The sequence below is a fragment of the Haliotis rufescens genome, unplaced genomic scaffold (genome assembly GCF_023055435.1).
Source record: "Haliotis rufescens isolate VD_foot unplaced genomic scaffold, xgHalRufe1.0.p SCAF_11, whole genome shotgun sequence".
NCBI lineage: Eukaryota > Metazoa > Mollusca > Gastropoda > Lepetellida > Haliotidae > Haliotis > Haliotis rufescens.
In genome coordinates this window covers 7,676,810-7,820,988 of record NW_025963791.1, presented here as the reverse complement: position 1 = coordinate 7,820,988, position 144,179 = coordinate 7,676,810, and the positions used below count along the sequence as shown (strand labels likewise).

The 144,179-nt window shown below is 39.8% G+C and overlaps 3 protein-coding genes across 8 annotated transcripts; 1 reads left to right on the top strand and 2 right to left on the bottom strand.

Moving 5' to 3' along the window:
- Positions 1–1,799: 1,799 nt before the first annotated feature.
- LOC124151753 (eukaryotic elongation factor 2 kinase-like) lies at positions 1,800–48,671 on the bottom strand. Of its 2 annotated transcripts, XM_046524378.2 has the most exons (13): positions 48,421–48,671; positions 44,745–44,847; positions 41,592–42,209; positions 33,396–33,433; positions 17,779–17,950; positions 15,501–15,647; positions 14,051–14,311; positions 13,098–13,334; positions 12,742–12,864; positions 11,609–11,797; positions 11,006–11,130; positions 10,626–10,804; positions 1,800–9,397 (listed from the first exon to the last, which is right to left on the bottom strand). In XM_046524378.2, exons 3-13 carry the CDS (start codon positions 41,988–41,990, stop codon positions 9,288–9,290), a joined length of 1,980 nt encoding a protein of 659 aa, XP_046380334.1. In that variant the 5' UTR covers positions 41,991–42,209; positions 44,745–44,847; positions 48,421–48,671; the 3' UTR covers positions 1,800–9,287. The 2 variants fall into 2 exon arrangements, with proteins under 2 accessions (XP_046380334.1, XP_046380335.1); XM_046524379.2 differs by lacking the exon at positions 44,745–44,847.
- A 6,892-nt stretch (positions 48,672–55,563) lies between these two features.
- On the bottom strand, positions 55,564–81,871 carry LOC124151754 (putative uncharacterized protein DDB_G0286901). Of its 3 annotated transcripts, none has more exons than XM_046524380.2 (17): positions 81,762–81,871; positions 79,224–80,192; positions 78,611–78,676; positions 78,133–78,265; positions 77,661–77,800; positions 75,891–75,965; positions 72,013–72,142; positions 68,743–68,870; positions 67,348–67,787; positions 65,001–66,097; positions 64,039–64,133; positions 63,307–63,374; positions 62,566–62,618; positions 60,598–60,654; positions 59,139–59,270; positions 57,056–57,472; positions 55,564–56,633 (listed from the first exon to the last, which is right to left on the bottom strand). In XM_046524380.2, exons 2-17 carry the CDS (start codon positions 80,185–80,187, stop codon positions 56,627–56,629), a joined length of 4,002 nt encoding a protein of 1,333 aa, XP_046380336.2. In that variant the 5' UTR covers positions 80,188–80,192; positions 81,762–81,871; the 3' UTR covers positions 55,564–56,626. The 3 variants fall into 3 exon arrangements, with proteins under 3 accessions (XP_046380336.2, XP_046380338.2, XP_048248136.1); XM_046524382.2 differs by having other exon boundaries at positions 79,224–80,188; positions 81,762–81,848; XM_048392179.1 differs by having other exon boundaries at positions 57,056–57,469; positions 79,224–80,188; positions 81,762–81,848.
- A 2,861-nt stretch (positions 81,872–84,732) lies between these two features.
- On the top strand, positions 84,733–143,867 carry LOC124151755 (long-chain-fatty-acid--CoA ligase 5-like). 3 transcript variants are annotated; one of them, XM_048392177.1, is made up of 22 exons: positions 84,733–84,831; positions 105,186–105,337; positions 109,640–109,754; positions 113,144–113,211; positions 113,766–113,867; positions 114,954–115,053; positions 115,264–115,436; positions 116,041–116,073; positions 120,010–120,061; positions 121,107–121,177; positions 121,313–121,396; positions 121,971–122,105; positions 124,541–124,623; positions 124,887–125,037; positions 126,119–126,191; positions 127,151–127,239; positions 127,882–127,998; positions 135,154–135,207; positions 135,567–135,656; positions 136,047–136,151; positions 138,089–138,160; positions 138,517–143,867. In XM_048392177.1, the coding sequence occupies exons 2-22, from the start codon at positions 105,191–105,193 to the stop codon at positions 138,652–138,654; spliced, it is 2,052 nt and encodes a 683-aa protein (XP_048248134.1). In that variant the 5' UTR covers positions 84,733–84,831; positions 105,186–105,190; the 3' UTR covers positions 138,655–143,867. The 3 variants fall into 3 exon arrangements, with proteins under 3 accessions (XP_048248134.1, XP_048248133.1, XP_048248135.1); XM_048392176.1 differs by lacking the exon at positions 84,733–84,831 and adding an exon at positions 101,085–101,352; XM_048392178.1 differs by lacking the exons at positions 84,733–84,831; positions 105,186–105,337 and adding an exon at positions 105,577–105,728.
- The last annotated feature ends 312 nt before the right edge of the window (positions 143,868–144,179 follow it).

Here is a 144,179-nt window from a genome sequence, read left to right as displayed (position 1 = left end):
TAAACACATCGCTGGCTCAAGCTCCTCACAGCGATAGTCAGTATGCGGAGCTCTCTATACTAGCATGACGGCAATAAGATATTCGGAACTGAAACAGACAAACCTGTGCAAGCTTATTAAGACGCCTTTACATAATATACCATGTATTATTATTTTCGTAACATTCTCTTAATTTTTAAGAAGTGAAGTGAAGTGATTAATTGTTGTTTTAATTGTTGCCACAGTTAGCAGTATTCCAGCAGTATTCCAGCAATGGTCCAGCAACATTCCAGCAGTATTTCAGTAGTATTCCAGCAATGGTCCAGCAACATTCCAGCAGTATTTCAGTAGTATTCCAGCAATAGTCCAGCAACATTCCAGTAATATTCCAGCAGTATTTCAGCATCCTGTCATTGATCGGGTCTGGACCACCAAACATTTGAAGGAGTGGAAAAAATTGTGTTTGACTGAAGATTTTATTCAACACTTGTAAAGAGGGATCTTATGAACATCCACTGAAATTTGAAAGCAACATGTCCAATGGTTTTGGAGAAGAGATTGGTATAAAGGCAACCTCAAGGTGAGGTTGAAGTGGTCTTTGTTTTGTTTTCCTCTTACAATTGTTTTCTCTTGGCAGGTGTATGCATCCAATATTAAATGTTTTTGTTATATTAAACAAAGTGTTACCCATGAATCATTTGCCTTCTCATGTATTTGGTTGGAGGTATATTTTTCCAGTCCGGCAATATCACAGATCCACAAGGCCACATGTGCCTTATGTCCCAAGTCCTTGAAATATTTTGAGTAAGTGAGTTGAGATCAGGCCATTTTTACCACTATTCCAGCCACATAACTGCAATGGGACACCAATAATGATATTTCTCCATGTGGGCAATCGAACCTGGGCCTGTGAGTGATGGGCCTTTAACCACACGGTACCTCACCAGCCTGCAAATGTTTTGAAGGAGGTGGGGATTCGAATGAATAAGCTAATTCTATGTTGTTTATTTTAACGAACTGCGTGTTGTCTTTCAGAATATCATTCTTGTTTGTGAACTTACTACCCTGCCTTAGTTTACGAGACCACTTGCTTAAACAAGATGTTTTACGTTACCATTTCTTCGTGAAGATCTGACAAAGTTTTGATAGATCGCTCAGTCAATGAGCATCAAGACTTCTAAATTCTCTGTATGATCCAGGAAAGCATTCAGAGCAGTATGTCTGATTTCTCTATCTCGAAAATGAGCCTAAATGGGCATTTACGCATGTAAATAATAAAGGCTGTAATATTATAATATATAGTATATTCAATACACCCAGATGGTTCTGTTATAACATCTACTCCTCAAGTAGAGGGAGTACCATCAAGGGTATAGTTGTGTTATGTGTGGTAAATTGGGTTTAACACCACTGTGAACAGTAGTCCAGTTATATCACAGTGTGTCAGCTTGATGTGCAAGGAAAGCCGGAAGTGATGCAGGTCTTAGGGAATGAACGTTTGATATTTTGGGGGGTGCCTTGTAATTCTTATTGAGACTAGATATTTTTTTTTATTTAAAACTATGGACGCACATAATTTTTTCAAGAAAACATCTTGAGACAGCGTATTTTTGTGGTTGACAATTGCTTTCTTTTCCTACAGTCTAAAGCATAACTATTCGTTTTCTAGCATTTACTGGGACAATTATTTTGAAAAAATCCCCGCACCCCCCATACAAGAATATCGAAAGGTCAATACCTTAGATGTTTATTAGCTTCTTTGGTAAACCCACAAGCATGGGTATGGTGCTGGGCTTGCTGAAAAACAACTAACACAGGTGATCACTTGGAAGTTTATTTCCATATGGGAATACAGAGCATACATGTTAAGAGATACAGATGCCTTGACAATGAATCTTCAACATCCCATTGGAACAAGCTCAATAACATAGCAAAATGTAAATGTAAAAAATAGGTAAAGTTTGTATTGAGCATTATATGTCAATATACACAGATGAGAAAGTACGTGTGACAACACCAAACTGGAAAACTGGAAAATGACCGAATGCTGATCCAAAACCAAATGTACCACAAGTCCAGTAACACTGGACATTAACTGTCTCAAAGCAACAAGTAGCCTGCAAATATTTTCGCAGAAACACAAGAAACAAGATGTCTAAAAATCACACAAGATTCCTAAGTGAATCCATTACCTATTAACAATACTACATTGGGGCTAAGAAGGTTTCCCTGTTTGCCCCAATAGTGTATTGATATTAAGCTCTGGTAAGACTTCTACAACATTGGGTCATCCAACATGGGCCCTCTATTTACTACGAAAGTGCAAAATCGTCACACCAAACAAACGTTTACAAATCTGAATACAAACATATTGATCGCAACTTCACAAGCATCCTCGATTTTCCAGTGTATCCTATCTCCATTCTATTCTGATATGACTGAACCAATTCACCACCATAACTTTACTGAGTACAGTTCGAAGGACAACACTAAAAGTAGACGTCCAATCACTTCTCACAATTCTCAACCACTGAAACAATAGCGCCAGTACTCGACAGGACTTTTAAGTGCCATCTCAAGTACAGCCAGAACAAGGCCAAGGTTTTGAATGCAGAAGAGGCATTTTGATTGGCTTTTGATTTCAAGCACATGACCTAGAGATTTCTGTGTCAGTGACAGTTAGATAGAGATTGGTTCACTTCCTAAGCAAAGCTAAACTGGCAAATGGGTTAAGGATATTTATCTTAACAAAATGGACATACAATACCCTGCATAATCAAGGATGTTTCTCCAGATATTATCCAAAGTTTTTAGGACCTCAATGTGGGAGGAAAGCCAGAAGTGATGCAGGTCCCAGATGTTTACCACTTCGGTGAAACCCACGAGCACGGGTATGGTGCTGACAAACCTAGAAACCTAATCGGGGCGAACCCACAATCATAGGTTTCTGGCGTGCCCAAGGGACGTAACTCTGCATAGCGAATCACAGCCTTAGACGACTGGGCCACACGTGCCCCCTGGCATACTTTGAACTGGCTCCTAACCACTGGACTGGGGCAGCTCATTTGGAATATCCTATACAATCTGACACATCTAAACAAAAGTAGAGCCTTGGGATCTAAAATGTTAAATGCAAAGCCAAACAAACCATAAAAATTATACTACTCAACTTTAACAGATTATATCTGAATTCTGGAACACTTAGAAATGTTGTCATACTAATAGTATCTAATACTGCCAAGGAACAGACATTTCAAGTTAAATAACCCAAAGTACGCATTTTCGCAAGTTGTTGTCTATTGTTTCATAAGAATGAGATATCAATATCGGAATATCCTTTTCAAAATTGAGTAGTATAAAATATTTATTCATACAGATGTATTCAGATTTGTATAGACAATCATTCAAACAGTAACCTACAAACACCATCACACTCTACGAACTACAGAGCTATAAAACAATACGGAAATGTCTACATACTATACACAGTGACTCAAACAATATATGCAATCTTACTTTAGGATCTTTTCAAAGGAAAATTTCATGTACTGTAAGATTCACTTTGCTAAATGCCCATTACAGAATATACTATGCATATACATGAGGTTTTCAAAATACAAATTATTTGTCCAAAACTCTGTGTCTTGTCAAAAGTCCAATGAACCTGACAAAAATGTAAGAAATCATAATAATTTCTCCTTCAATTAATTAACTCTTTCTCAGTTTCATTGTCTTGACAAGACCATTAAAGTCAGATAAAGAAATTATGTCAAATCATTCCTTACATCACAAATTGTAATAATTTTGATCTGCTGATACCCTCACCATGAAATGTGACCAATTATTTCCAATTAAAAATATTTAACTGTTAACATATAAATTGACTGAAATCCTTCACCATCACAGTGGCTATCAAACCACACATCAACGTATCCCCTTGTTACTCATGCCAAATCCGACGCAGTTAACAAGGCAAAGTGTCCTAATGAATTAATAGATATACACCTGATTCTTTCATGTTAATATAGTTAATCATGGCAAGACATATTAACTATGGTAATATGAAAGGAACAGGTGTTCTTTAACTTCTTTTGAGTGGTATATTTAAACAACAAACAGTCTTTCAAACTTATCAAATATTGGACTATCATATTAAAACAATTAGGAACACGAAGCCCAAGATAGCACTTACCAAGTCAAATATGACATTTGGATACCTTTCATTTTTTTGCTTTTTTTTTATCTGCAACTGTTTTCACATCCACCATTCACTTCCTCTACAAACCATCTGACGATAATTCCACAGATTTAACTACATGGACATACATTTGTGCCACGGCAAGCAGACCAACAAAGCCAGTTCAATACTTTCCAAATTGAACAATAATTTCCACATTAATGAATTTTCAAGTGGTTCCATTAATGCTACTGAATGCTTTAATTGATACAAACTTGGCAAAATGTGCCCCATTTATTGGGATTGTTGGCGAAATAGGAGGTTATATCATGTCACACCTGTGTCTATCCTCCGTCCACGTCATGCTGGTACCCGGGTCAATACACCTGTGTCTATCCTCCGTCCATGTCATGCTGGTACCTGGGTCAATACACCTGTGTCTATCCTCCGTCCATGTCATGCTGGTACCCGGGTCAATACACCTGTGTCTATCCTCCCTCCATGTCATGCTAGTACCCAGGTCATTGTATCTAAACATTTCAGGTCTGCACACATGCCTTTTTACAAGCTTTCCAGTTGTAATATCAGAGTTGATAAGGGAATGATATTTTTCCATGTGCAAGATTTCATTTGACAGATTCACATTTTCCCCCATGTCCTATGTTTTATGAATATCTGTTACGGTTTCTATGTATGTTAGTTTTGACACTAAACATATCTGCATCAATCATGACGTTAGTTTTCTAGTGCTCACACAGTTCTCTAGGCTTCACACAGCACACATCACTCCCTATCAAGTGAAGGAACACTCATATAGGCTGGTTCCCGACTGTGGATAATGTACAGATATGTCTCTCTGTCATCTACTCTGACACTATTTATAGCTGACAACTGTCGCGGAGGTGCCCTTTCTGCAGTACTAACAGCAACACATTGTGCAAATAATTGAACATCGTGTACATGCAAACCTCATCTTACACCTTCAACCGTTGTTTCAACAAACTCCTTCAATCAAGCTGAAGGCACAGCTCGTCCTGCACCAAATTGTGACTGCAAATGTGTCATGGTGGCTTCTGCATCCTCATCTCAATGAAACAGGATCTGACATGCCTGTTGACAACAAAAACTGTCCCCTTAACACCTCCATAACACAGTAGCACCCAAGTAACACAAGCAGGGTCAGACCAAACACTAGTCCAAGAGCCTGAGACTAGTGATAAGTTGGAAGCTTTTCTCCCATTTTGTAATAATGTTACAGAACAACTTGTCTGGAACAACTCTGGCCTTGATGAACCATTTGTCTTTCATGTCATACTGTCATTACATATCCAATTTCAATTTTTCAAAGTTGTTAGCAGTATATTTTGAAGCCTCTCAAGATGCTATGACATCTGTTAACTTGTAAACTAATTAGAGATCAATTATACAAAATCATATATCTTGATATCAGTTCACAAGTAATACCATAAGAGGGTAAATATTGAAAAAAAAGAAACATGAAATATTCAAAATAGAATATCAAACACATAATGTTTATCCTTAGAATTTTCAAGTATTATTAATGTGTTAAACATTTTGTTCAAAACCAAAATATTTCAATGTAGTTTTCTATTCAGAGCATGTAAATGAAATATTTTCAGTAAACCACATGTACAAAATCACATACACGCCACAAAACATGTACCTTAAAGACAAAGAACTATGTACAAGACCAACAATGACCTGCAAAAGTCGAGTAGCAATTGCAAATATGCTCATGAAAGAAGTTTGTGCGCAAAAATGTAACAAAATAAAACATAAGCAATGGAAGCAACAAATAAAGTCGTCAAAACATCAGCATGGTGTTAGTCCGCTGCTGGTATTCACATAATGTCCTCCCTTTAAAGAGTTCCCACCCTCCTCTGTCCAGTACTGGGCAACAAGGATGATGGTGTCACTGTCGGGAAAGGTACCGGAACTGTCTGCCGTGTTCTATGTACACCAAGTTAACCAATATCTGAGTACAGAAGCCATATTTGTGCATTTGTGAACACTCCAAGTGAACACTCCAAGTGAACATATTGCCAAGTTATTGTACATTAGTGTATTCAGCTAAGTACCTAGAGTACCTTTGTGTATTCAGAAAAGAACCCGGAGTACCTTTGTGTAGTTGTGCTGACAGTGACACCAACAGAATCAATAAGCTATTTCAAAACTGGCATAACTAGCTGTACTGAGTGCCACAGTTAGAATCACAGGTGATGTTAGGATTAACGAAATCAGCACTTGCATGCTTGAGAATATGAGTAAAATAGTAAAACTTAATAAAACATCAAGATTTCAACTTGATCTTAAACATAAAGGACAAAAGCACAACCTCTGACTGTGAAATGATGGAACTGAACACGTCTACAGCCATGATAATGATCAATAAAGCGAGCGACGTTTGAACGAGACAATTTGTTCCATGTATCAACAATATCATGAGGTAAATAAGCCCTTTATCATAAGCTCATTAAACTGTTAGTAGCTTTCATTGTAAAGGATCATATATTATCTAAATATCAAAAACATGTACAGGGAGAACTTTTTATTAAATTTTAACCACAAAATAAAAAAATTGGCTAAATTTGTTACAATAATATATAATACAATACTTATCCCTCACTATATCCCTGTGTTGTGGCTTTTCGGATGCTTAAGAAAAATACATAGTTTTCTCTCAAATCACATGAACAACTGTAACAAAAACTCATTCACTTTTAAAAGACAGTTATGTCTGTGTCGCGATAAACATGGCCATCTGAAAACGTATGACGTCTAAAAACTTATGACGATATATATTGAGTTTAATGCAAACCTATTGTGAATCAAAACAAAATCATGTTTTCCACAAAATGTTAAAGCTCCAACAGATTAGAAGGTAGCATTATCAAAATTTTCTAATTGAAAATTAACACAGTAATTAACATGATATAAATACCTAAGTAATGGAATGGGAGATCTTCATATACACATATAATCTTTGGAAAACAATTCTTACAATGGCGTGTTCATAAAAGTAAGTACTCTTGGCCTAAGCTGATTTTTTTACTAAAAAACTCTGCCTCAAATCTGAAATGGGAAAAATTTAAAATATTCAAATCACTGGACTAATATCCATTATTACTAACACTGCTTGAATTTGTCATCTTCACATCGAGTGCACATGGCTTGGTGAGAATTAAGTTCAACTAAACTTAATTTTTTTAAATTTTGGAATTTGGCAATCAATGATGTATTAAATGTAAAACAAATGCGTACTGCATAAACATAAAAAAATACTTTAATTAAACACACATTTCAGTCCAAGTAAGTCCTAACTAAGAAACAAATGAATCCATTGCACAAGTAAAGCATTACAGTAAAAGCTATAACCATAGTGACATTTTGAAGCAGTGGTATCAGTGAAGACCGGGTTGGCTTATGGATTATGACTGCTATATTCTTTCAATGCAATGTTTCAGTACAAGTGTGACTCCCTCTATCAAGGAAATGTGTCCACTTGCTGATATAAGGTACTAGCACCTGTATAAACATGCTGCACAGAAAAATATAATAAGTTGAAATCCGTAAGTCACCTTCCTTCACTGTGAAATCTTGTGTTACATAACTGAATCACTTGATGACAATATGCTGAACATCATTAGATCTCAAAAGATGTTAAGACATGTTGAAAGTCTATATACACTATTTACACAACATATCACTAGGTCTAGTCCGTATTCATGAACAGTTTTGGAAGACAGTTTAGAGATTCCTTTATCAACCAAGCCATTTATCAGCCAAAATACTATATTTGACTTTATTTTTCAGTCGTTAAAATATTCAAAAATATATTTTGAAAATTATTGACATACCATCTATTAATATATTGTTACTATGCAACAGTCTGAAGTATCATATTTCTGCAATAAACAAAGTGTATGATACAGCTGAACTCCAACAGTAAAAGTGTTGAACCAAATGAACAAACAAACTATGGCACTATGAAATTATGTCAACATGGAATCAAGTCTTAAGCACCTAAACACGTTTCAAAACATTACTCAACACAGTAACGACATCACATTAAAACTGTATTAATATCCATCGGTGACATTTGGTCACAATACTTTTTCAGTGTCTTTGTTGCTGTGATGTTGCTGTCCTTCTCAATGGACACCAAACACGATGCCTCAAGAATGCTTTCAGTAAGCTTTCAGCATGCACTGTATATCCTGCTGAGATGCATCACTCCTCAGTAAGCTGTCAAACATCTGCTTACACTGAATTCATTAATGTCCGTAGTTCACCTTCCTGGCCTCAGCACCGATATAATGCACTGAACAAGGCAACATGCCACTATCAAGCTTAACACACCTGCTGGAGCAGGGAAACCAGGTCCGAGTTTTATATCTCTCAAGCCTGTCTGTTTATCACTGACAGCCTGCAATGGTTTGTGATATTTATCAACACATTCAATGTTCATGTTATCCCAAATCATGTTAATATCAGTCACAATTACTCATTCAGCTAAAGTCAGTTTCCATGTAATTACACATTAATACTACTGGCTCAACTTCTGAAATTCTTCAACATAAGTCTCTATCTTCAGCACTGTAATCTCTCAATTAGCCGTTCGGTGTACGTCTGAAACTTGCAAGATCAGTACAGCATGACTCCATGAACAAGAGTCTATCTTCAGCACTGTAATCTCTTATAAGCCCTTCAGTGTATGTCTGAAACTTGCAAGCTCAGTACAGCATGACTGCTTCAACATGTCTCTATCTTCAGGACTGTGATGTCCTGGCTTAGACTACCACTACAGTCATACCATGTCTCCAAACTGCTCCATCAACAAGTCCCTATCTTCAACCTGTAACATCTTGTTTATGATTAACACTGTAACCAAACAATATGAGATTATTCAGCTTCTGACATTCTACTGTGTAGAGTTTAGGTTCCACACTTCTATACAACAGTAACATCTATGACGAGGGATAACTACTGACACACACATACTGGATGTATGTAATAGCAAGAGTACATTGCATGGGTAAAGCAACCCACACGCACTGAGATCAAATTGTGATGTGTTGCACAGTCCTGTCTCAGCGGCCTCCGAGAGAACTCACTCCTCCATCTCTCCATAACACTCCTCGGACATCTCGTAGTACTTGGTAGCCAGGCGTCCCTTCATGGCCGCCATCGCTTCGTCTGCTGCCTCGTTGTACAACTCAGCTGGTGACAGAGAACAAGAACCACTGAAATACTTCATGGTCTATTAACTATAAGTCTGTTAGTTATCATGAGGTGGTAACAAAGGATTTGGTTGGTTTGTTGTTTAACGCCGCACTCAGCAATATTCCAGCTATATGACGGCGGTCTGTAAATAATCCAGTCTGGACCAGACAATCCAGTGATTGACATCATGAGCATCGATCCTCGCAATTGGGATGCGATGACATGCATCAACCAAGTCAGCGAGACTGACCACCCGATCCCGTTAGTCGCCTCTTACGACAAGCATAGTCGCCTTTTACGGCAAGCATGGGTTGCTGAAGACCTATTCTGCCCGGGATCTTCACGGGTCGGTAACAAAGGAACTAACTCAACATATATACTCTACCAAGTTCAAACCTTCATTTTTTACATATGCAATGAGCGATTGCCTGTTTAGTCATCTGATTGTTTTGTTTGTTGTTTACTGCTGCATTCAGTAATATACCAACAACATGACGGCGGTCTGTAAATAATCATGTCTGAACCAGACAATCCAGTGATTTTCATGATGAGTGAGTTAACACTGCTTTGAACAGCATATCAGTTACCGGGTACTGGGGTACTGCTGAACTAGTCTGATCTGAAAGATAAGTCTGGACGAGACAATCCAGTGATTGACATCATGAGCATCAATCTATGCATTGGGATACAATGACATGCATAAAGTAAGACAGCGAGCCTGACAAACTGATCACGTAAGTCGCCTCTCACGACAAGCATGGGCTGCTGAAGACACAAAAACTAACCCAGATCTTCACGGGGAGTCTGACAGTGTATTTTACAGAACCACCTTCTGCCCTTGTGGCCACACTATCCCTATTGCCTCTCTCCGCCAAGTGTGTCGGGTTGTATGCTTCTATCCATATTTGAGCCATACCAGACACCAAGAATGGGTTCACACAGTGTATGCAAACTGTACACATTTGAGGAACCAAGGCCGAATTTTCAGCACAACCAGTACAAATTTTAACCACAACATTGTCCTCTGCCCTCATCTTGTACAACAAGAGTCATCAGAAGATGACAACCTCCCCATCCCCGGCAACGAAATGACTACAGACAGACAGACAGACAGACAAGGTGACGACTATATGCCCCTGCATTATATTCCAAGGGGGATAACAAGCACTACGTAACTTTATGTGTCATTTAAACATATATTCAAGGAAGCCACAGACGAGCCTACCTGCTCTCTCGGGGTTCTTGTCCAGACCATTACCACCAGACCGAAGCAACTCAGCCTGTTTGGCCTTTAGGATGTAGACGGGGTCATCCATGGCAGCATCGTACTCTCCACCCTCGTCATGGGTGTCCTGAGCGGCAGCTTCATCGTAATAGTGAACCGAGTCCTCCCAAGAGATGCTCCTGAACACATGCCAATTAATGAGTTACCTCCCTTGGAACTTAAACAAATTTATCCTCCTTATGCCTGGGAACCATTTGACAAAGAAATAATTTCGCTATTTTAATGATTTATATACAAATATACTTTTTTTGTTTTCGGAAAGAAGTTTAGACAACAGATTTGAAATTAATGAACCTGGCACGAACATCTTGTGTACCTACCTCTTAACGCCCAGGTTGATGCCGGTCTCAAAAGCTTTGGCCATGAAGATCATGGCACTACGATCCCCTGCCTCAGCTGCCTCGGCCATGTAGTCCACTCCTTGGTCAATGTTCTCTGAGGACGGCTGGCAACACATGACATCAAGGATCCATAAGTCATTTTGTGTCAAACTCTCTGAGCATTATCATTAGTGTGTATTGGAAATCAGACAGGTTAATAGTCATCTCTGCATTGAAATGACACATGACATATTGGATCAATGCTGAGATTACTCTGTCCTGGTGATGACTCATCTAAATATTATTTCTAACACAGCAACCATTTTGTACATCCGATGCCCTCATCATTGGCTGTTGTTGATTTGTTGTTTAATGCCACTCCTGGAATTGTATTTCAGATACAGCAACTATAATGCAAATCGGATCCCCTCTATTTCAAAAGACTTCCAACAACATGGAGTACTTGAGACCCATCAAAGTAGTATTTCATGCATGACTATTTCACCCATTTGATTTCCAAAATCTCAAATGGTTAGATCGGATTAAGAAAATGCTATTAACTTGATAACAAATACTGCAGACGTGCAAAGAATGGATACTCACCTCCACAAAGCAGTTGCATAGGACATCTCTCTGGATCCCGAGGTACAGTTTGGCGAGAGTCAAGATGGCCTCCAAAACCCCGAGTTGGGCAGCATGCTCCTCATGGTAGATGGCTGACTCCCAGTCAATCTCATTCTCATTCATAGTAAAGCGTCCCAGCTCGTGATATTTGGCCATTTCATGATGGATCTAGAATACATAGTGTCACTTCTTACAGACAATGTTTGAGAAAGAAACATTCTGAATCACAGAATACCAAGAGGACACAAGTTTTGTGAAAAAATCACAAACATTTAAAAAGCACCAGTTTCCCACTAGATCTATCTATGATGGAGTGAGTTTGGTTTTACGCCGCTTTTAGCAATATTCCAGCAATATCACGGCAGGGGACACCAGAAATAGGCTTCACACATTGTACCCATGTCGGGATTCGAACCCGGGTCTTCGGCCTGACAAGCAAACGCTTTAACCACTAGGCTACCCGACCGCCCCTCTATCTATGAGCCAAGTTTGCTGCAGAAATATAGTATGGTTTTCAAGACCTGCTCCGGAAAAAAGCACTACTGCCATTTCCAGCCAAACTCAAAGTTGTTGCCATGGAAACTTGAAAAGAAATTTTTTCATGAAAAATCCCAAACTATCAAAAGTTACACTTCCCCACCAGACCTATCTATGTTCTGCACTGATGGGCGAATGGTGTTGATATAAATACCCCCTGCAAAATGTGCTGCAGGCAATGAAAATGTATTAAAGGCCTTTTAAAACTGACAGGTAGCGATGAGTGCTCTTATGTCTGACGTGTGTGAGAAATATTAGTTCATCATAACTGAATGACATTTATTGTGGCTAACAGACAAAACATAACATAATCTTTTAAAAAAAACGTAATTGATGTATGATAGGCAGGCAGACATGACTTGTTTGAATATCCTGTTCTAACTTCGACATAGCAGGAGGTCATAAAAATGTGATGAAAAACACATGACCTGCTTATCTCCCTTTACTCATACCCATTCAAAACAGCACTCAGGTTTGAAAGTACACAACATCATTAAAGTATTTACACCAAACCAATCAGAGATATCTAATATTCTCTGAACAAATTATTAAATTAGAAGTGAAAATATCCTCACATCTCCCAAAACAGAATCTCCAATGCGAAGATTGGACAGTTTTCTCAAATCCAGTTCCATGTTCACACAAGATGGCCTTGCGTGCATTGCCTGTGCTCGGGAAAATGCTTCTCGATCCTCTTCCTAACCAACAAAGAAAAGAAATCAGAAATCTATCCACAAACCTACTTCATCTTGGATACTGATCCATCTAATGCCAAAGCTCCTATTGCTGAATACATATACTTGTTCCAGTACTTTGTCTGTAGGGAGACGTTTTAATGACTTTAGTTTAAAAAGAAAAGACCTTTCATCCTTGCTTCATATTTTATGACAAGACAGGAAACTATTCTTCGTTTGAATTTCTAAGAACTTACCTCATTCATGGAAACACTGTCCGACTCACTAACAAATCGCAACCGTACACGTCCAACCGGACTGTCAACAGACATGGGATCATCATTGGAAGTGGGACTGGAAGGCTCATCGCTATGGCTACCAGAGGATGAAATTGACCTCTGTCGCAGGAGCTGGGTGATATTGATGGTTTCCTTGGGGGAGGGACTGATACAGAATTCCTCCTTGCCGCGCACCCGGGTCTGGGCAAACTTGATCTGAATAGGATATATTGACAGGGGATGAATTACAGGACTCATGACAAGGTTTAGAAACATGTGTTAGCTAAAACAAATCAATGGTAAGACATTTGTTGTGATCTTAAAATATTCTCAACATGTTTAATCTGATTAATCTATGCATGATAAGATGAGTAACAGATGCCAATACCTCAATAATATTGGGAAGGTTCTTGATCAACAGCACCAACTGAATAGAGAGTTTCTGATATTATGTTGAAATAACAACTGTCAATTCATTGGACCAAATTATGTTACCAATGCGGGGAAAGGGTATTAATTCAATATATCAACCTGTAAAATATAATAGATGTGATATACATGTTGCTTTGCTCAATGGCATGTTTCTCAAATTTGGGACAATATTTACCAAGAAAAGTATCAATTCATTCTAATCCCATCAACTGTTTCAACGAAACCCTTTTTGCGGCACAGATTCTCATTCTTTAAGAAGGGTCACTAGTGTTAGCATTGATGCACACCAACAGGGAACCACCATACTAAGATACTCCAGAAGAACCAGTCGGAAGTTGGCTTCTCTGTGTAGTCCATGTATTCACCAACTCAAAATTATTTTAATATGGGCCATTGACAAAGTCAGCAAACATGAATTATTTGGATAATTAAAATTACACAACTCCTGACAGGATGTGTCCTCCCTATAAGACTCTACATTAAGCTTGTCAATCAATCACCTGTTTGGCCAGGAAGTCCTTGTGAGTGTTAAGCTCATTGGCGGACAGATCAAACTCAGACAGACCCAAACTGTGACAGATGGTGTTGCAGACATGGGAGTGGAAGAAGAGTGCCATCCCCTTGCAGCCCAGGTTGCCGTCGCCGTAATCTTTGCCCTCCACAGTGTGGATTTGGGGGTCAGTGTACAGGTCCCCCACGCCCTGGACATCCACCACGATCATCTGGTGACCGGACCGCTCAAACGTGAAGTGGCTAAAAGCCTGGTGAAACAAAGAGTGGGCAGAGACTACAGGTGCATGTATATTGATAATGAAGTGAGACTACAGGTGCATGTATATTGATAATGAAGAGAGACTACAGGTGCATGTATATTGATAATGAGGAGAGACTACAGGTGCATGTATATTGATAATGAAGAGAGACTACAGGTGCATGCATATTGGTAATGAGGAGAGACTACAGGTGGATGAATATTGATAATGAAGAGAGACTACAGGTGCATGTATATTGATAATGAGGAGAGACTACAGGTGCTTGTATATTGATAATGAAGAGAGACTACAGATGCATGTATATTGATAATGAAGAGAGACTACAGCTGCATGTATATTGATAATGAAGTGAGACTGCAGGTGCATGCATATTGATAATGAGGAGAGACTACAGGTGCATGTATATTGATAATGAGGAGAGACTACAGGTGCATGTATATTGATAATGAAGAGAGACTACAGGTGCATGTATATTGATAATGAAGAGAGACTACAGGTGCATGTATATTGATAATGAAGAGAGACTACAGGTGCATGCATATTGATAATGAGGAGAGACTACAGGTGCATGTATATTGATGAGGAGAGACTACAGGTGCATGTATATTGATAATGAGGAGAGACTACAGGTGCATGTATATTGATAATGAAGAGAGACTACAGGTGCATGTATATTGATAATGAGGAGAGACTACAGGTGCATGTATGTTGATACTGAAGAGAGACTACAGGTGCATGTATGTTGATAATGAAGAGAGACTACAGGTGCATGCATATTGATAACGAAGAGAGACTACAGGTGCATGTATGTTGATAATGAAGAGAGACTACAGGTGCATGCATATTGATAATAAGGAGAGACTACAGGTGCATGTATGTTGATAATGAAGAATGACTACAGGTGCTTGTATATTGATAATGAAGAGAGACTACATGTGCATGTATATTGATAATGAGGAGAGACTACAGGTGCATGTATGTTGATAATGAAGAGAGACTACAGGTGCATGTATATTGATAATGAAGAGAGACTACAGGTGCATGCATATTGATGATGAAGAGAGACTATGGTTTCACACTGCTTTTAGCTACAACAATTAAAACAATTGCACCATGTATGACATCAAATGCTGGTTTGCACTAAGACAGTTTGGAGGAACAGGCCTAGACATCTTACCTGTGGTGTGAGTCTGATGGTCTCCTCCACAAATCCGGAGTTTGAGTTGTACTTGACATAGTCACCCTCGATGAAATGTTCCAGGTGAAACAGGGGCGACCCTTTCCTTGCCTTGAACTCCAGGATATACATCTGGAATATGTCCACCTGAAGCAAGGATGGTGTCTCTACAATGTTGGTCTTTATAACAGGTATACTGGTCAGGGAACACCAAAACTGCACCTGTCGCATACAACAACTAACACACATTGCAACTATCAAACATTGTACCTGTCACACATTGCAACCATCACACATTGCACCTGTCGCATACAGCACCTAACACACATTGCAACCATCAAATACTGCATCAATCAAACATTGTACCTGTCACACATTGCAACCATCAAATACTGCAACTATCACACATTGCATCCATCAAACGCTGCACCCATCAAACATTGTACCTGTCACACATTGTACCTGTCACACATTGCAACCATCACACATTGCATCCATCGAACACTGCACCCATCGAACACTGCACCCATCAAACACTGCATCCATCAAACATTGTACCTGTCACACATTGCAACCATCACACATTGCACCCATCAAACATTGCACCCATCAAACATTGTACCTGTCACACATTGTACCTGTCATACATTGCAACCATCATACACTGCACCCATCAAACACTGCATCCATCAAACATTATACAGTCAAGTCCAACATGGTTGGTTGCATATGATTATCATGATTATGTCTGATTAACGAGTATGTCGGATAAACAAAATTAAGTTGTATCAGCGTTCGTGATCGAAAATCGGACAACTTCAATTATATTGAGGTAATCTAAGCATGTGATTAATCCTGTTTTGTTTATTTAAAGCATTAATTGTTTATTGTTAAGCAATTTTTATCTCTGCAGCTGTTGTAATATGTAGCTAACAGCCGACTTGTCTCGCATCAAAACACGGGCTGTGTACTCGCGGGCAGATGACCACGGAGTATGCTGATCACTGTGTCAGATTAGCGAGACTGAGTGATTTTGGTAATTCGTTGCAAATTAGGTGTGTTGGAGTCGGAGTCGGAGTGCAAGCCTGTGGAATTAACGGGTCCACATAGCACTGATTTAATCAGTTCCAATCATAAGTGTCGGACAAAGCCGACTGTCGGATTAACGAGTGTCGGATTAAAGAGACTTGACTCTACCTGTCACACACTGCACCATGTACTACATCAAATGCTGGTTTCGACATTACATTAAACTCACTCACTCACTCACTCAAATGCTGGTGATCAGATTGACATGCAAACATTGTAACTACTACAGACTGAACAGGACTTTACAACAAAATCCCAACCCACCACAATAGCTTTTTCCCTGGAACACCCATGTGTCAATGTATAACATATTGTTCCCTGGAACACCCATGTGTCAATGTACTACAGCTTTTCCCCTAGAACACCCATGTGTCAATGTACAAGAGCTTGTTCCCTAGAACACCCATGTGTCAATGTATAACATATTGTTCCCTGGAACACCCATGTGTCAATGTACTACAGCTTTTCCCCTAGAACACCCATGTGTCAATGTACAAGAGCTTGTTCCCTAGAACACCCATGTGTCAATGTATAAAATATTGTTCCCTAGAACACCCATGTGTCAATGTATAAAATATTGTTCCCTGGAACACCCATGTGTCAATGTACTACAGCTTTTTCCCTAGAGCACTGATGTGTCAATGTATAACATATTGTTCCCTGGAACACCCATGTGTCAATGTACTACAGCTTTTTCCCTAGAGCACTGATGTGTCAATGTATAATATATTGTTCCCTGGAACACCCATGTGTCAATGTATAACATATTCTTCCCTGGAACACCCATGTGTCAATGTACTACAGCTTTTTCCCTAGAGCACTGATGTGTCAATGTATAACATATTGTTCCCTGGAACACCCATGTGTCAATGTATAACATATTCTTCCCTGGAACACCCATGTGTCAATGTACTACAGCTTTTTCCCTAGAGCACTGATGTGTCAATGTATAACATATTGTTCCCTGGAACACCCATGTGTCAATGTATAACATATTCTTCCCTGGAACACCCATGTGTCAATGTACAAGGGCTTGTTCCCCACAACACCCATGTGTCAATACACAAGAGCTTGTTCCCTAGAACACTGATGTATCAATGTATAACATATTGTTCCCTGGAACACCCACGTGTCAATGTACAGAAGCTTGTGGCAGTTGATATCTAACTACCACTCATCATGCAGCTACCTTCTTTGGGGGGTTGTGACGATTGTACTCCTCTCCCCACAGTTTGGCATCCATCTGGAGTTTCACATCCTCAAAGTACACTTCACGGTCCACCTTCTCTATGTAGGACTTGGCCACATAGTTGAATGCATGTTTCCAATCAGTCTTGTGGGAGAATGTTGACTGCTTTTTCCTAAAACAATACAGATTTCCACAATCTTCAACAGGTCCGTCAAGTCTGTACACGGGTACTCTGTCAGACATCTAAGTATAGATGCAGTCTGCAAACTCTTTACACTCATACTCCGTCAGACGTCAAACTATAGATGCAGTTTGTGCAAAAAGTGTTGAATCCACTAAGCCAATCTTGGCTCTCAGCAATAATTTCATTCAGTAGATGGTGTGTGTTATTATATGGAGACTTATTAACTGAGCTTACTGAAGCAAACAGAGTGTTACCAGTCTCTGGCTTCGGACCAGGAGCCCAAGTCACAGACTGCAGATGCCATCATATTCACTTTCACTATCACTTTGTGTTATCTATAACATTTGTTTGTTTGTATTGCAATATTCCAGCGATATAACAGCAGCCTGTAAATAAAAGAGTCTGGACCAGACAATCCAGTGATATTGATATTGTCCATTGGTAATCATCTGCCACAAAAATTACATCGTTGCAAGGCGTTCTTAAAAAAATTTCAGGCTCATAGTTTTATTTTAAAAATTATCCGGTCTTACAGCTGTAGCTGGAAAAATCTCTAATCTCCAGACAAAATCCCAGGCCCATAGGTGGCCAGGTAGCAATTCTAACCCAGCATCTCAATTAGGAGCCTAGGGTTATATAAACACACCTAAATTCATCAATGTCCCAACTTATCATAAATGACATTACTATGATTTTCTTGAAGACCATCAAAATATTTCTGTCAATGCAAATTGTCACCAATATTTAAACTCAATCAATTGTCCCAAAATAACAAAATATTGATCAATCACTGTTAACCATTTAAAGTATTCAATATTCCATAATTACCAATCAAAGTCCACAAGCTTATCCCATTACCAATAAAACGTTTATTATATTTTTGACAATGTACTGTCAACACATCTTACTAATGCCTGACACAAAACTTCTATATAACTCATAAAGTTGGCTGTGTTTACAATTAATAAATCTTAACATATTCTCTATCTGTTGGACACAGAGGACAACACTCAAGCCAAACTCTAATAAACTTCAATCCAGTCCTCATCATTCATCCTACCCTCAATGGAGAGATTTAGCTGACAAAGCACCTGTTAGCAGTGGACGTTCACTGGGATGTTTACAGTACTGGAGATTGACCAGGCTTAGGTTACCCTGGTCCTCGATACCGTACTTATAACAATAACCTGTAATACAACTCAACAAACTCTACTAAACAATGGTTGCCAATCAGAATATACTGCCCACATAAAATTATGGAAACACTGTTTTCATTAGATTAGATTTCAGAATGTTTCCAGAGAAATAAGTGTGGAGATTACCATAAAATCAAAAATTAATAAGGAAATGACAAATTAAGTAAAGATCAAAACAATAAGATTACTGTGATGTGACATCATACACAACCAAATAATTGAACCTAGTTCATACAACTAAAAACAGGCGAAAACATTCAGTGTAAAAGACAGCCCACATGACTACCGTGTATCTAATGCTAGACAGCTGTGCACACGTGTATAGTTCTTGTTCAGACTGTTGGCCTATTTACGGTAAAGCCTTGGAGCTCTACTTGTTTACTTCACCTGATTCTCCCCACTAAATCACCTGGATTTGGGTCCACTTTTACCTGATCCCACATGTAGAAACCTGCATACCAACTTTATTTATTCCTCAAATAAATGTATTTATTCATCAGATAGTGTTATTGTCAGATCTGTCAAATAATGTTATAGCTAGAAAAAGTGATGCTTTCCATCGCAGTTTTGTGATATGCATCAAACAATGTTATAGTTTGCAAAAGCTTAAATAGTTCATGGAATATAAAGATCACTTCTTCTTATGAATTCTGCCATCTTCGATTATCCAGAAAGTCTAAAATGGTGACTAACGTGGACACATTAGCTACTCTAACTCCGATTAGTACTGTTTTGAGCCCCTAAAAATTTAATAAATAATTATGCTTCAGATTATGTAAAATGTGTTTTATTATTAAATATCTAGGCTCAGTTATGATTGAGAAAATATCTCAGCTGCAGCTGAAAAATACCTAGTTTGACATACAAACTACAGTAATCAGATACCCTGTATCATTTGTACATCTAACTTGTTCTGTATAAGGACTGACAACACTGCTGGTCCTTAAGCCCGTGACAAGCATAAATAGCTGAGGGTTGTAATTGTGTAAGGTTAGTGGCCTGGTAGTCAACGGCCCTTACTAAAACCTACCAAATGCTGTACTTTATTGATTATCAGTTAATATTCATAACATTCACAAGGTAAACACCAGTAGGAATATTTGATTTTGTTTACATACTACTATTTGTGAGCAAATTCAGAATCCAGGGCCATGTTCCACAAAGTGACCTTTCAACATGTGCATTAGAGGGCAGTGGGGTAGGCTACTGGTTAAAGTGTTGGCTTGTTATGCCGAAACCCGGGTTCCATTCCCCATATGCGTACAATGTGTGAAGCCCATTCCCGGTTTCCCCGCCGTGATATCACTGGAATATTGGTTAAAGAGGTGTAAACCCATACTCACTCACTCACGTGTATTAGTGTTAAGATGATCATTTCTTTAACATAGACATTGGATTGTGTTAAATTCCAACAAATGCCACTATTGTGCTGTGAATGGAGGCCCTTGTTCTTGTCGAGAAGAACGAGCCCTGCTGGCCGACAGATTGATCATCATCAATCTTCCCCCACTGCATATGACATAATAAATCAATTGCAAGTGATTCCCAAGCATTTGATAGGTTAACCATGCAATTTTTGAGTGTTTATGTATCAAAACAAAAAGAAAAAATATTAGACCATGTCCACTAAGACTTTTGTTTTCTGACTGGCTGACAATAGATGTTTTGACTCTAAACAAAGTCACCGACTTCATATCATTTTCTACAGTTTTTGTGTTTCCATGTTAAATATGAAGAAGTCTGTGAAGTTATTAGTTATTATTGAAGACATATTTATATACAAGAATTGATTTCAATACGTTTTTGCGTACATGGAGTTATAAACCAGTGATCACAATTCAGGTAAATCAGCTATGTGAATTTACAGTGTTCACACTGGTTTTTACCAAAATGATTCCATAAACAAAACAACTTGAAGTTAATTCTTAATTATTTATCAATTATGTTAATAACAGAAACAATATGAAAGGACTTTATCAATGCAAGTCTACATTCACATAACATGAAAACAATCATCGTCCCTTTAATACGTAAGACGTGCTAGTGTTCCACTGGGCATTGATTATTCATTGATTAATCTCATATTACAAAACAGGACCCTGTCAGGTTGATAGGATTGATCAGAACATTAGACTACAATTCTCTAAACATGGAGTCAACTCTAGTCTGTTATACAGACCCTGATACATATATATATCAAATACAGCCCATGCAAGTCTATATATTTGGCAAGTCTTGATTACTGCAGTATCACTGGGCTCCCTTTTATTATATTTTTATTAAAATAACTGAACAACTGTTTTTTTCTGTACAATATGTTCATTTCAGAGACTAGATGTTAGTCTAAGTCTAAGCTAGTCTAACTCCTTCCTGATGCCTAAAGAGACACTATTTTATCAACAAAGTCGGCCATCGATACTGTCAATTAACAACAGAAGCAATGTCAAGGTAATAAGATCAGGTGACTGAACTGCACCATCTGGTGTCAGGAGACTGTCGTAATCCAATAAATCTCCTTCACATGAAATTTATGTCTTGTTTATGTTGAAGACATGAACCACTCGGGCAACAGCTGAGCAAGTAGGTCACCAGATACAAACTTCCTAATCAATCAATCTACAAACATATATACATCATTGCATCTAATTGAGACTGAAGGCAAATGACAACATGTGCTTAGTCGAAAACATAAACATGTTTTGAATTACAATAATCATATAAACAGAATTATTAATCAATTTCGCTCACAACTGAAAAGTATCACTACATATTACATGTATTAGTCATACTGAGCAGATGTTGGAAATCCAATATATAGCTTAGTAAACAGAAATGGCTTCGATATGGCTTCTAAAATTAATCCATACATAAATATCGGCAAGTTGACTTTTATATTACATTGGTTTCATAAATATTGTTTGGAAAGAGACCAATCTGTTAGAGCAGGACAAATATGCTACACAACATTTAAAAGGGATATTGTTTGTTGTTTTATTAGTTTGTTTGTTTGTTGCTTATAGCTGCACTCAGCAATATTCTAGCCATATGACAGTGATCTGTAAATAATCAAGCATCAACCAAGTCAGTGAGCCTAACGACTCCATCCGATTAGTTGCCTCTGACGACAATCACAGTCGCCCTGGTTACTGACTAATCACAGTCACCCAAGCATGGGTTGCTGAAGACCTAGTCTGCCTCAGATCTTCAGGTGTTGCTTATTGTTTTAAGATGCACTCAGCAATATTCCAGCTTTCAAATAAATAATCAAGTCTGGACCAGACAAACCAGTGATTAATATTTGAAGCAATAATGATCCACGCAGTCCATCCGAATCCGTTATGACACCTCTCACTAAGGCCAGGCTGAGGACCAATTCTAGCCTGAGAACTCACAAGGAATAGGGGTACTGAGATATGTACAGGCCCCAGTCTTTATATATATGGTAAGACCTCGTTAATTGGGAGTGTCACGCTTCTGGTGAAATTGTAAGGATAAACTAATTTCTGTGGTAATGTTCCTTCTATGTTTATAAAGGGTTTCAGAATAATGGAGTCTGGCTAACAGGGTCAGACTCGGCAATTCGTTTGATTGCATGTCATCGAATTCTGATGTTGCCGATTGTTGCTGATGCTATCAATCACTGTTTTGTTTGGTCCAGCCTTGACTATTTACAGGCTTTCATCCGTTCATAGTTTTCGTCAGATCTATTCATATCTCACTACTAGGGCTGTTACGATTCACTTGCGTATTCGCTGAATCGAACCGTAACCATTCATGAATTGAATTTGTTATTCATGGCCACTAGAATCGAATATTTATGAATATGCTATCATGTATATTTACATACACTGTACCTAAAAATATCCATAACACATTATATACATAGATATCTTTCAATGACAACACTCTTATAATATTTAATTTGATAGTATTGTTTTCACTGGTCAATGTCGCATTTCAGCATATACTAGTACCTGGATAAGTGCAGTATATAAATGTATAATTTATTAATAATTAACAAACCATGTCAAATAAATCATGATGTTATTGTTTCACTGAATATAATAAATAATACATAAACTGCTGACTTGTTATTGTAATTGTGAATTAATATTCGTATTCGTTATGAATCGTATTCGCCTCGTCTGCCTACTCTGCTGTATTCGTTGCAGCCCTACTCACTACTATAAACAATTCAGAACAAGATAGAGCTTTGCAGAATGTGTGTGAATGTGTGTGTGTGTGTGTGTCTGTGTGGTGTGTGTCTGTGTGGTGTGTGTCTGTGTGGTGTGTGTCTGTGTGGTGTGTGTGTGCATGCGTGTGTTCGTGAGTGTGAGAGTGAGAGACTGTATTTGTTGTTTAACACCATACGAGGCAGTAATCAAGCTATATGACAACAGTCTGTAAATAACCAATGTTGAACCAGACAATCCAGTATTATTAGCAACAATCCACACCAATTGGTTTTGATGACACACAGACAACCAAGTCGCCAAGCCTGACCACTTGATCCAATTAGTCGCCTATTACAACATGCATAGCATTTTATGGACCAATTCTAACCTGGAACCCCCACAGGTTTTTACAGAAGGAATACTACAGCAGGCAAGAGCATGATTAGGCAACTTTGATAAGAACAGCAATTGAGGAAAAGTCTCAGTGGTGATATCTTTATCAGAATGTTATTGTTTCCTTGTGCTGCTGTGAAATAATAGTGTAAACAAACAACCCCTGATAGTTGGTTTTATTTTCCTCAAATTGTTAATCTTTAATTCATAAGGAAGCGTTCCTACTTGTAAGTTCACTATCTGGCCCTGCATATAATTATTTCTTTTGGATTATTGGAGGACACAATATACCAACTAACATTGTCCGGTCTGTCTTAAGTATGTTGAAAAGGAATCGCAAATGAATGTACCCATCTAACTGGGGCAATAACCTGTCAGATATGACTGACAGCACCACACATACATTGTACCTGTTACTGACATATCTACAGCTCCAGTGTCTCAGCCTCTGATAATTCTGTGTTAGGTATGGTCCCCAGCAACCTATGCTGACTGGATCAGTACCCAGCAACCTACGCTGGTCGTATGAGGCAACTTACTGGATCAGTACCCAGCAACCTATGCTGGTCGTATGAGGCAACTTACTGGATCAGTACCCAGCAACCTACGCTGGTTGTATGAGGCAACTTACTGGATCAGTACCCAGCAACCTATGCTGGTCGTATGAGGCAACTTACTGGATCAGTACCCAGCAACCTACGCTGGTCGTATGAGGCAACTTACTGGATCGGGTTGTCAGTACCCAGCAACCTATGCTGGTCATATGAGGCAACATACTGGATCAGTACCCAGCAACCTATTCAGGTCGTATGAGGCAACATACTGGATCAGTACCCAGCAACCTATGCTGGTCATATGAGGCAACATACTGGATCAGGTGGTCAGTACCCAGCAACCTACGCTGGTCGTATGAGGCAACTTACTGGATCAGGTGGTCAGTACCCAGCAACCTACGCTGGTCATATGAGGCAACATACTGGATCAGGTGGTCAGTACCCAGCAACCTATGCTGGTCGTATGAGGCAACATACTGGATCAGGTGGTCAGTACCCAGCAACCTATGCTGGTCGTATGAGGCAACATACTGGATCAGTACCCAGCAACCTATGCTGGTCATATGAGGCAACATACTGGATCAGGTAGTCAGTACCCAGCAACCTACGCTGGTCGTATGAGGCAACATACTGGATCAGTACCAAGCAACCTATGCTGGTCGTATGAGGCAACATACTGGATCAGTACCCAGCAACCTACGCTGGTCGTATGAGGCAACATACTGGATCAGTATCCAGCAACCTATGCTGGTCGTATGAGGCAACATACTGGATCAGTACCCAGCAACCTATGCTGGTCGTATGAGGCAACATACTGGATCAGTACCCAGCAACCTACGCTGGTCATATGAGGCAACATACTGGATCAGGTGGTCAGTACCCAGCAACCTATGCTGGTCGTATGAGGCAACATACTGGATCAGGTGGTCAGTACCCAGCAACCTACGCTGGTCGTATGAGGCAACATACTGGATCGGGTGGTCAGTACCCAGCAACCTATGCTGGTCATATGAGGCAACATACTGGATCAGGTGGTCAGTACCCAGCAACCTACGCTGGTCGTATGAGGCAACTTACTGGATCAGATGGTCAGTACCCAGCAACCTACGCTGGTCATATGAGGCAACATACTGGATCAGGTGGTCAGTACCCAGCAACCTATGCTGGTCGTATGAGGCAACATACTGGATCAGGTGGTCAGTACCCAGCAACCTACGCTGGTCGTATGAGGCAACTTACTGGATCGGGTGGTCAGTACCCAGCAACCTATGCTGGTCGTATGAGGCAACTTACTGGATCGGGTAGTCAGTACCCAGCAACCTATGCTGGTCGTATGAGGCAACTTACTGGATCGGGTAGTCAGTACCCAGCAACCTCTGCTGGTCGTATGAAGCAACTTACTGGATCGGGTAGTCAGTACCCAGCAACCTATGCTGATCGTATGAGGCAACTTACTGGATCAGGTGGTCAGTTCCCAAAAACCTACGCTGGTCGTATGAGGCAACATACTGGTTCGGGTAGTCACTACCCAGCAACCTACGCTGGTCATATGAGGCAACTTACTGGATCAGTACCCAGCAACCTACGCTGGTCGTCTGAAGTAACTTACTGGATCGGTTGGTCAGTACCCAGCAACCTATTCAGGTCGTATGAGGCAACTTACTGGATCGGGTAGTCAGTACCCAGCAACCTATGCTGGTCGTATGAGGCAACTTACTGGATCGGGTAGTCAGTACCCAGCAACCTCTGCAGGTCGTATGAAGCAACTTACTGGATCGGGTAGTCAGTACCCAGCAACCTATGCTGATCGTATGAGGCAACTTACTGGATCAGGTGGTCAGTTCCCAAAAACCTACGCTGGTCGTATGAGGCAACTTACTGGATCGGGTAGTCAGTACCAAGCAACCTACGCTGGTCATATGAGGCAACTTACTGGATCAGTACCCAGCAACCTATTCAGGTCGTATGAGGCAACTTACTGGATCGGGTAGTCAGTACCCAGCAACCTATGCTGGTCGTATGAGGCAACTTACTGGATCGGGTAGTCAGTACCCAGCAACCTCTGCTGGTCGTATGAAGCAACTTACTGGATCGGGTAGTCAGTACCCAGCAACCTATGCTGATCGTATGAGGCAACTTACTGGATCAGGTGGTCAGTTCCCAAAAACCTACGCTGGTCGTATGAGGCAACTTACTGGATCAGGTAGTCAGTACCAAGCAACCTATGCTGGTCGTATGAGGCAACTTACTGGATCGGGTGGTCAGTACCCAGCAACCTACACTGGTCGTATGAAGTAACTTACTGGATCGGTTGGTCACTACCCAGTAACCTATTCAGGTCGTATGAGGCAACTTACTGGATCGGGTAGTCAGTACCCAGCAACCTATTCAGGTCGTATGAGGCAACTTACTGGATTGGGTAGTCAGTACCCAGCAACCTATGCAGGTCGTATGAGGCAACTTACTGGATCAGTACCCAGCAACCTATGCTGGTCATATGAGGCAACTTACTGGATCGGGTGGTCAGTACCCAGCAACCTACGCTGGTCGTATGAGGCAACTTACTGGATCGGGTGGTCAGTACCCAGCAACCTACGCTGGTCATATGAGGTAACTTACTGGATCGGGTGGTCAGTACCCAGCAACCTATGCTGGTCGTATGAGGCAACTTACTGGATCGGGTAGTCAGTACCCAGCAACCTATGCTGGTCGTATGAGGCAACTTACTGGATCGGGTAGTCAGTACCCAGCAACCTATGCTGGTCGTATGAGGCAACTTACTGGATCGGGTGGTCAGTACCCAGCAACCTATGCCGGTCGTATGAGGCAACTTACTGGATCGGGTAGTCAGTACCCAGCAACCTATGCCGGTCGTATGAGGCAACTTACTTGATCGGGTGGTCAGTACCCAGCAACCTATGCTGGTCGTATGAGACAACTTACTGGATCAGGTGGTCAGTTCCCAAAAACCTATGCTGGTCGTATGAGGCAACTTACTTGATCGGGTGGTCAGTACCCAGCAACCTATGCTGGTCGTATGAGGCAACTTACTTGATCGGGTGGTCAGTACCCAGCAACCTATGCCGGTCGTATGAGGCAACTTACTTGATCGGGTAGTCAGTACCAAGCAACCTATGCTGGTCGTATGAGGCAACTTACTGGATTGGGTAGTCAGTACCCAGCAACCTATGCTGGTCGTATAAGGCAACTTACTGGATCGGGGAGTCAGTACCCAGCAACCTATTCAGGTCATATGAGGCAACTTACTTGATCGGGTGGTCAGTACCCAGCAACCTATGCTGGTCGTATGAGGCAACTTACTTGATCGGGTGGTCAGTACCCAGCAACCTATGCTGATCCTATGAGGCAACTTACTGGATCAGTACCCAGCAACCTATTCAGGTCGCATGAGGCAACTTACTGGATCAGGTGGTCAGTACCCAGTAACCTATTCAGGTCATATGAGGCAACTTACTGGATCGGATGGTTAGTACCCAGCAACCTATGCAGGTCGTATGAGGCAACTTACTGGATCAGGTGGTCAGACTCAGTTGCAGATATTTATAGTCTAATATATAACATATTTCTAGCCTTATATCCAACAGATATATCTAGCCTTACATGCAATACCTATTTCTGAATGTTAACCTGTATTTATTGGTTATTACGTTCAAAATCACTATTTTCTTGTCAATATAACCTCAAATGAAATATTTCTATTCTTTTTTTGTGTGATACATTTGGCATTGGGTCAAGAAAACGCACAAAACAAAAAGTATCCTGGAGTGGCCGAAGCAGTGAAACTGCACGTAAACGAGTACCGGTATTGTAAGGGTTAAAGTCATTCTGACATGAGAATACTTCCCTGTGTACATAACATTCTCTTTCTTCAAGGAGTGGTTTCAAAAGCTACTGTCAACTGACGCATCCTTCATCAACCTCTCTGCTTGGGTTTACAGAATAAAAACTGCCAAGATTGCACATAAGGATTGCCTATCATGACCCACCAAATATTCAACATCTACCCTGTAATAAACCAAAGCTAGCCTGTTTATATCCCATAGATAGGATTATTTCATCCCAAATGCAGTCGCATCTGACGAATGGCACAGTCTTTCAATCCATCCAGTCCACACCGCCTAATCAATTTGAGGCTAGCAGTAATTAAATACCCACTTCAATATTAATAATCATTGATTATAATCAGGGTTCCTATTAGTGATATGGATAACGACAATCGAGGCTGCGTCTCACACTATATCCCATTCCAATATGGGAATCAGAATCTTTCGTATGTATGTGCATGTTTGCATGTGTGCGTGTGTGTATGTGATTATGTGTGTTTTCACACCTCATTCATAAGTTCCATCTATATGACCTGTAAATAATTGAGTCTGGACCAGATAATCCAGCAAGCCTGACCACCTGATCCACTAAGTTGCCTCTTACAACAAGCATGGGTTGCTGAGGACCAATTCTAACCCAGAATCCCCAAGAGGATTTTAGTCAGTACTCAACCCTGATTACCTGTTAGAATGTGTCCTAAAAACAGGAGGACATAAACCTTGGGGCACATTAGAATTTTGTTTGTTCATACTATTAAAAAGAGTTCTTTAGGATCACTTAATGTCGTCAGAGAATAGTATTAAATGTGAAATTAATACCCACAAAAGGCCCCATTTCTGGAAAAAATAATTTATTGCACCAATTCTCGAACTCAGTGTTGCTAAGTACTTCTTAGATAAGCTAACTTAAGTAGTTTCAGAGAAAACTTGTCCCCATGGCAGACACCATGCACTTTGTCAAATAACATGGATCAAGGGCTGTAACTGCATATGCTCAAAATCTAAAAACATTTAGCAAGGGAAGTAACTCTGCAAAAAAATTTACAGGACAAATTTTCGCACAGTCTTGACAAAAATCTCATAGATAAGCATGCGAACTGCCGTTCATGTAACGTCAGTTGTTTCTGAGAAATGTTGTCCCATTCCAGACACTATGCAGTAGATTGGAAAACACGGGGCAAGGGCCATAACTCTGTAAAAAATGAATTTAGGGACCAATTTTCGAACTCAGTCTTGACAAATATCTCCTATATAAGAATGCAAACTTTCATTCATGTAATTTCAGATGTTTCTGAGAAAGTTGCCTGACAGAAAGACAGACTTTGTGACGGGCAATAAAAAAGATATTTTCATTTTAGTGACTACATGATAGTCTTGTAGTCAAAGTGTGCAATCTCACATAGGTTATGTGAGAAGCAAAGCATCTGGTAACTGCAGTCCAAACACTGTAGCCCAGATGGACACAATACACAGGCTGAAATATAGTGTGCCTAGAAAATTCTGGACAAGTAGCCTTCAGCAAATAGACTTTGAAAGTTAACAGAGGCTTGGGACTTACAATACTAATTTAACCAGGACAGATAATCCATAATTTTGTTGGGTATTCTCCAAATGGCGAGCATGAACCACGATCATTAACAATTGTTATGACAATTATGTTTTCACTATCATGATTGTAGGCCAAGTGCAATTACAATAGACACCAGTCATCAGTTGAGAGCTAATGTTGCATAATGCAAAGTGGTTCATATAGATGACACAAAATGTGTCTCGATAAAATTGGACACCAAAGGCCTTGGTACATTACTGACCAAAAATGTCAAAGATAAATTCTCAGTCAAGAGTAATGGTTCCAAAATTTAAAAAGACTTTACTTATCTATCATAAATTAAAAAGCTATTCTTGTTAACAAATGAACTTCTTATCAAGTGCTCCCATATCATCCTTTAATGTTATGCATGACCATAAAACTGTCATGAAGAACTAAAAATTGTCACTTGTGTGCCTTGGGCAATGGCAGCAAGCTACCACTAACGTCATGTTTGTATCACTGCACTTGTTTGCAAGTGTCACAGGTCACAAACTGCATCATCCTTTGTGTCAAACACCACTGCTAACCCAGAAAACCAGTCAACCAGATCGTGTTACACCTCCTCCAAATGCTAATGTTGTGACCTCTGCACTCTCCATAGAGTGCAACATTGACAGTGAGACAGTACACAACAACAGCATGTTTATCTCCCTGCCAGTGTAAAGAAAGCCACATGTCAGCTCAATATGTCAGTATGACGTCAGCCAAGTGCCTCGCCAGCGGGGCATCCCGATCTAGAATTGTCACCATAAACTTTGAGCTACATATATTTCCTTGTTCCTACATAGTCAGAGGAAGTTATTTATCAGAATGAAATTTGACAAATATTCGCAGTGAATGGTAGAAACAAGGAAACAATTTGAATTATGTCAATAAACAAAGTCCATCCTATATGGGCACCATAAAAATCATACTACTCAAAAGAAGATACAGAACACCAGATTCTGCCATATGACAATAGGTAATCTGTCATGGCCAAAATATAGTAATATGAAAGTATCAGGTGTTCATTAACTTCTTTTGGGTAGTGTGTGTGTGGAGGGGGGGGGGGGGGGCTGTTACAATTCACTGGCGTATTCGGTGAATCGAACTGTATCCATTCATTCATGAATTTGTTATTTGTGGCCACTAGAATCGAATATTTATGAATAAGCAATCATGTGCATTTACATACCCTGTACCTAAAATGTCCATAAGAACATATTATATGAATAGATATGAATAGTGTGGTCACTGGTCACTGGTCATTGTCGCTTTTGAGCAGATACTAGTACCCGGATAAGTGCAATATATAAATGTAAAATTTATTAATAATTAACAAACCATGTTAAAAAATTATGTTATTGTTTCACTGAATATGACAAATAATACATCAACTGCTGACTTGTTATTGTATTCGTGAATTAATATTCGTTTTGGTTACCCTATATTCGTGATACGAATCGTATTCGCCTCATACGAGGTGTGTGTGTATGTGTGTGTGTGTGTGTGTGTGTGTGTGTGTGTGTGTGTGTGTGTTCATTTAGCTGTTGGATATTGAAATATCTAAATGTTTTGACAGTTTGTTATCCTACATTTCAACACATTGATTCCTAAACATACTCATAGTGTAAAAATGATGAAAGTGTTTGCACTGACATTTCATAGCTGACATGTTTTATGATTGTTGATACAATGTTTACGATTGCTATGTGTGAGAGTCAGTGACCGGACCACATGGCAAGATCTCTGACCTCAATCGGCTACCACGTGGCAGGTCAACTGCCTGGTGTGTGTTGACCGTACAGGTCGATGAAGTTCACCTCTTATCATGTTTGTGAAGTGGCACATGCCCCAATGAACAGTAGATGACCCTGGTGTCTATTTATTGACAGTGATTTAGGCCTGCTAAGTCAGCTATTTTCAATTTGATTTTAGTGTATGTGGAAAACCCTTAACTTCAATAAAATGTATTTTAATCTGCATTCAGTTTCCACACAATACTATAGTAAATGGGTAGCGTGCAATGGTAGACTAGTAGGCAGTGTCTGCTTTAATTTGGTTGGCCTGTGATAGATTAAATGTGCCAGATCAATTGCCTTGAGTCAAAGTTTTACCTGTTAATCTAACAATTATTTTCTTGAATGGCCAAAAAGAAAGATAATGTTCCCCCAAAACAATTTAGTGCAGATTCAGAACTGTTAATGTATTTAAAACGAATGTCCTTATCATTATGCTGCTAGATGCTATTTTGGTGAAGTTTGTTGAGATAAAAAATAAACATGATAAACACACTGTTGTTAAACTGCTGTTTTTGAGATAGAGAACACCTGTTTTAACAACAAATAATTTCTGTTCATCTATCCATTCACTTTAATATTGGGGCATGTGCACAATCATAAAACATGTCAGCTATGAAATGTCAGTGCAAACACTTTCATCATTTTTACACTATGAGTATGTTAAAGAATCATTGTGTTGAAATGTAGGATAACAAACTGTCAAAACATTTAAATATTTCAATATCCAACAGCTAAATGAACATATACCGGTACCTTAAATATTTATTCCAACAAAATGTAAAATTAGGAATGTGTCTCCCTTGTGTGCCACGGGACACTCATAACAATGCTGTCTGTGTCTGTGTAATGTAAGTGTGTCAACAAGGATCTAATAGAATATTTTTTATCCATCTTCCTATTCTGTGAATATATATTTTTACCTAGAGATAGATAATAATCAGTTGTACTAAATTGAAATGTCTGTCCCTTCCTTTTCACTGAGCTTGATAATACCCTTATCAACTTGTGAGTAGCCAGGTTTATCTTGGGCATCAAACCATGCGTACTCATAACTTTTTTCATGGTAATAATTATCCGTATGTTTGTCCAATTTGGTTTTTCAAACAATGTCATCACGGTCACAGGGGTTCATATCATAGTACATAGTACTTACAGAGGAACAGTCATTAAAACCTAAGCACTTTTACCCTCTGACATGTCTAAATTCCCCTTGCTCTTTAAAACTAGCACCCAAGTGTCAATGTTGAAATGGGTAAGTCCAGTGACAAGGTAGGGTAAAAGACCCTTTCTGGCCCACAAGATCTGCATAATGTAAGAAGTCAGGGAAAAGAAATAAACATTATGATAGTTATCAGACGTGTTCCTAATAATGAGAAATAGACTTCCTATACAGACAGTACAAGCATATGGTAAAACACTGATCTTGGGTCACAGACATGGCTATTGACATGTTGGCCATGCCTCTGTACTGTATCATGCAATTAGTCCAAAACTTGCAAGTGCAAGAAAGATAACAAGGTCAGAGGTCAATCATATGAACATACTCCACAAGCATCTTATTTCATATTTCAAATAGTTCCTTTAATTCTTCAATATTTCTAATGTTTGTTGGTTGGTTTGTTGTTTAACGCCGCACTCAGCAATTTTCCAGCTATATGACGGCGGTCTGTAAATAATCTAGTCTGGACCAGAGAATCCAGTGATTAATATCATGAGCATCGATCCACGATCCATGACATGCATAAACCAAGTCAGTGAGCCTGACCACCCGATCCCGTTAGTCACCTTTTACGGCAAGCATGGGTTGCTTAAGACCTACCCCGGATCTTCACGGGTCCTAATTTCTAATGGGACACAAACGAACCACGTAACTTTTGAGAACTGTTTAGACTACTTACAGTCTGAAGCACTGTCTCATTGCTCCACGGGTGAAGGACTGAAAACAAGAATACAAGAGTCAACATAACGTACATGAAAATATGTTAGCATGAGTCGACTCACTATGGTGTGGTGTGGTGTGGTGTGGTGTGGTGTGGTGTGGTGTGTGTGGAGGGGGATTGTGGGTGAGGGTGCTGCCACAGTGATTATTAGATGATTACTGCTTTGGTGAAACACATGAGCACTTCTATGGTGCTGTTCAATGATGGTCTTCATCTTACAGAGAAACATCCTGACAGTAAAAACAAACATAAAAGCCAGGGCCTTACTCAACAAATAAAGGCAGCATTGTTAGCACCAGTGTCCTGAGAGTACTTGAGAGTGAGAACCATTATTCTTAAATAATATTACTGATGACTTCATTATAGTTGACATCATTCTTGCATTTAAGGGTCATTTAATCCTAATCTAACAGTTGTTTTGTATTTGAACTACCATATTTTCTTGAGTATAGTGCACTCTTTTTTTCTAAAAAACAAAGCTGTGTAGAAGGGCATTATACACACCATAATGAGTTTTGATGTTTCATTTAAATAAAACCATGTCAACAAATCAATACTGAAGTACGCAAGTTAATCAGTAATTACTAGGGCTGCAACGAATACACTATGAGGTGAATACGATTCATATCACGAATATAGGGTAACGAATACGAATATTTATTCACGAATACAATAACAAGTCAGCAGTTGATGTATAATTTATTATATACAGAGAAAAATAACAACATAAATTATTTGACATAGTTGGATAATTATTAATATATTCTACATTTATATACTGCATTTATCCAGGTACTAGTATCTGCTCAAATATGACAATGACCGATGACCATAATACTGTTTAAAATTATATATATGAGTGTTGTCTTTAAAGAAATCTCCGCATATAATATGTTCTTTTGGATATTTGTAGGTACAGGGTATGTAGATGCACATGACTGCATATTCGTAAATATTCGATTCAAGTGACCACAAATAATGAATTCAATTCATGAATGGATACGGTTCCATTCACCGAATACGCGGGTGAATCGCAACAGCCCTAGTAATTACACTGTATGGTTAAAAAATGTGTTCATTGTATATCTGGACTTATGTTTGCATTTCCTTCAACTTCAAAATGTTCTAGTAGTCCTTTCTATAACTGTGATTTTGCAGACTGCAACGGTCAGTCTAGTGTCTCCACTTATTTAGACAAGAGTCATCAGGAGATGACATATCCCCCCCAGTCTGGCTACTTTTGGCTTACTGCCATTGGATACCTTCAGTTCAGTGAAGAAAAATAAAACGCTGTTCAGTATTTTTCAATATCATTAATCATCAAAAGACACCAGTTCACCACAAGACTGCTGTGTACAGCAAGTTTCATCAAGAAATATTCAACAGTTTTCAAGCTCTGCTCTTGAAACGAGCACAACCCTGGTTTTCAAATAAGTCCAAATTGTTTTCATGAACACATAAAAAAAAAATTTTAAATAAAGATCCCAAATCATCAAAAGGATCCAGTTCCCCACTACACTGATCTGTATAGCAAGTATTTCATCTAGAAATATTCAACAGTATTTGTGTTCTGCTCTCGAAACAGAAAATGGACAGAGGACAGACGGGCATGCTGATTGCTATATCCAATATCCAATAAAAGTTTGAGTAATTATATTCCAACACTGTCTACACAGATTACCCTTCACAGATGTCAGGCTAAAAACACTTGCTGTTTTAAGTCAATATTGTGGCTATTTTAGGTTTTTGAGTGACCATAGTGCAACTTTTTGTTCTGATTGTTTTCTATCAATTATCTTCAGAACAGCAGATAAGAGAAATCTTTTAACACATGACATTCATTTCAATATTTCTGTGTCAAGTAACCGACTACCAATGAATGTGAAGGGGCCAGGCATAATAGATATATAGAGCCAGGGGCTCAAGAACCCATAGAGCCTTCTTCTAAATCAGTCGGACAAGGTCAATCTGGGTTCACCTGACACAAACTTTTATGGTGTGGTCCTCATATGCAAAGAGGTATGCAAAGAGGTCCTTAATGCAAAGAGGTATGCAAAGAGGTCCTTAATGCAAAGAGGTATGCAAAGAGGTCCTTAATGCAAAGAGGTCCTTAATGCAAAGAGGTATGCAAAGAGGTCCTTAATGCAAAGGGGTATGCAAAGAGGTCCTTAATGCAAACAGGTATGCAAAGAGATCCTTAATGCAAAGAGGTCCTTAATGCAAAGGGGTATGCAAAGAGGTCCTTTGTGCAAAAAGAGATTATTAGTGCAAAGAGTTATGCAAAGAGGTCTTTAATGCAAAGAGGTCTCATTTGAGAGTAAAAGATCTGATTTTAAAGAGATTGCAGTATTATTAGATTAATAACCGGGACTTTCTGTTTTCAGGGAATAAAATACTGTAGCAGTTATCATGCCTACACTGCAGATTCATGGTCCTGTCATAATAAAGAACCTTTCGATAATCTGATTATCCCTGAACAGTGGCACATACTGTAAATGTCACCCTACTGTACGTAAGATCATTACAGCAATATAGTATTCATGCCACGACCAAAGATCAATGTGGATCATACCATTCAAAGGCTACATGTCTGTGCCAATACATCACTTTAACCCTGGCTATTTGAAAACTGGGGTGACAGATATTGACACACCTCAGGTCAAAGGTACAATGGCTGCTTTGAGATAGTGGTCTCAACTCTTTTAATGCCATGTGGGCACTGAAACTGTGACACGTTCTGCTGAAACTGTGACAAGTTCTATGCAGGATCTGAACAAAAATGTCATAACAATAGGGTCAGAGGATCAGAGGAAGTTGTCAAGGTCAATATGCCTCACCTCAGAGAGGAAGCTGTGATACATGTATCACCTGCAATAAGCACAAAACATAAAGTCTGGGTTTCAAGTTCATATTCTAGGACACTGACTTATTGTCATTTAAATTTTATTTTTTTTAATTTGGTAACAACAAAGAGGAATGTCCTGTCAGAAGTTGACAAAATCATGAAAATTTCCACATGCCATTTGCACATGATTTGTCTCCAGCAAAATTATTGGCAACCTCCGGATTGGAGGTAAGGTAAGGTTGAGTGCACTAGTAATTGTTACTGTTTCCCTTCGTGTAAAGTGGAACAGCCCTACACAAATGACAGAGAACCAAAATATGAGGTATTTGGAGAACATGTTTATGATATACTTATATTAATATCAAAATAAAACATAAAAATAAAAATATTTGTCATAAATGTGACAGAACTGTGATGTAATCATAGCATATCATTATCAACATGATATCACTATATATGAATCACACTTCATAACAAATCAGTCCATAACAGTAGACAGAATCATAATACAGCTTATATTATCATATTATTGCTCAAGCCAGCTTTAGCAATTGTCTAACTTGATCTGTATCCAGCCCTGCCCCTTGTGATCTTCCTTGTGTTGCACAGCTAGACCAAGGTCTGGGGTCTTTCTACATATGGCCTGGATGTAGCAGAGCTACAGATAAGCTGCGTATTTGCGTAAAATACCTAAACAAAACATTCAAAACCCAATTACTTTCAATTAACTTGCATACAGAAACGCATGCATTAAACGAAAAACTCAAATGTGTAAAAATAGCATGCGTAAATACCCAATGAAGCTTTTTCAGCATGCTTACAATGGAGCCAATTTCTGAAACAATTACGAACTAATTTACTTTCCGAGTCAAGCCGATAGTGAGGGCCCTTATATACATCTAAAACATTATTTTATTTCTTTGGAAATCTCAAAATGTTAACTCTTTTTGAGAAAAACCCAATAGACATGATAGAGTGATGAATAGATGAGTGAAAAATTATTGGTTTCCCCAATGGAAAATGTAATACTGTATTCGATGTAATAAGCACCCGGGGGGCGCTCTCAAAATTAGAAATAGGGGGCTCTTATTAGAATATTATTTTGGTTGAAAAAACAGAGTTGAAATATAAATTTCATGGTTTATGCTGACAGCCTGACATGTTTATATATGACAGATATATATACGCGAAACAATAAGTCTTGTGTACATTGATCAATCGGAAGGGGTGCGAATTGGGATTGTTCACTAACCAATATATTAGCAAATATGGCCGTGGGCGCTTATTAGAGCAGGGTGCTTATTACGATGAATACGGTAACCCAATTTAAATAGAAACCTTCGAGTAAAAACTTAATTGCTCAAAGAGTAAACACCCCTTGATATCTGCTGCTGGGAGATGTCCCTGTATAGGATGCTGCTCGTAGTAGGGTGGGTTTTCTTTTTGAGTGACTTCTGACTTGGACTTCAAGCCATATACTACATGTGGGCTTTTACCCCTTTATGAAGAATCTCAGATAATAATGGTTATAATTTTAGGGATGGATCTAACTTACAAACTATCAAATGTAGGACCCATGCAAACACGCTTCTTCCCAGTATGATTAAACTGTGGAACACTTTTCCCGATAACTTTATTAACGCCTGGTCATCAACGGCCTTACATGATAAACTAAATGTACTTAAACTTTGGTTCTAAATTCTGTCAAATTGGGCATTGTCGCCTCATGGCTCGGCTGTAGAGAATTAAAGGCTCATAAATTTAATCTACATGTGACAGACAGACCAGACTGCAAATGTGATTATCATTTCGAAGATGCTTTACACTTTCTAAGGACATGCCGAAACTATGAAAATATTAGAAATGACATGTATTTTTACACCCATAGATATAACCCAAAACAGTTTAATAAGGCAGCTCTTCATTCAGCAAAGCAATAAACACGGAAATTCTTAAATCAATCCACAATTATATTGTAAAAAGTAAAAGATATGAATATTAGTTATAATAATCTAAATACATTTTGTATAAAATATTGAAATTGAGATACTGCATTCCTTTAACTCGGACACCAATAGCTCCAGCTCACGGTTACAGGTTAACCTTATTTATTGTACATATATATTCAACATATACATGTTTATGTAAAGTTATCAACTGTAATCTGTTTTTCCTGGAGCGTTTGTTGTACAAGCAATGTTTTGCTTGTTTTTCAATCCTGCTTTAGTTTATGAAATAAAAGTATGTTTAAACCACATACATTGAGTCCCATGTGCTATATCATTGAAATACTTCAAAGATTTGTGTATAGAACACAAGCATCCGGGCGCGAATCAAACACAATTCATTTTTTCACCATTTCCATTTTACAAGTTCTGCAGGGATTTGTCTTGGATTTCAACAAAGTGTCCTTGGGGAACAAATTGGGCCTACAACGGTTATTTTTGTTCAAAGTTCGGATTTGTTTTAAAGTTTCTATCTTAAATTCAGAGCTAACGTAACATTGCATTCAAGCATTAAATCCAATTCATCCTTATTGGTCTCATTATGAAGGTCAGTGAATACAAGACACCAGTGCAGAGCTATAAACGCCTATCGGTAACCATAATACGAATGGATCTTTTTAATTCCAAATAGTGAATATTTAGTCACATATTTGCCACTAAGCTGGACTTAATAAATCCTTGTTATTGAAAACAAAAGAAATTGTACATTTTTAAGCTGATAGTGCCTACCAACAAGTCCTAACAATAAGTCAAACATCACTAGAAATTATTGCAGCGGACACTCAATTCTATAATGTGCATGCTGGACTCAAAACTAAATACATTCAGCAAATAATACTGCTTTCAGCTTGGTATACAGTCATCAAAAGGTCTAAAAATATAAAAAAATATTCCGATAGCTGACAATATGTCAAATGCCATTCATATGCCATAGAAATATAAATGACGAACTTAATTGTTACCACAGCAACAGTATCAAAGTGCCTTTAAAACCAGAGAAGCAGCCCCATCCCTGACATTTATTAAAGTTCACAAAATCAATACATGCCACCATGCATTTCCAGTGTCATCCCGTTACCTGTGGTTTGGTGAAACGATGCCAACAACAACCTCACACCGGATTAAAGAAGCTTGCCGCTGCACACATGACGAACCTCAAAGCATTTCCACTATTATGACAGCACTTTACAGATTCTGACAGGCATTGGTTTTTCAGACAAGTTTTAATGACTTTTCTTGACAACTCGACAACAGGTAAGAGACTGTAAACACAGGTAGATTTTAATAGGCCTTGGCTAAACACTCCCTTTCAGTCTTTGCATTGAAAAAGTACAGGGATTTATCTGGACCTGCTTTGATTCTGATATTCTACCCCGAATCTGCAGCCAATGTCAGTTAAAATGTCCAAATTGGAACTAAATATTTCCCAAATCATGTTATATAGTTATAACTAATGTTATGGCGTTGTAGAGGTGGCTTGTATTTCACTAATAACAGGACCAATACAGAGTAAGCGGCTTTAATGCTAAGTTTGACATTATTGCATTGACTGTAATATTAAATTTAATGTTACATTACCTATGAATTCAGGAAAATAAGAACTCAGAAAAAAATACCAAGTTTGTAAGCAATAACAATTTTTTTCCAATTTATCTGCCAATGGCACTTAGTTTGGAATCCTAGATAAATCCCAGTAGTATGCAAAGTAATCAATTGTTCAACATCAAGGTCATGGTGACATGGAACATGTTGAAGCAATCATAACATTTGTCACATAGAAAATGTGTAAGTTGTGCAAGTCATCCAAATAACTGCAGTTTACCCTCATCCTCTGCCACCTAATATAAAGCTGTGAGTGTACAGTGGTTCAAACATGAAAAAGAGCATCACCAAACAGGAAACAATACAATACAATTCAACCCACAAGTGTGACCTTAGCAAGGTGAAAACAGAATATAACTAGGTGAACCCTGCGTGAACCACTTGTGACATACAGTCTGTATCTCACCATCTGTTTCTCTACCACGTGGGCATTAATGAATATATTACATAAGAAATATTCCAAATGCATGTCACATGTTGTATCAGGAAACGCAGACATGGCTACCATGTGCATAAAAATGTAGTCAACTGTGGGCTACGATTAACATTGTGAATATTCCTGAACAAAGATTTTTTGTCTCAGAGCTTTAAACTCTAAAATAAGTCAAAAGCCAAGCAGAAATTACTGTTTTGTGTAATCAAATGCACAAGCAAATTGGCTTGAGTGAAACCTTATTATTCTGAACCCTGTTAATCAAAAATGCTTCAAAGGATATTGATCAGAGACAATTGTACTTTAATAGTTTGTTTTTGTTTTGTTTGTTGTTTAACGCCGCATTCAGCAATATTCCAGCTATATGTATATGACGGCGGTCTGTAAAATAATTGAGTCTGGACCAGACAATCCAGTGATCAACATCATGAGCTTCGATCCACGCAATTGGGATCGATGACATGTATCAACCAAGTCAGCGGGCCTGAGCACCTGATCCTGTTAATCACCTTTAATACAAGCATAGTTACGTTTTACGGCCAGCATGGGTTGCTGAAGACCTATTCTAGCCCGGATCTTCACGGGTCATACTTTAATAGTTCTAATCCAGGCAAATTGACAGGCGTAAACCCTTTCACACGCTACTATTAGAAACTTGCTCCAGTCTATCATGCCTATTCTCTCATCAAAAAGTCATACCAGTAATGATTAAACTTCATAGGATTGTAGGGTTCCGTAGGTCTTGCATCTTCCGGAGGCAAGGGAGTTAACCAACTTTATAAGTCCAGTTTCTACCCTTGCCAAACCAGGCTGTAATTTCTGGGCTCAATTGTAGCTCCACCAGTGGCTATTACAAGTTATGTCCCTTCTGTCTCCCCCCTACTGGCCTATCAGATTCCACTTATCATATCACTTGCATTTGCTTCAAACAAAATGGCAGCACCCAGTCAAGATGATCTCAATGATAATAAAGATCTTTAGTAACAAATCAGGTTTTACCTCACAAAGTGATTCATACCATGTGAGCACCTTGAATAGAAACATGAAAAGATTTGGAAAATATGTGTCTACACCCAGTTGACGGAACACATGCTCTGCAAATCCTGCAATCGAACGAATTTGGCAAGGCAGTTGCCATGTTGCCATTTCCTTGGTATTACCTAAAGTGAAAAGCAAGATCATTTAGATGAAGAACTGTAGCAGCAAACTTCAAGGATGACCTCACTTAATTTCAAACATGGACAAAGACTGACTCTACTGTTGCTCACCTTATCCTGAATCTTGACGTTAACCTCATCCTGCACCCACGTCTTCTTGATGGCGTTGTAACGATGTCTGGTGCATCTCTCAACCTTCATGTCCTCGATGTGGAACACCTCCCAGGGGTCCTGCATCTCCTTTGCCTTTTTGATGGCCGACAGCCAGTGCAGCTTGTTCACATTGGGAACCGGTGGCAGGATGCTCGTCTGCAGCACTGGCAGAGGATTTGTGCCCAGGACCTTCGACAGACGCCTCTGTCGCAATGACATGAAGACTTTGGGTCTCTCGTCATCATCACTGCTCTGGTGGTCGCCACCGCTGTCCTCCTGTTCCGACTGAGATGCATCATAATTGGCATCCAAGTCAGTGATGGGGAATATCATAAATTCATCATCGCTGTCAGTCATCTTGATGTTTAAGTTGCTGCTTCTTTAATTCTTTTCTGATGTAAATGATTCTAGATGTTTCCAGTCTCCTTAATGCAGTTCTTTTCCTTCGGAGGTCTTAGCTGTTCAGTTCAAAGATGTAGAAACATGGTACTGGTCAGACCACGTCCTTAAAGTAGTTCCAAAAGCAGGAACCGATTACTCTGATTTGATAGCAGGAAGCGATCATGGGCCATCTCCCTAAAAACACAAATATCAATTTTTATCATTATCGCCATAATATTTGCATTATTGGGCATTTACTTGAAAAGAAATCCACTGAAAACAGTAGAAAGTAGATCATGCATTCCCCATACCACTACAACACCATATGATTTATGCTCATAGTGTAATGGCATGTGTCACAAAGGTGACATAACGAAATCCGCAGAAACGTTTCATCCTTTCATTCAGTAAGGCAGCAGATCAATAGTTTGATACAAAACTTAATGTCTTAATTTAAGACCTAAACCGACACCCCCTTTTAAATGTGAAAAGTAGATCTTTTGAAAAAAACATCATAGTATCATAACATATGGCATATTAAGTGAGTGAATATGGTCTTACATCAGCAATATCACAACAAAGGACACAAGAAATGGGCTTCATACATTGTACCCACGTGGGGAATTTAGCCCAGGCCTTCGGCATGAGGAGCGAACACCTTATCTACTAAACTAGCCCACCGCCCCTGAAGTTGATGCAACACAAACACTCCAATAAAAGTTTTTGAACTGACACAATCTTTCTTGCCCTTTATCTTGTTTTACCTAAGAAAGCGATTCTGTTACTTTCAGGAGAAACATATAATGATTAGAGGTGTTAAGTTAATCTGAAAAGTTGCTATTGTCCATCGGCCAACAATCAACCAATCTAATCTATGCGTAAATTTGTAACTAAATTACATTTTACGTGTGAAATGTGAATCAAATCTCAGGTTCAACCTCTCATCAAACAATTTTTGTAGGATTTTGTCAAAATTTAAACATGGAATTAGCTACAAAACCCTGGCTATAAACTGCTTTCTATAACCATTTGACATTTACTTATTGTGCCCACTGGAAAACCTAAACTTCTGTTTTGTTATTACTGAACCAACACCCAAGGGACAATGTTTATCATCTGTAGCAAACAAGAACAATACAACAACTGACTGCTTGTCAGATGATCCCATCAAATGATTACAAGCAGCTGTTTCCACAGATTCTCATCCTGTATCAGAATAACAAGCCTTAATTTGATACCTGTGCTCAAGCGACTATAATTGTATGGTAAAATTGTGTCACATCGGACATCTAATAAGCTTGATATCGAAACTGGAATATTCAATACTGTTATGAATAATTCAACTCAAAAGTAAACAAGCTGATAGGTATATTCTCCTGTATAACATTCTGGGTTGATACCAAGCGCATGTTGTTTTGTACCACAGTCACGATATCCCTTCTATCACTGCAGCCTGTAAACATGTTTACTCAACAAACATGTGGTTGATAGACAACCCACACTGCCAGGGTATAATGGCACAAAATCTGCACATAATAACAGCCTGATTCCCAAGTAAGGGATATATCTAAGATCTTAAACTATGTGCCCCTGGCAGGCAAATTGGAAACTATTGCCATTTATACACAAAGAGTCAAAGACACATTCACCATATACAAATCTGAGTCTGCATCACAGCAAGAGATGGATATTGCCTTGTGCCACATACACAATGTCGCTGTTTGACGATAATAGGTCTAATACTGTTTCTGCCTGTCTCACAACCAAGAAAAACAGCTAAATACCATCTTTGGCATGTTTATGAAACTCTTCCATATATCTGCTTTGAGAATTTGCACAAACTTGCTACAGAAGTGTTTAAACTTTCCTGTACAATAGGGCAGTCTTCATGGACTTCTACTATCTTGAATTTGCAATTCCCCACCTTGTTCCATTGTCAGGCCATTAACTGATTGGTTTATGGTTTCTGATCAGACCAATATCTCTCACGGACACTTCAGAGATTAAATCTCATCTGTCAATGCAATTGCCGAATTCTGCATTAATGTAACAATGTCCTTGTTTATTCAAAGAAATACCTTGTTACTGCATGTCAAGAAATCATGTTTCCTGATTATCACAGAGTGAAGGGAATATGTGTCAAGAACTTATAACTGCTAACGGACATGCAACTCTTAAAGGTTCTTTTCATCAATAAAAATGGGTATTTGCTTGACGTTTCACACAGGACAAAAACGGCAGTCATAAACTTGGTTTCTGTGTATACATAATCACATACCATGCACATGAGGAAATTATTAACCTACAGGCAACACACAAATTGCATAAACAAATTTGACAAAAGCTACATGTTAATTGACAACAAGCGTTAAACAAAGAAATGGGACACTGGTACATATGGAGTTTGTTTGTAAGAGGCTTGAGCAACACAAAAACAGCCAATCAATAGATCTATTTTGTTGCACTTGCAAAGAAGGTGACATCATTAGATGACAATGTGGCGAGTCTGTAACCAGTCTTGCTGATGCAGCAACGCTCCAAACGACCCTGCCCATCCCCCCAACCTGCCTGGATCCGCATGACCCACCCAACACACCGGTACGGTCTTTTCCGTCTGCTTCACGTCGTAAACAACCAAAATAAGACCCAGATCCTGACCTGAATGTTCATGGCAGATTTCTGCAAAATGCATTTAACCTAACCTACCCAGAGTCATTCGACCTTTCTCACCTGCAAGTATACACGTTGTGGCAGTTGGCAGTCTGCATTAGACTTGTTGGCAATTCCAGCGTGAAGTTGTACAGCGGTTGAAACAGGGGTCTCTTAAAGCTTTCTGCAACCACAACACGGAAATAGCTAAATATTATTCGCGCATGCGCAGTGATAAGGACGACACCACGTGTTTTTCCGCCCGCTTTGGCGTAAACAAGTCATTGTAGGTACTGTTAATCGTCATGTCAAGGCCGATGGAATCAAATTACATACACAAAGAAAGTATCATCTTTGATACACTCATAACATGTTTCATTAACAATGCAACATACATTTACAGATTGTTGTGTATAAGGGTTTAATTTTAGCCACGATTCAAGGCATTGGAACAGACGGAGATATTTTCAGATCGCTGGTAGCGTCAAATATGGATCATGGATATTTCTGTACTGTATTTCCTCTGATAAACGAAGACAATAGTTGTTTGGGTTTTTCCCCTGCACGGATATCAACAAAGACCACGTATGCTCTAACCAGAGACCATGCACATATCGGTATATTGTCTGTTCTAACTAGTGGTCAATTATGTAATTTAATATCCTTTTAAAACCCCTCGCGGAGATTCCGATTTTCGATTATCCGGTGTTTTAAAACTCCATTCAGACCCCTATTACGATAAATAATAAAAATGGAGATATATTGTATATATGACGCTAGGGCTGGGACCCGGGTCGGGTGGGTACTGAGTACGACCCGGGTACCCACAGGACTACCCGCACCCGTGGTTAGTCACGTGATATATTGTTTAATCAACTTTAATGACATAATTATCTGGAACTCTATGGATACACTACAAGTCACTAATGTTCGCATTTCTTTCTGACTATGCACCCATTCCTTCTGAATTTTCATATGGTTGAATAAAGATATAACTTAATTCAACTTCAGTGTTTGAATGACCAGATTGTTTAATACATGTATCTAAATACGTTCTGAAAGGGCTATAGTAAAAAAATCCCAATCGGACATTTGTAACTATTTCTTGAGACCTACGTTTTCACAGTGGGTACCCGGGTAGGGTCGGGTAATAGGGGGTGGGTACCCGGGTAGTAAATTTGGACTCGTCCCAGCCCTATATGACGCTATATTATCGCGGGCTCTGTATCATAGCTGATCGATAAATCTTTAATCCAAATCCCCTGTGGACTGTTTATACTAATGCAAATTTAAGCACGATATTCCATCGCTTGATCGAACAAGGACTCATTGCGGAATGTTTTTGAAGTGTAATCAATGCCTAACTGCGCATCCTTAAGTTGCTTATGACAGGTAATTTGTTTACCGAACTTGGTAAAGAAAATCAGCATCGATCAATTCTAAATAATGGTAATAAAAGTTGAATAAAGAACACGAAGGATTTTGTTTACGAAATATTTAATAGGTTAGTAAGTGTTGACGTCGTATATATGACGACGTTATTTTTATTGTTATAATCGACGTGGGGATTGTGAGAATATGCGCGAAATGCCTACCTGTGCATAAAATGTACTTTGTCCGACATTGCGAAGGTCGGATTCTATTGAGGGAGTCATCTTTATTTAAATACGGGTACATATTTTTAAAGCTTGTACATTTTATCATCATCCTTAAACATGCTGTATATAATGTTGATATCTCATATAAATAATAAATGACTCGTGGTCGTTGTTTATCGTACAATAAACCACTGCGGCGAGAATAGACCAGTCGGGACTCCCACTCGTAGTGTATTTCTTAGATATAAGACAGCTACGCGATAAATTTCATATAAGATATAAAAAGGGCTGTCATCATGTAGCTGGAATACTGCTGAGTGTGACGTTAGACAACAAACACATCAGGGGTATAGTACGAATCGTTTTGAAATGAGCTATGCAAATACACCATGGGTTGCACGGTCTGGTGCTCATTGCACTATCACCCTGACAACGACGTGACATTGCACCGAGCACAGATGAGGCCGGTTTTGATACCCTGTGCCATTTTCTTCTTTTCATTTGTTATTGGCGAGACTAGATCACTCACATCTTGGATTAACCGGTTAATTACCCGTTATGTTTCCCATCACTCGATGTTGCTTTCCTATGAGGCGAGGGTTCAAAGTCGCATCAAATTTATTGCATGTATATAGCGACGTGTGTAACAGCAATATTCCAGCTATGTGACGGCGGTCTATAAATAATTGAGTCTTGTCCCGACAATCCAGTGATTGACATCATGAGCATCGATCCACGCAATTGGAATATGATGACATGCATCAGCTAAGTCAGCGAGCCTGATCACCCCATCCCGTCAGTCGCCCCTTACGAAGAGCATCGTCGCCTTTTACGACAAGCATGGGTTGCTGAAGAACTATTCTAACGGATCTTCATGGGTGTGTATGCTTGTATACTATATGGCTGGACTGATGTCGGTTTTATAGCGCTAGCCCATTGAGATACCATGCCGCACGCATGCAGTAACAGGCGCCTATACCTGCATGATCGGGTGGTCTGACTTTGATGAGTGTGAATGTGTCCGGTAATAAGTAATAAGGACAGGTGTCGCTGCGACCGATAATATAATACAAATATATGTTTATGTTTATATTTGTTTGTTGTTTAACGCCGCAATATTCCAGCTATAGGACGGAGGTATGTAAATAATCGAGTCTGGAACAGACAATCCAGTGATTGACATCATGAGCATCGATCCACACAATTGGGATACGACATGCATTAACCAATATAAAAATACACGTTTCCATATTAATCAAAACAAAAAAATATCCAAACCATAATCAGATTGTCAAATTTACTTTACCACCGACCCTTGAAGTGACCGTGACAGCCGATAGGGCTCTTTCCCAAATTCGTTTAATTTTCGCATGTTATTTATACTAGTTACAAAAAGTTAAGGACACCTGATTCTTTCATATTACTGTAGTTAATCTGGCATGCCATTGAATCAATTCAACGAAATACACCGTCAGCACAAAAAGGGCAAGTCAGAGACACAGCCAGAATAAATATCAGCAAAGCCTTAACTATCATTTTCTTTACGTGACTGTGCTTTGCCTGCATCGTCTTGACACTTTTAGCTACTACCGAATGTATATACATATACGAAGTGCATTGTGTTTAAGGGTATATAAGCCGAAGCTGGTACTGATCAAAAAGCGGATTGTGTGCGTTACTATAAATAGGTAAGAAACTCCACTACGTGCAGAAAGGAAGGTAAACCGTGCGTGCCTGCAGTCACTAATGCACTAATGCTGGCAAATACTAGATTAAATATACAAATACTGACATGTATGTTAGGTAGAGGGGTTATGTGTATGGGGTGGCAGGATTTTGTGTGAAGTGTGGGATATGGATCACCTTGACCACTGCCAGTACCGCGTTAACTGGATGTTTTGAATAACGTTCGTGTAGTATACTTTCTTACTCAAAAGAAGTTAAGGATCACGATTCTTTCATATTGGTAATGTTAATCTGTCATGGCATGAGAGATTAACTATTGTAATATGAAAGAATCAGGTGATCCTTAACTTCTTTTGAATAGTATATTTCAGGTCTCTCTCTCTCTCTCTCTCTCTCTCTCTCTCTCTCTCTCTCTCTCTCTCTCACACACACACACACACACACACACACACACACATCTAGAAAGTTCCTACCTCTGACAAGCACCCGGTACTCGTGTCGTCGTTCAAAAGCAATGTATCTTACTTCCGTATGTAGCCGCTGATGGACTCCTGGGTGTGGTCGACCTGTCAACATATACCGATTAGATATTTACACCTGTTCCCGAACATACTACCTGTACACGTTGTGGCAGAAAGTGTGCAGACATACACTGCAGGTTCATGCAGTTGCGAAATGTCACGAGTGACTTTATGTATTGAATGTCGGTGTAGTGTTGTTTATTTTTTAACAAGACTACCCGACAAAGGTATTTGTGTATAAATAAGTCTATTCTCATTGTGGGGTTTCCGTTTCGAGTCAGAACAGATTACCTATAGTCTGCTGACGGAGTATCTATATAGGACACTGTGCAGTTGCAGTCGGCACAGACAGGGGTCAGGGGTTATCTTGTCGCGTCAATCAAATAAACATTGATTGGAAACGACTGTCCACACAAAAATACCTTCAACTTAAATAACTAAAACACTAATTATTGGTCAGAAATAGCATCAAACATAGTTTCTCTTACAAACCTCAGAGCATATATATAATAAAGGAATGTCTCTGTTCCCCTCTCATCCCCTTCTTAGCTCTACAGCAGCTACATTCATCACCGTCTTAGCTCTATAACAGCTATACTCATCGCCTTCTTAGCTCTACAGCAGCTACATTCATCACCGTCTTAGCTCTATAACAGCTATACTCGTCGCCTTCTTAGCTCTACAGCAGCTACATTCATCACCGTCTTAGCTCTATAACAGCTATACTCGTCGCCTTCTTAGCTCTACAGCAGCTACATTCATCACCGTCTTAGCTCTATAACAGCTATACTCGTCGCCTTCTTAGCTCTACAGCAGCTACATTCATCACCGTCTTAGCTCTATAACAGCTATACTCGTCGCCTTCTTAGCTCTACAGCAGCTACATTCATCACCGTCTTAGCTCTATAACAGCTATACTCGTCGCCTTCTTAGCTCTACAGCAGCTACATTCATCACCGTCTTAGCTCTATAACAGCTATACTCGTCGCCTTCTTAGCTCTATAACAGCTATACTCGTCGCCTTCTTAGCTCTACAGCAGCTACATTCATCACCGTCTTAGCTCTATAACAGCTATACTCGTCGCCTTCTTAGCTCTACAGCAGCTACATTCATCACCGTCTTAGCTCTATAACAGCTATACTCGTCGCCTTCTTAGCTCTATAGCAGCTATACACATCGCCTTCTTAGCTCTACAGCAGCTACATTCATCACCGTCTTAGCTCTATAACAGCTATACTCGTCGCCTTCTTAGCTCTATAGCAGCTATACACATCCCCTTCTTAGCTCTACAGCAGCTACATTCATCACCGTCTTAGCTCTATAACAGCTATACTCGTCGCCTTCTTAGCTCTATAGCAGCTATACACATCCCCTTCTTAGCTCTACAGCAGCTACATTCATCACCGTCTTAGCTCTATAACAGCTATACTCGTCGCCTTCTTAGCTCTATAGCAGCTATACACATCCCCTTCTTAGCTCTACAGCAGCTACATTCATCATCGTCTTAGCTCTATAACAGCTATACTAGTCGCCTTCTTAGCTCTGTAGCAGCTATACTCACCCCCTTCTCAGCTTTATAGCAGCCATACTCATCCCCGTCTTAGCGTTATAGCAGCTATACTCAAACCCTTCCTAGCGTTATAGCAGCTATATTCATCACCGTCCTAGCTCTATAACAACTATACTCATCGCCTTCTCAGCTCTATAGCAGCTATACTCATCCCCGCCTTAGCGTTATAGCAGCTATACTCAACCCATTAGCTCTATAGCAGCTATACCCATCGCCTTCTTAGCTCTATATATAGCAGCTTTACTCATCGCCTTCTTAGCTCTATATATAGCAGCTATACTCATCCCATTAGCTCTATAGCAGCTATACTCATCCCCTTCTTAGCATTATAACAACTATACTCATCCCCTTCTTAACTCAATACCAGCTATACTCATCCCCTTCTAAGCTCTATAGAAGCTATACTCATCCCCTTCTTAGCATAATAACAGCTATACTCATCCCCTTCTTAGCTCTATAGCAGCTATACACATCCCCTTCTTAGCGTTATAGCAGCTATATTCATCACCGTCTTAGCTCTCCTTAACAGCTATACTAATCGCCTTCTTAGCTCTATAGCTATACTCACCCCTTCTTAGCTCTATAGCAGCTATACCTATCCCCCTCTTAGCTCTATAGCAGCTATACCTATCCCCCTCTTAGCTCTATAGCAGCTATACTCAGCCCCTTCTTAGCGTTGTAGCAGCTATACTCATCGCCTTCTTAGCTCTATAACAGCTATACTCAACCCCTTCTTAGCTCCATGTCAGCTATACTCAACCCCTTAGCTCTGTAGCAGCTATGCCCACCATCACCTTCTTAGCTCTATAACAGCTATATTCATCGCCTTCTTGGCTCTATAGCAGCTATACTCATCGCCTTCTTAGCTCTATAGCAGCTATACCCATCGCCTTCTTAGCTCTATAGCAGCTATACTCAACCTCTTCTTAGCTCTATAGCTATACTCACCCCTTCTTAGCTCTATAGCAGCTATACTCAACCTCTTCTTAGCTCTATAGCAGCTATACCCATCGCCTTCTAAGCTCTATAGCAGCTATACTCATCGCCTTCTTAGCTCTATAGCAGCTATACTCATCCCCTTCTTAGCTCTATAGCAGCTATACTCATCGCCTTGGCTCTATAGCAGCTATACTCATCGGCTCCTTAGCTCTATAGCAGCTATACCCGTCGCCTTCTTAGCTCTATAGCAGCTATACTCAACCCCTTCTTAGCTCTATAGCAGCTATACTCATCGCCTTCTTAGCTCTATAGCAGCTATACTCATTACCTTGGCTCTATAGCAGCTATACTCATCACCTTGGCTCTATAGCAGCTATACTCAACCCCTTCTTAGCTCTATAGCAGCTATACTCAACCCCTTCTTAGCTCTATAGCAGCTATACTCATCACCTTGGCTCTATAGCAGCTATACTCATCGGCTCCTTAGCTCTATAGCAGCTATACTCCCCCCCCTTCTTAGCTGAAAGTAATAGATTGAGGATTCCTCTAGTCATAGGTTCCCCTGATTGTACATAATTTTATTTCATGGACTATTTGTTAATCTACATCAAACACATCGTGTCGGATTTTTTTTATTTACGCGAACATAGGAGGAGGCTGATATGTAATTTGGGACCAGTAACGTGACATACATTTTACTGTTTGGCTTGTATTAACTTCATGTATTCGTTGACTGATGATAGTAACACTGCAATACAATCACCATTTGTTAACATTGTTGTACACCTGCAGGCAACTAAAATTTGTTAAATAAAAATTAAAAACAAAAAAACACTGCAATATAATACACCTAAAACAGTGTCTCGTTTGTTTGTTTGTTTGCTTGCTTGTTGCTTAACGCCGCACTCAGCAATATTCCAGCTATATTATATGATGGCGGTCTGAAAATAATCGAGTTTGCGCCAGACAATCCAGTGACTGGCACCATGAGCATCGATCTACGCAATTGGGAAACGATAACATGCATCAACCAAAACAGCAAGCCTGACCACCCGATCCCGTTAGTCGCCCCTTACGACAAGCGTAGTTGCCTTTTAAGACAAGCATTGGTTGCTGAAGACCAATTCTAATCCTGGATCTTCACGGGTGAGTCTTGTTTGAGTTTTAGGGTATACCAAACTTTAGAGCTGTATCACTCCGCACATATTGCGGAAGTAACTTGATGTCCTTAAATATACCTTACCTATTAAAAAATTAATTTAAAATTGCCAATGAATAATCCAAGTAAGATGAGTAAAAGCTGTTTTGTTTGGCACTGAAATTTGAATATATAAGTATTACAGCAACAAAGGTAATAGCTTTTTTAGCATTTCCGGTTTGATTTTATTGTGACACATATATAATGGTTGATATTTTGCAATTAATGTAATATTAAGAAATTACTGACATAAATGGAGACAGTACACCATGAACGAAGATGCACATGAGTGACAACATAAAAAACACGTGAGGTGTTTTCTTCTGGTATATATTATGGTTGTATACTCATGTAAGCAAACAATATAAAATGGGAGATTCACTAATACCCGTCAACATGATGCGACAAGACTGTCACAAGAGTGACCTCAAAATTAGATACAGCAGTATCAGTATCAGTATCACTAAAAGGTCTTTTGATTGCATTTCATACCGCTCTTTTGAGGTGTATAGAATCAGAGTAAGAGATTAAACTGATTGGGCGGTCAACGCAGCTGTCAGGGCATGGGAGGACGTTCCGAAGTGAAGTCTTGTACATTTTCCACTTCTGACATGGGACAGACAAATCAAGAAACAGAATCAGAGTGAACCGCGATTTGAACCACGAGCATAGGTGTCTGGCACGCAACTCTGCACAGCAAATTGCTACGAATTAGACGACCTCAGACCACATTTGACTCGATATTGTGCAAATGTGTTGACACTGGGGCACGGATGGCCCTTGGACAGGGCAGAAACCTATGATTGTGGGTTCGAATCCCGGTTTGCCCCGATTATGTTTCTAGGTTTGTCAGCACCATACCCGTGCTCGTGGGTTTCACCGAAGAGGTAAACGGCTGAGACCTGCATCACTTCGGGCTTTCCTCCCACATTAAGCTGACACGCCGTGATATAACTGGAATACTGTTAAAAGCGGCGTTAAACGCAAGGCGATTGACGGGATCACCAACAGCTGCTTCCTTCTGGCCGCCGACTACGTTGCCCATGTTGAGAACAGGACCCGGAATTCATTGATACCATCTAGTTCCAGGTTATATAATAAAGTTTTGTGACAAATAACTGTTGAGCATTTATTCGCTAACTAGTACCACATTTAATGTTAATCACATTTGTCGTGTTCTTATTTTTTTGTTTATGTGTTTATCATTAAGCTGAGACCTTGCGCTGATGTAACCCTTCTCGATAACAAAGCGTTATCTCATGTTATCATTAACATTAGCTTTCCTGACGTACCACGACAGCCAATGGTGGAATATTTTGCTCACCACGTAGGTTGAAAAATGCTCGTGACACAATTACATTTCAAGGTTGCAATCTAACTCGTAGCACAGTTCATCCACCGATGGATGAGTTTGACTTCCACGAGAGGAGCATTTGGCAGATCATTGCCTATGGTGTTGACAACACAACTGAGTCAGATTAACACAGCTTTGAATGTTATTTCAGCTATAGCACGGTCTTTCGGCTTGATGTGGGAGGAAAGCCCGAAGTGATGCAAACCAACGAACACATGGTTCTGTTTTAAGAACTGGGCTCCCTCCCTCAAACCTGGGTGATCATTTGTAGGTGTCGGCAAACAACCAACATTTTTTTTATAAACCTGTATTGAACATGTCCTTATTTTGTGTCCGGGACTTAATTATTCAAATTGAGGAGTTGAGGCAGCTTTGAACTGGCAGGAACACCCAAAGCCACCCTTGTCTGAGCACGTGTTCTCTACCTCAGTGGAACCAGATACCATACATAAATGGTGAAACCGATTAGTTAAGAGTCAGTACATTCTGTAACTAAGGCACACAAGTCAAACATCAATTTTCAGTGGTTTAGACCCATGAAGATCTGTGTCAGAATTAGTCTTCAGGAACCCATGCTTGTCCTGAGAGGCAACTAACAGGATGGGTGGTCAGTCTCGCTTATTTGGTTGATGCATGTCATGGTATCCCAATTGTTGTGTAAGGCATGACCTTCTACATGTTATGGCACAACTTTGCACCGCGTTTGGAGAAGACAAACCTAAAAACAATCAGGATTTGATCCCAGGATCATAGCCTCTTGACACCTTGGGTACATCTTCCAGAGGCAATGGAGTTAAAAGGCCACGATGCTTGTCGTAAGAGGCGACTAACAGTATCGTGTGATTGATGCATGTCATCGTATCCCAGTTGCGTCCATAGATGCTGATGACATCAATCACTTGATTGTCTGGTCAAGACTCGATTATTTACAGACTGCCGGCATGTAGCTGGAATAATGCTTAGTGCCACATTAAACAAACAAACAAACGAGTTAACTGGCTGTAAAAGTCCAGTTTCCACGTGAAAACTCGACTGTTACAGACGGTTAATTCCCTTCCTTTGCGAAGAAGCACAAGGGACAAAACTCCGCACAGCTTTCAACATGTTAATGTAAAATGTTGCAATGGAACAAAATTGGCAGTAACTCAAAGTTTGTAATACCTCAGAGACTGGTCTTGGAGTTGGAAGGACTTGGATAAATGTATTGTATCACTCATAATCATCTTTTCTTCGAGTATTAATATATATAACCTCCGGCCATCTTCAGCAATTCATCCCCTGTGGACACTGGTTAGAATAGTGCCAAAGCACTCCATTGCTCATTTAAATAGTAAGGCTTGGTGACTGAGGACTGGTGTCAGTTGTAATAATGTTGCCATAAATAAGAGTCATCAGAAGATGAAAGATCGCCCTGACCTGAGCTCTGTGTGTGCAGTTTCATGAAAGAATACCCGTTAGTTTTAGAGATATGGTCCAGACACAAAATTGTTACAGATGAACGGACCGACAAGCTGATTACTATAAAACCACAAGGGTATCTTAATTCTGCTTGAAATGCACAAAATATATATAAAAATGAAAATTCGTAAAATTTGAACAAGAGAGACACCAGCCAAAATAGTCCAAGGTTGTGAAGGTGAAATTGGGTTTAACGTCGCGTCCAAGATTATTGCACTTATATAGCGACGTTCCAAGGTTGTGACATTCCTACATGCTAATAAGATCAGATTAAGTGTGGATAGGGTAGTGACATGTGACCTGGTTAATTGAGTGCCATTATACCCAAAGATTGTGATTGTTGCTCACACCAACAACCACTGGTTTGACTGGGCCAAACGACATTCACTCACTTGAGCATGAGTAGACAAATCAAGATCGCTGAACTGAATGTAATACCTTCATTAATACATTAAAATACCCATGTTAGAAACTGAACTGGGAATTCAGAGCAAACTCCCAAGCATTAACCACAAAGCTACCACCATGGTGGCACCCATCCCTAATCCCATAGGAAGCAAAAAGGACAAATAATGTATGCAGGAACATTTATTTTGACAAATACATTGATATGATTACATCACATGTGAGGGAAAGAAAAACAAAGAGTGATTAATGGATACCTTCCAGACAGTATTCAACCCTTGATGACACTGATGAGTATGAAATCAAGTTTAACATACCTGAAGTATTGTTAATATGAATGATTCTCATGACCCTGATGAATGACACACACCAAAAGGTAGTTCCTTCAAGCACTTTGTGCTCTTTACAAAAAAATAACTTTGATAAATGTATGCTCAGTGAAACCTTAAGTACAACACATGTGCTTTTCTTAAAGTTCATGTACAGGAAAACTACAACTCAACATCTAATATATAATCACGTAGTTTTGTCATACATATACACTAAAATCATCTTCTAAAATTTGTGTGTCTTATTTAAGCTAAACGACAACAATGCTCATGAAAACAAGTTTAAGGAAGTAGTACATATAATATCAAAACAAGCAATAAGAAACTCATAACTATTTCAAATCGACATGCGGGATATCACAATTTGTTTAAATCACCATGTGATGTCTCAATTTCAGGTATTTCTTGCAAAAAAAGTGGATCCAATTTTGTCCATTCTACTTCAAATGTAAATTGTGGTTCAGTTGGCAGACCTAACATCTCAGTGGTTAAAACACTGCTTTGTCTGCTAGCTCAAACCATAAGATGTGTATCAGTCTAACATTTAATGAATAATACTGAAATAATGTTGTAATTTCACAATTACATTGTCTAGCCCTAGATTGAAGCACACATGATGATGATGCATGGACACATCGCAGAATGACACAGAATGAGAGCATAAAATTATCACGATTTCCACAAGGAATTTTTGAAGTATAAGATTCAAGTGAACAGTATGTGGTTGCTCAATGAATACAACACAGGATTCATAGCTGTCTCCTGTATATTTCAACATGCAAATGTTGGCTTGGTGGAAGTAGAATTCCACTCTCATCACACAAAAAGTGATTGTCCATGTTAGCACTATCCATATTACTGTGCACGTCACTGCAAAGAATCTTCATCTGGTCAACTGAATACTCTATTTCCTGAAACAAGGAAAAATGGCATAAATGAGTTGTTGCTGTGCATGTGTCTCAAACATTAAGTTTTTCATCCTCCATTGACCATCCAAACCTATCGGGGAGCTTTATTTCAATTTGATATTCAATACGAAAGTAGTTAACAGTCTACGAAAGTAGTTAACAGTCTACGAAAACTAAACATTTAAGCCTTAAAAAGTGAATGTCTTTTTTCATTGACAAAGTGATGATCACATCATAGATTTTTTTCTCAACCACTGGTTTCCTGTGCTGACAAGAATTGTCCCTGTGACAGCTGTAATTACTGCTGATGTGCCATGAAACAGTATTTACTTACGCTAACAACAACACTGTCTCATAGAGCCTGTGATGAACATTTTCAGATAGGCACAGGAAACTGAAGCCCAGTTTTCCAACATTTTACAAACCTTTTCATTCCTGGCAGGAGTCTTGTAGGCAAAAGAACCATCTTTGGTTGGAACCTTCCAGCTGCCTGCATCATCTGCTGCTGCATCCTCTGCTGCTGCATCATGTCCTGCTGACCTTGACCTCGCTGCTGATTCTGTTGACGCTTCTGATTCTGTTGGCGTTGCTGATTCTGGGGACGTAGTTGATTCTGGGGACGCTGCTGATTCTGGGGACGCTGCTGATTCTGTTGGCGCTGCTGATTCTGTGGACGCTGCTGATTCTGCTGGCGCTGCTGATTCTGGGGACGCTGCTGATTCTGTGGGCGCTGCTGGTTTTGTGTCCTCGGGTTATAATTCTGTTGTTGCTGGAGACCTTTCTTCAGGATACCTGGCCTTGCACCAGTGTTTTGCATCATACTAGTTGAGTTGTTCCAGCTACTTGAAGAAGAATAATTCAAGGTTTGCTTTTAGTGGAACAACTAAAGGCTTTATGAGTTTCACAATTAATCATATTCCTCTTCTGATAATGCAGCCTGACATGAGGAAAACATTTTCTGAATAGCAAAAGTTTAGGATAATGCTTAGGGACCTTGTTCTTAAGACTAAGATACCAAGTTACAGTGATTTTTCCAGAGACAACTGGAATCGGGTTATTGCAGATCATTTCAATGAATTGTTCAAATTTTGAATAGGACTTACCACTAATTTTGAAAATACTTTTCAGGAGAGTTTTCTTAATCAGTAAATGTGGTTGTCATTATTATTATTATTCAAGGTATTAGAAAGTGAACCATTCCCAAAAGACATGCATATCCCAAATATCTGGTTGTTTAACAGTCACCACCGGTACCTGCTAGATATTAAAAAAAGCATGCTCCATAAGAGGGAGAGGGCCACTTCAGTTAGATAACTTTTTCCCAATTCCAATTACCATTTGAGTCAATAAAATATTTTGTAAAACAAACCGTGAAAGAGGGCTGATAAAAGATTTTTGGAGTTTAGAATTCTGGAATTCTAATAACTTGCTTTAGATCAAAACATGGATCAAATGAGGTAGCATGGAATAACAATAACATTAAATAAACATAGTCACTACAGCACGAGCAGTCAAGGTCGGTAAGGCAGAGTGACTTTACCCTCATGAGATATACAGAGCAATCACTTAGGGTGAGTGTTTGTTTGTTGTTTAACGCTGCACTCAGCAATATTCCGGCTATATGACGGCGGCATTATCGATATATCTATGTCAATTCTGTATCGATACCAATTTATGAATGTCGATACAATACAATGTTGTTCCATACTCTTAGTGGCTAACAGTAAGATCCAAATGTCACCTTTCCTTCTCTGAATGGCTTAAGTTGTAAAAACATAATTATTTATTAATATATTGTCAACTTATTTATTCAACCAATGTGTTTACAACTTATTTTTGTAACCATGATTGCCAAATCCAAGCCCTGCAAATTTTAAGGCCTTGCCAAGATATATTCAAATTTAGGGCCCTCATGTTCACAAGGCTGGACTGCCAAATTCAAGCATGTGCAACATATAGGTGAGGTGAAATGGGGTTTAACGTTGCGTCCAAGATTATTGCACTTATAAAGCGACGTGCATGTATGTGTGTGTGTTTGTGTGGCTGCTTGTACTAATCCAGACTGATGCCGATTTATAGAGCTAGCTCACTGAGATACCATGCCGCAGTTTAACATGAATACCCCACTCAGACACAGTATACTGACTCCGAGCCGACCAGTCCTTGTTTTAGCCCCTTAATGCCGAGCGCCAGACAGGGTAACAACAAGTACCATCTTTTAACGTCTTTTGGTATGACGCGGTCGGGGATCGAACCCCGGACCTTCCGCTCTCCGGGCGGACGCTCTACCACTAGACCGCGGAGGCGGTCTGTGCAACATATAGACATGCATAACTTGACGATATAGTTATTCCTTTGCACAATTCCTATATAGTCCTTGCCAAACTGCTCAATAGTTAATGTATCATAAAGTATTGGTAAAAGGTGCCATTTTGAAGGATGTTATCATAATAAGTACTAGTGGTATAAAATGTTTAGTTTCTATCACTGCTCTGTGACCATACTGACCTGTCTGTTCGGTTCTGTTCGTACATGTCATCCCCCTGTGACATGTGTCCGTGGTCATAGTCGTGAACCTTGAACCCATCTGTAGCACCAATGTCACCTTGCTGGTTCATCCCAGCACCCCAGGTCTGATTCCTGAACAAATCATTGATTTCTCCATCATTAAACCTACCATAACTGGATGTGCTGAGTGTAGTATAGTGAGTGAGTGAGTGAGTGAGTGAGTGAGTGAGTGAGTGAGTGAGTGAGTGAGTGAGTTGGGTTTAACGCCGCTTTTAACAGTATTCTAGTTATATCACAGCGTGTAAGTCTTATGGGGGAGGAAAGCCCAGTGATGCAGGTCTCAGACGTTTACCACTTTGGTGAAACCCACAACACGGGTATGGTGCTGACAAACCTAGAAACATAATCGGGGCGAACCGGGATTCGAACCCACAATCATAGGTTTCTGGCGTGCCCAACTGACGCAACTCTGCACAGCGAATCACGGCGCCTTAGACGACTGGGCCACCCATGCCCCCTGAGTGTAGTATAATACATCATACTTCAACATAAGTAATGGAGAGATAGACATACTGAATACCATCCTATACCCCAAGATCCACCAAGTTAAAGAGAATATGAAAAATGACATTAATCAGTATCATTCATGTATACAACATGTACAAGTTTCCCTGAGATTAATAAACATAATATTTTAGAAGAACATGTATCAAACTTCAAAAAGCAATCTCATACGTCATCAGGCTTTTGATCATGCTCATGTGTTTACATTCAATTTTATTGTCACCTTCAAATTAATCTAAAAGGAATATAAGCAATCACAGGTTTCATAATTGAGTCCTTGTTTGGACACTGAAGCCAGGTAAACACTGATGCAATCAAGTAACAAAGACAACAATACTGCCAACCTCACAAGTATTCAGACTGGGAATAGGTCAACCATGTCATGGTGAATGAGTCAAGTGAGTTTGGTAAAAATGCCACAGTAAAAATGTACTGGAGTTACATAAAGCCCAAACTGAGGCAGGGCTTAGACGTTGACCAGTTTACTGTTTGTTAGCACATGTATGTGCTGACAAACCAAGAAATCAGGGTGAATCGAAATAAAAACCAACAAACACGTTTCCTGCACACAAAGGGATGCATCTCTGCACATGTCTAACACATGTAAATGTACACTTTGTCAGACTGACACTATAGTGATGCAGGTCTTCAAAGTTTACCACTTTGGTGAAATCCACAAGCACAGATGTGGGGCAAGGAACAAGGATTTGAATCCAAGATCATGGTATCTGGCATGCCCAAGGGACACAACTCAGCATAGCAGATCGTGGCACCTTTGACAACAGGCCACTCATGCCCCAAACTACTGAGGATTCAGGGCATTTACACAGCAGATTTTGTTTTACAGTGTAAACACTGTAGTTATGGTAGTAGGGCTAGTTAAACCTGTACTTACTGCTGTCTTTTGCCATTATAACCCAGCTGTTCAGATACTCCTGTTTCTTTTCTCGACCTACAACATAACTTCCTGAGTAAAATAGCTTCAAAATCCTTTTCATATTCTTAAACAAAAATAAGGTGGTCACAATGTGTTGACTTGGCTAATTGTGTCCTGAATACCAAACATGCCAAAGGCTGGATTGTTGAAAATCAACAACCTGTTTGTCCATTCGCCCCAAACACTCTGCCAGCCAGAGTCACTGGCCATCATTTTCATTAGATTTTAAGCATACCGTATATGACCGCGTATAAGCCGAATTTTGAGGACCAGAAAAAAGATTCTGTAGAAAGGGGTCGGCTTTTCCACGGGATACACTTTCATGATAGTATTTTTCAGATCGTGATCTGTCAGAAACATCGCCTGAATGACGGTCCGATAGATTACAACTTCCCGAAAGTTTGGAAGTTGCCACGACTAGAGCCATTATTGTTATAAATTATCAATAAAGTTATTATTATACACCAATGTTGTCATTATTAAAAAAATGTTATGCATGTTACTACTTCCGATAATAAGTTTTCAATTGAATGTTCAAAGTTTATCGTTCTTCGTAAACTCCACAATCTTTACATGTAACAATATATGTAATTCACAGCTATAATATATAATCCCCAGATAAAATCGCCAATAGCTATTACGTAAGTTTTGCAAAGTTCATAAATTGATAGTAAACAAGTGTCTACCTTTATTGAAAGAGGCAAATAAACAACTGTATCGGCGAGTTATTCCGTTCGCCATTTGCAAAAACATGTGATCAGCTGTTTCCTGTGACGTCACAAACGGTGACCACTGTGATTGCTTCCTGTTGTTTAAAGCAACACGGTACACAAGGAAATGAGCATTGATAATAACGGGCCGATTGGTATTGTCAGGTTGTTTACACAAACATTTTCAAGTTGTGGGTGCTTAGCGATCGTGTTGGGAGTAGGGGCTTAATTCCTTTGTTTTCGAGAGATTAGTTTAATAAACTGGAAAAGCCTGTGAGTAAGTGATGGTCATTCAATGTGTTCATAGTATGATAGTTTATTTATTTCAATTGGATTAACATACAATAGTGGTGTAAAGGGGGTTATAAAAGTTGGTATATTTTTACTGACTGACGTTTTCATCATGAGTTTTAAACGAAAACGCCATGCTTACGATGCTGAATTCAAACTGCGAGTCTTCGCTCCAGCTGATATATTTTCTCACGGGTCCATAATTCTATATACAACGACTCACAAAATGGCGCTTGGTTGTTGATGGCAACATATAACGATCATTATGAGATTAAAAAACCCCACGAGAAACAGCTTCCCACATTATGAAAGTGGATGACTGGTTTGTTAAATCTTTATTCGAAATAATAATGACTTTTTCAATATAATTACAACGTTTTTCATCTTATATTTTTTAATATCTGCGAGTACCGGCACATGTCTTTCAGTCCGACTTCGCAGTGTTTTTTGTCTTTCAATTCCTGATTCGGCTTATCTGCGGGTCATATCATTTTCTTTCGTATTTCAATGGTCAAATTAACACCTCGGCTTATCTACGGGGTCGGCTTATCCGCGGTCATATACGGTAAACATATTGCATTCCTGTGCATACTAGACCAAACAAATCTTATAAGACTTAGGCTTCTGACTAGAGCTTGTTGTGGCCATGAATCGAAGTACTAGCCAAAGAGCCACCATGGCCTCCAGATAACCACTCTATTCATCAACAAAATGCTTTGGCATACACAGATCCAGAGAGTATGTTTCACTGTTGGACGAAGCATACAAAACACTTATGCTCCAAAGATCAATCGTATTCATGAAGCATTTGTATGTGATCATCCCTTCTTTTCCATAAAGTTGTATCAGCAGTTCGTTGGGAGCCGAGCCTATTCTAATTAAGAATCATTATCTATTGCAAGGTGTTGGGACTAATTTCTCTTACCAATCCATGTCCTGAATCTGGTAATTGTCCTCTCTGATATCTGATATTCTCTCCTGCAACACAACCAGTTCCATGTGTTATAGAGTATCAATAGCAAAAACAGCAAAAACTGCAACAACAGACAGACTGAATCAAACTGACGGAGGTGCTTAAGGCAGAAAAAACATGTTCCTCATTATGAATAATACGCATACAAGTATAAACTTCACACCCAAAAGCAGAATAATTAAAGCAGTGAGTGAGTTTGGTTTAACGCCGCTTTTAACAGTATTCCAGTTATACCAAGGCGTGTCAGCTTAATGTGGGAGGAAAGCCCGAAGTGATGCAGGTCTAAGACGTTTACCACATCAGTGAAACCCACGAGCACAGGAATGATGCTGACAAACCTAGAAACATAATAGGAACGAACCGAGATTCGAACCCACCATCATATGTTTCTGGCATGTCCAAGGGACACAACTCTGCACAGTGAATTGCTGTGCCTTAGACAACTGGGCCACACGTGTCCCCAATCATTCTAGAAAACATTATATTTATGCTAGTGTGCTTAATGTTAATGATATCAGATGATTTCGAAATGGAAATCATACTAGTGCCCTTGTAGGTGATCATTCTTGCATCATAATTCCAATGCCTTAGATGACAGGGCCAACTGTGCACACACAAGAAATTATCAATAATGTCATGTCTTATTTCATGACTGTATCCAATCCACAACACACATATAAATCTCATAACTACCTGATCCATTCTTTGTCGTTTCTCATTGATATTAACTTCACCCATCCCACGACCTGGACGCTTCATTCCTGAATTAAACAAAGATTAAAAATAAACAAATCATTGATTTCAGTCCTTCAAACAAAGGTGTGTGCATGGTTGTTGTTTAATGCAATATCCCAGCTTTATGATGGGCTGAAAGTAATCGATGTCTGGACCAGACAGTCTATTGCTCAATAATAGCAATGATTGATGGCGTGAGGGTAGGTTGACACGCCATCAACCAAGTCCCCAAACCTGATACATTGAGTTGCAATTACAACCAGTATGGAGACCAATTCTAACCCAGAATCCCTGGGTTCCTAACATAGTCACTTCCTTCAATTAGCAATGGTGCTATTGTGTCACCATTAAAACACAGGACCACAGAACAAGCACAAGGTTGTCTCAAAGTCAACTCTCCTTAAAGACTAACTAAAGTATCTGGTACGCAGATACAAACACTGAATTTATCTTGCCAACATAGTTGAGACATATTTGCAGGGCCTCATTTTCAAATCACATGCAATCCAACTGCAATTATTTACCTTGTAAACCAATACACACAATGTGATGCAAAAGGCATCTCATGAACTCCACTGGTCAAACAGCAACTGAGCTAAAAGGATATTTGAAATGCCATGCTTGCCAACACCTTTCACTATGGAAATTGTGAAGACAACACAACTGGGATGCCATATTGAAATATATTACCTGCACCATATGCATCTTCTGTTCCTCTTCCATATGTTAAATCCTGGGAGTAGTTGGCATTCCATGTATCTCCTCGTCTCTCAGCTTCTGGCCTCCTAATGGTGATTGAGTCAGAGTTAGTTACCAGCTCTGGTGGGGTGACATTCAAGATTATTGCACTTACATAGCGATGTGCATGTGCTTGCGTGTGCATGTCTGCTTGTACTAGCCAGACTAATGCTGATTTTATAGTTTTAACCCACTGAGATACCATGCCACAGTTTAACATGAATACGCCACTCAGACACAGTATACTGACTGAACCAACCAGTCCTCCTTTCAGCCACTTAATGCCAAGTGCTGGGCAGGGAAACAACAAGTACCATCATTTAACGTCTTTTGGTATGTTTGTTTGTTTGTTTGTTTGTTGTTTAACGCTGCACTCAGCAATTTTCCAGCTACATGACGGTGGTCTGTAAATAATCAACTCTGGACCAGACAATCCAGTGACAACATGACACATCCAGGTACCAGCTCAGAAACACTGCATCAGTTTCATGTCAATGCTTCAGACAATCATGATATACATTTTGTGAAAAGGAACACGAGGTGAGAGGACAAATGAGTGGGTGTGGTTCATATCACAGCGTGTCAGCTTAATGTGGGGTAAAGCCTAAAGTGATGCAGGTATCAGATGTTTACCACTTTGGTGAAACCCACCTGAACAGATAGGGTGCTGACAACCTAGAAACAATCGGTGCAAACTGGGATTCCAACCCATGATCACAGGTTTCTGGTGTAACCAAGAAACATAAGGTGACAAGAAAAAGAAAATAGGGTGAAAATATTTCTTGTGATGGATTAAGGATTAAATTTATACCATGGCTCAAATCACTTTGCAAAATGAAATAAACACTGGTGTCTCAGACTGTGTGAAATCTGTTAACATGGTTAATTTCCTACATCATCATGTTTAAGTTTACCTCTCGTCAATCACATAGGCATCATCCGATTTCAGTTGGGTATCAGCATAGCCTCGACCCCAGTCCTGATCCCTTACTTCCTGCCTCTGTTCTTGATAGGGCATGTTCTGTCCTCGGTCGTATGTATCCTGCCCTCGGGCTGGGGAGTGGGATGATACTCTCGGCGACAAGGTAGAAGTCTCGGGACCTCTCGGAGATCTCTGAGCCCAAGCTCCAGCAGCGCGATTTGTTTCTATCCTCCCAGGCTCATTTCTCATGCCTCCAAGATTCGACAATGGTTCATTTCGGTTCAGTTGTGGCCGATTAAATCCAGAGTCCATTCCACTTCTATACTGATTTTCCTGTCCATATTTATCACCTCTTGCAGGTTCATTCTGTTGGCCATAAGAATTGTCCAGTTGAGCCCTATTACTCCTCCCCATTTCCATACTCCCTCTCTTTACGTCCACATTATTTCTTCCCATGCCATCCATACTACTTCTCATGTCTTCCATATTATTTCTGCCCATGTTGTCAAAGCTGTCTCTCCCCATACGTTCCATACTGTTTCTTCTCATGCCTTCCATATTTCTCTCCATGTCGTCTCTACCCATGTTGTCTCTACCCATGTTGTCTCTGCCCATGGTGTCTCTGCCCATGGTGTCTCTACCCATATTGTCTCTACCCATGTTGTCTCTGCCCATGTTGTCTCTACCCATGTTGTCTCTACCCATGTTGTCTCTGCCCATGGTGTCTCTGACCATGTTGTCTCTGACCATGTTGTGTCTACCCATGTTGTCTCTTCCCATAGAATCCATGCTCTCCCTGTTCAATGAAGAACCACTTCTCATTCTCTCCCTTTCCTGCTGTACCATAATGTTGGAGTTCATCTCTGGCATTATCTGAATATGAGAAGGCATGTTCTGCTGAGCGTTCTGTGCTCTAGATATTGGAACAGGCCCCAGCAGACCATCACCTGTTCCTTCCATCATTGGCATCTTGGCCTGAGCTTGAGCCTGGAATGTTGCTATGGCCATGTTGTTCTGTTGCACAGCCTGAGCTATCTGCTGTTGTCTCACCATCTGTATCTGCTGCTGTTGCTGCTGCATTGCTGCCTGCTGATAATTAAATATTACACAAATATATACAGGATGGTACGCTATATTATCGCGGTAGTTAATTTATAATGGATCATAATGGCGCATGCTTACAGACCTTTTAAATATGTCATATGCAAAATGTTTCTTGCTCTTTGTTCAACTTTTATGACACATGAATTAGGATTGATCGATGCTGATTTTCTTCACTGAGTTTGGTAAACAAAGTACCTGTCATTAGCAACTCAAGGGCGGGCAACACTATATTAGTGGAATATGTGCTTTATATCACTTCCTGTTTTGGATTATGCATCATCAGTATGCATATGACCTAGGTTGGTCAAGAGACTTCGTCCAAACAAATGGGTTCTTTTGTAAAAAGTTAACAGGGCCTGCATACCATATTTGTCCATACAAAATGGTCATTTGTAGAAATCATATACCCTGTGTTAACAAAATATTTTGTTTTTTTGATTACCAAGTGACAGTCATATTGAAATACAGAAAACAGAATTGATCACCTGGTGGCATGTTTTGTAAAAGTTCCATGGCAATAGTTACTTGACTACCATTTTGTTTCCTCCATCTGGTGCATTGCTTATGTATGACTCAGTATTTGTGACCAGCAATATTCTGGCTATATGATAGGAGCCTGTAAATAATCAAGTCTGGACCAGACAGTCAAATGATTGATCTTGGGAGCAACAATCCATGCCATCGAGGTACAAGAACTATTGAGATGCCCAGTAGGATTACGAGATGTATACTATATAGTAAGGTCGTCACTTCAACATTAAGTCAGTTGTATTACAGCTTGACCAGACATAGTGGTGGTTGATAGCATGAGGAAAGATAACCTGGGCCCAGGTCAACAAAGCGATCACATCGCTACCACATTCATAACATGACATTTTATAGAGATTTGATAGGTCATAAGACTCGTAACGCTGCAAACGCCTAGTGGATTGGGACCCTGAGTCCCCATATGCATCAGATAAATACTGAGTAAGGTTTAATTTTTTTTAAATCTTTTTCAGAAAATAGTTCTTAATTCAAATATACCGTACTATTAATGAATGAAAAACAATCAAATCTAAACTTGGAAGGAGTTACTGTTGGTAGTCAATTAAGTAGATTTCATCTATGAAAGCACCCACAAATATTTGCAGTAAAATTTGAGAACATCAACTGATGTTGATTGCTGTTTCTAAATAAATTTAAGAAGCCATCAGTTTGTAAAAGGTCTGTACTTTGCAGGTATCTTTGCATACCTGCTGTTGCTCCTGTATCTTTTGCATGGCCCTCTCTTGAATACTGCGTCTGATGACCTCATTAGGAGTAGGTCTCTTCTGATTTGGTGCGCTCTGAATGGGCCTTTTCTGCATGGACATGTTTAGACGATTCTGGTTTGTGACACTCTGATTTAAGAACTGGCGACTACGCTCGCGAATCTTTTTCGCCTGTTCCTGTCTAAGACTGATTTTCGTATCCACCTTCCTGCCAGATCGTTCAACTCTGTTTGTATTCCTGTTGATATTCCTATTGATATTCCTATTGGCATCTCTACTGTTACCATGGTCACTCCGCTGGTTTGAGTTGCTTTGGCTTCTGTGAGAACGACTGTCTGATTTGCTTCGCTCTCTTCGTGAAGGGGAATCTTTGCGACTTGAAGCAGAGGAATTGGCAGGCTTAGGCTTGGCCGTTTCTTTTTCTACAAAACATACATTATAGTCATTATCGTTACAAAGCTTTTATAACAAAAAAAACAAAAAAACACTTTAACTTATTTTACTTATTATCAGGCAGCATTTGATCTTGTTGTGAAACTGAAATGTCGTATGCAGAAAACTAATTTAATATTGTCAAAATCTTTTCATATTTGTCACAGATATATCTAGCATCCAGTCTCATGATAATATTGATCAAGGCAAATGTTCATCCAGAAAAACCCAACACAATGTTATAATGATTCCATAAGTAAATGAATGAGTGAACCATTATATTTTGCCGCAACATTCAAGCCATATCAAATCTAACTGTCAATAGTCGGGGACAGACAAACCAGTGGTTGATACTACCAGTAATGTTTCACTGTCCTGATAAAATGAAACACAAACAAACTTGAACCAAATCAGATACTGGGGACTCAACCTGGGCATCGGCTGGGGTACAGCAGCTCAATGATCATTTCAGCAAATAAGCAACAAGAAAGATTTTACAAACATTGACAGTATAGACATAAACCAACAGTTATATAGTAGGACAGAAAGGTGAGGTGAAATGGGGCTAAACATCATGTCCAAGATCATTGCACGTATATAGCCACATGCATGTGCATGCTGCACACAAGTTTGGACATATGCCTATTTTATAGTGCTAGCCATCTGAGATACCATGCTGCAGTTTAACATGTCTTCCCCTCAGACTAAGTATACTGACTCCGAGCTGGCAAGTCCTTGTTTTAGCCCCTTAATGCCGAGCACTTGGCCGGGTAACAACAATCTTTTAACATGTTTTGGTATGATGCGGACAGGGATGGAACCCCCAACCTTCCACTCTCCGGGCAGACACTCTACCACTAGCCAACAGAGGTGGTCCAGACAGTCATCTTCTGATGAAGCTTTGAGGAGTAACACAACACACCTATCAATCAGTTATTTACACACCTTTTTCTTCTTTGTCATCATTCACATCTCTGCGAAGTACAACATCATGACTGCCAAGTTTGATGCTTGCATAACACTTTTTCACAGACCTCGCCACTGCTGTGCTTGAACACTCCAATGTGGCAATTCTGAAATCAGCAAGGTTGCAGGAACATGTTCAGTCATATTAATGTCAATAATGCCCAGTATCAACATGGACAAAGGAAAAGTGATATTCATAAATTAAGAGGTATTTTGACCAAGAAAAAAGCACAACACATTCATAACATATTCAGGTGGCATCGGTCCTTAGGTCACACTTTTATATTTTTATGTTTCCACACAAGGTCGGTCGAAATAAAAATAAATACAAATAGCTACGTCAATTACTTATTATTTATATGAAAGTCATTCTGCCATGGAGTTAAAACTGCAGGTGGCCCCTTGAATCATTGATAGTGATGTTTTTCTTGCATAAGAGGGACTATATTACTAGGGGCAGACATAGTAAAAATAAATACTTTTTTGTTTCATTTTTTCTTTTCCAGCTGCTTTTCAGCATGTTCAGTAGGGGCTGGCCCGTGGAACAATACAAAAAATGTGTGGCCTTAGGTCTTTATGGTTTCAAGCGATAGTACTTTGAATCCAGGGACCCTCTAAATCTTAAACTATAAACATTGCTGTCATGACAAGAACCCCTTGTCTTTTATGCTTAATTCTGAACACTGCTGAGCATTATCTTTCATAACTAGGTTATTGTACTGCACATACATACTCCTGACTTACCTTGGTACTGAATAAGATTTCTCAAGGAATAATGTGACATTTTTTAAAGTGATTATATTTACATACAAGATCATAAATGATAATTATGTACCTAACGCAATAAACCTCACAATATTCTCGTCTTGTCATTCTACATTCTATTTTCTTACCACAGCTGACAGTTTCCTCATGTGTTTTGTAAGGTCTGTGTATCATGTGTTGTGTGTGCATGTAGGGAAACATAGTTCTCAGTTCATAGTAGATGCTGTGATAAACATTGACCAACACCATTGGAGCGTATTTCTTTTAGATGAGCTGCATTGCTCAAAAGTTGGAAAGCAATTTCTGATTAGTTGCGCAAATATATTTTCATTCATCTTCTCATTCCAAATATATCTGTGACATCTCAACACACGACACAATGGGGAAAAATGTAGATGAAATCTGCATGTCAAGACCAGCAGAAATGTGATAGCTATTAGTCTTTGAGAAATCACCTCTGCTTCTCACAACTAGATCTCTTTCTCATTCTTAGCAGAAAAATCTTTGGACGTCTGAAGGTGAGTGAATACAATCCTCTTAACTTAAACCACTTTGAGTTAAAGTCTACAGGGAAACACCCATTCAATGAGGAGCATGAGCGGTATATGATGCAACATCTGTCTCATCAAGGCCATTCAATCTCATGCATGTCTCAATCATTCTGCGAGACTTTTTGGCTAGCATGATGTATTTGTATCATGCGGACATCTTCTTTGAAGGGTGTAATCACAATTTGGACTTGATCTGCACAAAAATCTTCCCAAAATGCTCTTGATAAATGACTCCCAAGAAGTGGTTGCTTATTTTCTTCCTCAACGCCATGTTTTTTCCTTATGATGTTACATACAACGTTGCGATTAGTCCACTATGACTGTATTGCAAACCAATAACCCCTCATCTGCGCATCATGAAAAAATCACTGCACACCATGTCAATGGTAAAATAAGTTGATAGATCCTCATCAGGTCTGTTCAATGTTCATGGAAATCTCGACATTAACCAATTGCACTTATAAGATTGCATCTAAGTGTGGAACTGGTTTGGACTTTTCTGTTCAGCTATGACCACCAACATCTGATCAAAGCATGACAACTGCAGAGGTAACAGTAAATGCATCAGGGTCAGAAATTAATTTTTGCTTTCACCGCAAAGATGATCTGCTACAGAGCTGCCATCTACCTGATGGTAAAAGCGGTAATCTACAAATCAATGTCACTAGTTCCTCCTGACATTTACTAGTCACAGACTAGTGGAATCATGTTAACCCTGTGCAAGTGACAGATCATATATGCTCATCTTCTCTCTACCACACCATGCCTATCTTAGGATTCTTTCATATATGTTCATGTCCTGGTACAACAGCATTACAGTCCACAGTTTCTCATCACATTCCAACATCATTGTCACATGAACTTCACAAGTTAAGAAAGTCCATGGCCATCCGTAGCACAAATTGACAATGAGTGGATCTTGGCAAGTCATGTGCACATACATATGTGTTCATTGTGAACCAATTTAGGTGTTCATTGTATTTCCTGCACAACATCTGAAAAACATCAAATGGACCTGTTCATGTACACCATCTGATTGAGGCATCCCATTGCATAGACATTTCAGTTCACACAGGAAGGAGATACGACTGCACATGGTAGGCACATGATGGTCCTGTGTTGTTTAACCACCTTCAGCAGGGATGTCAGACAAACTGACACCCTCAGCAGCTTCTCAAGCCAAACTTTAAGGACTCTCTTCATGTTATTGAAATCAATCAGAAATAGATATTGTAACAATGCACCAGTAACCTGTCTGTAACGATACGAACACTCTGCACCATGTTACTACAGATGAACCGGTTATTGTTAGAATTCTGTTTGTATTTCAATGGTTTCTTACAGTAATTTCTTTCGTCCATCCATCCTATGAACTGGAGCGACATGAAATGTCTACCTTATACAGATAACATTTTTCAGTACCCAACTGAGTGTATGTGATCAGCATCCACACTGATCTTGCCCAACGATTGTCACCAGAGTTGAATAAGTAACTCGGAACAAACACTATTAATCGATTGGACGTTGTCCACTTCTTAAGATCTTGACATATTGGTTTCACTGGTCTAGTGCAGTTGTAAGTCAGCTGATTGTCTTCAACACTATATTCTGCAGGTTCTGATGCAGCAAGCCATATCAATTCCTACTCCTCACTTCCTGCATAGACAGATGCAAGCACTGTTGAATATGAACACTTTTCAGTTGAATCCCAATCAAAGCCATTAACCAAATGTAAGTGTAGTTTGTGTGCAAATGATAAATGATTTGAGGAAAGGAATGAGATGATTTTGAGAGATTGAGTGATGGAATGTAGGTTTTCGCCAAAAAAAACACTGGAATGTATGACTGGAAACTCCCATGTCCGAGGAGGGGATAGGCTGCAAATGGACTGCATCCTTCCTCACAGACTCCCCTACTCATAGTGACTACTTACCCAGCTCTCTCTCCAGCCTTCAATGTCTGGAACTTTACACTAAGTGTGTAGGGCACCATCACTTCAATCATCTCTCTTGATGTTCCCACTGGGACGTTACAGAGGCATAATCGTCTATTTTTAAGTTTTCCTGAAACAAAACAATCCTAGACATGATACAGCAGCTCTTCTCCCAACACTGATCTTGATAGATCATCCAGGGTGTGGGCTTGTCTAGTTGATGTAGACCATGGAATCCGTTACTGCATTCAATGGGAGTCACTCCCTTGGTTGTGTTGGAAGCAAGCAAGCATGTTTTAACTTGGAACAGCTCCTATTCATATAGCCACTTCATCACCAAGTGAATAAGGAGAGGAAATACACTCCCTGGGCAGCTCAATTATGAAGCCTTTGTCTGAACTCATCATGATAGATAAGTTCAGAAGAGTAAATATTGTCACAATCATCAGTTTGCAACACAGGATTTAACCTGAAAGAAATGTCTTGGAAAGTTTAGTTCACAGAATTAGGATAAAGTAATTTAGCACCCACACGTTGTAAGAATGTTAAAATTACATTCTTACTGTTCACCAATGGATACTTTAGACAGAACAGCTTCATGTTGCCTTGAAAACACTGCATTGTCCAACTAACTAAAGCCTCAGACACTAAATACTACTTAGACCACAAAGTACAAATGACCAAACTAACCAGATGTTTTCCCAATAAAACAATACATCAGTTCATTTCCAGGTATTATCATGAAAGATTTGTCCAAAACAAGTTTGTTTGCAAGATGCCTAATTTTTTCAAACACTTGTTAATCAATCTAGACACAGCTCACCACGTATTGGTGCCTAATTATGGATAATCTTGTCCTTGTCAACTGATTCCAGCTAATGGTGATTTGCTGATGAAGTTATAAAATCTGTGAATCAGGTTGTTGTAGTCATCATTCTGGACTTGTCAAGGACATCTTCTTGGCAATAATGTTCACTGTTGGGCACACATCTTTGCCATCTATTCACAGAATAATATATTGCTTATATTAAACACATAAATTTCCCAAATCCTATTCTTCTCTTATCGACCAGAAATAGTGTAGTTCAGGTCTTCAATCATGGCAGAAGAGAAACATGATAAATCTTCATTGCAAACCACAGATCCAGCAACAACCTTTTGCTGAGGAACAGAGCTGGAAACCTATTTCCATGTCCAGACTGATGTCGCATCAGGTGAGAACCAACAATTGATGTCCACACTGCTGGATCTTCTGTTAATGTTTCAGCCGAGGATCTACCACTGATGTCCATACGAGTGGATCTTCAATTGATGTGTCAGCTGAGGATATACCAGTGATGTCCAGACTGGCAAGATCTTCTGTTGATGTGTCAGCCAAGGATATACCACTCTTGTCGAGACGAGCAAGATCTTCTGTTGATGTTTCAGCTGTGGATCTACCACTGATGTCCATACGAGTGGATCTTCAATTGATGTGTCAGCCGAGGATATACCAGTGATGTCCAGACTGGCAAGATCTTCTGTTGATGTGTCAGCCAAGGATATACCACTCTTGTCGAGACGAGCAAGATCTTCTGTTGATGTTTCAGCTGTGGATCTACCACTGATGTCCATACGAGTGGATCTTCAATTGATGTGTCAGCCGAGGATATACCAGTGATGTCCAGACTGGCAAGATCTTCAGTTGATGTGTCAGCCGAGGATATACCACTCTTCGAGACGAGCAAGATCTTCTGTTGATGTTTCAGCTGTGGATCTACCACTGATGTCCAGACTGGCAAGATCTTCAGTAGATGTGTCAGCCGAGGATATACCACTGATGTCCACACTGGCAAGATCTTCAATTGATGTGTCAGCCGAGGATATACCACTGATGTCCAGACTGGCAAGATCTTCTGTTGTTTCAGCTGTAGATCTACCACTGATGTCCATACGAGTGGATCTTCTATTGATGTGTCAGCCGAGGATATACCAGTGATGTCCAGACTGGCAAGATCTTCAGTTGATGTTTCAGCTATGGATCTACCACTGATGTCCACACTGGCAAGATCTTCAGTTGATGTGTCAGCCGAGGATATACCACTGATGTCCACACTGGCAAGATCTTCAGTAGATGTGTCAGCCGAGGATATACCACTGATGTCCAGACTGGAAAGATCTTCAGTTGATGTTTCAGCTGTGGATCTACCACTGATGTCCACACTGGCAAGATCTTCAGTAGATGTGTCAGCCGAGGATATACCACTGATGTCCACACTGGCAAGATCTTCTGTTGATGTGTCAGCCGACGATATACCACTGATGTCCACACTGGCAAGATCTTCAGTAGATGTGTCAGCCGAGGATATACCACTGATGTCCAGACTGGCAAGATCTTCAGTAGATGTGTCAGCCGAGGATATACCACTGATGTCCACACTGGCAAGATCTTCAGTAGATGTGTCAGCCGAGGATATACCACTGATGTCCACACTGGCAAGATCTTCAGTTAATGTTTCAGCTGTGGATCCACCACTGATGTCACAACAAGTGGATCTTCTATTGATGTGTCAGCCAAGGAAACACCACTGAAGTCCAGATTGGTGAGATCTCATTGATGTCTGGTGAGGAACTATGACTGATGTCATGATGAGTGAAATCTTCTGATGCTGTTTCTGCTATGGACAGACTGGTGACTGGTGAGATCTTCTGTTGATGTTGTACAGTCAGGACCAACCACTGATGTCCGGACTGGGGAGTCAGTTGAGAAGGGAGAATATTCTGTTAATGTGTAGGCTTGTGCGACTCTCTTGGTGATGTTACATCATGTGAGAGTTTTCTTCTTCTCATGTTGTATAGGGTGAGAATCCACTGCTTTCCAGAATACCGACACTTTTCTGACCATGTCCATCAGGTGACACAGTAAGGGTCTTCAGTCTATGCCCAGAATCCCGAGAGACTTCAAATGATTCCAAGAGCAATCAGACCCAGCGAATCTACTGTTGGTAGTTCGGCAAAACAGTTTCCAGTGGTCATTCAAGATGGAAAATATCTCATGTGCACCAAGTCCCCAAAGGGTTGGCCACATGATGCAATTGGTGAGCATTCACACTGGCTTCTGGCATGACTAGCCAATGATTTGCGTCTTCTTAACACTTAAAATGGTCATCAATGGCATGTGCTGAACGATTGAAGTCTCTTGACCATGTAATGTCTGTTGTTGCCAAGATATTCACCTCTGTTCTGTATGTTATTTAAAAAGGTAGTGGAAGGCACATTTGATCTTTGGTTAAGGGTGACACTTATCAATCTCTATACAAGTCTGTTATTCCCTGTGCCATGTTTATTCCATGAAATTTCTTGTACATACACATAACCAGAACCAGAAGGTATTTCAGACAACACAAGTAACAAGATTCTTACAGTTGTCCACAATTCCATGTCAAAGCAGAAACCATATGAATCCTTTCGAATACATGACAGTGATGAGAAGAAAATAATATGAAAGGAGACAAATTGAATGGCAGAAAGTCAACTGACAGCACCAATGATAACGGGGTCTCAAGATTTTCTACCACTGTTTTTCTCCCTTTACACAAAATGGTGACTATAGGGTGAGACAACAGGAGGAAAAAGGGGTAGTGTTCGCAGCAATGGAGGAATATATATGCCTGCAGAGCATATTTAAGAGAAATCAAAATGAAACCAATGAAACAATCTAACCTATGTTTGAATATCAAAAAAGATAAAAATACAGCTTTGTGTTGCTGTCAACCCTCAAGACCACAATCACTCTACGTCTCTTGTCTAGTTCTGGAGATGAGTGTAAGCAATTACTGCCATCGTATAGCTGTAATATTGCTGAGTGCGGCGTCAAACAACAAACAAACAAAACTTACCGTCTCCAACCCATTCTTTTCCCCGGATGGGAATAGTCAGGTTAGCAGCAGAGTTGGTGTAAATGGACACTTCACCTAGAAGGAAGAGACAAAGGAATTTAGGGACCAGCCATTTGATAAAAAATAAAGTGAGGGGAGTTTGTTGGGATCCTTAAAAAAAAAAAAAAAATCAGAAAATTGTTTCATTTCAAACATACCAGATGAGATTCCAATTTTACTTGTGAAAGAATAATGTCAAACAGTCTTGATAGTCATAAGAGGTCAATTTAGCTATAAAAAACATGCACTAGTACAACCTACTATTGAATTACGCAATCTAATTTATAAAGTGTGTGTAAACAAAATTTCAAATTTGTGTCTGGCTAACCCTTACCTGCTTACTTGTCCTCACAACAATATCAATACACACTCAATAGCTCTAAGCTTTATGTACCATACTACATCACTAATGACTGTGTTATGTGTACTGGGATTGTACTTATTTAGTCTAGTTTACACATCTCTGTTTCAACTTTTATATATTTATGGGACCAGGGTGCAACCTGGTTATGTCAGGTGAACTAGCTTTTCATGTCAACATGCACCTATTGCAAGTTAAATCAAGTTCCTAAAATCGAGTCCTGGTTTGTTGTTTTATACTGCAATTGGCACTACTTCAGATAAATCAGGGTGGTCTGTACATTATCGAATCTGGGTAAGACTAACAGATGGTTGATGTTATGAACAACATTCTATTGGAAAGGTGAGACAGAATCAACAATTAACAAAGTCTGACAGCTGCCTGATACACCATGGCTGGCAATATTTGAGTCGGGGATAGATGAATTTGATTCCTAACTGTTGGGTCACGACTCAAATATTTATACAGACCAATGTCATATAGCATGATAGCGCTTGAATATTGCCATCTTCCCGAAGTTAACTGACTAAAAAAGTCCAGTAACCACCCTTGCTGAACTTGGCTGGTATCATGGCGTTACATTTTGGCTGGACTAACGAGTCCAATCAAAATCACGCAACGAAATCAAAATCTGGTTCGTAAACTGTCATGCAGATTTTGGTCGATTGCAGGATTTGCAATGCAATACGATCGAGGCCTACGATCGAGCCTGTGAATTCCAGCCTAGTTCGGCAAGGGTGGAAACTTGACTTTTAAAGTCAGTTAACTCTCTTGCCTCAAAGATGGAATATTGCTGGGTATGGTGTTAAACAACAAACAAAAAAGCCCAAGAAACTCTTATACAAATTTGAGTTGATGTGTTCTTTCTACACAAATGTTGATATTGCACTCACTGTATTTTCATTTTAAGTATGCCATTTCTGGGCCCCAACTTTTTACATGATTAATAATGTCTCAATCAAAGGTATTTAGTTATCGAGGGAATGCAATTCAGTAAAGACAAAAAAAGAATATGGGGGCATCTTAGAAAAAAGATAACTTGTTTATCATCTTCTCCTTCTTGTATTCACAAATGAGGGCCTGCTACTTTTAAAACTTTCAAGATGGGCTATGCCTGGCTTGTTGGGAGTAACACATATTTCAAACACTGATGACAATCAAAGCTGTGCTGGGTGCCTATTATAATTGAGGCCATCAAGTATGTCAAGGGCCATAAAACTTTTAGCAATATTCCCATGAGGTGAATTGAACCTAGCCTTCAGCATGAGAATGAACGCTTTACCCACTTGGCTACTGCTGCACTATCTTACAAACAAACAAACAAAACACCACAATTATACATGTCCTATTTCAAATAAATACATCCTCACCAACTTCAGCGTCTACATTTGTTTTACTCTTCTTCCTCTTCAGAACCAGATTAATGACCTCAGAGCTGAATGGTACACATGACAGCTTGTTGACAATCAGCTGCACATCCTTGTACTGGTTGAAGAGGAACATCATCTGTCTGAAACATTATCAACTTACACTAAAGATGATGCTTCAAATGGAACTCTTGAAGTGGGTGAGTTGGGTTTAACACGACTTGGGCAGTATTTACAGCTATATTGCTACATGAACTTGATGAGGGAGGAAAGTCCTAAGTGGTGAAGATTTAGACAATAGCACTTTGGTGAAACCCACGTGCATGGCTACAGTGGTGACAAACCTCGACAAAAAACCAAGGCGAACTGGGATAGAAACTCATGATCAAAGGTTTCGGACAAGTTCACATTAATTAAACAACTTACTTAGTCATGATAGGTGAGGGCCATAACAAAGATCAATGAACATGCTTACCCTTCACGTTTGTTACCCTTGCCAACAAAGAAGAATGCTGAGTCCTGGGAAATATTCATCGCTTTCTTTATCCCCACATGAGCCATGTCCTCCTGTACCATTGGCGATACCTTCACATACCACTTGGCTGTGCCTGAAATACAAAATTAAACACAGTTGGTAACTAAGCATGAAAGTTAAAGGACTCTTCTCTTTATCCTTATGTTAAAAGTTGAAGGTTAGGGGTCCCTAGAAGGCCTGAAGACCCTTCATAATTCCAATCACCACTGAACATGACATTACAAATCAAAGTGGAAAGATATCTCTTGATTAATAACACCAAGAACAGAGATGATCATGACAAAAATGATTACTAATTCATGAATCACTTTTACCTCCAAGAAAATCAAATTACCTGAGGCTTAATTTGCTGATGTTCAACCTATACAAGATAAACATGAAATATGTAAAGCAAAATTGACTGAAATATATCACTTACGGTCCCAAGACTTTTCCTCTGCATCCAATTCAGAAATTTCAAGATCTCCCAGCGCCATCTTCAGCTCTAGTGAACATTGACAATAATTGAGTAAACAAGAGAACAAATTTTCAAATTAACAATCTACCACAGCAGGATTACATATGATCAGCTATTTATCACATGTCCTGGGACAAACTGAAAATCTGAAGTTTTGTTTTCAGCACAATTCTAATATATGAAACAATTTATATCTGGACAACAATTTTTTTATGTTAGGGGTATAGGCACTATTTAAACATTTGATATTTCCACTAGTAGCAACGCCAGTTTCGTCACAAGGGACAAGGACAAATATAGGTGACATTTTTCAAAATGTATATTGTGAACAGGGATAGTCTATAGTTACCACTCAAATCTTATTTTCAAGACAAGGCCGACATGTTAGTTTTTCATTAACAAGTAATTAGCCTCTCTGTATTCAAGGTATTGGTATCATACATTCGTGGCTTATTCGCATTTTACCAGCAAGTCAATTCAGATGTTTACCAAAATGCACTTATTTATGACTATCAATGCATCATCAAGCACAATTCACATTTAGCGAAAGCAGAGAACCAAGAGCTAAACATACTGGCTGTAAGTTCACTTGTTCTTTCAGTCAACATCTGGATCACACTTGTCGAGAATACTTCAGCCAACACGTCCTTTGCCTTTTCCCTCTGAATATCTCGTTTAATTCTGGCTTCAACCTCATCTGCTTTCTTTTCTGCTGTCTTCACATCATCATCCTTATCATCATTTAAAACTGATGCTTCTTGCTTTGCATTTTGTGATGACTCTGAACTTTCAGGTACTTTCTTTGAAGGTGTTGTTTTTTTAGCTGGTGATGAGGCTGGCTTTTTAGTATCGCTCACTCCAGATTTTGGTTCATCTTTCTTAGATGAGCTTGAAGGAGTTTTCCCAGAAGAGTCCTTCTGTGGTGGAGCTTCTGATCTGGCAGGAGACTGTTTCGTGGACTTTACTGGAGTATCCTTCTTCTTGTTTGTTTCCATATCTTCATCTCCCATATCCCCTTCAATAGATTCTAAATCATCATCTTCAGGCTTCTTCTCTTCAGCCACGTTCTTCACAACAGCAGGTTTCTTGTCCACCGAGCCTTTTTTCTCAACAGCTGGCTTTTTTTCAGCAGGTGACTTTTGAACAGGTTTAGCCGAGGCTTTGGGTGCTGCAGTAGTTTTATCATCAACCTTGCCTTTTGGTTTGCTCTCAGTCACTTTTGCCGTATCTGTTTTACTGCTCACACTCTTACGGTCAGTTTTGCCTTTTGTACTATCTGTCGGTTTGGGTGTGGGTTTGGGTGAAACTTTTGGTGCAGGTTTCTTTGCAGGTATTATAGTTTTTTCTTCCACAATCTGTACATCCTCATCGTCATCCCCAACTTCTTCCACCACAGTCATGTTTGCCATGTCACCATCTTCATCTGCTTCATCAAGCACAGTCCATTCACTTGGAAAGGCCACGCCATCACCAAAGTCACTCCCACAATCACCTTCCAGATTGTCATCTGACATAACAACATCATCCTCTACATCCATTCTGTCTGAAATTAAGTGGACATATCATGTATTAACAACAACAACCTTGGGTGAGAATTCATATTCTACTTCACAGGATCAAGCAGATTTTCAAGACTGTTACAGTGTTTTCTGTCATAAACTTCTATATCTTGTGGACACCTATCAAAAATAACTGGAAAACAGTGCACAAATAATTAATACCTTAAACGTTTACCATAAAGGAGTACAACTAGAAATGAAATCATAGTGATGTTTTAACTAAAATTAGAACACAACATTAACACCTTAAACACTGGGCAACAATGCAGTTTATTGGGCACAGCCATAGCCAGCGGATAGCTCTACAATCCGCTCAATTACCACGCTATAGTGCCACCGCTGTCTCGCTACACCATTACCGTACCTCACGCTCCAGTGACTCTCGCTTCACGATCCAACACCCCTTTTTAGTCTTAGAGAAACTTACACGTCTTTACTACCCTACACACGTTTTCGGTCTTAGGGAAACTTACATGTCTTTAAGATCCAACACCACTTTGCGGTCCTTAGGGTTAGCTTGCTTTGGGCTAGGGTTAGCCATAAATTCTTACCCTTTCAAGCGTTAATCCAATTGGTCAGTCATGTTGACATAAACAATTGCGGGTATGGTTTCAAGAAAAGATAAACCAGAGAGCAGACCTTGCCGTCACTTATTGTTTATGGAGATATGCAGGTGTGTTAATGATCCGTTAAACAAGCACTGATTACATGTGATAGCACTCGTGGTCCAGTGGTAGAGCGTCGGCTAATTAACGCATTAATAAGCCAAGCCGGTGAGCTGGCAAAGCACATTCGAGCCCCTACAGCACTAATTGGATCTGAAAAAGTGCGCCCAGTAAAGTGCACTACTCCCAAACATTGTCTTAGAGCAGTTCAGTTGCTTTCACCGACCATGACACTATTCATCATTCAAGATCAAACCGCCTATCTGGTTAGCTCACATCCATGTCAGGAGGGCTTACTGTTAAATACTTCTAGCTAGGGCGTATGATTTTCACGGTAAGGGTTACAAGTCAACTGTAAGCACCCCTTTATATTACCTGCAATATCGGGCACAAATATTTTCATTGTTGACTTTGGCTCAAGGGTTATTGCCTGTTTGAGAGATGTTCTCCAACAGAAAAAAATGGACACTGTGAAACAAACTTTTCGAGGAAGTGAACGCTGAGGAATGATTCCAGATCAAAAACAAAACCTATGGTGTTTCCACGTGGGTCGCCATCTTGTTTTGAAAAATCACTTCACTTTATATTTTTGATTTATCTTGATTACTTATTCACATCTGCATATTCATATAGCTCATATTCATATCTTGAAATAAATGACTCATAAAAATTGGTATGCATATACTAAACATTTTGTTATAATTTGAAGCCGATCGGGGACATTGGCTTCGAAGGTATCATACAGCGCGCACTGGCATTGACATCTTACGCATGTAATTAGGCCTACTGATATAAACGATGAACGAATTGGAAATACAGCAACCGAAGCCAAATTATTGATTAATTGCATACAAAAACAATCTACCCGATGTTCACAGTTCCTCTTACCGTAATAATGAATTCAGCTCGCAAGAAACTCCGTAACTACAGAGGTTTACGCAAGATGGCTGCGACTCAGGTCCCTGGATTGTAGCCTTGCAGAGAATGGCAAATTACAAAATTAGGATTTATATGCGGAAAGGGGAAATGTTTTAACGCACGAATTAAACGTCATGGCAACACTGCAGTTTACCGGGAAAGTTTTTATCACTCATTGGTCAGGGCTGCCGGCTAAGGCTCTCGCTTCATTGATCTTGCGTGCCCCACTATCCTCAGGGTTACTAGTGTTTCCGAGCACTCCTTTACAAAGTGTTGAGCATCCCCTGCCAATGAAATACACCTTAGGGTTATATAGTACTGAGTTCAGAGATGTGTCAGCTATCGCTTTTAACGAATTCATCCAAGGTAATTTGAGAAAAGTCCGAATAATATTTATAATATTTCGAGTTTAGTGGAGAAATGGCTACAATGCACACGTCATTTCTTCTTCCTCATTACTGATAACCAAAGACGTAGATCTACCACAATAGAATAATGGTATTCGGTACAGGGATTGGTCATTTGTTCTAAGTAAGGGACTTCCTAACAATTGTGTGTAATTTCTTCGTAGATCTTGGTTCTATTTGATGGATTAAACACAAAAATATGACATGACACTATACAGCCTTGCAGTATGTGGGAGCATAGACCAATAGACACGAGGATTATTCACATTCAGAAAAAAAAATCCCGAACACCCAAAATAGGCGAATGAATAAGATTCGTGGGGAAGCAAGATCGGGCTTCGGAAATGTTTCACTTCGGTTCAGTCAATGATTCAACAGGGAGCCTATATCTGTATTAAAGGCTCCCTGATTGTGTCAACTAGGCTCTCCATCGTCTCGCTAACCACACGATAAGCTCTCTTACAGACCCCAGAACATATCACACCCTAATCACCCCGTTTCATTTCACTCCTCACCTAATCCCATTCTCAGCTGGCGTGAAATTATGAGACTTGACAGTTCCTTAATACTCGGCGATTCCCTTCTGGAATTATTTTTATTTAATCTGACACATAACATGTTTTCAGGGACTACTAGTATATGCTCGCCCCCGCTAACCATTACGCATATGGATGGAATTGATTTAGTTTTTTAAAGTTAGTTCAAGGGGACGTTTTAATTATGTGACATAATGTTCACTACACGAAACCTTTTATGGACAAAAACCTCTTTATTGGGTTTAACTTTTAATACATTTTCAGGTCTCACCAGGTAGACTCTCATATATACAAGCCCTTTAAAAGAAATATCCGAATACTCCGAAACAAGTCTACAATCGTTTGGTCAGTCTAGATTTCTCAAATTTCTGAGATTCAATGGGCTTCTTTTGTATTACATTTTTAAAAGACTGTTGGAAAACATATGTCTATTATAGACTAAATGTTAGTCTATTAATCAGGTGAATGGCTGAATTAGTACATGTAAATGTTGATTTATATTCATGTATCTAATGTTTACATGTAAAGGAACATTTGAATAAATGTTGATTTATATTCATGTATCTAATGTTTTCATGTTAATGAATATTTGAACAAATGTTGATTTATATTCATGTATCTTAAGTTTTCATGTTAATGAATATTTGAACAATTGTTGATTTATATTCATGCATCTTATGTTTACATGTAAAGGAATATTTGAACAATTGTTGATTTATATTCATGTATCTTATGTTTATATATTAATGAATATTTGAACAATTGTTGATTTATATTCATGCATCTTATGTTTACATGTAAAGGAATATTTGGACAATTGTTGATTTATATTCATGTATCTTATGTTTATATATTAATGAATATTTGAACAATTGTTGATTTATATTCATGTATCTTATGTTTACATGTAAAGGAATATTTGAACAAATGTTGATTTATATTCATGTATCTTATGTTTATATGTTAATGAATATTTGAACAATTGTTGATTTATATTCATGTATCTTATGTTTACATGTAAAGGAATATTTGAACAAATGTTGATTTATATTCATGTATCTAATGTTTATATGTTAAGGAATATTTGAACAAATGTTGATTTTTGTATTCATGTATCTTAAGTTTTTATGTTAATGAATATTTGAACAAATGTTGATTTATATTCATGTATCTTAAGTTTTCATGTTAATGAATATTTGAACAATTGTTGATTTATATTCATGCATCTTATGTTTACATGTAAAGGAATATTTGAACAAATGTTGATTTATATGCATGTATCTAATGTTTATATGTTAAGGAATATTTGAAGAAATGTTGATTTATATTCATGTATCTTAAGTTTTCATGTTAATGAATATTTGAACAATTGTTGATTTATATTCATGTATCTTATGTTTACATGTAAAGGAATATTTGAACAAATGTTAATTTATATTCATGTATCTTATGTTTACATGTAAAGGAATATTTCAACAAATGTTGATTTATATGCATGTATCTAATGTTTATATATTAATGAATATTTGAATAAGAGAATTCGATTTAGAATACACCTATACACCAAACCGACTGGATTGGCTGCTCAGACACAATTATTTACAGGCCGCATCATACAACTACAACATTGCTGCTGCGTTCACCCACACACACAAACTGTCTGTTTAAATCAGCATACACTGGTTCAATCAGCCATTTCTGGCATTCTCTGCACATTTTCATATTACAAACTCCCAGACCCACATTTTGGTGATCCATTTTTGGCGTTTCGATTTTACAAATTATTATAAAAACTCCTAGTTCGTTTTAAATTTCCTGATAGAATTGTGTTATTGTCACGGAAATGTATTATTATTCTAAAAGGATAACTCAATTCAATTCGTATAGTAAATAAAAAATAAACAATAAAAGAAGTGATATTTGCCAAGGATGGGTTAATAATATTTTATTATTTAATTCAAGCCATTAGAAATTCGCCTTCGTCTTTACTGCGCGGTTACTGTTATGGTGTGATCATAGGTTCAGCACGCCGGTTGAAACACAACACACCGTTATTGTACTGTTCCCCCATCCAGATATTCGATTCCAAATTAACCCGTGAGTATGACAGATAAACTGTAGTGCATTCTTCAGTTTGGTGTATATCTCTGATTAATATTTACAGGATAGTCAACATGACACGATGGCGATTGTTAACAAACTATTTGTGTTGATATTCATCATGTGCGTGTTGGCATATAATCGCTCTTGACATTGCGATCAGGGTCCAAAACTTGTATTTGATTATTTTTTTCCTTCAAAATATGATTCAGCAGTAATATAGATTAAGAGTTTACGAAAGAAAATTGTTGATTTTCTCCCATGTAGAGTATATTCCAGAATGAATGAAGTCTCTAACATGTTTAATCAGGGTAATGCGATTTCTACAATTATTATGAGTATTTCTGTCAACAACCATGTTAAATGATTAAAGACAATCCTTTGTCATATTTTGCACAAAATATAGGGGAAGACATCATTGATCAAATCCAACCATTCGCCGCTCATTTTGGACCAGTGGTTAATGTAAAATAGATACATTTTAATAGAAATCAACTAATTCGTGAAGAATTTCACTACTCTCGGACAGACTTGTGGCTATGTGTCTCCCTGGAATATTAGGATGTGTTTCATTTGCAATAAAAAAAACCCATGCAAATAATAACCGCATTGTTTTCACACTTGTGAATCAAAAGATGAATTGATTAGAATGGTGACCTCTAAGAAAATAATATCAATACAAGTCTTGTAGATGTATGAAAGATTAACGGTTCTTCTATGGTAAATACACAATTAGCCAACACCACAAAACTAAAGTTTTTGCTATACCAAAAAGATATCTTTTCGAAAATAACTCTGAATTCAAATTTTATGTCACATTTTGAAGTATTAAATACATTGCATAACTGGCTTACCAACTCTATATTTCACATCATACACACAAGGCAATCAATTGAAACTATTAAATCACTAGAGATGAGATGCTACTTTTCCATTGGCTAGTCCTTGGATGCTAATTGTCCCCAATCAAGGGAACCTTATAAAATTGTATAAGCTTTTCATGGCAATAATGTTTTCTCATTATAAGTGAGCTGCTGAACACAAAACTACATTCAGTCTTTCTCTTGCCAGGAGCATCAAGAAATAATTTATAAAGTTCCCATGCATCAGAATTTCATTCTTTCATTAGTATGGCGTAATAAGTTCTAAAAAAGAGGGTGTTTATGAAATCTTTCATCAAGTGTGATGCATCATTTACTTCTGGATATGTAGAGGAAAGTTGGAAACATCCTTTTAGTGGTGCTTACTGTTGTCTGTTGTATAATATGCACTAACAACGCGCTGCATGTTTGGGTTCAATAATGATATGTTGATATTGATAACATTCATCATGTTCATATTCCGATATGCAAGGGGTCATGTTAGGTTCTGAGTAAAAAAGCTTTATGTGCCAGGTCAGCACATAGTGGTAGTGGTTGCTGTGTTGGTGAATTGGAGCACCTGCCTAACCCTAAATAGGCTAAGGGTAAAATCTTACCTCTTCGTCTCTGGACCAAGGCTAATAGAGCCAAGGTCACCTGAAGTGACAGATGCACAACTCATTCTGTTTGGCTGATGGACGGTCGGGTAGCCTAGTGGTTAAGGGTTCGCTCATCACGCCGAAGAACAGGGTTCGATTCCCGACATGGGTACAATGTGTGAAGCCCATTTCTGGTGTTCCCCGTCGTGATATTGCTGGAATATTGCTAAAAGCGGCATAAAACCATACTCACTCACTCTGTGTGGCTGACAGTAAATTTACCAGTGTTCTGCCAAGAAACTGAACAATAGGGGACAGGGAGCTCTTCAGCATTAACACATGGGGTCATTTTAAAAAAGTATGGGGTCACACTCTGAGAGAGCATACAAAATTTAAAACACAATGGTATTCAAGTTACTGATGCAAAGTAAGGTTTGCAATACAGAAAATTTTCGGATAGCATCTTTCTCAGATAATAAGTATTCCAGAAACAACATCCAATGTCCTATAATTAGCCACAATAGCTTGTTTGTGATCACTGCCGTTAGCATGTCTCATCAAGGAACTCGTTATAAATTAGAATGTAGCTTTGTTATTAAGCTGACATGTTGTAGTATTTCTTCCTGAGTAATGCTGCAACCACGTGTAGTCATGGAACCAGGTCTGCTGAAAATTTCTACCTTTCTCAGTTTTTCTACCTTTTCTCAGTCTGTCACCATGGTCACTCTCAGGTGCGCCATGCAACACATTCTGTGTATCGCTAACATAACTTGTGGTTGGTGATTCTATGATATGAAGGTCATTTGAAGCTGGTGGTGGGACTATACAAAGATGCATCAGTGGATCGCGATTTTTTACTTCTCGATGCAAGTATCGGCCACAGGCGCACACTAAGTAAAAAATATCGATTCTGACCTTAAATGTTAGGTTAAATAACTGTTCCACTAAACACTAATCAGTAGTGCACGTTAATAGTGAAAACACATATTTTCATTTTCCACACTGCCAACTGTAAATCATCAGTGTACCAGGTATTTGGCCATCCTCTATGAAAAAGATGGCTCATGCACCACAGATAAGAGCACATGCAAGTATCAAGATACATATCAGATTGTGAGTAAGGTATCATGATATGTAGCGGATCGCACAGTTGGTGTATCGTCCAAGCCCTATTTGAAGCTGAAACATCTTTGGCATTATCAGAACGATGACTACTACATTTTCAAAAATATGTTAACTTGATTTTGATTGGACCATTTGTGACTTTCAGCCAATGAAAGGTGCTGATAGTAAATTGAGACAATGAAAGGCAATGAAAATCATGACATTTATTTGTAATGTAAACTGTTTTTGATACAGTAAGTGACTCCAATAATTATATAAAATACTGTAAACCCATCTATATGAATGCGCCCAATGTCCCACTGAGAGTAAATATCATGCGGCAATCGATAAAATAATGTGAGAATCCCGCGAGGCCTCTGTGTCAGCAGAACACTGATGTACAATACGATCGTAATGAGGAATAACAATGGGGATGAGCGTCATATAAGTAATGGCAATTAAGGAATCGAGACATATACATGTCATGGCTACTTGGTTATTAGCCTTTGGAATTAAATGTTCATTCGGACAATGGTTGTTGTCCTGAGTCAGTTGCTGTGACAGTACTAACAGGTGTTTGCAATAACTATACACAATGCGATGTCTGGTAACTGCAACAAAATATTTTATATTGAGCTCAGTGATTGGTTCATATTGCTAGTGGCAACCAATCCTATTTCAAGATGTATATTTTGAGGCCATTGGCAAAGCATGGCAAAGAAAGGCAAATGGGGATTATGATGAAACAGATAATTCTAAGGAAAAGCCAGCTAATATTCTGCAAGCTAGCCTGTCATGTGAGGACCTCAAAACTTAAGTATGCACCTTGTATGTTTCAAAGGAATTTGATTGAATTCCTTCTGTGACTCAGACTGTCAGATGAAAATCAACATATAACATGTATATTATCAGAAATGGCCCATTCGATTTTCTGACTGGCACACATTTTTTGGTCATGGCCCACCATTTTTCAAGTACAGAATGAAATCTGCAGTGTTCTAGAAAATGAACCAATCTGAAAACTTTTGTCATAGTAGTTTTTGTCACACACTGTTATGTCAAATTTTGATGTGTCAAACTTTCAGTTGTCTGGAAGTAAAAGCTTATTCCCTTTGTATTCCTTCTTTATTCATCATTTGTGGTTGTGTTGAACCCTGGATAACTTGAATTGTTATATGCACATGATGCAGGTCCCTTCAACTTCGACACAACATTGTTTGACTGTGTTACAAAAGTGATATGAAAAGTAATGCAAAATCAGCCATTTGTTTGTCAGCCATGTAGTATGGTATCATTCTGACTCTGAAATACTGTTGAAATATTATTTTAAATAATCTTTCAGTTTCATTTTAGACTTCATTGATAGGCATTTAGAAGTTGGAGTACTAAGTAAGGATAAGAATTTATGGATGAACAACTTCTTTATTCCAATTAAGAGCGATGTTATTAAGCAAGTGATATCCAGAGTGTGGTTGACAAGTATATATACAAGTAGGAGGTAATGTTTATACAATAGAGTAGATTTTGTTATACTGGAGTAGAGAAGTCTGTTATGTACACACAAGGGTAGTGATGACAATCATCGGTGAAGTCAGTGACATAAACAAAGGATGAAGCCAGTAATAAAAGAAAGTCACATTACTGGCTTCATCCTTGAACTATCATTAATCATTTTGAATACCCTGTGTTAAAGTTTTCGAGGTTGTATGATTAGAAATCACATTCCGACTGTCACTTTCATGATCTGGTAAGCGACGCTCTGAAGGTCGTTCTGATGTGACCCCTAATGGGATGTCTTCAGATCTTTGTTTAGCGGTAGCGAGAACTAAGGTCTGATTTTAATGAGATTGACAGTGTTAGACCCTACACTGAAACATTGCTCTTAATTGTAATAAAGAAGTTGTTCATCCATAAATTCTTATCCTTGTGTCATTTTGGACATTGAAATGTGCAGATCTTTGCCAAAATGACCCACTGGTTTACCTTGCCCAGACTCGATTATTTACACGTGGTATTGTACATGATGCATACCGTATATCGCTGTGTATAAGGCGAGTTTTTCGTACCTAAAATGAGGGGGCTAAGAAGGGGGGTCGTCTTATACACGGAGTTGAAGATCTCACATTTCTTTCCACTGGCGATGTCAACCGGCGTCCGATAGCCAGCCCAGCATTTGACAATAAAACTTCGCATTTCGTCCTAAATAACTGTTCCAATAACTATTTCCATACATAAACATGATTTGTATCTTTTTTCCTTGAATAAAGTTTAATAATTTCTGCAAATAAAGTTGAAATGACCCTCTCCTCGATGCAGATTGTCAAACCAGCTGACACGGTAAAACAATCAACATCCGTGAGTAGAGAGCCGGAAGTACCGGTAATCATTTGCATATTGCACATGTGACCTAACATGTGATAACTGGTGAAGCTGAAATCAATTCCCGCTGTTTTTACAGTTGTATTAACAAGTGTTGGAGACGGTGTGTACAAGTGATTGTGGAATAAACACGCTGAATGTGAAGCAAACATAAGAATAGTTAGTTACAACATAGTTAATTGGCGATTAAATTACTCAACATTGTCTCTTATATGTTATTACTTCATAAATGAATTTTATTTTACGGGCACCAATTTGGTGTCGTACCGTGTAAACACAAAATGGCGACGTGTGCCGGAGTTACACACGCGACCTATCATTGTAGAAAAAAAACAACGCAAGATAAACATATTTTTATTGCATATATAAGGTTTGTGTGCGCACTTGTGATGTGTGTGAAATACGCATCAGTCGGAAAGTGCACATTAAATCTCCAAAGTAACTAACTAACTAATTTGTGATGTCCGTGTGCGAAATACGCTACAGTCGGCAAGAGCACGTTAAATCTTCTACCGGTATATCAGTCAGACTTGTGATGTGTTTCATTCCAGGTCGCCTTATACACGGAGTATAGACTTTTGGGTTGATTTTTAAGGCGTGTACAGGGGGGGTCGTCTTATACGTGGGGTCGCCTTATACACAGCGATATACGGTAAATGGAATACTGCTGAATGTGTCGTATCATATTCATTTAGTCATTCACAATGACATATAAAATATATGTGTAGTTATTTCCTGTTCCGAAATCAGTACATGTTGTGTCCTTAGATTTAGGTCACTGTCTCAGTATACACAGTATATATCTGTGTGATAATGGATTCCTAAGTTGCAGGGATACTCTGACATGTATAAAAGATTAGTGGGTCAGGCATGTGGCATGTGTGTGGTGGGGGTAGCTTTTCTGGAGGGGCAAAGGCCAGCTCACCAAAATAACCCAGAGTTCCCATGCCGTTCACCCCACCCTCAGTCTCAGGAGATTTATTGCCTGTCGTTTAGGAAGAGCTGAAACAAGGTTATTTGGAATGTAGTGGGGCATTACAATAGTCAGTGTAGTAGATTATCCTGTCAAATAACTTAGTTGGATATCACAGGGAAGACTATATGTGGCCTTTGTGTCTTGTTTAATGTGTTATTTGTGTAAATATCATTTATCTTTGTTCATTTGTTTTTGTTGTTTAATGTCACTACAGTGGTAAACAACGTTAATAATATCCGACTAGTCCATGGTTTATTCTTGATTAGTGGTTTATGTAAAATAACTGGATTTGGGGTAAAAACAACTAGTCCCGTTAGATTTTAACTAGTCTCGGACAAGTGGACGCGTCTGGCGCTGTGCATTCAGCTTTTTTCTGTAATATTTCGACATCCTGTAAATAATTGAAGAAGTACCAGATGAGCCAGTGATGGATATTATGAGCAACGTTCTATGCTGTCCCAAACTGTGGTCCTAATGTGTGACTAGGCTGATTGTGTGTCATCATACTGTTTGTTTGTTTGTTTAACGCCACACTATATGATGGTGATCTATAAATAATCGAGTCTAGACCAGACAATCCAGTGATTGACGACATGAACATTGATCTACGCAATTGGAATAACCAAGTCAGCGAGTCTGACCACCTGATCCTGTTAGTTGCCTCTTACGGCAAGCATGGGTTGCTGGAGACCAGTTCTTACCTGGATCTCCACGGGTTGTCATCATACAGGTTGGGACAGTGTTCTTGCTGTCAACCCCAGCAGTTTGCCTGACCCAGACTTCACTATTTGTAGGCAGCAATGATATAGCAGGAATATAGATGGCTGTGGCATTAAACTACATTCGCTCAGTCATATTGATCAACCTAAAAGAGGCAAATAGATCAAGTGAAAGTCTTTGTACCCTAAATATGTGGATTGCTGCTCATGTTATCCACCACTGATTATCTGATTATTTGTGATATAGCTAGAATATTACTGAATGTGGCATAAAGCAACATTCACTTGCAGATTAATTTAAACACGTTTGGGTCAAGTTACCTATATCCTATGAAAACATTATGCTTGGTTTAAGAAACAATTGTCCAGTGGACTATGAGTGGCTGTGCGCAGAAACAACATTAGGTATGTGTTTTTTGGAGGGGTCATTGACTGGGGCACTGTTCAATACACTGAATTCTTGCCCTTATTACAGTATATTCCGTAAGCATGTTAAGCAGTCCTGATCATTTTGAGGTGATGGCAGCAGCAATGTTTGAATCATATTTCAGTCATGTCCTAATGAATCTTTATTGATCAACTTATCATATCTGGCATTTTAACAGATAAACAAACCACACCAGGTGGACTAGTTATTGAGTTGTCCTATTGATGTGTGAGTTATTTGATGGGCTGGTTGTTTCAACATCAGGTGGTCCTGCTGGTCGCCTCCATCTGCTCTGCGCTGTACTGTTACTCTCCTAATCACATTAATGGCCATGTACAAATGTGTAATTAAGCATACAGTGCTCGAAAAGACATCAGTACTGGTGTTATTCTGATGTGATTCATTAAATATATTCATGATTTTCATGACATGTTTCAGGATTGACTGTGTCTAGAGGAGGATTTTACTGTTTTCCATTATTATCCCCCGCTTTGAAAATTTGGGGGATATAGTGACCACCATGTCAGGCCATCTGTCCATCCGTTCGTAATCATTTTCCTATTCTGGAGCACAATTCGAAAACTGTTAAATATTTTTCAACAAAAATTGGCAGATATATCAAACATATCCAGAAATGCGCCTTTTCATATTTGCTGTTTTTGGCATTTTAAATTTCACGACTTGCATGGAAACAATTTGGACTTAGTCTCAAAAGGCGGAGGTGGATTTAATTTCTTTTCTTCACTGAACCGAACTGAAGGTGTCCAATGGCAATGAACCAAAATTGGGCTATAAGTTGCCCAACTCCATTTTAGAATTTCTCCAGACTGGGGGGATGTGTCATCTCCTGATGACTCTTGTTTCTTATAGGTTACAACTTCTAAATCTGTAAACATGTGAAAGTAAATCAAGTAGGAAAAGATGCAAATGAGGCCATGACTGTAATGGTCAAGCATAAGTGTATTTTGATTTGATTTATTGTGTTGGTTGTTTACAAGGTCGATGAATTTGGGTTTTTACTATGGTAAGTGACGACTTCATGAAAAAACACTTATCATGCTAATGATGTAAACAGAAAAGATTCTCATTTGAGACGTCATTTGGCTTAGATGAGCGTCATCAAAGCTGGCAAGGATTTGTGTATTTCTGCTGTTAGGATCACATATTATGAGGTAGGCCTTATATGTTATGTTCCTCTTGTCTATTTCTTTGGCCTTGCTGCTTATCAGTGTAGAATGTGTCCAAATATGTATGTTTGGCATAAATGCCAAATTTACGAATGTATTGTTCTCATTGTCTTGTCACACAAAATTCTGTTTTAATGTAATTTAGTCAGTCAGCATCCTGAGTGTGCCACAGACGTGATAATCTTTAGTTATTCTTTAGTTATTCTTTAGTTATTCTTTAGTTATTCTCATGAAGGTAATTAGGCTATTGTAACTTCCCTTGTTTTACGTTCATTCTAAAACAGTAACTAAGTAACATTAGTTATCTTTGAATTAACTCTAAGTTACTAGGTAGACATAAAAGTTGGAATCTGATGCAAAGATAAGTCTTTTCCAATCAGTGCTTAAACTATATTTTAATTTTTGGGTTTTGGGCTATGATGAGAAACCACTCGAAGCTATGGGCAGAGAAACAAAATTTGAGTTGAAAAAGTCATTTCTTAACAGTGCTTGGAAATAAAAAGTTATGTGACGGTGGAGGCAGTTTTAGGGATGGGCAAATCCTGAAGAACAAGAAATATGTTTTAACAAGCCTAATGAAACCAAATGGGTTTTGTCTCTTTAATACTTTTGCAAGACTTTGTGAGATCTTCTAACGGGCATGTAGTGCCATAAATGTTAGTTTCTTTTCTTATATGTACTTTCTGCACTTTTCATTGTACCTATGTTTATAACAAGTGTGTTGATGTAAGGCATCCATCAGGATCTCAGCAGGTGCCCTTTCTCCTACACCAGGGGGTCAGAGGGCAGGGTCAGAGGCCAGCTATCTGCCTGCTCTATCTGTACCTGCCCGACTTTTCCAGCAGTTAGGCTTATTGCTCCATGTATTCTTGTCTTACCATAATTACTCACCTAGTTGCAGTGCTGGGCAAGGGTCACTTGGATTCGGCTTACAGGGATTATTTTTACTGAGGTATTTTTAGTGAATGGGATCCACTTCCTGTCATGGTATCTTCATAAGGCCTTGTCATTCATCCTCATACATCACGGCAGGAAATTAATATTTGCTGTCACTAGTCCACAAAAAGGGTCCGAAACAGTTTTGTCATACACCTGATGGTAAAAGTGGTAGTCCACTAGTTCCTTATGTTCAACTTTGTATTCTGTTGCATTTTCTCTTTACAGTGAATGTTTCTCTTAATGTACCAGCAGACATCTGGTGATTCTGAATCCTGATTAATCATGTGCGTGCATGTGTGTGCGTGCATGTGTGTGTGTGCATGTACGTGTTTGTACGTGTATGTGTGTGCTTGCGTGTGCATGTATATATGTGTGTGTGTGTGGAACATGACCCAGATCTCTTACTTTAATTTTCAATTCCTGTCTTTGTGAAGAACCAACAAACTATCCATAGAAAGTAAGATCATATGAACTTTCTCATCAGCCAATTAGTGGGGAGGCTTCTTAATACTTGGCATCAGCAAGCATATCTGATTATCAGAGAAGCGTATCTGATTTCCACATTTTGAAAACAATGGTAAGGAGACAGTTCCTGTTGTCTCAGAGCTGAAGGGCATGAGGTAAGAAAGTACATTACTCCGGTATTATCCATCTTCATGCAGAGAAGTATCAAATCGAAGTAAAAGATCTGGTTTTTTAATGTTTTAAATGTGGATATAAAGGAGTTGAAAGTCATCACTTGCATTGAGAACTCCTCATATCAGATAAAGTCCAGTTAGTATGGCCTGAAGAAGGCATGTCATCTCCCTCTGTTCAGTTTGGAGACTTTAACCTGTAACTCCGGATGTGACGATGAATGTGATAACAAGACTAGCTCTGATCATGTTAATCTTTAGGTGAATAACAGACTGGGGATATAAAAGCTAAACTTGTCTCTTGGCATTCCATATGTCTAGAGTTTCTCAGGACTTCAGTGATAGAAATGAACCTGAAACATTTTCTAGCTCAAATAGTGATGATGTATTTCGACACTCTCTAAAAAATCGTAAATACTACCAGGTCTTGTGATACCATTAACATCAGACAGACTGATTTGTACTAGCAGGCTAATGTTGTCCCTATTTTAAATTTTTAAGCCACCCTATATCATTGTCCAGAGTTACCTCCCTTAGTTTGTGCCCGAATCCACTGGTCATTTGTTTGAGTTCCAGACTATTATTGCCATGGTTATGATTCTTGGACCATGATCGTTCGTGTGTCACCCTCAAAGTCATAAACATCAATGGCAATTCTTTGTGATTTGTCTCACAATATACTGACACTGAAAAACTGTTCAAAGCAACATTAACCCAAAAGATTTGTGTCCTTTACCAAATGCTATGATAAACCTTAGGTATTGGTTCCTGTTGTCAGATAACATCTGTTTCAGGTTTATTGATTACCCCTGAGCAGCCCACACAATAATGATTACTTGCAGATTGAAACTCACAATCCATGTGTTCAATCAGCGTAACCTTTGTCACATCAAACCAACTATTGCACTGTACTTGCTGTGTGAGGTTCATTTGTACTGCCTGGCTCGTGGGTTTCACCGAAGTGGTAAACGTATGAGACCTGCATCACTTCGGGCTTTGCTCCCATATTAAGCTGACACGCCGTGATATAAGTGGAATAATGTTAAAAGCGGCGTTAAACCAAACTCACTCACTCACTCACTCACTCACTCACTCATTTGTACTGGGCGATCTAAGACTTTACTTATTTTCAATCAGAGTGGCAGTAGTAGTTTGTCTCACAGTACCCAAATGTTATTTCCCCTTCCACCCTAAATGAGGCAAGTCTATAATTTCCACAGGTATCTCCCATTGCGCTAGGCTTCCTTTTAAATTCAAATGGAGTTGTTTGTTTCTATCCAAAGGATATGTTTTCAGAGACTCAGCATTAGTCTATATGGCAGTAGGTTCATTTGGTTTAAACAGATAATCAGGGTATTATTGCCCATCAATGCTGCAGAATTGGTTCCCCTTATGGTATGACTATATTATCTCAGTATCGGTAAATCTTGAAATCCACACCCCTTGATTGATTATGTATGTCAAGGCGTCTTGTAAGGAAACATGTTAGTTTCTGGCATGTTTTTAAAGTGAAATTACCCCTACTTCCATTCAAAATTGATTAGGAAAGAACCCATTTGTTTGGACAAATTCCCATGACCCAACCTAGGTTGTATGCACATATTCCAGACGTATCATACCACAAAATATATAGAGTTGCCCGCTCTTGAGTTGCTAGTGACATGTACTTTGTTTACCGAACTTGGTAAAAAAAATCAGCATCAATCAATCCCAATTTGTGTTTCATAAAAGTTGAACAAAGAACAAGAAACATTTTGTGTATGACATATAGGTTAGTAATCGTGTGCCATTACGATCCATTGTAAATTAACTATCGCGGTATGCAGCATACCATGCTACCTCATGCCTGTAATAAGGGACCCAAATGGTTACAATGAATGCCTAGGATGTCTTACTGATTTATTCTTTGATTAAAATGGTTAAAGAATCCATTGCCTGATGCCCAAGTATTTTACATTGTGAACTGGACTAAGTTACTTTATCACTGGCAGAGGGCTTTGGTCCTCGTCCTCCGATCTGTGCATTTAATACAAAACATTGATAGAGCATATGTTATTTATTAAAAAAACAAGCAAAACAGATTTTGTGATCCATTAGATAAATCAATTTGATGCAACATGTACGATTGTCTTGGAATAAAATGTGGACTGACTTGCCCTCTTATTTTTCAACTATACTAAGTATACTATTCAAAAGATTTTACAGAACACCTGCTTTTTTTATTTGACTATTAGTTAGTATGAAAAAGTGTCATACAGTGAAAGATTGACTATAGTCATATAAAACAGTCAGGTGTTCTATACTTTATGTCTCTAACCCAGGCTTGTTTGCCCACTTGTGTTTACAGCCTTACAATAACCCTTATTATTATTTGGCACAACAGGAAAGGAAATCGAAATCCTGGCATTTGGCAAGTTAACCTTTAGGCAAGTTAAATTTCCATTCACACTTGCATGTTTCAAGTTAATGTTTTTGATAATGTTAAACCTGTTATCAACCTTAGCTCACCATGCTCTATGCATGTAATCTTAACCCAATATTGATCACTTGTTTACGATCTGATCATATGTAGTTTGATATGCATGATATGCATTAAACTTTAAAAGGCTCCTCTTTTGTGTGAGGCAGATGCACGTGTGTATGACAATGAGTTTCCTGATATGCAAATATGCACGGATCATGTGGATAGTAATGAATCCCACCAAGCATTAGAATTAATTCCATGTGCTACCTTGACAACAGCCTGTGTTGTGTCTGGGAAACAATAGCCTGGTATGTTTATGATTTGATTGTTTGTTCTTTTCCTGTATGCCTCACAATCCCAGAACCATAGTGTTTTCCCAGCCAGCCAGAGCTTACAGTAATATTATAGCCCAAAAAGGAAGAAAGTCTAGATTTTACAAAGGCTGATCTCACTAGGGCTCTTTTCAATATCAATGTAGTTGTTTGTTTCTGTCAAAATTAGGTTTTCAGAGACTAAATGTCAGTCTACCTGCCTGCCTATGACTAGTATGAGCAGTGAGATGACATACACAACAGCTACAGCATCCTAACCTTAGTGGACATTTTCCAAAAGAAAACTCTTTTATAGTGGAAGAGAAAACTGAGATGCTTTTGACTTTCATAATGCCTCACATGAATTAGCTATGCAGTTTGCCATTAACTTTATTGACTTAACCTTGGGTGTGTCACATATCCTTTGATGTTTCCATTCACATATCCAGATAGTGGAATTTCATGTTTACTTTGCCTCTTTATCTTAATATTTTAAAAGATACATTAACCAAGACATTCTCATGGTAGTGCCTCAATGCCTCAGCATTCTTGTACCATGTCATTCAAAGAATGTTTATATCTATCATGTTTTTTAAATGTAGAGTATTTATTCATTTTAATTTTCCGCTTAACCTGCTAACAATAGCTGGCGGCTTGAGGGTAATGTACAATGCACGTAGCAGAGGTTCCATAAAACCCAAAGGTCCCTAGTATGGTGATCCGTGAAGATCTGGGCCGGAATAGGTCTTCAGCAACCCACGCTTGCCGTTAAAGGCGATTATGCTTGTCGTAAGAGGCGTCTAACGGGATCGGGTGGTCAGGTTTGCTGACTTGGTTGATGCATGTCATCTATCCCAATTGCGTGGATCGATGCTCATGATATCAATCATTGATTATTTACAGACCGCTGTCATATAGCTGGAATATTGTTGACTGCGGTGTAAAACAACAAACCAACCAACCAACCCTAGTATGGTGGCCCAACTTTTGCTGCTAACAATCGCTGTTAGGCGACTATGCTTGTCGTAAGAGGCGACAACGGGATCAGGTGGTCAGACTCGCTGACTTGGTTGATGCATGTCATCGATCCCAATTGCGTGGATCGATGCTCATATTGTCAATCACTGGATTGTCTGGTCTAGACTCGATTATTTACAGACAGACGTCATATAGCTGGAATATTGCTGAGTGCAGCCTTAAACAACAAACAAACAAACAAAACAATTGCTGGAGGGATGGTGTACAATGCGCGTAGCAGAGGTACCGTAAGTCCCAAAGGTCCCTAGTATGGTGACTTAATTTTTGCTGAAATACTGTCATTGTGACTTTAAATTTTAACTCACTCACTTTCTTACTCACTCAAAAGTTTTGATGTTACAAAAATATAAAGGTCAACCTGTTTTCAGAAACTGCATCCTAAATGTGCTACAACTGTGCAAAACGTTTAATCATATGGGAACTAAAAAAATACATAAAAAGAACCTTGTTGTCGCTACACTATAAACCTTTGTCCCCTTGATCCAAGACTAGGAGAAGTATGTCATTGTAGCCTGTTGTATGTGGTGTATGGTTTAGATGTATTAACAATGTTGGAAGGAATGGCCCACTGCCAACTGGTGCTGCTATGACATTGTTTATCACAGTGTCACAGAAGGCAGAACAAGTGATATGTTAGTCAGTTTATGTCCCTACAGGAGAGATTTATGTGGAATTTATGTACCTAGCCATGTCATGACACAGATCTGTATAATGCTTGACATGAAGTATATATCATCGAGTACTACATATACTCAATTGGATCCGAAAAAATTTATGCTAGTCCACCAGCCCAAGACAACTAAATTATACTGAGGACAAGTAAATATTGTAAACCAAACAAAAAACAGCTTTGCCTAAAGGACCTGACGAAGTGTGAGTCTCATTTCATAGACATTTATTGGCCAGTGTATCGTGTGTAGCAAGGTGCCCAGAGCATACAGTGAAGTGTTGTTTAGTAGCAGTTTGTAGTCCTGAACAAGCCGTGTTGATTGTCCAAGAACAATCATATGTATTGGTTCAAAGGTTTTATCTCTGTGATTGCAAGGAGCATGGCAGTGAACAAACGCATTATCGATTAATGGGTTTGATGTCTGTGTTTCAAACATTTTAGTCTATTTTAAAACATAGAGAATATATTTTGTATTTTTCTTGGGAAATGTTCTGGGATGGTAGTTTTTATGACATGAGATTATTTTTCATCAATTACAGCACAGCTCACCATGCTCATTGCTTACGAAAAAAATGGTAATCTATGCTTGTGGTAAAAGGCAACTATATGTCTTCCTAGGTGACTTTAAGGCACTGCAATTCACTGTGCAGAGTTGCGTCCCTATGATTGAGGGTTTGAATCCTGGTTTGCTCTGATTTTGTTTTTAGGTTTGTCAGCACTTGTAGGTTTCACCAAGGTGTTAAACATCTGAGACCTGCATTAATTCGGACTTTCCTCCCAACATTAAGTTGACACGTCCTGATATAACTGGAATACTATTCAAATTGAGGTTAAACCCAACTCACTCACTCACTAGGGGACTTGGTTGATTATGTTTCATAGTACCCTGACAGTATGGGTCATTGCTCATATCAATCACTGGTTTGTCTGGTCCACATTTTCTTATTTACAGACTGAAATTATATGGATGCTGTCTTAAACAAGAAACAAACAAACTTATGTCAACATGATAAAGTTACCTCTTGTTTTCAATATTGAATTAATGTAGCATATAATTTATGAAATAAGATTACTCATTTACGTACATATGTTGAAATGAACCCTGTAAGTTGAATGTGTTTTCTGCGGTCTATATTGTCACAAACTTAACCAGCTCAATGAATTGTTAATGTATTGACTGACTACACACAAGATAAAAGCCCCTGCATAAGTCTTTATTTTATCACTGGTAGTATTTGACTAACTCTCAAAGCCCTTTACAAATGATTGAAATTTAACCTGAAAGTCGAGGGCTCCTCATCATCACATTAATGTCTTAATTAAAAAATTTGGTGCAACCAGAGATTCATGTATGTTAGCAAATTCAAGGACCTCAAGACTCGTCCAAATGGCAAACCAGCTTTACCATGTTTACTATTGAAAGGGGGACTATGGGCCATGATATGATGATGCCCATTGTTGGTCTCAATCTAGACATTGTACTTAGTGACTTGAATCAGATTGAGTCCCTGTGTGATTTGGGTAATCATCAACAGCTGGATTGAAAAAAATCTTTAAATTTTAATTCACTAACAAATTTTCGAACATCTGGATTGATATGAATGACTTTTGAAAGGAATGGTCATGTATTTCAAGTTCCTATCTGTAACATGGCTCTTAAAAATTAAAATTTAATTACAGAATTATTTGATTAAGGATTACCATCAAGTCAGAGCCTATATTATTAATTAATAGGACAAATGTATTTGTTTATATTTAGTCTCCTTTTTAAGGGCTCCATAATAAACACATTGAGACCATGGAACTTTAAAGTTTTATTCACAAGGAACCCTGAGCCCTGCATATGTTATTATGAACTTTAGTCTCAGGTACTCCACAGCGGGGGCTCCTTCAGGTCAAGTTACATAACAACTGATCAAAGTCCAGAATCAGTGACGGCCGGCAGAGTGATTTAGAGAGTGACGTAGGTTGCTCCTTGGTGGTCAAAGTTCATACCTCACCTGTGGCCAGGGAGCGTACTCTGGTACCTGGTGGTCATTCAGCTACCTGGAGGTAGAGGTGGATTTCTGACATGCTCACACCTTCTGCCTGGTGCCTTTAACACAAACAGACGGAACTGTAAACAGACTGCCTAACATTGGGGATAGGTCGTGCTTGGTTGGTGATTTATTGTGCTAATATTGAGTAGAGTGCCACAGTAAATCAGAAAGGTTTGTTGAATGTGTTTACATTTTTTAGTTAAAAGTGATTATCCATGATCTTAATTTGACATGGTGTTTAGGAGCTTGGATTTATTTGTAGTACATGCTGAAGATACTATCTGAACTAAACGTGTTATTGGTTGACCTTGTCTTGTAGTTTGAAGTGAGATATGTGTTTGTAATTATCAGGATTTTGCAATTTTGATTGTGATTGTTAAACACTTGGTTTGTAATGGATAGGGTTTTTTTTGTTTATAGTTTATTTGTAGAATGCTTTTTTAGTTTTTTTATACCCCTTGACATAAAAGGGCAGGGGTATATAGTTAAAAGAAGGAATTCCTTCCGTCCATCCGTCTGTCCTTCCTTCCGAGGACATTTTTGTGTGCGACATATAACTTGAAAGCCAGTGAATAGATTCTTTTCAAACTTGGTGAACACTTTTTATGTTTATATGAGAGTGAAGTGCGACAATTCATTTCAATATTTGGATTTTCTGAAAGTTGTTTTTTACTTAATACATTTGTGCGACCTAAACATTAAAAACTACTTCATGGATTCTTTTCCAATTGGTGGCACAGTTTCTATACCAAAAGGAGAGGTGCAGTGAAAAGTTTAATTTCTATAAGTAGATTTCCTGAGAAAATGTGTTTTTTTCTCATGTTTTGAATATGTTGAAGTCGAAGTCGGTGTTCAAGTGAGCCCCGCTCACTTTTTGTCTTGTTGTTTGTAAAGTAAACAGTCAGTTTTTGATAGTTTTTTTGTTCATAGTTTATTTGTAGGATGCTTTATTTGTTTATAGTTTGTAGAATAAACAGTCAGCAGAGAATGTTTTTGCTCTGTTGTTTATTGTGCAAAATGACAATGTATGACATCTACAACACAAACTAAAAAAAAAGGAAAAACTCTTGCAATGCCTTGATTTTTTTTAATGTCAAAGAATATACTAAGAAAGGAAAATGCTTTCAACGAATGAAGGTGGAGGGGTAACATAGTGGTCTCATTCCCCACTTGGGTACAGTCCCCCACGCCACGATATGGCAGGAATATTTGTAAAAGTGGCAAAAGTGCCTACTCGCAGTTTGTGAGCTGACACCTGGTGTCATAATCTCCTTGTCACCAGCTGGTAGGGTATTATCACCTCTTGAATATTCATTGATCAATGTCTAGCAGACACAGATGTACCATGACTTTTATAAGTGTAAGCCACACATCTGTCATGTTTCAATCATGATCTGGAATATGGAATCAGGAATAATCATGTTGCCCTGAATGTGATGTAACATTTACCCTTGTGTTACAAACTTTTGCCTTGTTCACAAGGGGATCTAAGACTGTAATAACTCAAGTACGAAATTTGCTTCACCTATGGAGTTGGGATATTTAACCCCCTAGAGTAAATTTTAAAAACACGTTTAATATGAAAAAATGTACTCCTCAGACATGTGTCAGAGTACATCTTGGCCCTGGGTAAGTGTGTGCATGTGAACTAGGCTTAAGATTGTTCTTATAGGAAGGTAGGGTAGCTTTTTTGTTAAAGCATTTGTTTGTCACACCAAAGGTACGGGTTTGGACCCCCACATGGTTATAATGTGTGAAGTCCATTTGTGGTGTCCCTTGAGATAATACAGCTGTATAATGGCTAAAAGAATACTCAATGCTCTCATAGGTATCAAGCAGAAATGAGATTGTGTTTGAAGTCACAGTTTTACGTTATATCACAGTGTATATTATAGAAAGAGTCACCTATATCTTCCCCTACTTGCCTGAACCAGTTCACAGATCTAACTCTTTTGCATATATGTGAAATTCTATTCTAAGAGCATATTAAGGCAGATAGAAGCAATCCTTTTGTGTAGATGTCAGTTTGTCCCGGACTGTAATACATGGACAATGATTTTAGAGGTGCTTCATGTCTTTTGCATTTTTTAAGTTGAACAAAACATTTCTTTGTTGTTGCTTGAATTGCATGAAACCTGATCCAGAGTTGTAAGAATACACCTGTGTTTATCTGGCCCACTTCAGGAGATATACATGTACATGATGTCAATTGTAAAAAAAATTTTACGAAACACCAGCAAAGGATTCTTTTAACCCTTATAAGTTTAAACTATTTTATTTGGGAAAATATCCATTGCTTGTTTCTGATTAATGAATAAGGGTATTAGCATATTTTCTGTATGAAAAACAGAGGGTTTGTTCATGAATGTTTTTTTAAATTTTAAGGTAAATGATCCAGTTATATTATGGGTTAAAGATATAGGTGATGGAAAACGAAGGAAATATAAAAACATTTTCTCTACATTAGCCAAAGTAATGTTAAAGCCATCTATTCAGACTAAGAAGTGCTACTTCACCGAAGGATACCTTCTAGCATTGAGCTAGTTAGTGTTGGGAATAATCAACATTTTTGCCGAAGTTGACAAACCCTATATTTATTTTTCGAATAAATGTTAACAATCTTATCTTTAACTCCCATAAGATACCTCTCTGCGTCAAGATCTGAAGACTCTTCAATAGAATGTCATGAACTTTGACCACCCAGTCTAAACAAAGGATGAATGGGTTCTTCTTTAGCCAATCAAATGTCTGTTTTCTTTGACTATCAGGAATCATTTCTTTACCACCTCTATGGGACCTGTGAAGATCTGGGGATTGGGGGGTAGTACCCATGCTTGCCGTAAAAGGCGACTATGCTTGTCGTAAAAGGCGACTAACGGGATCGGGTGGTCAGGCTCGCTGTCTTGATGATGCATTTCATGATGTCAATCACTGGATTGTCTGGTCAAGACTCAATTATTTACAGACTGCCGTCATATGGCTGGAATATTGCTGAGTGTGGCATTAAACAACAAACAAACAAACTACCTCTATGGTCATTATCAGAAAAAGACAACTGCCACAGAACTCAAATACACCCTTGATAGTACACCCTTTGCAGTGTAGATGCTGGAGCTCAGAAATGACAGGATGTGTATAATATCTAAAACAATATAATAGCCCAGCTTTGGTTTTTTCAGTCAGAACTTCTGAGATACAGAAATCAGATCTGCTTGTCTCAATGCTTCGCTCACTCATAACAAAGAATTTAGAAGCCTTCACATTGATTGGAAGATTAGAACGTTCACCTGACTCGACCTTCAATAGAGTTGTCCTGAGATCTTCATGCAGGGAGGTGTCGTATCAGATTGTGTTGACATGAAAGTGTTCGAAGTTAAGGGAATCTTAGGGTCCTTGAGGTTTTCTCCTGTATAGCATTTGAATCAAGGGACTCCTAAATTTGTAACATTTAGCATTAAGGTTACGACAAGGAGCCTTTGATGCACTGCTTGAACCCAGCTCCACAAGCAAGTTGTTCAGCTATTTAAGCAAAGTACAGGAGGGTTAGAGACTGACCATTTGATATTATGGGGGTGGGAGAGCCTGGGACTTTATAGAAATAACGTTGCAAGGTGTTTCACTTTAAAAAATATTCAACCTAAGTTTCAATTAAAAAAATATATCGATATTTCAATTGGTCAGTCACTTACAAATAAGGAAGCTTAGTTGAACCAAATCCAGTGCCTGGTATACTGAAACCATTTCTCATTTCATTCCTGAACACACTGTCTTCGTGTAGTTTTTCTTTCCCCAAAACGTCACATGCCTGGCATTAACTAGCTTTACCAATTAATCTCATTGCCTGCCCTAATGCCGTTGTCAGTCAACACATAACTATGCCAGCCCACTGCTACCTGTCCATAAAGGCAATCAATACTCTATATTGATCCTGGTAGTACTTTGTCCATGAAGGCCAGATTCACATGCCAGCTATTTATAGGTTTTCTGTTGTTGTATATTGCCAGACTGTATGCCGATGACGAGTCTGGACTACCTGAAGTTGGCAGGGGCCGGTGCCGTCACTGTCGGTGCCCTGGCCACAGCTGCTGTCTACTACACTCGACCAGACCATGTCAAGTTTGCAGTGGATATGGACAAACAGTCCGCGGAAATACCCGTAAGTATGCCCTGACTGACCTATCAGGGTTTTCTTATTGGCTGCTCAGCTTGTGAAGCTGTCCGATAAAGATTGATGTCATCTATTATTGATGGTGGTCATGGGTATGAACTGATGAGTTGATGAGTATGTTGCCACTTCCTTGTAAACACCTGTCATGTGTCCCTGCTGTTCATTCACCATGTTCGCAGTAGTCCTGATGCTATAGTAAACAGTGATATGGTTGAGTGGCCATTGCTAGTCACATGACTGGAGGGAATATGAACGTATTGAGGGTGTAGTTGTGAGTAGAAATGCTTTGATTGTTGTCATGGGTGCCAAGGGATCCCATAACATCACTTTCGGATTTCGTCCGAGTGTAGAGTTCACCTACCAGTCTCAGGAGGTTGGAGTAAGTTGGTTGTGCATCCTTGTGTACACAGTTTTGAATACTAGGTGCTGATTCATATCCAAGGATTAACCCTGAATGTTTTACCTATGAGAGAAAATCTCCCCTGGTCTAAACGCAATGAGATTTTTTGGTGTGTGATGAGATTTTGCAAATTTTCAGAGACATTTTGTCTTCCTGGAATGGAAACTGTATTTGGTATTCGGTATTCGGTATTTGTGACTCGAATTATGTTGCAATTTATGTTACTAAATTATATAGATACATCCTCTGATATTTTCGAACATTAATTATTCCACAGTGAATATTTAAAAATATTAGCATTAGTATCAACAAAAATATGCATTAGTATTTATATTTCTGTTCATTGTCTACTTTAGGAGAAAATACATTAATATTTATGTATTTCAGTTCATTGTCGACTTTAGGAGGAATTATATAAATAATTATTGATAAGGCATGTTTACCACAATCAGCTGTTCATTTCATTGACATGCGGGGTAACAAACAATTTATAGGTCTTCAACAGTGTCTGTTAAGATCATAATTTAATATATTTAAAGCGATGACATGAAATAGCGACAGTTGTAAATGGTGTTACATTTGGCTGGCAAAACATTTATAGTTTACATTCCAATGCGATCTTCAATTTCACTGTCTTCTAGTGTCTGCAGTGTGTACTGTATCAAAAACCGGGTGTCAGACCGTTGAAAAGATTGTTGACATTCACAATGTTTATGAGTTACATTTGAATGATTAAGTCAGTTTTCAATAAATATGGACAAATCTGGACATATGCTGGAAGCAACCATATTTTAGTGTATTCTAAAAAATCTCCAACTTGCTGTTTGGCCACTAGAAATAGTTTAAAATTCATACGTAATTCATGCACGTTGGCTTTTCTCAAGAGGGTATACGTTCATGAAAACCAGTGTTGTCTTATCTAAAGTCTAGGCGAATCTCATCTAAAATACGATCGTTTGTGATCTGAAATTTGTATATTCTTAGGGAGAAAGAGTTGTATGCATATTCATTTAGGTTTGGTTTTGTCATTCCAAACTTGAAATTTGCTTGTGTTTTGAAACTTTACCCGTGATTGCATTTTTTCTCTTGATTTCTGCACGGATGCAGATACATGTACATCTTTGATTTCTGCTAAGATTTACGTGACAAAAAATACAGCTAATGATTTGTTGTAGATTACAGAATATGACTTGACAATCAAGTATAAAAAAATGTAGTGCAAAGCTCCATGCAGTGCTATAGGAATCATTAAAGCACAGTAAGAGATGGCATGCAGTGTTGCGAGTGTTTCGATTAACAACTTTTGACGATTGAAGAAACTATCGAGTAAGTTTTTTATTTACATTTTTAGATACAGTAGATCAGGGTTCACTCAAGGGATTTTCTGACATGGGCCCTTCATGTGTAAATTTCAAATATTCCCAAGGTACGCCCATACAGCACAATGTTAAAATGCCTCAATGTATTTGAAAATGTGGGCCTAGAATTATCCCTGGTAGATAATTTTATTCAAGCAATATGACAGTTCCGATGTTTGTAGGTGAAACTGAGAGTGTCAATGCGGATAAAACGCTATTTTCAGTCGCACTGAATTAATGTTAATGCGATATCTATGACAACTATGTGAGAAATTCGCGGAATTGCGGCCTAAGTCAATCCCTGCATATCACTAACTAGACTATGAGGATGTGGTAGGAGTCCTCGTCATGGACAGTATCATGAAACCTATGTTTTTTTATTGTAATGATAACTTGTTAAACATGATGACATGTTTTGTGGTTATGTTTTTTGTAGGACCCAGCATTAGCTGAGGACCAAAATAGTCATCTTTTGTGGTTGAATGGTATAATTGATCATCTGAGTTGTATGTAAATATGAGCTTTTATCATGTCATGCATTCCAGGATCTGTCTTAGTGCATTATAAATGTGTGTTGTAAACCTGTTGAACAAGTTCAACATGCACAGGCTGTGACCAATTATAAAATTTAATCATGCATTCCTTGCAGAAGAAAGATTTTGTATTTTGTCTGCTTGAAGCATGTTGAATTATCATAACAGTATTTTGGGGGATTTGGCATACTGTAAGTTTTGTGATCCTCGGTTGGCTGTAAGGTTTGTGATCCTCGGTTGGCTGTAAGGTTTGTGATCCTCTGTAGGCTGTAAGTTATGTGATGCTCTGTTAGCTGTAAGTTGTGTGATCCTCTGTATGTTATGTGATGCTCTGTTAGATGTAAGTTGCGTGATCCTCTCTTAGGTTTTGATGCTCTGTTGGCTGTAAGTTATGTGATGCTCTGTTGGCTGTAAGTTTTGTGATGCTCTGTTGGCTGTAAGTTTTGTGATCCTCTGTTGGCTGTAAGTTTTGTGATGCTCTGTTGGCTGTAAGTTTTGTGATCATCTGTTAGATGTAAGTTTATTTAACCAGGATGAAGTGCAAAGATATCTATATTTCAAAATGATATTCCTTAACTTGTCTTTTTTTTCCACTGTGACCACAATTTGCATGTTACATGTATTTTCAATGTACTCTTTTCCTGTATGATGTATCATATGGTTAGTGATAAAGGAGCTTAGACCAGAACAATAGTGGACTAAATAGAGAACCTGTGTTCATTTACACATTGTGACTATCCCTCAGCATGTTCAATTGGATCTTGAAATGTTTTAGGGGCTGTCGGTAGCCTAGTGGTTAAAGTGTTCGATAGTCACGCCGAAGACCAGGGTTCGATTCCCGACATGGGTACAATGTGTGAAGCCCATTTCTGGTGTCCCCCGCCGTGATATTGCTGGAATATTGCTAGAAGTGGCGTAAAACCATACTCACTCACTGAAATGTTTTATTTCATTGAGATGACAATATATTGTTTTCACAATTTTAATAAAACAGGTAATTAACCTAAGGAGTTGTACTCTGAACAGTGATTACAGGCAGTAATATTTATTACGCAGTCTGTTCTAAAAACATTTGTTTTAATATATTTAATATTGTTGATACCAGTAACTGATCCTTCATTTGCCGAGCATACCAGACAGAGATGTTTCTCAGTCTGAACTTCAGCCACTTGTCCGTAGGTGTAGTGCACTCAACAAGATAGCCTTAGTGGTTTAGTGGATAGAAGGTCTGCCAGACAGCGGAAACTTGGTGAAACAACTCACTGACCACGTCATTTAAAAGATGTAAAACAATGGTACTTTTTGTCACCATGCCTTGTGATCGGGTTTAAGATGATAAAACAAGGACTGGTCAGCTTGGAGTCAGTAGAATGTGCCCAAGTAGGTTATCCAAACTGTGGCATGGTATCTCAGTGGGCTAGCACAATAAAACTGGCATTAGTCCGAACTAGTACAAGCAGCCATGAACACATATAACGCTGTATAAGTGCAGTGTCCTTTTATGTGATGTTAAACTCCCTTTCACCTCACAATATCATCTGACCTGTGAAGATCCGGTGTAGAATAGGTCTCAAGCCACCCATGCTTGCCTTAAAAGGCGACTATGCTTGTCGTAAGAGGCGACTAACGGGATTAGGTAGTCAGTCTGGCTGACTTGGTTGATGCATGCCATCGATCCCAATTGCGTGGATCGATGTTCATGATGTCAATCACTGGATTGTCTGGTCCAGACTTGATTATTTACAGACCGCCGGCATTTAGCTGGAATATTGCTGAGTGTGGCGTTAAACAACAAACAAACACAATAGCATCTACTAAGAATCACTCCATTGGGCACATGTCAGGTTGGTACAGTCGGCTCAGTAGTTTAAGGCATGGACTGGTTATAAGGCTGCAGACTGGTTGCTAAGGTCACAGACTCTTTTGTCATGTATGGACACAGATGTGAATGATGTCAAATGTCAGATTGTCTTAAGTCTTTCGTCCGTCTGTGTTTCAGGGCAAAGATCGTGCTCGTATCTCCCGCCTGTGTAAAGATGGTAAGCTGCTCGAGTACAAGACTGAAGATGCCAAAACCCTGCATGAGGTGTTCAAGAGAGGAGCAAGACTCTCCAGTATGTACACTTGTTGTGTTCTCATAGCTTATACCATAGAATAGGTCAATGATTCGATCCCTGGCCACAGGTACTTGTTACTGTGTCTGACGCTCAGCTTTAAGGGGATAACACAAGGAATGGTCAGCTAGGAGTTAGTATACTGTGCCTGAGTGGGGTATCAGTAATATAAGCAGCAACACGCATGGTGGGTATGCACATCACCATTTATGTGCAGTATTCTTGAACGCAATGTTTAACCCCATTTCACCTCACATTATAGTAAGAGGGGGCCCAGTCATCTAAGGCGAAGCAAAATGCTATGCAGAGTTGAGTCCCCTTATCAAGCACGAAACCTATGATTGTGGGTTTGAATCCTGGTTAACCCTGATTATGTTTCGAGGTTCATCAGCACCATGCCCATGCACATGGGTTTCACCAAAGTGGTACACGTCTTCATTTTGGACTTTTCTCCCACATTAAACTGTAATACTGTTCAAAGTAGCGTCATATGGACTCGACTCACTCACTATAGTCTATAGTAGGGCTGGGACGGGTAACTCAGGTGCCTGGGTAGGGTGGGTACTAAGGAGGACCCGGGTACCCACAGGACTACCCGGACCCGTGGTTAGTCACGTGATATGTTGATGATTGATAAAAGTTATCTAGAACTCTATGGTTACACTACAAGTCACTAATGTATGCATTTCTTTCTGACTATGCATCCATTCCTTCTGATTTTTCATATGGTTGAATAAAGATATAACTGAATTCAACTTCAGTGTACGAATGACCAGGTTGTTTAATACATGTATCCAAATACGTTTTGCCAGGGCTATTCTAAAAATGTTCCCAGTCGGACATTTTGAGACATCCCCTTAGACCTACAGTGGGTACCCGGGTAGGGTCGGGTAATAGGGGGGTGGGTACCCGGGTAGTAAATTTGGACTCGTCCCAGCCCTAGTATATAGAACAGATTATAGAAAAGGTTCCCACTGTCCAGATGGTGGATCTGGGACTGCTGCAATAAGCAGTGTTGGAAACTCTATGCATTTATGAATGGGCCATTTCTTGAAAAATGTTTACTTCTAGATTTCCTTTTCTATAATACATGTGCTTGCTTGATAAAGTCACAAGCACCTGTATTGAAAACACACGCTGAAAGAATATAGATTATATAAGAAGTTGAAATCCATAATTAAACTTCATGGATACTGCGGCTTCTAAATACCATGTAAAGATAGGGTCATATATAAGCAGGAGTATAGCAGCCTGTGGCAAAAGCGGAATCACAAATTAAGTCAGAATGTGTTATTCTCAGTAGTGATGTGTCCCAAGCAGGGGATAGGGAACACAATACCAGTAATTTTAACCAGATTGGTGGAAACTTGTCACCCAAAACAGGCTGTTATTGGACGGGTGGTTACATTTGTAGGGTCAGGGGCCTGGAGCAAGCAGACAGTTTTTTTTACAGTTTGATAAAATTTTTGATAATTTTTACCATGTCCAAAAGGGGAAAACATAGACAAACACTTAGTCTCTGAAATGAAAATATTTCTTTGTGAATTGTCATATATTTAAGGAGCCCATAGAATCTTCATTTAAAAAAACCCTTAAAACTCTAGGCTTGCCAAAGTACTGTATTCGACGTAATAAGCGCCCACGGCGATATTTTCATATATATTGATTGATCAATGTACACATGACTTATTTATTCGTGTATAATACGTATGTTATATGCATTCTTAATTATGGGAAATTAAATTCTGAAAAAAATATATCTGTCGCATATTAACATTTCAGGCTGTCAGCATAAACCACGAAATTTACGGTCTTTCAACTCTGTTGTTTTTCACCAAAATAATATTCTAATAAGAGCCCCCTATTTCTAACTTTGAGAGCGCCCTGAGCGCTTATTATGTCGAATACGGTATTATAGATTTGCTTGGGAAGGTTTCGTTATTTTTGTTTCAGGGTCTGTATGAGAGATAAGGGAATACATTTTGGGTGGTCATCTTTTCATTTAACAAACATTGATATGTCTCCAACACAACCCTCGTTATGATATATTGACCATGCTCTAGTGAAGACATGATACTACGAATTGAAATTGAGATAAGCTGCTAGCATAAGTTTTAAGAATCTGTTGCCTTGAGTTCATTTATATATGCTAATGACCACATTTCATGTTTTTCTAGTGAATGTTGAACCATATGTTACACTGAAATGACATGTTGTCTGTCGACTGCAGCTAGCTACAGTAGTGACATCACGCTTTTCAATTATTGGTTTTAATAAGTCACATCTTTTTGTATCATGCATATGTTGCATACTGTGAATCATCAACATGTATGAACTTATTGGAAAACTACATATTTATTTTATTATTTTTGTTCGTAGTAGAAATAGTAGTATTAATGGGTTATATATTAGGTAAAGTAATTGACCTTCATGTATTTAAATCAGCTGATCATACACTATTGAGCTTTTTAAAAAGGGGTGATTTTCATGAAGAAACATATTAAAGGAAAAGAACCAAATTCAGTTTACATCTTATGTGTCAACCACAGGACCATGTGAATAATAATCTGTACCAACAAACTAGCAGACAAGAGAGTGTGTTGGTATGGAAGATATGTTACAACTTGATAAGCCAGCATATCAACATTAGTCAGATGAATGTTCACATGATGATGACCTTGAACTGATGTTAGGACCAAGTATTGTTGAAGGACAAGGTCAGGAGGGGCCTGTCTTACAAGATAATACTTTTAAGGATTGACTGTGTATTTTGTTCGGTTCATTGAGGTATACATCGAAAAGCCGACGTGCAAACTGTATGCATCCGCGTAGCTTGAGCTTGAGCCTCATTGTATGCTTAAGATACTGAGTTATATCACATTTCACAATTAATTGTTTCTTGTTTCATTTCTTTGGATATTGATTGACGTGACAGTAACAAGATGTCATATCAATATCACTATTTAATGTTTGTGAGACTGGGTTAGAATTGGTCCCCAGCACCCTATGTTGTTCATGATAGGCAACCAAATGCATTGGGTCATCAGACTCAGTAACTTGGTTGATTGCGTGACCCCATACCCAAGGCATGGATTGTTGCTCATAATATCAATCATTGGATTGATTTGATTTTTTTCACAGGCCACCATCATATAGCTTGAATATTGCTGAGCATTCTGAATGCAGCTTTAAACAAGAAACAAACAAACAAACTATAAAAGAACATGTCGAAGAAATTCTGATAAATGTTTGATGTAAATATCACTTCTAGTTTATATACATAAATTATTGTAATATTGTCATTGGTGTATGTTTGATGAACTGACTTATGTTCAGATATTGATAAACTGCTACCTCTGATACCCAGCTTCACTTGTTCTGTTTATCAGATAATGGCCCGTGTCTCGGATGGAAGCCCTCACCTACAGAGCCGTACAAGTGGATCAACTATGATGAAGTAGGTAGCACAGTCCATTGTGAACAACTTGTGATATAATATGGCCATCGGGCCATGTTTTGGCAATGGCATGGAAATATGCATCTTGGCTACTACTGGCAAAATGAACCAATCATTGAGCTCAGTAGATGTTTTCAGGCAGTTACCTGATTGCATTGCATGGGCATCGCATTGTGTATAATTATTGCTTATACAGGGTGCAGAGTACAAGACAAACTGATGTGTGGAAGCCACACTTTTCCCTCCCAATTACATGAACATACCAGTACATAACTCAAATACGAACTTGCTCAGTGCAGTGACTCATCTTGTAGTGGTGTAGCCCAGTAGGTTGTGGGGGAGTTGGGGTGGCCTCATGGTTAAATTCATTTGTCAAATTTGATTTTTCAAATCCCCACATGGGTACGAAGTGTGAAGCCCATATTTGGTGTCTCCGCCGTAATATTGTAGGAATATTGCTAAAAGCAGCGTAGAATCAACTCACTCAGTAAGCGTTGCTCCGTAGTTTGAATCGGTACATGTGTCGACCTTGATAACATGACCTTACATTGCAGGTGCTACAACGAGCAGCTAACCTAGGTGCAGGACTCATCAAGCTTGGCCTCTCACCCAAAAATAGCACCAATGTTGGAATCTACTCCCAGAACAAACCCGAGGTAGGTCAAGGTGTCCATGTCTCCATGCTTTCCATTCTACTTTTGTCACATGGTGCACTGAGGTATTTCGCAAGTGTCCATGGTGATTTGACTTACACTAGATTTGATTGATTGCTTTTTGCATAGTCAAACGTTATCTGAGGTCGTCCAAATGTGCTGTGAATCCTGGTTCGCATGATCATGTTTCTAAGTTTGTCAGCACCATACCCATGTTTTGGGTTTCTCCAAAGTGGTAAAAACCCCACTCACTCACTCACCACCAAAGTTGTAAACACCTGAGACCTGCATCATTTCGGGCTTTCCTAAGAGCTTACACACTGTGATATAACTGAAATACTGTTGAAAGCGTCATTAAACACAATTCATTCACTCACGCTTTAACTGAAAGTGATTGTGATGATATCATTAAGTTCTGTAATATTGAGACAATGTGTAAATTATGTGCAAACCATAGACTGAAGTTTATGTGCAATAGCAAACTGTGCTCTGTGGCAGTGCTTTAACCTTACGACACTTGTTCCATGTATTTGGACCCATGGGGATTATAGGTAAGAAGTGACCAAATGGATCAGGTTGTCAGGCTCGGTGACTTGGTTGATTGTGTGTCTTCATACCCTGATGGCATGGATCGCTGCTAACAATGTCAATCACTAGACTGTATGGTCCAGACACAATTATATACAGGCTGCTGTCATACAGCTGAGATATTTCTGAGTGTGGCGTTAAACAACAAACACCATGTATTTGGTTGTTAATTATCATCGTTATACATTTCAGTATGTGATATTGTCTCTGTTGTACATTTCAGTATGTGGTATTGTCTCTGTTGTGCATTTCAGTATGTGATATTGTCACTGTTGTACATTTCAGCATGTGATATTGTCTCTGTTGTGCATTTCAGTATGTGATATTGTCACTGTTGTGCATTTCAGTTTGTGATATTGTCACTGTTCACATTTGAGTATGTGATATTGTCTCTGTTGTGCATTTCAGTATGTGATATTGTCACTGTTGTACATTTCAGTATATGATATTGTCCCTGTTGAACATTTCAGTATGTGATATTGTCTCTGTTGTACATTTCAGTATGTGATATTTGAGCAGGCCTGTTACACATATTCCATGGTGGGCGTGCCACTGTACGACACTCTGGGTGTCGAGGCCTGCAACTTCATCATCAACCAAGGTACCTCCTCCCCATCATTGTACCTCATAGTAAGAAAGTAAAGAATTGATTCGAATCTCAACTGATTGGAATTGTGCATAAATCTGCATAATATTTAACTCACTTATTCTAATATAAATAAAAGATGTTGTTGAGCTTTGTCTTTCACAACTGTAGAATTTATTAACTTATTTGCGTTTGTTGCTTTTCTCATTTTCATTTCTGTTTCAGCTGAAATAAGTGCAGTACTCTGTGATACAAACAAGAAAGTTAGCAACTTGTTAGATCGTTACAAAGAAACAAAGAACATCCGGCACATCATCGTGATGGAGGAAATGAATGGTGAGATGCAGACCAAGGCCACCTCCCTGGGAGTCAAGCTACATCAGTTGGCAGATGTAGAGGTGAGATACTTTCTACTGCAGTGTAGCCAACCCGTTAAGATCCGGATTAGAATTGGTATTCAGCAACCCATGCTTGTCGTAAGAGGCGACTAACGAGATCGGGTGGTCAGGCTCGCTGGCATGGTTGATGCATATCATCTTATTAATCAAAGAGAAATTAAACTTGACCCTGATATCAGATTGGTGGCTAATGTTGCAGACAAACATAATGTGCACTGTACGAATAAGACTGCCCCTTGAAACCTGAATATTTCAGGTAGAATAGGTCTTCAGCAACTCATGCTTGCCATAACAGGTGACTATGCTTGTCATAAGAGGTGACTAATGGGATCAGGTGGTCAGACTCGCTGACTTGGTTTATGCATGTCATCGTGTCCCAATTGTGTTGATCGATGCTCCTGTTAATCACTGGATTCTCTGGTCCAGACTTAATTATTTACAGACCACTGACTGCGATGTTAAATCAACAGACTAACAAACAAAGCTGTGTTGCCACAACACTTCACAGGCTGTATGAGTTTCTAATTTTTATCAGCTTCAAAGTATGTGTTTATTCCCATTTGATAGGAGATGGTTTTAAAATGCAGTCCATTGTTTTTTCCAGAAATTGGGCCAAGATAACCCTCAAACACCAAAGGTTAGTTCATTTGCACTTACAAATGCTTACTATTTTAAAAGGAACACAGGCAGCTTCAGATTACCTTGACATTACCTAGACATTCTAGAGCCAGTGTCAAGTTTGCTGTTGGAGTTGAAGGTGAAGGTGAAGGTCACCTGTAGAGACAGCCTATGATCACACCCTATGACCAGTAGATTAGATAATCTTTAAAGTTTTGCCTGATAAAATGGTGAAGCATGCTGACATTGTTCTGGGTCTTGCATCACGTATCACGACAAATCGGTGTTCGGCCAACAGATTATTGAAATAGCATCGGCTTGTATTAACTTTTCTGTCAGATGTTTTGAAGTGGAGTATTTTAGAAAAGGAAATGTCACTTGTGAGAAAACAAAGGATTTAGTATCCATATGTCTCACAACTGACGGAATTATAGTTTTCACCTGAAATCAAACTATTGAAATGAATCATCAGTGTTTAGATTAGGCACGAAAGTCAAGGTGTCCTTGTTAAAACCCTAATGTTAGAAGGAAAATATTTAGGGGTCCTGTTGTCGAATATTATAGAAGCAAACCTCAATGACCCCTCTCTCCCTCTCCCCCTCTCTCTCCCCTCTCCCTCCCTCTCCCTCTCTTCTCTCGACCGCCTCTGTGGTCTAATAGCAGAGCGTCCGCCCGGAGAGTGGAAGGTCCGGGGTTCGATTCCCAGCCGCGTCATACCAAAAGACGTTAAAAGATGGTACTTGTTGTTACCCTGTCTGGCGCTCGGCATTAGGGGGCTAAAACAAGGACTGGTCGGCTCGGAGTCAGTATACTGTGTCTGAGTGGGGTATTCATGTTAAACTGCGGCATGGTATCTCAGTGTGCTGGCACTATAAATCAGTCCGGACTAGTACAAGCAGCCACACACACACACATACACGTGCATGCACGTCGCTATATGCTATATGCGATGTTAAACCCCATTTCACCTCACCTCACCTCTCCTCTCTTCTCTCCCTCTCCCAATCCTACTCCCTCTCCCTCTCTCTCTCTCTCCCTCTTTCCTGCTTCTCTCTCTCTCTCCCTTTTCCTCACATAATACAAGGTGTTTTGGGTGCAGTAGAACCTGAACATGGGTTTATACAGAATACAGAGAGGTAGGCAAGTGACAGCGAATGTCATGATGTACTTTGTCTCTCCTCACAGTGGCCTGATGTCATGTGACCGGCTTTTTGAGCGTACTGATAACAACTCTTTATCAGTTGTAGGCCACAGTATTTGTACAAGAAAACAGACAGTTGTATACTTGATATCTGTGCTGAGTAACCCAGTGTTATGAATAGACCATACTTGTCTGTGATAAGGGCACTTATAAACCTCCAGTGACGTCATTCTATTGTTCTCCAGTCGGGTTAAGTCTTATAAACAGAGAGTTTTATTAATACATCTTCAGTTTATATTGTAACATATGAATGTTGCTCACTGGAAATTTATTTTGCATTTGAACACAATGTAATGAAATGTAAAATCAAATGACAAATGTTTTTTTATATTTCCGTGAATCGACCACACAACCTTCGTATCTGTAGCCCAGTGAGTGTACCTCTAGGCTACAGACGCATTGATAAATCACAATGCTTTAAAGAATGTCTTTTTTAAGTACTGTACACCAGCAACAGATATTTTACGCCCACTTCCTAAGGTTCATGGAAAGTATGTTTGAAGTGTAAAAATGTTGATAGATTTTGTTTTAGGTTTCTGTTTTTCTAATTTAGATGAAACACTTAATCTCAGGTTTTGTCCTGCAGTTAAATACATGTGATCCTCATTGAACGGCAACAGCCTTCAGTTCAGATAAAGTGAGTGAGTTGGGTTTAATGCCGCTTTTAACAGTATTACAGTTATATCGCGGCGTGTCAGCTTAATGTGGGGGGAAAGCCCGAAGTGATGTGGGTCTCAGACGTTTACCACTTCGGTGAAACCCACGAGCACAGGTATGGTGCTGACAAACCTAGAAACATAATCGGGGCGAACCGGGATTCGAACCCACAATCATAGGTTTTGGGCGTGCTCAAGGGACGCAACGCTTTAGACGACTGTGCCACCCATGCCCCCTAGATCAGATAAAGAGAAGTGGTCTGGTGGTGTTGACCTATTTTCACCCAGATCATGCTGATAGAGAAGCAACAACTTTAAAAGTTTTTAAAAAATCAACATCTTTGTGTTTTCATGATTGTGTAGCTTTCTGTGCATTAGAATTTTACAGCCTGTGCCAAGAACTTTTGAGTCGACTTCGATCCAACTTGTCTCTAGCATCATTTTCAGTTGAATTTAGTGCCATTTAGTGGCTAAAGATGCAGACTGTATCTATGTATGCCAGAAAATAAAAAAATGAAAGAAAAAGATGAACATAAATATTCACAGAAAATGACATTGTTTACAACTAGACGCAATAGTGGTTCATAGGACAGAATGGGCTTAAAGTGCCCAATCGCTCTAAGCCATCTCAATTCGCTTGTAAAGTTAGGACCCATATACGGTATAGTGAAATGATGAAATAATGAAAAAATGAAGATAAGCGCTTGATACTGTCTTCCAAGCCAAACTTTGTCCACCCCTATCTATGATCTGATGGGCCCAGTCCTCTAAGGCACCTCAATTTGCTGTTCAGAGTTGCATCCCTTAGGCTATAAACGTGGTTTCATCCTGATTATGATTCTTGGTTTGTCAGCACCATACCCATGCTAATGGGTTTAATCAAAGTGGTATACCGTATTCGACGTAATAAGCACCCTGCTCTAATAAGCGCCCACTGCGATATTTTCTAATATATTGGCTAGCGTACAATCCCAATTAGCACCCCTTCCGATTGATCAATGTCAATTATTCGTGTATAATACGCATGTTATATGCATCCATAATTATGGGAAATTAAATTCTGGAAAAAATATATCTGTCGTATATAAACATTTCAGGCTGTTAGCATAAACCACGAAATTTACGATCTTTCAACTCTGTTGTTTTTCACCAAAATAATATTCTAATAAGAGCCCCCTATTTCTAACTTTGAGAGCGCCCAAGGCGCTTATTATGTCGAATACGGTATGTCTAAGACCTGAATCACTTCAGGCTTCCTCCCACATGAAGCTGACAGGCAAAAAACTGGAGTGAGTGTAGGAAACAACCTAAACATGTAACCATTACCTTGCTACAATACTGTCAAGGAGCAACTATACAAGCCAGGACTGAATAGGGTCACACTGTTTATTTAGGTTTATCAATAGTACTAGTACAGATTGATCATTTGGGAAAATGTCATTTGGTTCATAACAAATATTTACTGATTGATATTCTAAACCAATTATTTTCAAGATTTTGCATTAGATGCATTTTCTCTACGCACCTATGTATAATGCGCATCCCCCTCTAGCGGATTCAGTATTTTGGAGAGAAAAAAATCAGAACATCAAGTGCAGAAAAAAATTACACCGTATATCTACCCCTCCAGCGAATCCCGGTAAACGAACGGGTGATGAGAAACTTGGTCAGTAGAAATTCGAAATTGAAGATAAAAAATCACCAGACATGTTGATTTACCGTTTAAATTGTATTTTTTGTTCTGATAGGCATTGTTTTACATCCAGGGATTAAGATTATGTTGTCTATTTTCTCGTAAACTAAGCTGGAAACAGCAATCAGCTGTACACACGTTTTCTTGGAATCTACTGGTGATTCGGTCATGACACACCCAATGATATAACTAGGTAATAAGGCTTAAAATACATTTTTTATTTAATTTTTTTAAACCTACCATTCCTAATGTGGTGTAAAAATGAAATTTGATTTGAAAAGTTGTTTCTAAACAGTGCTTAACAATCTTAGAATACAATGGACAGGGCAATTTAATCAGTGGATAGGTCATGAGAACCAACAGTTTTATTTTAACAAGCATAATTTGGACCTTGTTGTATTGCAGCCTGCGACCCCAGATGACCTGTGCATCATATGCTACACCAGTGGAACCACAGGTCAGTCTTTGCAGCAGGCTAACCTCATTCTATGTCTTAGTAATAAGCAACCCACCATTAATAACCCAGGGGGATTCTTTTGCAGAATAGATCCTCAGTATCCCATTCTTGTTTTAAGGACTTGTGGGGATTCCGGGTAAGAATATAGGTCCCATGCACCCTTTTTACTTGTCGTAAGAGGTGACTGAATGGATCAGGTGGTCAGGCTCAGTGACTTGGTTGATTGCGTGTCATCATATCCTGTTTGCATTGATTGATGCTCATGATGTCAATCATTGGATCAGACTCAGTGATTTGGTTGATTGAATGCCATTGTATCCCAGTTGTGTGGATCGATGTTCATGATGTCAATCATTGGATCAGACTCAGTGATTTGGTTGATTGAATGCCATTGTATCCCAGTTGTTTGGATCGATGTTCATGATGTCAATCATTGGATCAGACTCAGTGATTTGGTTGGTTGAATGCCATTTGTCCCATTTGCGTTGACTTATGTTCATGATGTCAATCATTGAATCAGACTCAGTGATTTGATTTGTTGAATGTCCTTGTATCCCATTTGGGTTGACTGATGTTCATGATGTCAATCATTAAATCAGACTCAGTGATTTGGTTGATTGAATGCGATTGTATCCCAGTTGCTAGGATCGATGTTCATGATAATACATTGTTCTATTATGGTTTATCCTCCCTGAAGTGTTTTATTGTACAATAAACAACTCCCACTCGTTGTTTAGTTCTTAAATAATGGTACGGTTGTGAGAACAAAGAATGAGGTGAAATTGTTACTGTCACAAGTCCTCTATCAAATTCCACAAATAGTATTTTCAGATATATGGTAAACAGCTAGTGCAAACTGCTCTTTTCACTCTCAGCTCGAAGCCTAAGAATGGACTGCCAGCATCTGTGTAATTCTCAAGCTTAACATAACTGCTTAGAACAGATTATCGGGAAATACTTGCTGTAAATGACATATGAACTGTGGATCAAAGCCTTTGTTTGTGCTCTATGTCATTTACTCATAAAAAAACATGCTTACTTTCAGGTCTCCCGAAGGGTGCTATGTTGACACACAGAGGTGTGGTGTCTATAGTGGTTGCTTGTGAAACGCAGCTGGTACGTATTAGCAGTAGGATGTACATAACTGAATATTGTTACAAAATGTACTGACTAATGTTTGAATTAACTTGGGAAACAATACTCAGTACCCTTGGTGCCATGTTTGACAGCTGTGTTTCTTTGTGTGTTTAGGACGCGTCTGACTTGGTGATTCAGACAACGGATGTCTTGATCTCGTACCTGCCGCTAGCTCATTCTTACGAACGACTGTTAGAGGTGGGTTTTGTCATATTTTGGCTGGTGGGGAAATGTGGTTAAAGTTTCAGTTCGTCATGCCCAAAAATTATTCACCCATTTACAGGGAGATATTGGACATTAGAGCTTGATGCTGTCTTCCAAACATAACCTTGTTCAGCTCTTATCTTGGATCTGACAGGGCAGGGGTAGCCCTGCCATCTGAGGCTCATCAATTTGCTGTGCAGAGCTGTGACACTTTGGCATGCCAGAAAGCTTTAATCATGGATTTGAATCCTTTTTTGCCCTGATTATATTTCTTAAGTTTGTCAGCCCTATACCATGCTCATTGGTTTCACCAAAGTGGTGAAAATCTAAGACGTGCATCACATCGAGCTTTCCTCCCACATTAAGCTGACATTTGTGATAAAAATGGAATACTGAAAGGGACATAATCAGATAACCATATTTCGTAGATCCAGAAAGTGGTTCATCGGGATGTTTTCACTGGGAATTGTACCTTCTGGATGAAGGAGGTTGTAGTGGGTAAAGTTATTGAGCGGGAATGTTTCTCCACTCAGAATGTGTTGTCATGGTAACTTTCCCTTCCTTTCAGGTCTACATCTATTTGCATGGAGCTCGGGTGGGCTTCTTCCAGGGGGATGTGAGGAAGCTGATGGACGACATCAAGGAACTTCAGCCCACCATCTTCCCGACAGTGCCAAGACTGCTCAACAGGTTCTATGATAAGGTACGTACCGTCTGGTTCCCTCTCAATATGTTCTATGATAAGGTACATACCATCTGGTTCCCTCTCAATAGGTTTTATGATAAGGTACACACCCTCTGGTTCTATGATAAGGTACGTACCATCTGGTTCTAGTATAAGGTACGTACCCTCTGGTTCTATAAGGTATGTACCCTCTAGTTCTAGTATAAGGTACGTACCCTCTGGTTCTATGATAAGGTACGGACCCTCTGGTTCCCTCTCAATAGGTTCCATGATGAGGTACGTACCTTCTGGTACCCTCTCAATGGGTTCTATGATAAGGTACATACCCTCTGGTTCTATGATAAGGTACATACCCTCTGGTTCCCTCTCAATAGGTTTTATGATAAGGTACATACCCTCTGGTTCCCTCTCAATAGGTTTTATGATAAGGTACATACCCTCTGGTTCCCTCTCAATAGGTTTTATGATAAGGTACATACCCTCTGGTACCACTCTCAATAGGTTCTATGATAAGGTACGTACCCTCTGGTATCCTCTCAATAGGTTCTATGATAAGGTACGTACCCTCTGGTTCCTTCTCAATTGGTTCTATGATAAGGTACATACCCTCTGGTACCCTCTCAATAGGTTCTATGATAAGGTACATACCCTCTGGTATCCTCTCAATAGGTTCTATGATAAGGTACCTACCCTCTGGTTCTATGATAAGGTACGTACCCTCTGGTTTCTTCTCAATAGGTTCTATGATAAGGTATGTACCCTCTGGTTCCCTCTCAATAGGTTCTATGATAAGGTATGTACCCTCTGGTACCCTCTCAATAGGTTTTATGATAAGGTACGTACCCCCTGGTTCCTTCTCAATAGGTTCTATGATAAGGTACGTACCCTCTCAATAGGTTCTATGATAAGGTATGTACCCTCTCAATAGGTTCTATGAAAAGGTACGTACCCTCGGGTTCCTTCTCAATAGGTTCTATGATAAGGTATGTACCCTCTGGTACCCTCTCAATAGGTTTTATGATAAGGTACGTACACCCTGGTTCCTTCTCAATAGGTTCTATGATAAGGTACGTACCCTCTGGTACCCTCAATAGGTTCTATGATAAGGTACGTACCCTCTCAATAGGTTCTATGATAAGGTATGTACCCTCTCAATAGGTTCTATGAAAAGGTACGTACCCTCGGGTTCCTTCTCAATAGGTTCTATGATAAGGTACGTACCCTCTCAATAGGTTCTATGAAAAGGTACGTACCCTCTGGTTCCTTCTCAATAGGTTCTATGATAAGGTACCTACCCTCTGGATCTATGATAAGGTACATATCCTCTGGTACCTTCTCAATAGGTTCTATGATAAGGTACGCACTGTCTGGTTCCCTCTCAATAGGTTCTATGATAGGGTTCGTACCCTCTCAATAGGTTCTATGATAAGGTACGTACCCTCTGGTATCCTCTCAATAGGTTCTATGATAAGGTACATACCGTCTGGTTCCCTTTCAATAGGTTCTATGATAAGGTACATACCCTCTGGTACCTACTCAATAGCTTCTATGATAAGGTATATACCCTCTGGTATCCTCTCAATAGGTCCTATGATAAGGTATGTACCCTCTGGTACCCTCTCAATAGGTTCTATGATAAGGTACGTACCCTCTGGTACCCTCTCAATAGGTTCTATGATAAGGTACTTACCCTCTGGTACCCTCTCAATTGGTTCTATGATAAGGTACGTAGCCTCTGGTACCCTCTCAATAGGTTCTATGATAAGGTACATACCCTCTGGTACCCTCTCAATAGGTTCTATGATAAGGTACGTACCCTCTGGTACCCTCTCAATAGGTTCTATGATAAGGTACGTACCCTCTGGTACCCTCTCAATAGGTTCTATGATAAGGTACTTACCCTCTGGTACCCTCTCAATTGGTTCTATGATAAGGTACGTAGCCTCTGGTACCCTCTCAATAGGTTCTATGATAAGGTACATACCCTCTGGTACCCTCTCAATTGGTTCTATGATAAGGTACGTACCCTCTGGTATCCTCTCAATAGGTTCCATGATAAGGTACCTACCCTCTGGTACCCTCTCAATAGGTTCTATGATAAGGTACATACCGTCTGGTACCCTCTCAATAGGTTCTATGATAAGGTACCTACCCTCTGGTACCCTCTCAATAGGTTCCATGATAAGGTACATACCGTCTGGTTCCCTCTCAATAGGTTCTATGATAAGGTACATACCGTCAGGTTCCCTCTCAATAGGTTCTTTGATAAGGTACGTACCCTCTGGTACCTTCTCAATAGGTTCTATGATAAGGTACGTACATTCTTGAATATTGCTAAATAGTGCAGCAGCGTTAAACAACAAACAAACAAAAGCATTTTAATAATGTTTGTGTCATGAAAATTTGTACATCCTGAGAAGAATCCCATTCCTATTCCGGTATTTTACTTTCAGGTGATGTCAGGAGTTAACTCAAGTCCTGTCAAGAAGTTCCTGTTCAACATTGCTCTGGCAGAAAAGGAGAAGGAACTGAAAAGGTGTCTGTTATGCTTTTGTTTTGATGTCAAACACATAGCCAAGTGATCAAGTGTTGATTTGTCTTGTGTTGTTGAGTCAATCAGTCAAGAGGGTGGACTGAAATGGTCTGACAAGGTTATATGTTTGGTCTTTTTATTTATTTATTTTCCCACCTACCATTGATGATTCACAAGAAAATCAGTAAAACGAAGAAAAGAGTTTCAGATTTGGATTGAGAAAATTCGAAAATATAGGTGGTCATTGAAACATTCTTGTGTCGCAGGGGTGTGATCCGGAGGTCGAGTATCTGGGATCAGTTGATGTTCCGGAAGGTTCAGGATGCGCTCGGGGGCAAGGTCAAACTCATCGTCACAGGCTCTGCACCATTGTCCGCTAAAGTCCTCGGCTTTCTCAGATGTTGTGTTGGATGTCCGGTAAGGCCCTATGAAAACCTACAACAACATTACATGTATATTATATAGTTATATTTTTTCATGTGCTCTTTATTTTGTCAAAAATAACTGGAAAGAATTATAGCTCACTCATGTAACTAGAACCACATCACTTTGGGGTTAATGGCATTTATTGATAAAAATCATTGTGAACATATCTATTAGGTCAGTGTATTTTCTGATTAAAGGTTAAATTTATCTCATGTTTGTTACTTTTTCATTCCCTGATAATTTTGTCTACCATACTGTATACAGTGAAACCCTATTAGTCTGGACCCTGCTATTCCAGAATCCCCTGCCCCAAAAGAGGCTGGTGGAAATTCAATTTAGGCAATATATCTTTGTTGCTGTGTTCAGTTAATTTGGAAAATTTGTAATTGTGGACAGTTTTACAATGAAATATGCTGTCCTGATTAAAAGGGTTTGCTTGTATTGAAACTGTAACGGTATTTGTTGAACAAACTTATAATTAAAAGAGTCTCCCAAAATGTGTTAAATAATCATAAATAATGATTAATAAAAATCGCCACCGCATTACACATGGAAGTTGGCGAAAATAATCGGAAAAAAATCACGTTTTACTGTTCCTTAAGCATTTGCAATTCTAATGATATAAGTTTTATAACAAAATTCAACAAATGAAGGTTGCAGTTACCAGTTGAAATTACCCTACTGTTTTGAATGATTTTTTAAAACATTTTCCCTTTCTAAGTCAAGATTACTGTTAATTATTTTTCAAATGTACATTTATACAAACATAATGAATGTATGTTACTATTTGTGTCTTTCTTCACGTAAGTTAATACTTTTTTGAAAACAAAAAGGGAAACAAATGCAAAAACTGGCCAAATTGAATTTCTACACAGTTATGGGAATTTAATTGCCGCGTAGGCAAGAGGCCACCCTGACTGATAATAGCCATATAAAATTATGCATGAGGCAATCTTTTGTAAATCCATTTTGGAGCACAACTATCAGCATTTCTGTGCTTTTAGTTCAGGGAAGTGCCTAAATAAAAGTGTAAAACTAGAGGAGGATGCAATTTTGGTGTGTGTTCTTTCAGATCTTGGAGGGCTATGGGCAGACAGAATGTTCAGCTATTGCCACGTTACAGATAGTTGGGGATCATCTCACAGGTAATATAGGACTGGTGTACTCATGGTAGTACAAATATTCAGGTGCTTCACAAGAACTCCTTATTTTACCATTGATGAGGTGAAGTGAAATGCCATTGGGGTTTAACATCACACCCAAGCTTAGTGCACTTATATAGTGAAGTGCATGGACGTGTGTGTGGCTGCTTGTACTAGTCCAGACTAAGGCCGATTTTATAGTGCTAGCCCACTGAGATACCATGCCACAGTTTAACATGAATACCCCACTCAGACACAGTATACTGACTCCGAGTCGACCAGTCCTTGTTTTAGCCCCCTAATGCCCAGCGCAAGGCAGAGTAACAGGTACCATCTTTTAACATCTTTTGGTATGATGCGGCCGGGGTGGAACCCGGAACTTCCTCTCTCAGGGCGGACATTCTACCGCAAGACCATGGAGGCGGTCTCTGCCATTGAGTAAAATGTAATGAGTGTACTGTTATGAGTGTTCCAGTTGTGACAAGGAGTGGCTTGGGACTCTTTTGAAAAATATAATCTAAAAGTGCTAGAGCAAATAGTTTGTCCTTGGGATGTATAAGAAAAAAATAATTGTTCACTGGACATGTTGGGTGTTTTGAAAAATATGTGTTGTGGGTTAAAAATGATAGTTTGGCTCAGCCTTTTAGAGATAAAATTGTGTGTCTTGGAGCTCTGACAGAAAAAATAATCTGTCTCATACAGAAATCCAATCTGAAACACTGTCAATATGGTATTAGAGTAGATATACTTCAGAGGTTATATGTTGTCGTTTCATAGTGGCGGTGGGGAAGCAGGGCGGATAAAGCATTAACCCGTGGCATCAAAGGCCCCGGGTTCTATTCCCACATGGGTATAATGTGTGAAGCCTATAATTCCTTGGGTTTGCTAAAAGTTGTGTAAATCCACTTGCTCACTGTTATTGAACATGTATGGCTGAGGTTGGTTAATGTGTCTACTCACAGGTAATGTTGGACCGCCGTTGACGTGCAACCAGATCAAACTGGCAGATGTTGCTGAAATGGAGTACTACTCTGGCAGCAACAAGGGGGAGGTAAGTCATGCCATGATGGAAATTAATACCCCTACCATGATAATTAATATCTGGTTTGTCTGGTCTTGGTTTTTTAAGGCTGCCATTATGTATCTGGAATATTGCTGAGCACTGTATTACACAACAAACAAAACTAAGACATTCCAGGTTTATTGGATTGTTTGTTGTTTGACTCCGCACTCAGCAATATTCCAGCTATATGACCGCAGTCTGTAAATAATCAAGCCTGGACCAGACAATCCATGCATCCACCAAGTCAGCGAGCCTGACCACCCGATCCCGTTAGTCGCCTCTCACGACAAGCAAAGTCACCTGTTACGGCAAGCATGGGTTGCTGAAGACCTATTCTCTACCCGAATCTTAGGTTTGTTGGAGGGTCAGTCTTTTTCATACAGTGCACATTATGTTAGTCTGCAACATCAGCCACCAGTCTGATATCAGGTTCAAGTTCAAGTTCTTATGATTAATAAGCATCGTGGAAATGTTAAATGACAAGTTCAGGAAAGTAGACTCAAATGTACAGACTCTTATACCATTATTGCATTATAAGCATAAGTTTCTTCATATACTTATAACATCACGATGTCTTGATATAGATGTATGCTCTTTATGAGACACTTAAAGTAAACATATCACTTCCAGGTTTGCATCCGAGGCCCCAATGTATTCCGGGGATATCTGAAAGATCCAGTAAAGACCAAGGATGCCCTGGACAGTGAAGGCTGGCTACACACAGGGGACATTGGAGAGTGGCTGCCCGTGAGTACATCTGTGTGTGGGGATAGGAGAGGACATGTCCAACACACAGGACATTGGGGAGTGGCTGTCTGTGAGTAGATCAGTGTGTGGGGATAGGAGAGGACATGTCCAACACACAGGGGACATTGGAGAGTGGCTGCCTGTGAGTACATCTGTGTGTGGGGATAGGAGAGGACATGTCCAACACACAGGACATTGGGGAGTGGCTGTCTGTGAGTAGATCAGTGTGTGGGGATAGGAGAGGACATGTCCAACACACAGGGGACATTGGAGAGTGGCTGCCCGTGAGTAGATCCGTGTGTGGGGATAGGAGAGGACATGTCCAAAAAGACATGTCCAACACACAGGGGACATTGGAGAGTGGCTGCCCGTGAGTAGATCCGTGTGTGGGGATAGGAGAGGACATGTCCAAAAAGACATGTCCAACACACAGGGGACATTGGAGAGTGGCTGCCTGTGAGTACATCTGTGTGTGGGGATAGGAGAGGACATGTCCAACACACAGGACATTGGGGAGTGGCTGTCTGTGAGTAGATCAGTGTGTGGGGATAGGAGAGGACATGTCCAACACACAGGGGACATTGGAGAGCGGCTGCCCGTGAGTAGATCCGTGTGTGGGGATAGGAGAGGACATGTCCAAAAAGACATGTCCAACACACAGGGGACATTGGGGAGTGGCTGCCCGTGAGTAGATCAGTGTGTGGGGCTAGGAGAGGACATGTCCAACACAGGGGACATTGGGGAGTGGCATCTGTGAGTAGATCAGTGTGTGGGGCTAGGAGAGGACATGTCCAACACAGAGGACATTGGGGAGAGGCTGTCTGTGAGTAGATCAGTGTGTGGGGCTAGGAGAGGACATGTCCAACACACAGGGGACATTGGGGAGTGGCTGCCCGTGAGTAGATCAGTGTGTGGGGCTAGGAGAGGACATGTCCAACACAGAGGACATTGGGGAGTGGCTGTCTGTGAGTAGATCAGTGTGTGGGGATAGGAGAGGACATGTCCAACACACAGGGGACATTGGAGAGCGGCTGCCCGTGAGTAGATCCGTGTGTGGGGATAGGAGAGGACATGTCCAAAAAGACATGTCCAACACACAGGGGACATTGGGGAGTGGCTGCCCGTGAGTAGATCAGTGTGTGGGGCTAGGAGAGGACATGTCCAACACAGGGGACATTGGGGAGTGGCATCTGTGAGTAGATCAGTGTGTGGGGCTAGGAGAGGACATGTCCAACACACAGGACATTGGGGAGTGGCTGTCTGTGAGTAGATCAGTGTGTGGGGCTAGGAGAGGACATGTCCAACACACAGGGGACATTGGGGAGTGGCTGCCTGTGAGTAGATCAGTGTGTGGGGGTAGGAGAGGACATGTCCAACACACAGGGGACATTGGGGAGTGGCTGCCCGTGAGTAGATCAGTGTGTGGGGCTAGGAGAGGACATGTCCAACACACAGGGGACATTGGGGAGTGGCTGTCTGTGAGTAGATCAGTGTGTGGGGGTAGGAGAGGACATGTCCAACACAGGGGACATTGGGGAGTGGCTGCCTGTGAGAAGATCAGTGTGTGTGGGGCTAGGAGAGGACATGTCCAACACAGGGGACATTGGGGAGTGGCTTTCTGTGAGTAGATCAGTGTGTGGGGCTAGGAGAGGACATGTCCAACACACAGGGGACATTGGGGAGTGGCTGTCTGTGAGTAGATCAGTATGTGGGGCTAGGAGAGGACATGTCCAACACAGAGGACATTGGAGAGAGGCATCTGTAAGTAGATAAGTGTGTGGGGCTAGGAGAGGACATGTCCAACACAGAGGACATTGGGGAGAGGCTGTCTGTGAGTAGATCAGTGTGTGGGGCTAGGAGAGGACATGTCCAACACAGAGGACATTGAGGAGAGGCATCTGTAAGTAGATCAGTGTGTGGGGCTAGGAGAGGACATGTCCAAAACAGAGGACATTGGGGAGTGGCTGTCTGTGAGTAGATCAGTGTGTGGGGATAGGAGAGGACATGTCCAACACACAGGGGACATTGGAGAGTGGCTGCCCGTGAGTAGATCCGTGTGTGGGGATAGGAGAGGACATGTCCAAAAAGACATGTCCAACACACAGGGGACATTGGAGAGTGGCTGCTCGTGAGTAGATCCGTGTGTGGGGATAGGAGAGGACATGTCCAAAAAGACATGTCCAACACACAGGGGACATTGGAGAGTGGCTGCCTGTGAGTACATCTGTGTGTGGGGATAGGAGAGGACATGTCCAACACAGGGGACATTGGGGAGTGGCTGTCTGTGAGTAGATCAGTGTGTGGGGCTAGGAGAGGACATGTCCAACACAGGGGACATTGGGGAGTGGCTGTCTGTGAGTAGATCAGTGTGTGTGGGGCTAGGAGAGGACATGTCCAACACAGGGGACATTGGGGAGTGGCTGTCTGTGAGTAGATCAGTGTGTGGGGCTAGGAGAGGACATGTCCAACACAGGGGACATTGGGGAGTGGCTGTCTGTGAGTAGATCAGTGTGTGGGGCTAGGAGAGGACATGTCCAACACACAGGGGACATTGGGGAGTGGCTGTCTGTGAGTAGATCAGTATGTGGGGCTAGGAGAGGACATGTCCAACACAGAGGACATTGGGGAGAGGCATCTGTAAGTAGATAAGTGTGTGGGGCTAGGAGAGGACATGTCCAACACAGAGGACATTGGGGAGTGGCTGTCTGTGAGTAGATCAGTGTGTGGGGCTAGGAGAGGACATGTCCAACACACAGGGGACATTGGGGAGTGGCTGCCCGTGAGTAGATCAGTGTGTGGGGCTAGGAGAGGACATGTCCAACACAGGGGACATTGGGGAGTGGCTGTCTGTGAGTAGATCAGTGTGTGGGGCTAGGAGAGGACATGTCCAACACAGGGGACATTGGGGAGTGGCTGTCTGTGAGTAGATCAGTGTGTGTGGGGCTAGGAGAGGACATGTCCAACACAGGGGACATTGGGGAGTGGCTGTCTGTGAGTAGATCAGTGTGTGGGGCTAGGAGAGGACATGTCCAACACAGGGGACATTGGGGAGTGGCTGTCTGTGAGTAGATCAGTGTGTGGGGCTAGGAGAGGACATGTCCAACACACAGGGGACATTGGGGAGTGGCTGTCTGTGAGTAGATCAGTATGTGGGGCTAGGAGAGGACATGTCCAACACAGAGGACATTGGGGAGAGGCATCTGTAAGTAGATAAGTGTGTGGGGCTAGGAGAGGACATGTCCAACACAGAGGACATTGGGGAGTGGCTGCCTGTGAGTAGATCAGTGTGTGGGGGTAGGAGAGGACATGTCCAACACACAGGGGACATTGGGGAGTGGCTGCCCGTGAGTAGATCAGTGTGTGGGGCTAGGAGAGGACATGTCCAACACACAGGGGACATTGGGGAGTGGCTGTCTGTGAGTAGATCAGTGTGTGGGGGTAGGAGAGGACATGTCCAACACAGGGGACATTGGGGAGTGGCTGCCTGTGAGAAGATCAGTGTGTGTGGGGCTAGGAGAGGACATGTCCAACACAGGGGACATTGGGGAGTGGCTGTCTGTGAGTAGATCAGTGTGTGGGGCTAGGAGAGGACATGTCCAACACAGGGGACATTGGGGAGTGGCTGTCTGTGAGTAGATCAGTGGGTGGGGCTAGGAGAGGACATGTCCAACACAGGGGACATTGGGGAGTGGCTTTCTGTGAGTAGATCAGTGTGTGGGGCTAGGAGAGGACATGTCCAACACACAGGGGACATTGGGGAGTGGCTGTCTGTGAGTAGATCAGTATGTGGGGCTAGGAGAGGACATGTCCAACACAGAGGACATTGGAGAGAGGCATCTGTAAGTAGATAAGTGTGTGGGGCTAGGAGAGGACATGTCCAACACAGAGGACATTGGGGAGTGGCTGTCTGTGAGTAGATCAGTGTGTGGGGCTAGGAGAGGACATGTCCAACACACAGGGGACATTGGAGAGTGGCTGCCCGTGAGTAGATCAGTGTGTGGGGCTAGGAGAGGACATGTCCAACACAGAGGACATTGGGGAGTGGCTGTCTGTGAGTAGATCAGTGTGTGGGGCTAGGAGAGGACATGTCCAACACAGAGGACATTGGGGAGAGGCTGTCTGTGAGTAGATCAGTGTGTGGGGCTAGGAGAGGACATGTCCAACACAGAGGACATTGAGGAGAGGCATCTGTAAGTAGATCAGTGTGTGGGGCTAGGAGAGGACATGTCCAAAACAGAGGACATTGGGGAGTGGCTGTCTGTGAGTAGATCAGTGTGTGGGGATAGGAGAGGACATGTCCAACACACAGGGGACATTGGAGAGTGGCTGCCCGTGAGTAGATCCGTGTGTGGGGATAGGAGAGGACATGTCCAAAAAGACATGTCCAACACACAGGGGACATTGGAGAGTGGCTGCTCGTGAGTAGATCCGTGTGTGGGGATAGGAGAGGACATGTCCAAAAAGACATGTCCAACACACAGGGGACATTGGAGAGTGGCTGCCTGTGAGTACATCTGTGTGTGGGGATAGGAGAGGACATGTCCAACACAGGGGACATTGGGGAGTGGCTGTCTGTGAGTAGATCAGTGTGTGGGGCTAGGAGAGGACATGTCCAACACAGGGGACATTGGGGAGTGGCTGTCTGTGAGTAGATCAGTGTGTGTGGGGCTAGGAGAGGACATGTCCAACACAGGGGACATTGGGGAGTGGCTGTCTGTGAGTAGATCAGTGTGTGGGGCTAGGAGAGGACATGTCCAACACCAGGGACATTGGGGAGTGGCTGTCGGTGAGTAGATCAGTGTGTGGGGCTAGGAGAGGACATGTCCAACACACAGGGGACATTGGGGAGTGGCTGTCTGTGAGTAGATCAGTATGTGGGGCTAGGAGAGGACATGTCCAACACAGAGGACATTGGGGAGAGGCATCTGTAAGTAGATAAGTGTGTGGGGCTAGGAGAGGACATGTCCAACACAGAGGACATTGGGGAGTGGCTGTCTGTGAGTAGATCAGTGTGTGGGGCTAGGAGAGGACATGTCCAACACACAGGGGACATTGGAGAGTGGCTGCCCGTGAGTAGATCAGTGTGTGGGGCTAGGAGAGGACATGTCCAACACAGAGGACATTGGGGAGTGGCTGTCTGTGAGTAGATCAGTGTGTGGGGCTAGGAGAGGACATGTCCAACACAGAGGACATTGGGGAGTGGCTGTCTGTGAGTAGATCAGTGTGTGGGGCTAGGAGAGGACATGTCCAACACAGAGGACATTGAGGAGAGGCATCTGTAAGTAGATCAGTGTGTGGGGCTAGGAGAGGACATGTCCAAAACAGAGGACATTGGGGAGTGGCTGTCTGTGAGTAGATCAGTGTGTGGGGCTAGGAGAGGACATGTCCAACACACAGGGGACATTGGGGAGTGGCTGTCTGTGAGTAGATCAGTGTGTGGGGCTAGGAGAGGACATGTCCAACACAGAGGACATTGAGGAGAGGCATCTGTGAGTAGATCAGTGTGTGGGGCTAGGAGAGGACATGTCCAACACAGAGGACATTGGGGAGTGGCTGTCTGTGAGTAGATCAGTGTGTGGGGCTAGGAGAGGACATGTCCAACACAGAGGACATTGAGGAGAGGCATCTGTAAGTAGATCAGTGTGTGGGGCTAGGAGAGGACATGTCCAACACACAGGGGACATTGGGGAGTGGCTGTCTGTAAGTAGATCAGTGTGTGGGGCTAGGAGAGGACATGTCCAACACAGAGGACATTGGGGAGTGGCTGTCTGTGAGTAGATCAGTGTATGGGGCTAGGAGAGGACATGTCCAACACAGAGGAAATTGGGGAGAGGCTGTCTGTGAGTAGATCAGTGTGTGGGGCTAGGAGAGGACATGTCCAACACAGAGGACATTGGGGAGAGGCATCTGTGAGTAGATCAGTGTGTGGGGCTAGGAGAGGACATGTCCAACACAGAGGACATTGGGGAGTGGCTGTCTGTGAGTAGATCAGTGTGGTGGGCTAGGAGAGGACATGTCCAACACAGAGAACATTGGGGAGTGGCTGTCTGTGAGTAGATCAGTGTGTGGGGCTAGGAGAGGACATGTCCAACACAGAGAACATTGGGGAGAGGCTGTCTGTGAGTAGATCAGTGTGTGGGGGTAGGAGAGGACATGTCCAACACACAGGGGACATTGGGGAGAGGCATCTGTGAGTAGATCAGTGTGTGGGGCTAGGAGAGGACATGTCCAACACACAGGGGACATTGGGGAGAGGCATCTGTGAGTAGATCAGTGTGTGGGGCTAGGAGAGGACATGTCCAACACACAGGGGACATTGGGGAGTGGCTGCCTGTGAGTAGATCAGTGTGTGGGGCTAGGAGAGGACATGTCCAACACAGAGGACATTGGGGAGAGGCTGTCTGTAAGTAGATCCGTTTTGGGGGCTAGGAGAGGACATGTCCAACACAGAGGACATTGGGGAGAGGCTGCCTGTGAGTAGATCAGTGTGTGGGGCTAGGAGAGGACATGTCCAACACACAGAGGACATGTCCAACACACAGGGGACATTGGGGAGAGGCATCTGTGAGTAGATCAGAGTGTTGGGCTAGGAGAGGACATGTCCAACACAGAGGACATTGGGGAGAGGCTGCCTGTTAGTAGATCAGTGTGTGGGGCTAGGAGAGGATATGTCCAACACACAGGGGACATTGGGGAGTGGCATCTTTGAGTAGATCAGTGTGTGGGGCTAGGAGAGGACATGTCCAACACAGAGGACATTGGGGAGAGGCTGCCTGTTAGTAGATCAGTGTGTGGGGCTAGGAGAGGATATGTCCAACACACAGGGGACATTGGGGAGAGGCATCTGTGATAGATCCGTTTTGGGAGCTAGGCGATGACATGTCCAACACACAGGGGACATTGGGGAGTGACTGTCTGTGAGTAGATCAGTGTGTCATCGTACCCTGATAGTGTGGGACTTGGTCTCATAATATCAATCAAGGGATTGATTAATTACAGGCTGTTGTCATTTTGCTTGAATATTGCAGGGTACGTCTTAAGACAAAAACAGAGTTGAATATTTTGCCAAATATGTCTTGCTATGATAGTGATTCACTTTCAAAACAAGAACATGAGAAGACAGATCATGGTGACACTGTTTTATATCTTTTTCAGAACGGAGCACTGAAAATCATTGACAGAAAGAAGCACATTTTCAAACTAGCTCAGGTAGGTTGTATTCTGTTATTGAATCCAACTGTTGTAAACATGGAAATGGTAACAATCACTAGCGGTTTATGTTTCAAGTAGTTGTTTTATTTTACTCAAAAGGATAGAAAGATATTAACACATTTGCATTTGGGCCTTTTTGACTGCCGTATGATATGATGTCTTCACAAATTTTAGCTGAAGCTTCTCTGTTGTGTTGACATTTCTCAACTCAAGTCAACTCAACTCAACTCAACTCACTTCTATCATGAATGCACATGTTTTCACCGCTCTCTGTCCTATCATACTACATGTATGTTATTATTTGCTGTAGATGTGTGAGTGAGACTACATCTTTGTGCCTTGTGCATCTGTTTCAGGGAGAATACATTGCTCCAGAAAAGATTGAAAATGTTTACATTCGCTGTTCGTTAGTTGCACAAGTCTTCATCCATGGAGACAGTTTACAGGTGGGTATTTACTCCAGTCTAGATGTGTCTTCAACTTACTGGAGAGACACAGGTAGCCCATTTGTCTACAGCGATGCTATAATTCCCTCTGTAGAGTTGCATCCCTTAGGCTTGCCAGAAACCTATAAACGTGGGTTTGAATCCCAGACTCAACCTGATTATTTTTGTAGGTTGTCAGCACCATAGCCAAATTTAATATTTGGAAGAAAAAAAATCAAGTAAATACGCCTTGCAAATATTCCGACATGAGAGAGATTGTATAACTATGCACATTATTTATATATCATGCTAGAAAACAAACATATTTTAATGAATATGCTATTGACTATTTCCTCCAAACATCTATTTATTAGTAATAGTATTGACCTACACAACTGATTATGATTCCAGTCGTGTCTTGTGGGTGTGGTTGTGCCTGACCCAGACATGCTGCCCAAGTATGCAGCAGACAAACTGAAACTCAGACAGTCTATTGAAGACCTGGCCAGGAATGCTGTAAGTATTGGATACTGCCAGTGGGAGACAAGCTGTATGATATATATTGTACTGGATACTGCCGGTGGAGAGACAAGCTGTATGATATATATTGTACTGGATACTGCCGGTGGAGAGACAAGCTGTATGATATATATTGGTACTGGATACTGCCAGTGGGAGACAAGTTGTATGATATATATTGTACTGGATACTGCCAGTGGGAGACAAGCTGTATGATATATATTGTACTGGATACTGCCAGTGGGAGACAAGCTGTATGATATATATTGTACTGGATACTGCCAGTGGGAGACTAGCTGTATGATATATATTGTACTGGATACTGCCAGTGGGAGACAAGATGTATGATATATATTGTACTGGATACTGCCAGTGGGAGACTAGCTGTATGATATATATTGTACTGGATACTGCCGGTGGAGAGACTAGCTGTATGATATATATTGTACTGGATACTGCCGGTGGGAGATAAGCTGTATGATATATATTGTACTGGATACTGCCGGTGGAGAGACTAGCTGTATGATATATATTGTACTGGATACTGCCGGTGGGAGATAAGCTGTATGATATATATTGTACTGGATACTGCCAGTGGGAGACAAGCTGTATGATATATATTGTACTGGATACTGCCAGTGGGAGACAAGCTGTATGATATATATTGTACTGGATACTGCCGGTGGAGAGACTAGCTGTATGATATATATTGTACTGGATACTGCCGGTGGGAGATAAGCTGTATGATATATATTGTACTGGATACTGCCAGTGGGAGACAAGCTGTATGATATATATTGTACTGGATACTGCCAGTGGGAGACTAGCTGTATGATATATATTGTACTGGATACTGCCAGTGGGAGACAAGCTGTATGATATATATTGTACTGGATACTGCCGGTGGAGAGACAAGCTGTATGATATATATTGTACTGGATACTGCCAGTGGGAGACAAGCTGTATGATATATATTGTACTGGATACTGCCAGTGGGAGACAAGCTGTATGATATATATTGTACTGGATACTGCCAGTGGGAGACAAGCTGTATGATATATATTGTACTGGATACTGCCAGTGGAGAGACTAGTTATGTGTAGTAGTCACATGGATATGCTGTAACTGATGTGAGCGATTACCTACTGATGCTGGCTTTATGCTATATTTGTATTTATTTGTATTAATATTGTTATGAGATATTGCTGATGTTCTGTGTTCTGTGAGATATTGCTGCTGTTGTTCTGTGTGTTCTGTGAGATATTGCTGCTGTTCTGTGTGTGCTCTGTGAGATATTGCTGCTGTTGTGTGTGTGTGTTCTGTGAGATATTGCTGCTGTTGTGTGTGTGTGTTCTGTGAAATATTGCTGCTGTTGCATGTGTGTGTTCTGTGAGATATTGCTGCTGTTGCATGTGTTCTGTGAGATATTGCTGCTGTTGTGTGTGTATTATGTGAGATATTGCTGCTGTGGTGTATGTTTTCTGTGAGATATTACTGCTGTTCCGTGTGTGTTCTGTGAGATATTGCTGCTGTTCCGTGTGTGTTCTGTGAGATATTGCTGCTGTTTCGTGTGTGTTCTGTGAGATATTGCTGCTGTTGCATGTGTGTTCTGTGAGATATTGCTGCTGTTGCATGTGTGTGCTCTGTGAGATATTGCTGCTGTTGTTCTGTGTGTTCTGTGAGATATTGCTGCTGTTGTGTGTGTTCTGTGAGATATTGCTGCTGTTGCATGTGTGTGTTCTGTGAGATTTTGCTGCTGTTCCGTGTGTGTTCTGTGAGATATTGCTGCTGTTCCGTGTGTGCTCTGTGAGATATTGCTGCTGTTTGGTGTGTGTTTTCTGTGAGATATTGCTGCTATTCCTTGTGTGTTCTGTGAGATATTGCTGCTGTTGTTCTGTGATGTGGTTCTGATGTTCCAAGTGTTCTGTGTCCAGGAGGTGAAGAAGGTGATTCTGGCAGATCTGCTGGAGGTGGGGAAGAAGGCAGGGCTCTCCTCACTGGAACAGGTCAGTGCTGTGTTGGCAGGGCAGGCTTAACTGATTACATCTTATGCATTTGACCCAAACAAGAGCCAGGGAGGGGCCAGGGATTGTATTTGGAGACTAGATATGTTTTCAGCTGCAGCTGCAGAACCAGATATTTTGTTAATTGAAACTACGAGCCTAAATATTCTTCCATAAAAAACATCTTTCAACAATGTATTATTTGTGGCACACATTTTCTTTCATTTTTTTTCTTCAACAATTTGCTTTTTTAATTATTTTTTCCAAGCAATTTCTGGGAGAATGTTTTTTAAAAAAAAAATGTGATTTCATTTTAATAAAATATTCCAAATGATTGTGTACGTGTTCTATTGTTTCAGGTGAAGGACATCTATGTGTATCCCGAGATGTTTTCAGTAGAGAACGGTTTGCTCACGCCCACATTCAAAGCCAAGAGGCAGGAGCTGAAGCGGTACTTTGACTCCCAGATCAAGGCGATGTACACCAAGTTATCCTGAGAAAAACAATCAAATTCATCCATTCCGTTTATGAACACTAACATAACATGACAAAATTAATGTGTGATATACATGCTTGATGAAGATGACCACAGATGATAGACAGAGACAAGACACCAGGAAGATACACATTTGAAGACCTGTTATTTGATATTATTTTGCAACTTTGAAATGGTTCCCTTTGTATGATGCTTTCAAAATTTGATCAAAGTTAAGGTTTATGCTGAGGGCGTTCTGGGGGCTTGAAGCGCTGGGTGTAATTTGAAGTTTTTACAGTGTGCATATAGGATTGGTATCAAAGCAAGCTTGGCACCATCTGCCTGGATGACAGCATTGTGTTGTAACCATGAAAAATGGAACCATGGATCTAGCTTGTTGTCATGGTAGCCATAACCATGGTTACAGTGGATGGGCTGAGTTAACAGAAGGCAGGAGGATGAAGATTTGGATTTCTTTTTCAGTCAATCGCTACAAAAATATTTGGGAAGAGAATGCATGGTATTTAAAAGCATGTTCCGGTATTGTTTAATAGAAGATCTCTTCAGCATGGCATTATTTAACTTATTATTAAGTTTCTTGTATCACAGTATTTTGTTCTTTTTGAGGAATTAAACAAATGATCACATCTGTATGTTTTCCTGCCCACTGTTAAATACGTGCAATGCAGGACTGCAACATCATTCTTTAGTCTTGTCATGGTATTCCATTGTTAGTTGTTACATGAAAATATTCTAATTTATTGACCAAGTTGGTTAATGAGGTGTGCAAGATGAGTGACAGAGTGACTTTGCTAGTGTGCCTGTGCTGTGGTGTGAACCTCACATCTCGACCAACCTTTTACAGAGCTAAGTATCAATCTCATCAAAATCAGGTCCTTTACTCTCATATGATACCTGTCTGCTTCACAAATCCTCCATAGAAGGTCGCTTCTGTTGAACCCTTTGAGACTTTTGACGTCCAATCTAAATGGGTCCTTGAGCCAATCGTATGTCAGCTATCTAAACTGATTTTAACCTCAATTCAGAATTGTTTATTTTAACAAAAGAAAACCCACACAAGGACACAAATAATCCTTTTGTTGGTGCTCCCTTTTGGATGTAGATGTCTTGGTACTCAGAAACAACAGTGTGTATTAAATATCCACAGTGTAACAGCATGACTTTTATTATTTACATTCAGAACTGTTCGTTTAACTTTGTTTATGAGATACAGATATCAGATATGCTTTTGTAAATACTTTACTCACTCATACTGACAATTCGAAGCCCTAAAAGTTCACCTGAAGCAACATCTTTTGGAGGGTTTGTCAGATAAAAGATCTGATTTCAATGAGATGGAGTTAAGCATGAGCTGGCCACAAACCAGCTGAATTAGCAGCTTAGTAGAAACCTTAAATTTCTAAACTCTTTTCAAGATATCGTCATCCAGTAACGGTTTTTGCATCTTCACAGTCGGTTTCACAGCAAGGTTCTTTCCTATCGTACCACTTGTAAATAATATATCAAAGATGAATTGTCCAATGCTGATTTTTACATGCAAATCAAATACTTTCCGAATATTTTTGATTAACGAAAAAATGCAAGCTATCACGTTTTCCTCTTTATATCATGATCCTGCAGTTAATTTGTTATTGGATGCATATTTGTACATATCTGACATAATTCTGTAACAGTGTCTGTCTTGGTTCCTCTGAGACCTTATATGGACATAATAGGCTGTTGTGTACATCAGTATCTGTTGTGATTGAGCTTACGACTTTGTTCGAGCTGTAGGCTTTCAGTTGTGTTTTGATGTCAAAAGGCCACTCCAAACTGAAGCAGCATGTCAGCATAAACAATTGTGTCAGTGTTCTTTCATTTGCATTGCAAATCAATGCAGCATGTAGGTTTTCAATCACTCAAAAGTGATACTTGCTGCTTGATTCCTTGAAGCTCAAGGTAAAATTATAATATCATGGAGCCAGTATCTTAGTTTTACTTTTTTTCACTTGTCTTCTCTGATAATATACGCTTTCTTCTCACATTTCTCTATCCACCTATTATGGCAAATCTTACAGTGTTCTTCTGTAATATACAACTGGCCTTCATTAGACATACACAGGGGAGGTAACCTAGTGGTTAAAACGTTTGCTCGCCACACAATAGGCCCGTTCGATTCCCATATGGGTACAATGTTAAGAAACCCCATTTCTGACTGTATGCTCCCACCATGATATAGCTGGAATGTTGCTAATAGCAGCGTTAATCCCAACTCACACACTCACTGAAGTCTGTTAAATATTTTTCCTGAACTGCTGCACTGACGCGCTGCCTGAATGTGGGTTTTGAAAAAAAATGTGCTGCTTCTGTGTGTGCTGGCCTTTTGATTCAATGTAAAGGGTGTGTAATGTGTGTATATTCTAGCATATACAGATGATAGATCATTTTAATATACATGCAAGCACCACATGAGGACTGTCTATGCTGTCTATAGTTAATTTGGACCTAAGAATTTAGGCAAACAGGTTCATCTCTCTCAGTTGTAACAATGCATCTAGATTACATTACATCGAAAGTGAATAGCGTAAAGAAACAAATTATGTCTTGGTTCTCTGCAATTGTGTCATTATATTATTTGTAATAGCACTGTCTGTTTGCACGTTTTGACACAAGTAATCCTTTATTTTTTTAATTGGTTGGTTGTATAATGTTATTGAAAATTGTATAGATATTTGGACGTTTGATCTAGTCTTGTCAGTAGACAGAACCTGGCGGAATGAAGCATTTCTTATGTATACACTGAACTGATGAGAAGACAGGATGTATGTTATTATCGATTTACTCGATGTCAAAACAAAACACAAAAACCACAGATTCCAGTTGCAGCAACTTTGACTGATATTGCTTAATGGGAATTGGTACAGATGTGCTGTTTGAGCAGTAAATCAACGGCTGGGGAGATAGGAGTGATAGGCTATGACAAAGACTGTTGTAGGATGGGTTTGTTGAATTACATCAGGGTTGCCAACAGGGATATTTCCACAGATGTTCTTCAATCACCCCTTAATGTTGTAGTGAAAGCTGTTCACATGAATGCTAAAGTTTGGGTTTACCAACTGTGTTGGTAAACAGCTGTTATATTCTGAGTTGAATGTAGTCATGTTTTGTCCGTATGACCGCAGAGTCGTGATTTGATGAGAACGTGGAGGCTGACAGTATTTCTTCATCTTGGATCAGGAAGAATAATCATCGAACAGGAGAGTGGTGGATTTTCACATAGAATCTACCATCTCGAGAACGGCCTGCCAAAAATACACCTAAATCTGTATAAGCATCAAGTTTGTGTTTTTTCAACTGTTTTATATACATATGCAGAGGTTGTCAGAATGCAGTTTAAGTGCTTTTTGTTGTTTGTTCCTTTGCGTATTTAACTTTACATGTTGTTACGTTGCATTGTGTTGGAGTGAGTAGTCTGGTGTGGAGAGTAGGAGGCGTGTGTCTGACTTCAGCCATGTTTAGTTCCAGAAAAAACAGTCATCATAAAGCGTTCTCTCACACATCGTATTCGAAAACATGTCAGTTTTATGAAATAAAGGTATGGCGTATCAACTTTACCATTACATAATGAGAGTTGCTAGTCATCTATTCCTTTGCATTATATCTGCTTTTGTTTTTTTCTTCTGACGGGCCGGTTTCCCCCCCGAATGTTTCTGCACCATAACCTTGCTTGTGAGTTTCACCAAAGTGGTAAAGATGTAAGATCTGCATCACTTCGGGCCTTCCTCCCACATGGCTGACACGTGATAAAACTGGAATACTGTTAAAAGTGGCAATAAACACAACTCACTCATTCTTCAGATGGGTGGCAGTTTTCATGTAGAGTTGTGTCCCTTAGCTGGCAAGATTTTTAGAAGAAGCAACCACACAAAGTTTTCATTTGGCTCATGATTGTGGGGTTCGAGTCCCGGTTCTCCCCAGTTACGTTTCTGGGATTGTCAAGCATACCTGTCATGGGTTTTAGTAGTAAACGTCTGAGACATGCATGACTTTGGGCTTTCTTCCCACATAAAGCTGACACGATGCCATCATGTAACTGGATTACTGTTCAAAGCATTGTTGAACCCAACACTCACTAATTGAGCCAATTCAAAGTGTTGACTTAACAAATATTTCCAACAATACTGGTGCAAAACCTTTTTGAAGAAACTTGAGAATTACCCAAATCACTTGCTAATTGTTTTTATTTGTATGCTTAAGGTGGCTGATTTAAAATTGAGTGCTTTTCCTTTTGGTTTTATGCACTGAGGCGTCGAAATGTGGCAGGGATATCCAGTTGTGTGGACTCCTGGCGATTAGGGCTAGAGACAGGAGGGAATGTGCTGCAGGTCAATAAAAGACATGAACATTTTGGTGGGTCTTTGGTCTGTTGGTGGACAATGTCTGTCTGGTTAAGACACACCATGTGTTGTTCTGTACAGAGAATTGTTTCTTGTCACAGAAAGAGATTCTCTATCCTGGATTACAAGTATATTATATGTGATTTTTAAAAGTGAAAACCATCTTCATCATCAGTTTGCTTACGTTGGATAGTGCAGTACTTGTACACAAGAAAGGATCCTCTACCAGATATGTACTTGAAATCCCTACATTGTTAATCACACAAGGGGATCCTATTGTAGAACACTTTACTGGCAAGAGTGAGGAGCTGCGTTGAATTTGTGAATCAATTAAAATTTTCCTGATCCCTTTTCTTCATTGACTGACATTAACCACTTGTGTTTTGTACAGTTGATATTTCTTTACCTTCAGATTCCCAGCCAGTCTAAACCCCATGTTGTAACAAGTACCCAAGGACTCATTTTTTGCAGATGTATTCCAAGGGGCACTATTTGAAATGAGGAAAAGCTAGTATAACTTGAAGGATAATTTTTCAAACATAGCTTTAATACATTACTATAAGTGCTTATGTTTAAGTAGGAATATGTCTATCAGACACTGTTTGGCTTTGTACATACACACAAATCCTGTCAATATTTAATACATGCAGTTGTTTAAGACTAGACTACTGGGATGCCAGGGAATCTGAAGTGATTACGATATCTTGAGTGAATGAAGAGTGGAGAAACTATTTTGTATTTGGTAAAGAGAACCTTGAGTGAGTTCTGTCATGAACTCATGTCAGCACATGTGTATCATACAATCGTCACTTTCTCTCGATTAAAGAGATAACACTGACGATGTCTCATGTTGTTACTTCCTTGCTTTCTGTTTCTCTTCTCCACAAAGAACTTTGGGATAGTCAAGATGTTAAATCGTTTGCTCATCACATGAAAGTCCCAGGTTCTATTCCTACAATGTGTGAGGTCCATTCCGGCGTTCTTGCGGGAAGTTTGACCACCAAATCAAAGTAAAGGATGATTGAGTTTTGTAAACAATCAGATATAAGATTTTGGAAGGCTATTCAGCACTTTACAGACTTTTTTTGCCAATATATTTTAATGAGAATTTGAATCACAGATAAAAGAACTGGAATGTTAATTGAAAACT

Bases quoted from the DNA above. Each gene is read 5' to 3' on its own strand.
- LOC124151753 (XM_046524378.2), bottom strand. From the start codon at position 41,990: ATGACTGACAGCGATGATGAATTTATGATATTCCCCATCACTGACTTG. The intron at 14,312-15,500 runs GTAAGATGTCTA...TTGTTTCACCAG, and splicing joins CCATCAGACTCACACCACAG to GCTTTTAGCCACTTCACGTT. The intron at 9,398-10,625 runs GTAGGCTCGTCT...CTCTGTCACCAG, and splicing joins CAAGAACCCCGAGAGAGCAG to CTGAGTTGTACAACGAGGCA.
- LOC124151755 (XM_048392177.1), top strand. From the start codon at position 105,191: ATGCCGATGACGAGTCTGGACTACCTGAAGTTGGCAGGGGCCGGTGCC. The intron at 113,212-113,765 runs GTAGGTAGCACA...CTTACATTGCAG, and splicing joins AGTGGATCAACTATGATGAA to GTGCTACAACGAGCAGCTAA. The intron at 138,161-138,516 runs GTCAGTGCTGTG...CTATTGTTTCAG, and splicing joins GGCTCTCCTCACTGGAACAG to GTGAAGGACATCTATGTGTA.
- LOC124151754 (XM_046524380.2), bottom strand. From the start codon at position 80,187: ATGGATGTAGAGGATGATGTTGTTATGTCAGATGACAATCTGGAAGGT. The intron at 72,143-75,890 runs GTAAGTTTTGTT...GTTTTGTTTCAG, and splicing joins AAAAGAATGGGTTGGAGACG to GAAAACTTAAAAATAGACGA. The intron at 57,473-59,138 runs GTCAGTATGGTC...TTCTTCTTCAAG, and splicing joins GAACAGAACCGAACAGACAG to TAGCTGGAACAACTCAACTA.